Genomic DNA, 144,179 nt, shown 5'->3' with positions numbered 1-144,179 from the left:
ACTCTCATGAATGGTTTAGCACCATCCCCTTGGTGATGAGTGAGTTCTTGCCAAGTTAGTTCACTGGAGAGCTGGTTGTTTAAAAGAGCCTGGCACCTCCTTCTCGTCCTTTCTTTCTCTCTCTCTCTCTCTCTCTCTCTCCACCTCTCTCACTCTCTTTCTCTCTCCCTCTCTCTCTTTCTTGCTTTTCTTCTCTTCATGTGACAAGCTATCTCCCCTCTGCCTTCCACCATAACTGCAAACTTCCTGAAACCTCCCCAGAAGCGGAACTGATGCTGGTGCTATGCTTGTATAGTCTGCAGAACCATGAGCCAAATAAACCTCTTTTCTTTATAAATTACCCAGCCTCAAGTGTTCCTTTATAGCAATGCAAATAAACAGTAATTAATAAATTTACCAGGAGTCAAACACTTGATAAGAGGAACTATACTAGTGTCATCAAGAAGACAGGTTTTGGGCTCAGATAGCTATGATCAGTATCAGGGCCCATCACTTACTAGTTGTTTAACCTTGGAAAAAATAGTTGATCCTTAAGCTCTCATTTTTCTCACCTATAAAATGAAGCATTAACTCTTACCTATTAGGTGATGATGAAAATAAAGTGAATTAATATAGATAAAACTCTCACAGTGCATGGTCATTAGTAAGTGCTCTCAAATGACAGCCTCTATTATTTATAGACGTTTTGAATATTTAAATGGCAAATAATACGACATATTTGTTATCCTTACAAAACAGCAATCTATGTTTTATGTGTTTTCACTTACTTGCAGGAGTTGAGAACTTCCTTACTTCCAAATCACATTACAAACAATGAAGATAAGAAATGTTTATGAGTACTCATTGTGTTTAATGTTTCTTGATTGTTTTTCTTTTGTAAAGCATCTTACTGGAGACGTGACATGACTCTAATCAAGGTTTGGTCTTTTAGGCATTTATTTTTGTGCCTGTTCTAGAATAGGAATAATAAAGAGAGGCAAAATAATATTCCTAATTTGGTTAATTATGCTTAATCACACGGTGCATAAATCTGTCTCTAAACATCATGAGCCTAGAAGCTCCTTACTGAAAACAACACATTTTTCATTCAAAATTGGGGGAAATGAGTGCAAAATATACTTAAGGTTTTTTGCCTAGAAACATGTTGCTCTGATTTGATTTTACTAGGACAAATCTGGCAAGAATAAGGCCATGGTATTCTGCGAGTTAATGTAATGGTTCTTAGCAGTGAGTAGGATCAATTAGATACATTTCATTATCCTTGTAAATTAGAAGGAGCTGTTTGGGCCTGCTTGGAGATGTGAATGGTGGGGAGCTGCACCCAGTCTGCCTGACCTATTGCACTTCACAGTTCAGACTGTGAGGACCACCCTCTGTGGCAATCACAGTGTCTTTATGCAGATTTTCATTTAAATTGGCACATTTAATCAAAGACAGACAGAGTAAATCTTCTCTAAAACTTGACATTTGCCCTGTTTGTATCCTAACCTTTTTCATAGTATAAGCGTAGAGTGCCATCTACATCCCCAAATAATGTCTCAATCCTACAGATAAATGTTTGTAGCAGTTTTCAAGAAGGTAAAATAAAATAAAATTATCTGAATAAGCTCTCATAGGATATGAAACACAATAAGTGTTCCCAGAACAGCCACTATGATTTGTAGATGTTTTGAAAATTTAAGTGGTAAGCAATACTGTATATTAAATTGACTTTTGCATTTTCCTTAGGCCTGTTTGATTAAGGAAGATTGACTTTTTAAATTTGTTTTGCTTCTTTTCTTTGTCTCATTAGCTAAAACCATATTAAAGGAATCCACTTTTGATGTGCTCCTGTCTGCCCCCATTGAAGTCTAGTCCTCCTTAAAATAAGATCAATTCAGAAAGGAATGCTTATGAACAGATGCAATATTTTCTGCTGAATTTAAAAACTTTTTTTTTCTATGTAATAAACCTCTTGAATAAATTCACTATTATTAACTGCTTACAGCACGTTTATCTGTGCCCTTGGCAATATACGTAATGCCAACTCATCTATATGCTACTGAGATATATGGTAAGCAAAGGGAAATGTAAATTTGGGTCAGCAGACATTTTGGTCTTTGGGCCACAGAGTTCTGTAGACTCTGCTGATGTGAACTGGGCAATGACACATATTTTCTGGAAGGTCCAATTTTGAGGTATTACTAACTTCCTTCAGGCTATCGTGTGGGTCTTTCTGAAACAGTTTATTCTAAGTGTGACTAATTTATTCCTAATTAAGCTCATTACATTATGGACATTTAAAATAGCGTTTGATGGATTCTTGAACTGGCATTTTGTAAAGTTCATGATTAGTGAATTTTAAGTTAATGGACTCTACCAAAATATTTTATCGTTGCTGATATAATTTAGCAATTAATATTCAGACTGACTTACCTAACACACTTCTCAGTGGTGTGACCTTGAGTACGTTGTTTTACTTTTTGCCACTCACATTTCTCAAAAGTAAAGTGGAGGTGTTAACAGTATTTCTAAAGTGAATAATTCTGAGTATTATATCAAGTCAAATAACTAATGTAAAGTTTTTTACAGTGTCAAAAGTATTTACTCAATATGTTACTCGATGATGGTGAAATGTATTACTACTCAAATAATTCTTTGAGATCAGTCATACAATGTTGTGAAAATAAGAAAGCAAAGCAAAGAAGCCAACGAACTTTATAGAAGCAAAGAGAACTTCTAGTCAAGCACCTCCATGGTCTGTCTTGCTTTCTAGGTTAAGGATAAACAAGGTAGATGGAGTAGTGCTGTGGGCTGAGAGCTGTTCTATCAGGAGCCTGATCCTGTATGGAGCAAACTCCTTCTACACATTCTTCACACATTGAAAATAAAAGCTAAAACAATGATGAAAAAAAAATTACAACCTAGATTCTTGTTGTTATAGTGAAAGCAATTATTGATGTCACTGACTTGTAACATGAAAGTTTTCATCAGTAAATCATCCTACTTTTTGCTTTAGTGAGGATTAATCTTGCAATTTTAACATATCAGTGCCAATTTTTCTTTCTCTGCTACTTTTTATAGAGTTAAAGCTTCAAGCTCCAGTGAAGTTGGCTGAAATTTCATTATTTTTATGTCTCATCAAATTATTTATCTTGCCAGGCATTTACCACCCACTCTTCTTTTGTAATTTCAATTCAAATTTATTTTAAAGAACAAATGTGTTGCCCTTGCTGATGAGAAAAGAATGTTAGCAGAGAAACAGAGGAGAAAAACATAAGAAACTCATTAGAAAAAGAGGCTTCATTTATGTCATGTCATTTAGGATACGATAGATTCGATGGGAAGACACTGATGAAATATACAAGCATGTAAATCCAATTTTTAGAGGGTGTAATCGCCAGTTCACCAAGGATTCTTAAGTCTCAACTGCTGAATTATGGCACCATATTTGTCTTGCCTCTGTCAAGAAATTCATTTGCAAATATTTCTAATATATATATACATCTTAAGATAGTTCAATTTTTTGAGGCTAGAGAAAGTCTTCTATTTTATTATGCTTATTTTTGGTCTCTCATGATGAAGTGCATTGAAGCTGGTGTGCCTGGATATGCTGCACAAGCATAGATTAAATGTACAGGGCACATTCTCACACTTCCTACTCCACTTTCCTTCTTCCTTCTGCCCCTCCACACTGGGCTTCCACCACCCCATGCACAAAGAATACAGGAAAACAGTCTAAAAATGACTAATCTATGATTTCTTATATTAGAAGAACACAGAAACTTGAAATCATTAGTGCGATGTCACCTAATACTTTAATATATCAGCAACTATATTTTCATGCAAATTTATTAAATTACAACATATTCCCAATAACTTCTTTAAACTAGATAACTAAGGTCAGTTTGAGGTCCTGAAGGAGGATGTGTGATACAGTATCAGGAGGATGATTTCTGGGTTCAAAGAGACCTGGGACAAAGTTTGCTTCCACACTTAGCAAGCTCGTTAAGTTCTCTTATGCAAAGTTTAGCTGGCGCCTCTGTAACATGTCAATAGTGACATTTATCACATAGAATTAAATAGGACAGGTGTATAAATCTCTTTCCTTTGAGAAAATGGCAAACCCAAATTTGTATTCCTAGTTTTATGTGTGGTTTTTAAAGCAATGACAAAAAAATCATTGTTGGCTACACGAACATTAACTCCAGGTCACACTTGCTCCAACAGGAGGCTTAGCAGGGAGCTTTCTGTTCCACTGGCAGAAGGGAATGATGGATAACAGGGGAAATTAAATGCATGTGTAGATCTCTGCTTCATTTACATACCCTGCTGAAATAATAGCACAGGGGGAATAGAAAGAAATGAGCCACCAGGAAAAAAAGCACAGGAAAGGAGGCACAGTAAATGAGAAACTTTAGTAAATTTTTAGAGGCTGAGAAATAGATGTATTAGCAGTCAGAGGCTTAGCAGAACTGAGAAAGTTGAAATTCAGGGCAGCAGGAGAAAATGCCATTTAGAAACAAGCTAATTTACAAAGCAGAACCCATTGAAGGCTAAGGAATTAGAGACTTTCTAACCCTCAGGACGTGGAGGAAAGAGGTGGGGTGAACACTGGGAGGTTATTTGTGTGTCTCTGTAAGAAACCCTTAGATCCCTTAGAAGAAATTTTTCTTAATCTGTGCTTAAGACAACTACCCCCGTAACATTTATTCTATGTATAACTAGAATTGGAGGGAATAATGACAGAAAAAAGGGTAGGAACTAAGGAGATTAGATGAAGTTTATGTACATTATACCCCCTTCCACTGTTTCACTTTCTAAAGATATTGAAAGATTCTTCTTTGTAAAACTTTAGTGGCTCAAAGAAAATACCTACAGACATTCTTTTTGGAAAAAGCCAAGGGTAACATCTGGTTCTTGGCCCGTTTACTTTGGTTAAGCCCAGTAGTTGACAACCTCTTGCCCCATTACAGAGATTTTTTTCTTAAATATATATTTTCTTGCATTTTAGGTTTTGGGGTACATATGAAGAACATGCAAGATTGTTGCATAGGTACATACATGGCAATGTGGTTTGCTGCCTTCCTCCCCATCACCTATATCTGGCATTTCTCCCCATGTTATCCATCCCCAACTCTCCACCCTATGGTGTCCCTTCCTTAGTTCCCCTCCACAGACACCAGTGTGTGATACTCCCCTCCCTGTGTCCATATGTTCTCATTGTTCAACACCCACATATGAGTGAGAACATGCGGTGTTTGATTTTCTATTCTTGTTTCAGTTTCCTGAGAATGATGGTTTCCAGGTTCATTCATTTCCCTACAAAGGACACCAACTCATTTTTTATGGCTGCATAGTATTCCGTGGTGTATATGTGCCACATTTTCCCTGTCCAGTCTATCATCTATGGGCATTTGGGTTGGTTCCAAGGCTTTGCTATTGTAAACAGTGCTGCAATGAACATTTGTGTGCATGTGTCCTTATACTAGAACAATTTATAATCCTTTGGATATATACCCAGTAATGGGATTGCTGGGTCAAATGGAATTTCTATTTCTAGGTCCTTGAGGAAGCGCCACACTGTCTTCCACAATGGTTGAACTAATTTACACTCCCACCAGCAGTGTAAAAGTGTTCCTATTTCTCCACATCCTCTTCAGCATCTGTTGTCTCCAGAATTTTTAATGATCGCCATTCTAACTGGCATCAGATGGTATCTCAATGTAGTTTTGATTTGCATTTCTCTAATGACCAGTGATGATGAGTACTTTTTTATATGTTTGTTGGCCTCATATATGTCTTCTTTTGTAAAGTATCTGTTCATATCCTTCACCCACTTTTGAATGGGTTTGTTTTTTTCTTGTTAATCTGTTTTAGCTCTTTGTTTATTCTTGATATTAGCCCTTGGTCAAATGGGTAGATTGCAAAAATTTTTTCCCATTCTGTTGGTTGCCAATTCACTCTAATGATTGTTTCTTTTGCTGTGCAGAAGCTTTGGAGTTTATTTAGGTCCCATTTGTCTATTTTGGCTTTTGTTGCCAATGCTTTTGGTGTTTTAGTCATGAAGCCCTTGCCTATGCCTATGTCTTGAATGGTTTTACCTAGGTTTTCTTCTAGGGTTTTTATGGTGTTAGGTCTTATGTTTAAGTCTTTAATCCATCTGGAGTTAATTTTAGTGTAAGGTGTCAAGAAGGGGTCCAGTTTCTGCTTTCTGCACATGGCTAGCCAGTTTTCCCAACACCATTTATTAAACAGGGACTCCTTTCCCCATTGCTTGTTTTTGTGATATTTGTCAAAGATCAGATGGTTGTAGATGTGTGGCATTGTCCCTGAAGCCTCTGTTCTGTTCCATTGGTCTATATCTCTGTTTTGGTACCAGTACCATGCTGTTTACTGACTTTGCAGTGCCTAGTCAGTAGTTACTTTTTTTTTTTTTTTTTTTTCAAAAAGAAGGTAACTGTTAAGGAAATAAAGGTAATTCATGGAAAAGAAAGCACTGAAGAAATGATAATGTCTTCTGAGAGAAGAAAAATTCTTGCACCCACAAAACAACCACTAGATGCTTTTTCTTGGAAAACAGACTAGGAAAGATCTCTTGAGTATCATCCACACCCCTCCCCATTATTCCTATGAATGCAAAAAAAATAAAGTTGGAGAAATTTGGCAAGAACAGGCAAATATACAAAAACTGCAGGAAAAAAAGACAAGAAAATTAGAGGATCATTGCAGGAGGGCCCAACATCCAAGTAACAGAAGTTCCAGAAAAAGAAAACAGATAATTTTTCTTGGAAAAATTCAGAACCTTCTATACCTATCACCATAGTAGGCCCCTCCCATGCAACAAATGACCTCCTGAGGAGTTTAAACTCCATCATCTGCCTTCAATACAGAAACTGTGCACTGATGTTTCAGCTCACCCTTCAACCAATCCACAAGTCAGAGTGGGGATCAGATGCTCTCGTCAGCAGGAGTCACCAAGGTATCATAGAGTGGGACTAAACAAAGCTTCCATAGATCTCATTACTTCCATTAATGAGCATCAGCAAAGGAATCCTAACACCTGTTCTTTCCTTTACCCCAGCTTCCAAAGCTTCACCACTATCATCTTCCTTGAATCCACAGTGATTATAAATATTATTACACCTTCTTTTCCTCTTCATGTTAGTCACCTCTCATCTTTTACACTAATTTTCACAAAGGTCAACTATCCCTCTGTTCTACTTCTTTTCTCCATTCTTTCACAAATTCTGAAAGCTTTTTCATGATTTCCTGTAAATATTATGGCTCATCATTATCACATGTTATCTATGCTCTTCTTTGATTACAATATGCTCTTTCTCTGTGACTATTTCACCTTCTTGCCCTAACAGAATTCTAGATCTTCTGACTACTCCACTTTCTTTGCAGTCCTCTCAAGTGGTGACTTTTATATCCTCCCCATGAGCATGTGTTGAGGAAATGTCCTCATTATTTCTGGTTGTTTTCAAACCATTCTCTTTCCCTCCTCCCTAAAATACTCTGTCTTTGAATGTATCATCTCATTAGGTTGTATCCTCAACATGATTATCATCTGGGTAGGGCTTGTCTCATTCTCACTGATTCCTTGATGATCTCCATTTTTATTCACTGTCACTCTTTCGAACACTACTTCTGACTTTCTTCCTGTTGATTTTAAGATACATATGATTTTAAGATACAGTATTTCTAACACATTGGCCTCTTTCTAAGACTCCTCTCCTTCAGTAATGTTGCCCTTCACCCTACCTCAGTCATAACTCTGGTCGACATATTCTAGGATTTGTCATTGCCAATAACTACAACATTTCTATAATTTCAGTTTTATATGTTTCTTGCTGACTGCCACCACTAACATTTCACCTGAATTCATTTAACACTTTAACAGTCTTTCAACCCTACCAGGGCCTTTAATTCATAGGTCCTCCCTCATTTTTATTCCTTAACATTCTATTTTTTTCTTTATTCATCTTAAATTCCATGGTCAATCACTGCAATCACCATTGACCCTCTTGATCCCATTCATCTCTCTGGTTTTTGTGGGGTAAAATCCCAAAAATGACAATGTCAAACTTTCTGCCTATACCATGCCTGCCCCTATGAATGTAGTTGGAGTTAAATTTGCAGCTTTATTATTCTTGTTTTAAATCAGAACCAAAACCTTCAGCTTGTTTTTAAAACTGACCAGTCATCATACCATATGCTCTGGAATCGTACCGTATTATTCTAGTATATTTCAGGTAGTCTCCCACTCTCCTAAAAGACATTTTACAACTTTTTCTCTGCCTTCTGAACTTCTAGCGCCTCTATCTTCCCTCTCAGCTGATCACTGTACCTCTTACTCTCCTTTAAAATTTGAAGTACTGGAAGAAAATTGCTATACATTATCATCTCCACATCTATCTACACCCTATGTTAGTAATCCTGTATTCTGTTTTTAACCCATCCCACAGCTTTATTAAGCACCTCTGAATAAGCTAGGGCATAGAGATGCAAACATGAATCAGGCATGGTTCTTGCCTTCACAGAGTGCATGGTCTCAGTGTCTGGTCCAGCAGCCTTCAGGAAAAGTAGAATTAGATGATCTTTCTTCTTGGGAAAAGACAACTTCATTACCCCTGCCCTGTTATTTACTCAAGGTTTAGAACTGGCAAACTCCTCTTTCAACTTTTATCCACCTGACAGCGGAGTGGAGAATTAAACAGCATGTAATTATTCAAATTAGAAAGTATTAAATTCAGCTGATAATAATAAAGAAAAGAGCATGGCACTGTTGATTACTGCAAATGATGAAGACTTTTGAGTGTGCGATGAGTGCTTACATTTAAGGGCTGGCTGATCCCATGGTGATGGCATAGTGCCATCTGCTGGAGTTCCGGTCCTGGCTCAAAATGGGATCCAATCAGAGAACATGCTTCAAGAGTTGTATTGTTCCGACAATTGTTTCCTAAGTCGTGTCTAATTATAAAGCTACTCAAAGATTTAACCTTCCTTAAGTCAGAAAAGAGGTTCAATCTGAGAGAAGAGACACAGTGTCCTGATATGAATCATAATGAATGTATAATTTTGAGAGCTCAAAGGGACTTTTGAGATCATCTGGACCAAACCATTCTACCATTTTATAGAAGACAAGACTGAGGTCCAAATAGCACATATGACTCTTCAAAAGCGATATTATGAGCATGGGATGGTGCTGGATCTAGAACTCTCAAATCAATTATCTTTCTTCCATATCCATATTTTGTTCCTTATTTTCTACACTCAGCTGGCTGGTTTCTGTTAGGCACTATATTATGTATTATATAATTATATTTATATTTCACAAGTATTTATTTATAATTTTTATTTTAAGTTCCGAGATGCAGGTGCAGAGCACGCAGATTTGTTACATTGGTCTGCATGTGGTGGTTTGCTGCACCTATCAACCCATCATCTAGGTTTTAAGTCCCACATGTATTAACTATTTGTCCTGATGTGCTCCCTCCCCTCCCCACCACTGACAGGCCCTGGTGTATGTTGTTCCCCTCCCTGTGTCCATGTGTTCTCAAATAAGTATTTATATTATGAAACTTAACCTCTTTATAAATGGATATGACAGGTGTTCTAATCCAATTTCATTCTTCATTTTACTGATGACAGTTACCTAAGGAAGCGTTTACATTTCCTGACTCCCAGCCAGTGCTCTTTCTCCTGTTTCAATGTTCTTTGAAAAGACTATCTTAAACACAAACATGGCTAGTTAATTACAAAATGAAATAAAATTAAAAGAGACAGTCAACTAAATTGCACACCTTGGATTTCTGACAGCTTTTAATAGCACTTTTAGTTTTTATATAAAAATTATTATAGTTCTGAAAAGGTTTGCTCTCTCACAAAAGCCAGAATATTATAAATTTAGTTCTCCATTAGTGTCAGAAAAAATTACTTCTTGCTGGTGCCAAAACCACGCTATAGTAGCATTAAATGACAAACAGGTGCTTCTGTATTGTATGGATTAAGAATCATGTTAATGAGATGAATATACGTGGAAATTTGGAAATATGCAATAAGATATTTTTCTCTCTTACTAAATCTTATTTGTAAATGGGTTTGTGGAAAGAAATTCAGATGATATTTGAAAAATGTATCTCATGAGGCAATAAATATTTCTCTAATAGAAAAGCAATATGGAAGGAGAAAAAATACATTAAAGTAATATTTTTTCCAGCCAATAACTTGTAAAAATTATATATGTATTCTTATTATTAGTTACCTTTCAAAACAGACAAATCTAATTTTAAAACTAGTGATATAAATTTGTTTATTGGACAATTGTTATTTAACTCCTATCACATGTTGAGCACCTGGCCACAATGTTAGGTGCTGCCATTACATAAATAAAAGTGCCCAAGAACTCATGGTGTGAGGATATAGCAGTGTGTCTACCAAAAGAAATCTTTTGAGGTTTTAAGATAATGTAAAAATCCTTCCTGATCCTGGGTAAGAATCCTCTCCTGGTTTTCTTTCTGCATATCTCTGTTTTACTAAAGATATCTTTCATGAAATAGGCTGGCTCTAAACCTCTAGGACATGTTTGAGGTACAAAAGGAACATAAAGTCACTTTTCATTCCTCATTCAATATTTGCGTATCTTCACCTATCATTTATTTTTACAGTTATCAGGGATTTATGGCAGTTGTTTTTTTCTAGATCAACCTGGAGGTAAGTAATCACAGTAATGGTTAGCTTTTCATCCACTATTACAGCTATTTCTATCTCTTGTAACATTCTTTCAAGAATCAATGTGGTGCAGTATGCTACTCATTTTATTCACAAATTAGAGGCTCTATGAATACTTTATGATGCCAGTTTCACAAATGTATCCATAACTAGATGTGTCCCCAACCAACCTTTTGGTTGAAGTCTCTTGTTAATATTTGAATGATTTTTTAAATCTTGTCTTCATCTTGTCACCTGTCAGCTATTCCAATGGACACATTACAGTCATAAAACTTATTTTAAAAGGTAGGAAGAGTCGGGTGTGGCGGCTCGAGTCTGTAATGCCAGGACTTTGGGAGGCCGAGGCTGGCAGATCACCTGAGGTCAGGAGTTTTAGACCAGCCTGGCCAACATGGTGAAACCCTGTCTCTAATAAAAAATGCAAAAAAAATTAGCCTGTGGCATGTGCCTGTGATCCCAGCTACTTGGGAGGCTGAGGCAGGAGAACTGCTTGAACTCGGGAGGTGGAGGTTGCAGTGAGCTGAGATGGCACCAGTGAATTCCAGCCTGGGCAACAGAGCAAGACTCTGTCTTAAAAAAAAAAAAAAAGGTAGGCAGTATCAAAATCAAAAAGTAAGGTAAACCATAACACTTAAATACACACAAGACCATTTCTTTAAACCATAAAATTGCTGAAATAATAATTTTCTAGGTAGACTTCTATATTTTGCTTTTATTGCTAAGTCAATGTAAAATTCCAATAGAATGCCTCTTGACTGGTAATGGAGATCAATATTCAAACCTAATACTTAAATCACAAGTGACAAGACGATGACTAAAAATAACAGACGCTGCAAAAATCTGAGTCATATAATGTCACTGAAGAGAACAATCAGATATTTGGTGAAATAGTATTTTTGTGAAGCAGTCTGTTTAAAATGACCTCTGGTGGTTTTTGTAATACTGAGACAAGCATCAAAAAAATTATTATCTAGATTGAATACAGAGAATCTCTTCAATATAAGAGCCAGATGTTAACAGCAGAGATTCTGGAAGAAATTTCATAGATTTGAGTGTGGGCTTTTACAATTACTGACTGGGTGATCTGGATCAAATTATCCTGTACCTAAGTTTTTTCATCAATAAAATCTCAATTACAATAATCCATACTTCATAACTTTCTTGCGAAGGCTAAATGAGTTAGTATGTGGAAATCCCTTACACCAATGCCTGAGATGCCCAACAGGATTATTTAATTGTATTCACCCTCAAAATTTTGCAGCAATGTAGACCTTAGCAGTAGGTAATGTTTTATGAATTCATACAATTTTTAAACATAAATAACAAAAAAACGTGAAACCATGCAAGTAAACCTCAGTGATCCTAAAATCAGAAAATGTAGAATCTTATTCCTGCCCATGTGTGTGACTTTCAGTAAGCTATCTACTCCACCTTAGTAAAATAAGACAAAAATGTCCTTGTACTAGGGATGCTCTCAGGAGAAAGTTGAGTCATAAGTATAAAATGTCGGAAAATGGATTCCTCGCTATAGAACATGTAAATATTATTATCAACACCATTGTTGCCTTGGTGGGAGAATGTCAATGTCTCTCACCCAAATAATAGGAAGTTATTCATTTAAGAGATGACTTGTGAGGCTATTTAAAAACCATGTATCTTTCAGTTGAAAATACTGCATTGAGACTGTCCTTACTGTATTCCCCAGCAAATCCAATGGAAATGACAACTAAGTGTATTTGAGAAAATACGTTCATAGCAGTTCTTAAAATGAGATAAAGTCATTAGTAACTCAGGGCTTTTGAAAATTTTCAGGAAGATAGCAGATGACATCAGAGTGGCAATCAGAGTGACACCAGAGTGTCAGCAGTGACATCAGAGTGACAATCTAAACTTGGAGGAGCAACATGAAACAAACAGAGCGTGGCTAGATGGCATGTGAAAGCGCTTCTCCCTGCCCAGCTATGGAAAGGCTCCAAGCTCTGGATAAGAATGCCCTAGGCATTGGAGTGGAAAATGGAGATATAATCATGATAATTCATCAAAGGATTAACTATAGGTATACTGCCAAAATCCCTGCTCTCCTCACCCCATGCATGCACTGAGTCATTTTTGCCCAAGTTAAAAACAAAAAATCATCCCAAAATCAAGTTTCTCAAATTGTGGTTTGTTAACCACTTGTTATCAGAGTAACATGATGGTCTTATTAATAATTCAGATACAAGATTTGGTTTCAGATCTACTGGGTTGAAATTCTGGGAGCAGAACATTAGATTCTGTATTTCAAACAAATTTCTCAAGTTTTCTTGACAAATTTGGAGAACCATTGTGCCAAAGAAATGGAACCACCTGACTTGCATGGCAAGGCTTCCACTAGAATGTGGTAAAAGCCTAAATTAAAGTTTTAATTCTGACCAAGGTGGAGTAATGGGAACCATCCCACCTGAAAAAACATTTGACAGGTTTTTCAGACATTGGACGTTAGTGCAGCACAGTAATTACTGAGAGAAGGGAAACAGATGAGGGAAGCCTACAGGTGCATCAGGTTCTGCCCAGCTTATTTGCTGCAGAACAGGGAGGCAGGTGGACCAAGGTGGGGCCAGTGATCATCCTGAGAAGAGAAGAAAGTAGGGGGCTGGGGAGGTGAAAGTGACTGGAATTCCCAGGCCAGATTGCAAGAGAGGGGAGAAAAAGAGACAGAGATGGAGATGAAGATAGATAGAAACAGAGATGAGAGAAAGAGAGATTTGCCCCAAGAGCTCACATAGACCCAGGAAGAATTATTTTTTTTCCTTGCAGGAAGGAAAACGTAATTTATAGGGTGCTGGGGAAGTATTCAGAAGTTTCTTGCCTCTGTAGCAGGAAAAATTAGCCCTAGACTAAAGGTTGCTCTGGTCCCATCTGGCAAGGTTTATCAGTAGGCCTCAGAAGGACTAAATAATTTTCGATTAGCTTAAGTGTATTCTAGAACAAAGCCAACATTTTTGTAATAAGTAGAAATGTTTATCACCTAGCAAATTAAAATTCAAAATGCCTGGCATCCAATCACACCTCCCAAGCATGTGAAGGCAAAGGAAAGTTACCAAAGCAGTTCAACGAGGGAAGGGAACATTTTTCCAATAGATGGTGCTGCACAATTTTACAAGCCATTTGTTAAAATATGAACCCAAACCATTACCTCAAACCATGTATAAAAATTAACCCTAAGTGTGTTGTTGTCTTAAAAATAATGACAAAAAACTACATGATTTTCAGAAGAAAACAGGAGGAAATTTTAGTGACCTTAAGTTTGGCAAAGATTTCTTACACATGATGCAAACTGTTTAAAAGTCAACATATCAGACTTCATCAAAATAAAATAACTTTGTTCTTCATAAGACCCTGTTTTGAAAATTCAAAAAGCAAAGCCATCAGCTAAGATAATATATTTGCTAATATATAGTTGAAAAGAAACTGTATCTAGAAAATATGAAGAACTATTATTATTCAAGAAGAAGAAAAACAACCCAATGAAAACAGGCAAAAGAAATTTGAAGAGTGTTCCACTTAACAAGTTTTATATATGTATATATGCATATTAGCTAAAAAAATGTTCAGCATCATTAGCTGTCAGAGAAATGCAAATTTAAACCATAATAACATGCCACTGCACTCCCAGTAAAAGGGTAAAATCAAGAGGTTTGCCAATATTAAGTCTTGGTGAAGAGGTGGGGCAATTGGTTCTCATACACTGCCGGTGACAAGGTACAATGGTAAATTACTTTGGAATAGGATTTAGGAGTTCCTCAGAAAGTTAAATATTCACCTAGCATATGACCCAGCCATTCCTTTCATATACATTTGGTTTAGGGAAGAAAGCTTACATCCATTCAAAAACTTACATTTGAATGTCCATGCATGGTAGTTTTATTTGTAATAACCAAGAATTGAAAACAACTAAAATATTCATTGGTAAAAGAATGGATAAACAAATTATGATTTATCCACACAATGGAATATTACTCAGCAAAAAAGGATGGATTATTGATAAATGCAACAATAATCTCACCATAATTATTTTGAGTAAAAGGAGCAAGACAAAAAGTACAAACTGTATATTCCATTTATATAAAATGATAGAAAGTGTAACTAATTTGCAATGTAAGCAATCATATCAATCATTGTTTGGGACTGGGTAGGCACAGAATGCAGAATTCCATAGGGGCATGAGAAGACTCTTGAAATTAATAGATATTTTCATTACCTTGATTGTGGGTATAGTTTCTCCCATGTAGTCATATGTTAAAACTCATCAAATCTTCATTTACATAATTTTCATTCATGTTGGATGGACAACATTACATATTTATGGCTTTTTTCCTGAGTTCCCCCACCCTGTATCACAACATGGTGTAAATGGATCTTCACTGTATACATTGCTAAAGTCACTAGCTCATCAGTATAGGTGAGCAAGAATAGCATGTGTGTAGGTAAAACATGTATGCTCCTGGAAATGTAGAATAAACCCTACAAATATACAATTGTCTACTACATCAGTAAGGTTTTTAGGGATTCAGTTGTCTGGAACATGCCAAGATTATCTTCTTCAGTTATAGAAAAATGACTCTCACCCCATTCACCATTAACAAAGAAATATAGGACTAGGCCGACCTCTTAGGTAGTACAGGCAGCATATTTCACACTTTCAATGACCACTCCAATCCATTTGCCAATGATATTAACAAAGATGACTTCCATCTTGGATAGATCCTAGAGCAAGAAAGGGCTTGTCAGCAGATCCAGGCTGTTGTGAAAAGTGCCCTGATGTTTGGCTAATTCAATGCATTAAAGCTTATGGTATTACACGTAACTTACATGAAGAATATGCCATTATGTTTATGGCAAGTTCCAATAGAAGAACTACAGTGTAGCAATGTAGGTTCCTTAGTTCTGGAGGAAAAAAAAGTCTTGTTATTGGTAGAGAGAACTATATATACTATTTAAAAATCACAGTACCACCTGTGTGGTACTGGGCCCTGGGAGAGATTGGTTTCTAACTGTGATATGTCAAATACCCATGAAATCAGAGGTATTCTCCAGTCTACTAAATCACATGGGGCAACACACTCAGCAGGAATCCATTTTAAGAAAGGGCACATCCGGGACTGGGCACAAGTGGAACCAGAGTAAACAGCATAGGCAGGTGGCACAGGTGCCCCGTGACTGCAGACTGCAGTGGCCTCTACCTCAGCTCAAGCCTAACGTCACATAGAGAACCTTTGCTTGATTCCTAGGTGGGTCACCTTAGAATGCTTATATTAGGGTGTACAGGAAGAGTCCTGCCAAACTAAGCTATGACTGCTCTCTGGTCACTTCAATCTCCTCATACTAGAAGACCATCAGATGAAGAAAAAGGTTACTATACTCACAGAGATAATTGACACTGATTGTCAGGAAAAGACAGGACTTTTATTTCACTATAAGAACAGGGAAGAATATTTTTTCTTTTTCCCTTTCTTTCTTTCTCTCTCTCCTTTCTTTTCTTTCTTTCTTTCTTTCTTTCTTTCTTTCTTTCTTTCTTTCTTTCTTTCTTTCTCTCTTTCTCTCTCTCTCTCTCTCTCTCTCTCTCTCTCTCTCTCTCTCCCTCCCTCCCTCCCTTCCTTCCTTCCTTCCTTCTTTTTCTTTCTTTTTTTGAGAGGGAGTCTTGCTTCATCACCAGGCTGGAATGCAATGACGTGATCTTGGCTCACTGCAATCTCCAATTCCCTGGTTCAAGTGATTCTCCTGCCTCAGCCTCCCGAGTAGCTGGGATTACAGGTATGCGCCACCACACTCAGCTAATTTTTGTATTTTTAGTAGAGATGGGGTTTCACCATGTTGGCCAGGCTGGTCTCGAACTCCTGATCTCATGGTCCACCTGCCTTGGCCTTCCAAAGTACTGGGATTACAGGCGTGAACCACCGTGCCCTGCTGGCAAGAATATATTTAATGCTCAGGTGCTGCATTGAGTCTCCATTGATACTTCATTTTAATATTGAGTGAAAACATTAAACAACCACAGACTGAGATTGGCACAGTAAAAAGGGGGTCAGACCTTCTATAGCGACAGTGGTGCTGGGAAAGAGTGAGCGAAATGCAGATAAGTGGTGAAAGAAGAGGGTGATTCTCACTTATGACCTTAAGGAAGATCAGCTGCAGCAGTAGAGGCTGCAGTTGTCCCACCAATATTTCTCTTGTAAAATCTGGGGATATGAGACTTGTCAGTATCCTGTGGAATCCATCTTCTGCTATAAGGAACTCACTATGAAAAGCAGGGATAGTTGAGAGACACAAGAGGTTGACCTAGTGATTACTGTGGTGTCATAACTAGATCTCCTCTTCAGCACGGATGTGTCTATCCCCCAAACACAAATAATGTCTGGGGCTGATGGCTCACTACTGAGTGTTGGCTGCAAAATTTCCAAGGAAACTGTCTTCCCAAGATCATACCTACTCCTGGGGACAGCTAATGAATGACTATTTCATATAAACAAGTCCTCTCCACTTGCATCAATTTAGAACAACTCTGAAGAGCCATAGCTCTAGACATCCCATGGGATCAGGCAAGGTCTCATTTGCAACTGGGTTGTGAGTCAGCGCCTGTCTAAAAGCAGCCATGCTCAGTTCCTCCCAGCTGTATCCCCTGAAACAATCCCCCAAAGAAGAGTCTGCATGTAACATTCTATGGAGTTGGAAAAGTCTTTTTCCAAGGATCCCAATTCAAGATCTGCTTGTGCCTTTTAAAGTTAATTTGTCTCCTTTCCAGATACACACAGTCCACCAACAGTTTTCCAAATCAGGAAGGAGAGGCACTGGGAAAACAGGAAATTGGCTCATATACCAGAAACAAAACTGGTCTGAGCTACCAATATTCAGCAACCAAGGACTTCATTCGTAAACATAATTGATATTCAAGGACTATTAGACTTTTGAAGGAATGCAACAGCACAATAAAAAGACCTAAATGAATAAACAGAATAATTGGGCAAGAGAAGAAGACGCTAAACATTGTAATTGATATTCTTGATCTATCTTTCCCCCAATTACCACTGACATTGAGCAGGTTTTTATATTCTTATAGGCAATTTGTGTGTTCTCATCTGCGACTTCCTTATATGTACTGTTTAATAACATGTTGGCTATGTCATACATATCTAATTAAGCCAGAGAAGAAGGTTTTACTTGTCTGTTTTTGTTTCTGTTATTTTTTTCTTAGTTAACTTCATAACTCACTTGATTTATTTCTCTCCTTTTATGCTGTCTTGAACCAATGTTCGTTTTTCTAAAGACAGAATTCTTTGTGTCATCATAATATAGGAGTCATTTTTACTAGTTTTGTTGGGAAGAGTGGCTTCTGTGTTTTAGCATCAACTAAGAACAGTGTCCCGATGGGCAGAAACACTAATTCAGGTCTCTCTCTGTGTAGTTCTATTAAATGTCCTCTCCTGCCTGTTCTATTTGAGTGCCTTAGTGCATAACCATTATCAATATTAGTGTGTTTGCTTGACATGCCCTAATACGTTCTTCACTAGATACGCTTGAGCCCATAAGTTGTGTTGAGCGTGTGTGAGACAGAAGAGACGCATTTGTGTACAGTGTGTAGGTCCTGGATTGTTGGGCAAATTAAAAGTAGTCATTTGGGTACAAATAACACACAAAATAATGGTAACTATAAAATATTTTAGATCCAGTTCCTAACCAGGTAATAAGAAAAAAATAAGCAACTCTAGAAAAAATGGTGTCTTACAATGCACCTAAGCTATATTTTTCATTAAATATCATTGGAGAGACCATTTATAAAATGCAGTGATGAAGAGAGCAGTCTCTGCAGCCTGTTTGTCTGAGTTTGAATCCCAGCTTTGCCCTTTTAGGAAAATCACTTCACTTATCAGAACTTCAGTTCCTCTGTCTGTGAGTAGCTACCTACTTCCTGGGGTAGATGTTTGGATTATATTTATAACTGCCCAGAACATAGGAGCCACTAGGTAAGGGTACATGATTATTATTTTCTTTAAGATTGCTAGCAGACTCGGATAGACTAATATTCATAAATCAGTTTTAAAAGCCATGTAGAATAATCTTTAATTTTGTTGTAAATTAAAGGGGGTGATTTAAAATTACTAATGGTAAGCTTCACAGAAGTATCATTTGGTTTTATTTACTCTGTGGATATAAAAAAAATTTAAAAGTCTAACAATGTGGCCGGGTGTACTGGCTCATGGCTGTAATCCCAGCACTTTGGGAGGCTGAGGTGCGTGGATCACTTGAGGTCAGGAGTTTGAGACTAGCCTGGACAACATGGCAAAAACCAGCCTCTACTAAAACAATACAAAAATTAGTCAGGCATAGTGGCACGCACCTGTGCAGTAACAGCTACTCAACAGGCTGAGGCAGGAGAATTGCTTAAACCCAGGAGGCGGAGGTTGCTGTGAAACAAGATTGTGTCACTGCACTCCAGCCTGGGCCACAGAATAAGACTCTATCTCAAAAAAAAAAAAAAAAAAGGTCTAACAATGTTAAAAATTATCTTCAATCTATGTATTTCAAACTGCTTCGTTCCAGTTGTTGTAGACAGTTAAACACAATTAAGAAACGTGTTTTCTTCTTATTATTCTTTTTTAGACATGGTCCTGTTCTGTTGCCCAGGCTGGAGTGCAGCGGTGCAATCTCTCCTGACTGCAACCTCCACCTCTGGGGGTCAGGTGATTCTCCCACCTCAGCCTGCCAAGTAGCTGGACTACAGGTGTGTACCAGTATGCTCGGCTAATTTTTAAAAAAAATTTTGTAGAGACAGGGCTTCAGTGTGCTGCCCAGGCTGCTCAGGCACTCTTGGACTCCTGCAGTGCACCCACCTCGGCCTCCCAAAGTACTGGGATTACAGACGTAAGCCACGGCGCCCAGCCCCAGAAATGTGTTTTCTAATAAGACTCTTGTAGGTGGACTTTATATTAATTTGGTTAATATTGTGTTAATCCTTTAAGGTTTACTGTGGAATAGCACAACAGAGATATGTTTTTTTTCTGTGTTTAATAGACCATTTTAAAACAAATCTTAAATATGACTCAATGCTTCTGTTAGGTTAGATTTAAAACCAAGTCTAGATTTCAAGTGGTTATAAATATGCTATTTTACCTAGTGAATTATTCCATGCTCTTTTTTTTTTGCTTATGAGAATTGTTTGAAGTGTTGCTTTGAATGTGTATACCCTCTTCTATACTAACACTATATAATGTGGTTCCTTGTAAGAATGGTTTACAGTGCTGCTTTGAATGTATGTGTGTACAGTCTTCTACATTAACACACTATATAAAATAATTCCTTGTGAGAATCGTTTGCAGTGCTGCTTTGAATGTATGTGTGTACAGTCTTCTACATTAACACACTATATAAAATAATTCCTTGTGAGAATGGTTTGCAGTGCTGCTTTGAATGCAATGTGTGTACACTCTTCTATACTAACACATGATACAAAGTAGCTCCTTGGGGCATCCATCTCCATTCACTTCTCATGAAGCCTTGGTGAAGCAAAATTCAAAGGTGCTAAATGGGCTATTACAAATAACTGCATTCATAAAAATTTGAAATAATTGGAGGAAAAACAACCTTTTCAATAAACTTGACCTTTTTCTCCTTTGGTTTCTGTTTTCTCTCCACTTTTTAATAAGTTTTTTTCACCAAGAGCTGCTCTTGGAAACGAAACTTCCCAAACTTCTACACATTTAATTATTTTAATCTTTACCTCAAAGACCTCCTTGGCCACATGTCCTTTCCTTACTCATTACTACCTCTTGAGTCTTGTATCAGACTCACCATTAGCTGGTGAATGTAGGAGGAAAATTTTGGTTAATTCTCAGGGGTGAGTCAGGAACTCATTATTAGCATTTATGTTGAAAAAAATAAAGGTGACATTTATATAGGCTTATAATATTGATACAGCCTTGAATAAGAGTAAAATTGAGGTAACTTCGCTATGATAACCAACTGAGCCTAGGGGCTAATGGGAAAAAAGGGTGAAGCTAGAGGAATGAAAATAATTGTTTCCTTGGAAGTTTTGTATTAAGACATTTTCCTGTAGGGGGTAGTGTCTCTACCTGCCACTAGTACCACCTACTTGATTGCTCTCCTCTGCTCTCTGATTCAAAAAGGATTCAGATTTTTCAGGAATGGTATGGAAATACTGAAAATACAAATGGAAAGGTACTACTATTTTGTTAGTGATTAACAGAAAAGAATGTGCTAGTTACACAGAGAACCTGAGGGAATTTCTAGTGCTGTCAGATGACAAAATTGACAACTGGGTGCTTTGGTAGGACTTTTGTGTTACCCATGGCTTGCCTGCATATTTTGTAGTGACACATTTTTCACTGTTCTATGTGGCTGTATAATTAAGCTACATTAAATAAATGTGTGTTTTTTGCTTGTAACAGTTGATATTGTTTATTTTGTTATCCAATCATCCTGGTTCTTATTATAGCTACTCAGATGGAAAGAGAAAAATGATCAATGAGCATAAGTGGAAAAAGAAGGAGAGAGAAAAAGAATGTAAAAAGGAAAATGGTTGTGGAGTTTTGAGGCACAAAAAAATTGAGAATGCAGATGAACAAATAAATGGCCAAAGAGATGATTAATGTGTTTATATTGTATGGTACAGACTCCAAGATAAAATGTACTTTGAAAGAAAAGGAAATTTTTCGATGATTACAAAGTTGGTTTAACAAAACACTGCTCTTCTTGTCAAAATAAAAACTGTACCTTCTCAGCTATGCACACCATTTGGGGTATAATAAATATGTTCTTGGCAGAAAGAACGATTGATTTATCTTATTTTCCCCATGACCTTCATATTACACAGGGGGAAGCAATCAGACAGTGGATTTCTTGTGGGCAAGTTCAGTCAATCATCAAGTATTCACAAACCTCCGTCTTGCAAATAAAATGATAGCATTTGAAGAAAAATAACACATATCAGGAAGGTGGCATGTAGGGATTGAGCCAATGACATTTTGATTGGTTTCATTTCCTTTTAAATAAGCCTATTTTCTGTATGGATGCATTGTGAAATCACTCCCAGGGTTGGCATGAGGAGGGGAGGCTTTCAGAATCAGAATATGATTGCTGTTATTAAAATTCAAAAGAAAGGGAGAATTGAAAAAATCAATTCATCTTCATAATCAGGAAGATTTGTAAAATTTTTGTTAGATGTGTAAATTTTTAAACATAATATTTTGATTGAATCTGGTCTTAAATATTTTTCAGATGATTATATATTTGTTACATCATTCATAGATAATAGCATTATTAATTTTATGAATGAAATGTACGTTAGTGTGCACACATGAGAATATTAGGACAATATGTACTATAAGATAGACTTGGAATTCCTAGAATTGAGGGACGAGTTACAAAGTCCTAAAAACCTTGAGACCCTGAGATATGTCAATATTAGGACATGGGGTGGTTTAACAGAATAGTCACTGAGCATAGAAGAGTAGGAGAGGTGTTGCTCATATTAACCTGTGTTGAAAGAGATAAAGAGACCTGCAACGACTGTACGTTCAGATGGAAGATGGCGAGATTGAGGAGGGAAGTAACTGGATGTGGAAGAATAGAATACAACACGACACTGTTGACTGTGGCTAGCTACCATAACTAGAGTCCCACTATTCCTGGAAGAGCTCAAGTGTGGATAGTTGACTGAAGTGAGGAATGAATCAGACTCTAACACAACACTCTAGAAACCTCTTCCTCCTTAGTGCTTGCTGCTCACTTCACACACACGCACACGCACACGCACACGCACACATGCGCATTCTTTGGTAGAGGAATGGATTTGAACTGACAAATGCAGAGAAACATTGTTCTGCTGTTTAATTATATCCTGACTGTTCATTTATTCTGGTAGCCTTGGGAAATATTTATTATATCCATGTTCAATTAAAAAATAAAAAAGCCAAAAGAATTACCACACTGATATTTAGAAAGCATGTCCTTAATATTGCTAATTTGCCCCAAAAGTAATACAGTTATTGTGAGCTACATTATTTAGAGTTTGGCCTGAATCCTGTTTTAAAAAATTTCCAGTTGGATTTAGGTTGTGGTATATCATTTTGTCAAAAATGTAGGTCTTCTGTTTCTGCCTTCATTTAGGTTAGAGCTCTTATCTAGTTTCCAGTTTGTTCTAGCCCATTTCTCTATGCAGCTGACACACTCACTGCAGATGATTCTCTCAGGGTTTTTTGTCAGTCAAAAGATCATCTAGAGATGACTTCCTTAACTCTCGGTGGTTGGAGTTCCTTACAGAATGAAGCTACTTGATTTCCTCTCTGAAGGGAAAGAACAGATAATGGTGAACATTGTTACTCAAAAATATAGTGTTACAAAATTTCAATGCATTTTACTCTACAGCGGAGATCATTAACGTTAATAGTAAATTGGCTATTTCAACAGTATGAATTTTCTGGTGAATAAACTAAAATCAATAAGACTTAAGTCATATGCCAAAATTCACAAAATAATAGAGATTGGTGTCATATTGTTTGCTAAGTTGGATTGGATAATTGCTCACACCCTATTCATGGTTCTTGTATCACAACAGCCTTTTCTCAGCAGTTTTTTCCTGCAATGTCTATCACGTTGACTTGCCCATTTTGAGTTTTTGTTAAGTTTTGAAGTAGGACATCTTGTTTTCTTCCTAAGATTCCCAATATTATAGCCCATGTAGCCTATCATGATCTTTCAGAATTTCTGTGAATTGTTCTTTTCCTTTTTCAACTTTTATTTTAGAATCAGGGGATGTATGTACAGGTTTGCTGCAAAGGTACATTGCATGATGCTAATGTTTGGGACATGATTGAACTCAGAACCCAGATAGTGAGCATAATACTCAATAAGTAGTTTTTTTCAAACCTTATCTTCCTCCTTCCTTCCTCTTGTATTCCCCAGTGTTTACCGTTCCCATCTTTATGTCCATGTATACCCAATGTTTTGCTCCCACTTATAAGCAAGGACATGCAGTATTTGGTTTTCTGTTTCTGTGTTATTTTGCTTAGGATAATGATCCAGTGAATATCCATGTTACTGCAAAGGATATAATTTCATTGTTTTTTATGTCTGCATAGTATTCCATGGTGCATATGTACTACATTTTCTTTTTCCAGTCTAGAGTTGATGGGTGCCTAGGTTGATTCCGTGTCTTTCCTATTGTGAATAGTGCTGCAGTGAACGTATGGGTGCATACATCTTTTTAGTAGAATGATTTATTTTCCTTTGGGTATATACCTGTAGGGGACTGCTGGATAAAATGGTAATTCAACTCAGTTCTTTGAGAAATCTCCAAACTATGCTCCACAGTGGCAGAACAAGTTTACATTTCCACCAACAGTGTATGTGTTCCCTTTCTCTGCAGTCTTGCTACACCATGCAAAGCCATAGAGTGGAGCTACCCAAGGCTTTGGGAGCCCACCTCTTGCATCATTGTGACCTGGATGTGAGACATGGAGTGAAAGGAGATCATTTTGGAGCTTTAAAATTTGTCTGCCTTGCTGGATTTCAGACTTGCATGGGGCATGTAGCCCGTTTGTTTTGGTCAATTTCTCCCATTTGGAATGGCAATATTTACTTTATGTCTGTGTCCCCATTGTATCTAGGAAGTAACTAACTTGCTTTTGATTTTACAGGCTCACAGATGGAAGGGACTTGCCTTTTCTCGCATGAGACTTGTGACTGTGGACTTTTGAGTTAATGCTGAAATGAATTGAGACTTTGGGGGACTGTTGGGAAGGCATGATAGGTTTCTAAATGTGAAGATATAAGATTTAGTAGGGGCAGGAGCAGAATGATACAGTTTGGCTCTGTGTCCCCACCCATATCTTATCTTGTAACTCCCAGAATTCCTACACTTTGTGAGAGATGACTGAATTATAGGAAGAGGTTTTTCCCAGGCTGTTCTCATGATAATGAATGGGTCTCATGAGATCTGAGTGTTTTAAAAATGGGAATTGCCCTGAATAAGCTTTCTTTGCCTGCTGGTATCCATGTAAGGCATTACTTACTCCTCCTTGCCTTCCAACATGATTGTAAGGCCTTTCACTGCCACATGGAACTGTGAGTCCAATTAAATACCTTTCTTGTGTAAATTGCCCAGTCTTGGGTATGTCTTTATCAGCATCATGAAAACAGATGAATACACCTGACAACATTTGTATTTTTTTACTTTTCAACAAAAGTCATTGTGACTGGTGTGAGATGGTATCTCGTTGTGGTTCTTATTTGCATTTCTCTGATGATAAACCTTTTTTCATAATCTGTGTTGATCATTTGTATGTCAACTTTTAAGAGGTGTCCATGTTCCTTGCTCGCTTTTTCATGGAGTTATTTGTTTTTTGCTTGTTGATTTAAGTTTCTTATAGATTCGGGATATTAGACTTTTGTCAGATGCATAGTGTACAAATATGTTTCCCATTCTATAGGTTGCTTGTTTACTTCCTTGATAGTTTCTCTTAGTGTGCAGAAATTATTTAGTTTAATTAGGTCCCATTTGTCAATTTTTATTCCAATTGCTTTTGAGGACTTAGCCATAAATTATTTGCCAAGGTCAATACTGAAAAGAGTATTTCCTGTTTTTTGTTTTTTGTTTTTTTTGTTTTCTAAAATTTTTATGGTTTGAGGTCTTAAGTCTTTAATTAATATTGAGTTTATTTTTGTACATGGTGATAGGTAGGGAACCAGTTTCCTTCTTCTGCAATATGAATAGCCAGCTATCCCAACACCATTTATTAAATAGGGAATGTTTTCCTCGTTGCTTATTTTTGTGGACCCTGTTAAAGAGCAGATGATTGTAGGTGTGTAACTTTATTTCTGGGTTCTTTATTCTGTTCCATAGATCTATGTGTCTGGTTTTGGATCAGTATCATGCTGTTTTGGTTACTGTAGCCTTGTAGTATAGTTTGAAGTCAGGTTATGTGATGCGTCTGACTTTGTTCTTTTTGCTTAGGATTGTTTTGGCTATTTGGATTTTTGTTGTTGTTGTTGTTCCATATGAATTTTAGAGTAGTTATCTAGGGATGGCATTGAATCTGTATATTGCTTTGGGCAGTATGGACATTTCAATTATATTGATGTTTCCAATTCATAAGCATGGAATGTTTTTCCATTTGTGCTGTCTTTGATTTATTTCAGCACTGTTTTGTAGTTCTTGTTGTAGAGATCTTTCACCATCTTGATAGCTGTATTCCTAAGACTTTTACATGTTTTGTGGCTATGGTAAATGGGATTTCATTCTTGATTTAGCTCTCAGTTTGAATGTTATTGTTATATAGAAATGCTGTTGATTTTTGTACATTGATTTTGTACCCTGAAACTTCACTGAAGTCATTTATCAGCTTTCCAATAGAATCTTTAGGATTTTCTAGTTATAGAATTATATTGTCAACAAAGATAAATAGCCTGACTGCTTCTTTTGCTATTTGGATACATTTTATTTATTTCTCTTGTCCGATTATTCTGTCTGGGACTTGAGTATTATGTTGAATAGGAGTGATGAGAGTGAGCATTCTTGTCTTGTTCCAGTTCTCAAGAGGAATGCTTCAAGCTTTTTGCCCATTCACTATGATGTTTGCTGTGAGTTTGCCATGTTATTTTTAATAATACATAATATTTGGACATATTTAACATATTTTTAGGTTCACTGGCATCCATTCTTTACTCTCACACCATTCATTGGGAGTGAAATACACAGTTTCTAGTTTGTAACACCTTATAACACTAATTCAAGTCCCCATATTATGAGTTCTTTGTACTCTATGCTTCATGTGACTTTTGGAAACTTTTTTTATTCAACAACACTGTCTTAATAATTATGTTTCATAACAAAATTGATTTTAGTTATTTGATTAATTTCATTCTTCCCATATCTAAATTACAAATTCCATGAAGGCAGATTTATATCTGTTTGTAAAACTGCAGTACTTCCTGCGCCTAGCATAATTTAGCATACACAGAAGATGTGCAGTATACTTCTTTTGTATAAGTGAAGGATACACTTTACTTTGTTTTCTTTCATATAGGTTTTGGTAACGCCACTTATACTTTTGGAATTTAGACGCTGAAAGTTTTTATATTCTTCCTCGTTTATTATTTCTTTAGCACTTATACCTGTCACTATTTATATTTATAGCTTTATATATATATTTTTACTACATTTAACATTCTGTATCCTCAATTCTTTGAGAATATGGTTCAATGATCAGGAGAGACAATATTCCCTTAGAAACAGAATGTAGATTAAATTAATATTGTCATTTATTTTGTATCATCTGAGGTTGCAGCGGCAAGAAAAGCAGGAACAAAGTCTCTGTGGTTTTGGAAGCCTGTCATCTTTTTGTATCTATATCAAAACACTAACAAGAACAACATTTTTTAGTATGACTTCTGTACCAAGAACTGTGCTACTTTGCATATTCTGTTTTATCTAATTCAATGATAACCCATTGAATTTGATGCTTTCACTTACATTTTACAAATGACACAATTTATCTAATTTCACACATCTAAGAAGTGGGATTCAGATCATGGCCTACATATTATAGTAATTCAAAAATTCATTATGTACCATGAAACAATTTTCTAAAGTTATATTTATGTAAAAACTACAAAAATCTCTGTGATAAAAATCAGCATAATCAGTAGGATAGTGACATCTATTTTGCTGGTATACAAATCAAATATTTTCCTTCTCTAGGTTTTATTTTATTTCTTCTTGGTGCCATTTCTTTCAGCTCTCTGAGGATGATGGAATATAAGGCTCAATTTTTTTAAAAAAATGACGTTTAATGTGTGAGTTTACTTAAACATTTCTTCATGTCTTGGCCTTATAAACCACTTAGTATAAAAGCTTCTTCTCAAGGGAGCATGAGGATTTATGGATTTATTTTTCAACATTTCTACTAAAGATGTTCATTGCATAGCTAAATAAGAAAGTGAAATTTTACTTTGGCAATGGCTTTATTACCACTCAAAAGAAAGCTTTTAGAAAGGAAGTATATTGCATTTGTGTGGATCACAGATACTAATATCTTTTGCTAAAGTTTTAAGAGTCTCTTCAGGAAAGAGATGAAAAATATCAAAGAAAATAGAAATAAAATTATGAGACTATACCCTTACTTTGAAATTCTGGATTCAGTATTTATGCGTATATATGTAATTGAAATTATTAAATATTTTAGTCATTCATTCAACAAGTATTTATTGTCCGCCATGTGGTAGATACTGTACAAGGTGATGGACATATGATGGTGACCCATGTGGCTCCTGTCTTCATGAAGCTTCTGTTGAATTAGGAGAATTAAACAATGAAAATGCTTATATATAAATGCATACACACACACACACACACACACACACATATATGGTAACTAAAGCCAAAGAAATTAAGTATTTGGTGATTAAAAAAAATTATAGAGATACACCAGGTACAGCAGCTCACTTCCTAGCTACTTAGGAAGCTAGATGGGGAGATCGCTTGAGCCCAGGAGTTTGATGCCAGCTTGGGCAATATAGTGAAACTTATCTCTAAAAAACATCATAAAAAGGAATTATAGAGTCTACTTGATTTAGAGTGAAAGAGAATGCAGTTTCAGTGGAGCTAACATTTAAAATAGATGAAAGATGAAACACTAATCGGGAGAATCTAAAAAAAAAATTTCTGGGTATTACTAAAACAAAACAACAAAACAAAACAGCAGGCACAAATGATGTATTGGAATGTGTCACCTTGTAGGAAGAGAGAGTGTAACTAGTATCTGCTGAGAAAGAGAAACAGTGGCATATGTTGGGGTTGTGAAAATTAATATGGTTCAAGTTGTGAGGTCTAGAATAGCAAAATAAGCATTCCGTGTTTATTCAACTACAGTATGAAGTTACTGAAGTGTTTTGAGCAAAGTAATTACATGATCTAATTTATATTTTATAAAAATTGCTCTTATTGCTAAAGTGAAATGGATAGAAAGGAGAGGAAAGCAAATAACATAAGGGCAGAACCTTGCAGAGGAATGTTGATGGATGATGCCAGTGAAGGAGATAATTGGATGAACTGGAGTCAGGAGGAGGACAGTTTTATGAAAACAAGGGACTAGATCTAAAATTACAGAATTCTTGGCAATGTACCCCTTGAGTAAGTGGCATTAATGTGAAGAGATGTTACTAGTGCCTTTTAGAAAACAGTAAGTAGGTTATTACTTAGTTTTCAGTGTGTAAAATGTGACCTAATGGCCACTTTTGTTCTTCTAGGGCTAATTACCCCGCTAATGGTTGATATAGACACCCACCTGCACCCTTTTTTTTTCTCTCTCTCTCTTTCTCTCACTGTTTCTTATTTTAACACTTTTGGTTCTGTTCCCTGTGACAACTGACATTTTGAAATAAGAAGAAATAATAACTTCTATCATTCATTTTTGTAACTATGTTTCTATATAGATGAAGGATTTCAGACAATGACATGGAGGCAAAGATTTAATTAATATAAAGTATTCTTCCTATTTCTAATTTTCATATTGAAAGAATAAAGAAAGAAAGAAAAAGGCAAAAGCTAACAGCTTGCATTTTAGCTGTAGTAAAAGATAATGAGATACTATGGCATTTTATGTTGGGATTATGGAAATGGGATACATATGCACCTAACCCTTTCTTGTTCATTTACTATACTTTAGAATTAAAGAAAATGTGTTGTATTCAGTTGAATTTCATTTCTCTTTGACTTTTACTTTGACCTAGGTAGAGCTATTTTAAAATAAAATATAAGCAGTTAACATATTTTTTTCTAAAATCTGACTTGTTTTTCATATATCTCAGTTCTGCTACAGATGCTTACTTGGTGTTTCTGGAGACTTTTCACTTAGGATAGGTTTAGACTTCAATTTCTGCAATACTATTGGCATGACGTTGTGCGAAATGCAAGAGGAGTGTGGTTATAAACACATTTGGCTTCTGCATCAAAAGATGATATTTTCCCTTTAAGAGTTTGTTTTGCCCTCTTTATCTGGGCCTGATTTGATGGCACAGTGGTAAATATTGTGAGATTGCCTCTCCCACTTAAAAAACAACAAAAACTCAATAGGATATGATACCTTTTTCAATGATCTGCTTTGTAGTGCATTTTAAAAACCTGAAAGATGAGAAAAGTTACAAAGCATTCATAATTCATTTGTGTTACTGAGAAAATATAGCAACATATCCTAGATCTGAATTCTAATGCAACAGCGGAAGTTTATTGATCTTGACTGATACAAAGCCATGGCCATTATTTTTGACCTATCAGCCATCATTGCAAAATGATGTTTAAGAATTTGTAATTTGTTATAGGTAACTTTTGAGTCATAGCAAATTCATAAAATTGTGTTTTATAAACACTTCTAAATAACTATTTTGCTATAGATGATTACACTGGTAGAATACAAAATGTGATTTTAATATTTTTGATCCTCAGTTAAAATATCAAATCTGACTTTTTTGGCCAGGCACAGTGGCTCATATCTATTATCCCAGTACTTTGAGAGGCTGAGGCAGGCAGATCACTTGAGCCCAGGGATTCAAGACCATTTTGGGTAACATAGCTCAGACCTCATCTCTGCAAAAGTTACAAAAAATTATCTGAGCATGGTGGTGGCGCATGTCTGTAGTCACAGCTACTAGGGAGGTTGAAGTAAAGGATCACCTGAGCCTGGGAGGTCGAGGCTGCATTGAGCCGTGACCACACCTCTGCACTCCAGCCTGGTTGACAGAGTGAGACCCTGTTTCAAAACACAACACAACACAACACAACACAACAAAGCACATATAACCTTGTCTAGAAATTGAATGAATAAACACTTTGTACCTTATGGGCTTAGTTTATTATCTATGCTGAGTGGGTAAAACTAAGTACTTTAAACTTTTTGTAATCAAACATCCTAACATGAATTAGATATTATCTATTCACTATGTTCTATTTGGCTAGTTGATTTGCATCTGTTAATGTATCATTCAGATTTTCAGGAAACTGATTTTTTACAATTAATGTCATGTGTCATACATATAATAGCCTACATGTAACACATATGTTTACATTAAAAAACAAAGCTAAAAATGGACTCACCACATAGATTAACAATTCCACTGGGATTTTAAATAGAATTTAACAAGTTTAGTTAAAAACAAAGGGCCAGAAACAATGATGAATTGCCTAAGCAAAGTGGTCTGAGAGGTATTAGCTATCATAGATAACAATATGTTTTATGAAAGTATAATGATTAACACAAAAAGGTATGGAAACAATAATAGACTATGTTGTTTTCTTAGTTTAAAAGCTTAATACATTTAGAATTTTATCAAATATTTTGTATGATGAAATGATTGTATATATAGAAATATATAATTAGTAATAATATGGTGAATTATATTAATTCATTTTCAAATGCTGAATCAATTTTGCATTCCTGGAATGATTTGAATTTGATAGTGATTCATTAACTTGAAAACATTGTTGGATTTTTATTAGCTAATATTGTAGATTTCTTATGATTTTGCACCTGTGTTTTTGAATGACAATGTGTATCAATTACCATTTCTAACATCATTAGTCTGGTTATGGTATACATATTACATTAACCTTGTGATTGGAAAGTGCTTTTTCTTTTCTATTCCCTAAAAGATTTCTGTGAGATTTGATTTTTTTTTCCTTGAATGTTTTGTAGAAATTACCTATAAAACTCTCAGTACCCACATTCCTATGCTCTAGGATCTCTGGGACCTTGAACATCTTTTGGGTTCCTCTTGGTTCCTCGGTGACCCTTGCCTGCTACACATTCAGCCTCACAAGCATCCATCATAGAAGAGTTTATGAAGGCAGGTATGGATCAAAGGGCTCCTCCTTCAGAGAACACAGGAGTTAGCAAAGACCATGATATCCTGCAAGAGGAAACAGATATCAATGGAAAAGTGAGTCATCTCTCTAAGAAAGACAGGATGGCTGCTGTTATTTCCAAGAAAGAAAATGTTGTTTTTCTAATACAAAGCAATCCCTGTCACTCCTCTGGAGAATGTAGCTGTTGCTGCCAGCAAAAAGGCATCATTTTAATTTTGGTACTTTAACAAACTTATTTTTTATGAAATGGAGGCAATGAAAAATGTATAAAAGATCATGCTCAAGCCATACTTCTTCACCTACATTTTATATGTTCCCTTTAAGAAACTTTAAATACATAATGGAAAAAATGGACACATTTTGGGAGGCTGAAGTGGGCGGATCACCTGAGGTCAGGAGAGACCAGCCCGGCCACTGTGGTGAAATCCCGTTTGTACTAAAAATACAAAAATTTTGTATTGTATTGCGCTCCTGTAATCCCAGCTACTCAGGAGGCTGAGGCAGGAGAATCACTTGAACCTGGGAAGTAGAGATTGTGGTGAACCAAGGTTCACCAGCCTGGGCAATGGAGCAAAACTCTGTCTCAAAAAAAAAAGTGGGATAGGGTATTATACCCATATTGTAAGTAAGAATATGGGAGGCTATGAAAGAAAGGAACTAGATCAAAGATTCATAGCAAATTATTTGGTGGTGGTCACATTATAGATTTCTGCTCTCCCTGCAGCTAGCTGAGTGTCCTGTCATCTCACTACGGAAAATTTTAAAGCCGATTCATTCTATATGGACTTTGTATTTGACATTTTTTCTGTATCAGATATTGCAGCAAAACTTTTCTGCTATTCAAAACCAGCTACAAAACCTAGTCTGTGTGTCTAGGAGTTCTGATATTTCAGAGATCTAGCGCTGAGGTGAGTCTTATAATGTGTGGGGTGAAAGCAAGATGTTTGATAATTGCTGTCAGCTTTCTGATTTCCTGTCTTAGAAATTGAGAATACTGATTTGTCTTGGATTTTTGCCCATGTTAAGTTTGTAAAATCCTTTTCTTTCTTGCTTTCATTTTTGATATACTTTTGCTCAAGATAAATCTGTTGTAAACAGTACTGATTTTTTAACCATGAGTTCAGAGGTTTTATTTAAACTATTTTTAAAATGAATTATAAATAATTTCACATATAAAGTGAAATAAAACAAATACTAATATATTAAAATAGCCATCTAAATAAATTAAATATCATAATACAAAAAGAGAAATTGAAGAGTACTGAATTATGCTCTAATTGACACTAAAATAACGATAACTAAATAAAAAATTCACAATGACCTTTGAAAGTATGGCAGACAGACAGTGGGAAATAAGTCACTTTAGTTTCCAGCCCAGATTAAAGGGTCACAGAACACTGAAATTCACTGTGGTCATTAAATGGCTGCAAATTACGGCTCTTCAAGGAAAGCACACATCAAAGTCATCTTCTCATGCTTTTTAAAAAAAGCTGGTTTATGAACTATTGTTAACATTAAATGGCAAGTCAGTGTAGGTCACAGCAAGGTACAGAACTACAAAACCTCAAGCAGCAGTTTTCTAGTTGATGTTTTTATAATACTTGACAGTTACTTTATGGATTGGGGCTTCAAGCAGCTTTTATGCTTACATAGATTTTAAAAGGAGGTTATGGAAAGAGCATATATGACTGTGACATTTAAAGTGAATATATATCAGAGACATAGAGACGCCCGAAGCTCTTGTCATAGGGCACACAGAGAACATGCATCAAAGGGCCTTACTTACATCCGTGCAAAAAGTCCAGCTAATTTTTAAGTGTATGCTTAAAGGCAGGTTCCAAGGCTAATAGCACTTCAAAAGGCGCTAACATTTTGCCTTCCTATTGCATTTTCCTTTGCCATGGAAAATGGAACCTAACTTCAAATTAATTTATTTTTTTACTTTATTTGTTATACCTTTCCTTAAATTTTGTAGGTCTTTTGTCTATAATATCTGTCTTAGCATGATTCCCAGCACGATCTTTATGCAACTAGGTTTCTGGTTGGTTTTAGTTGCTATACTTTTAAAACCCCAGGAATTTTAAAAGAAATATTTGGTGCTTAATGAAAAAAACAAAGGGGACTCTTTTTGTCCAAAATTGTCCTCATATATCTCTCTGCCATTACTCTCAATCCTGTTGAAGCCATTCCCCATGTCACCGTAACTATGGATTTGATTATGTTATTTTTTTAAAAAAACCAAACTATTATTTACTATCATAAGATAAAGTATCCATTGATTTCTTTTTATTTAAACCACTTCCTTGAGATTGACATAACAAAGCTGTACATTTTTAATCTGTAGACCTCCATGAGTTTGGACATAAGTGTATACCCATGGAATCATTACCACAATCTATGTTATAAACCTGTCAATCACCTCCAAAAGTTGCTTCTCATCCTCTTATTTATTATTATTATTTAATGATAAGGACACTTGATATAAACAACTACCCTCTTAGCAAGTTTTTAAGTATACAAAACAGTATTATTAACAATAGCCACTTTGCTGTACTGGAGATCTCTGGGTCTTACTCATCTCATATAAGAAACTTTGTATCATTCAAGTAATATCTCCTTGTGTCCCTCTCTCCCTTGCCCCTGGCAACCACCATTTCACCCTATTTCAATGGGCTTGACTATGTTAGATTCATCATGTAAGTGGTATCATGTAATATTTATCCTTTTGTGTCTCCCTTTTTTCACTTGGCACAATGTCCTCCAGGTTCATCTATGTTGTCATAAATGGTAGAATTTACTTATTTGTCAAAGCTGAATAATTTTCATGGCAGGTATATGCCATATTTTCTTTGTATATTCATGCAACTGTGAGCAGATAGGTTGCTTATATTCATTTCTTTGGTGATCAAAGGTTCACATGATCAGATTCTAAAATTTAGTTGCCCTTCTGTTTCCATGGGTTCTGCATCTATGGATTCAACCAAAAGTGGATAAAAAGTATTTGGGAAAAGGATAGTCGCATCTAAACTGAACATGTACAGACTACTTTTCTTATCATTATTCCCTAAACAATACTGTATAACAACCATTTACATAGTTGTATAACAATTATTTATATAACATTTATGTTGTCTTAGGTATTTATTATAAGTAATCAAGAAATGATTTAAAGTATACAAGAGGATATACATAGGTTGCATGCAAAGACTACACCATTTAGTATAAGAGACTTGAGCATCTGTGGATTTTAGTATCACCATCTCAGAGGGGACATAATTTCATGGTGTGTCCTGGAACCATGGATACTGAAGAATGGGTGCTTACAGGACGGGTCTTCAAAAAGTTTATGGAAGATGCTTACTATGAAATATCCATGCATAAATTTCAACTTTATTTGCTCCAAAATTTGTACTAACTTGTTATAACAGGTCTGAAAAGGATCTAGTTTGAATGATTAAGAAGGATAAGACATCAATTTGAAAAAAGCCCCTATCAGAGCAGCATTAATTTTGCTAAAACTGAAGCAAGAACAAACATCAAGTTTGTGGTGAAGCTTGGGTAGAAGAATGGTGAAATCATTGATGTTTTATACATCAATGTTTAAAACATTGAGTTAATAGAGACAATGCCCCAAAGAAATCAGTAGGTCACAAATAGAGAACTTGTTTTAAGAAGAGATGTGATGATGTTGAAGATGCCCACAGCGGCAGACTATACACATCAATTTTCGAGGACAAAAATTAACCTCATAGTGTCCTAAATGAGGAGAATGATTGATTAATAGCAGAAACAGTAGCCAACACCACGGACATCTCAATTGTTTCAGCTTACACAACTTTTATGGAAAAATTAAAAGTGAGCAAACTTTCCACTCGATGGGTGCCAAACCCATTCTGCCCAGATCAGCTGCAGACAAGAGCAAAGCTTCAATGGAAATTTTAAACAAGTGAGATCAAGATTCTGAAGCATTTTTTCAAAGAATTGTAACATACTAGCTTTACCAGTATGATCCTGAAGACAAAGCACCCTTAAAGCAATGGTAACTAATGAGAAAACCAGGTGGGAGGAGATCCCTGACTTGTGCACTGGGAGGAACGCACACACTGGGGTGGAGCCACAGAAGTTCGCTCCCTTTGCGGCCAGGAGGAGCCTGCCCCCTCCTCTTCCGGTGTGAAACCCTACATTCAAACTGCAAGGGAGGAAGCACTCTAGCAGGGATTCTGTCGTTTTGGAGAGTCCCTGTTTCCGCCTTGTATTCCTTTTCACCCAACAAAACCCTGCTTTACTCACCCTTCAAACCGTCTGCAAGCTTAAACTTTCGTGGCTCTGGGACAACGACCACATCTTTGGCTAAACTAAGAAAAAGTCCTGCAACATTTTGGTGCCCAACATGTGGCTCAAGAAGTGGTGAGTGAAATGGGGACCCAGCACGTCTCTCTGTGGTTTCTAATCCTTTTCATCCTCAGACTTCTGATCTATGGAAAACTGCACTCAAACCCCCCATCACTCCCAGAAGTTGGGAGCCTTTTCATGGCCTTTTCTTTCCTTTTTGGGGATGGACCAGTGTGCAGCCCCTCATCACTGCTTCCCCCTCCCGGCCTGGGCTGGGATGCATAGCCATAGGGGCCTGCACAGCTAGTTGGCTGGTTCCCAGCCTTTCATTGCTGTAGCCTCCCTCTTATGCCACCAAGGGTTTCATCTCCATCGGACAGTAATTAAACTTTTCTCCCTGGTGTAGGAACCGGTTAAATAAGAATAAGAGGTTCTTCCCTCAGGCGTTATTTTCCTTACCTCATCAGCAGGTAGCTTTTAAAGTTTTATCCTTTTAGAATATGCTTTACTAGAACAGGAACCCCTAACTGTCACTGTTTATATTCTCTGCAAAGATTTGGTTGTCAAATCAAGCAATCTTGTTTGGCATGACTTGTAACTCTGGTAGCAAGGTTTTGTTTAGCAATCCTTTCTTAGGGAATAAGTTCCTTTCTGGTTTGATATCTACATGTTTTCCTAATCCTGTCTCCTAAAGAGCCCCATCAGGGAACTGGGTTTTCTCGTGCCTGTCTGTTTGGTTATATTTGTGTGTGCGAGCGTGATGTTTGTAAATAGAGCTCTAATTAATTCATCCTAAAAAAAACAAATGCTTGGATTAAATATTTTGAGGCAAGATAAAAGCTTTTGTACCTCTCAGTTCACATGATTTTAATCTTTGAGAAATTATAACAACCTTAAAGATTATTGGTAAAAGGCAGGTGTTACTCAGCTGTAAATAGGTGGGCTAAACAATGCAGGTCAGACGCAAGATTTGCTGTTTTAAGGTTATAAAATGCTTTTTGGGTTTTGAAAACTATTTGACTTGCTGGCTTCACAATTGGTAAGGCCTGGGGACATATGGAACTAATCACATCCTTAGTTAAGAAGACAAATTTTGGCTGCAGTTAGCACACAATTAAAACAACTTACCAGGTTTTACCTTAAAGTTAACAATTGGTAGGTGTTACCATTATAACGTGTAATTGAAACTACTAAAAACAGATTTATATGCAAGGTGTCTAAGAACAGTAAATTTTTTTTTTTGTAAAAGGTTATAAGAAGGCATGGAAATGTAAATTTTTGCCTAGGGTTAACAGATTATTTTAAACTAGGTAAGATAAAGCTGAAGGTTCAAACTAATAGTAGGAGGATTGTGGAAATTAGTCTTGCAGAGGAGGTTCTCTGTGTGAATATATTGACTAAATTCAAAAAGGTATTATGTGGTTTTTCTGTAAATTGAGCATTAAAATAAAAATACAAGGTTTTCTTAAGGTTGTTATGGTAAGTTGTTATGAACTATGGAGGTAACCAAACTTCTTTGTCAATCGTGTTTCTAACTGTAACTATGATGGACACTTTGCTATTTACAGATTATTGTTATTTTGTTTTGGTCCTTTTCAAAATATGGCTTATAATGAGCTATAGCACTCTGACAGGTGCTCTTAAATACAATTTCTGATTGTATTTGGGACAATCAGGTTTCTAATAACGTTAGAGATTGTAACATTGGAATAAAGGAAAATGCACAGGACTCATGAAGAGCTAAAATGCTCACAAATTTCAAGCCAAACAAGAGATTAACTAAATGGATTGAACCCAGAATGCTGAAGCAAACTTTTTGACTTTTGCTTGGAATATTGCTGATCCTTGTTTTGTTTTCCAGAGTCAAGGAAACTTATTCTGAACTATTTACCACTGTTAATAATTAAGCAAGGCATACTTCTGTAATCAAAATTTGGAGCATGTTTGTTTCTCTCTGCCTAGTTCCTCTAGAATTAGAAACTATTTGTGAGTATTCCTGATGTATGGCAATATAGTCGTTTGCATCATTGCAATAAGAATCCATTTTTCTTTTGCAACAAGATACAATTGGAAAAAAATGTTATTTTACAAAGACTTTGAGTGGAAGGCTATGCTTCCCTTTAAGAAATCAAGCTCTACTTGCAGAGCCAATAAAAGCCCAGTGGGGAGACTGGCCTCATACCTTTGTCTACAGAGTCCCTGTACAGGGTTCCTGTCCTGTTTTCAGTAAAGAATGTTACTTTCTAACAGGTCCAATATATTCAAGTTTATCTTGGGACTTTAAGAGGAAAGGAGAATTTTTGGTATCAAGGCTAATATTAAAATGAAAAGAAAAAGAAAGCCCCTCGGTCTTTGCCTTAATGCTGTTTATAGAATGCTCCAAGTTCAGGCACAATTTCGAAAATCTGGCGTTTTCTCATTACATGTAATCTCGTTGAGGACCTAGAGTGCAGGAATATTTTGCCAAATCTGCAGAATTCCTGGTGTGATATTCTGAATCCTTCTTTTTTCTGTTGCCACAGTAAATGGTGAAAGGAAGAGGTTTTCATCTCCTTGGAAATTAATACCCATTTGTAGAGAGCATTGTCAGTCTACCTAAAAATTGTCTCCTACCATTACATAGAAGCACTTTGTAAAATAAACAATTACAGATATTATTATAATAAACTGTTATGCAGACAATATGAGGATATTCTTTGCTGCTGCGTTATTAAGTTCTCAACTTGAAATTACTGACTAAAATCAACAAAGTTGTTTATTCCATCTCTTTCTGGCATTGTTAGTACTATTATTTGCATTTTTTGGTCATTTATATGAATATTATGAAAATAGAATATGTTTGTAAAACAAAGTATTCTTTATTTAGTAAATATTTATAAACATAGGATATATGAAAAGAATATTCTGAAAGAAATGCTTTTTAAAAGAGAAAACATTTTCTACTTGAGATTTGTTGGAGAAATGAAATACTGAGTTTTAAACTCATCAGTATTTTTGAACATCGAAATCACTCAATAAATATTTCTCTGAAAAGGGAAAATATAAAATCAGAAATGTTAGACAGATTTTAAGCAAAGAAACAGATTTAATTCAGAAGAAATTTTGAAACAGATCTCACAAACCTAAAATATCTTTGTTTATTCAGATGTGTTGTACACAACTTCTGTTAACAAAACAAACAGATTAAATGTCCATGTTGTTGGCAAAGTATGTCTGTTAAATAAAGGTGTTGAAGTAATCTGTTAAATGTTAAATTGAACTCTGGAAGATTAAATAGTAGGTGGCTTATGATGGAAATTCACTTAAAAACATTTCTAAGCATTCTCTTGCTGTCAAATTGCTTTATTTATGCCATGGAGGTTTAATCTTTAGAGCTATGATATTTCCAAAAAATACATACTTTGCTTTGTTTGAGAAAAAATTGTATTGTGCCATAATGTGATTTTCATAAAAGTTTAAACAGTGTCTTGAAAAAGTCAAGCTAAAAGTTTAAGCCCCAATATCACCATGAATTTTGTTTATAATTTGACAGGTGCCTACAGTATTCAAAGTCTAAACATGTAATAGGTACAGCAGGACCTTGAATAACATTGTTTCATCCAATGTCTTTTCATTATAATGTGGATTAGATAAAGAAAACTCATCACTTCCCAGTCAGGGCCACTGTCTGTGGGGGGTCTGCCTGCTCTCCCCAAGCCTGCGTAGGTTTTCTCCAGGTCCTCTGATTTCCTCCCACATCCAGAAGATGTGCCTGTTAGGTTCATCAGCACATCTACAGGGTTCCAGTGTGAGTGAGGGTGATGTGGGTATGAATGTGTCCTATGATGGGGTGGCATCCTGCCCAGGGCATTTTCCTGCCTGGCATCCTGAGCTGCAGGGATGGGCTCTGGCTACCTGCAACCCTGAACTGGAATAATTGGGTAAATCATGATCTTACTTGTTTTTATTAATCTTTCTTAAATGTATGTATAGTTCATATTTGTTTCAATGTTAGAAGTGTTTTGGCCTTTATTTAGAAGTTTGGTGATGTTTATGGGACCAGAAATATGCCATAGGAATTTCACTTTTCTTTGGATCAATTAGACTGTGGTCAAATTGGTTTCCTTATAGTTATTCTGCTTAAAGTAACAGTTTCTAAGAACCTGTAGACAACATTCAGTGAGGACTTACTGTAGCTGATACAGTGTATCTGATGCTTCAAAGGGAAGCCATGGTTGGACACACAGATTTTGGAGTTATCTGAACTGAGTACATAAGTGACTGAATTTGTCAAGTCAAAAAGTATAGCAGAGAAGAGTCCATGGCCAAGGAGAAAATTTTATTGCTATTTTTTCCTTTCCAGATGTATATGGTTGCATTATATTGTAAATTTAAACATACTCAATTAATAGTTTCTTTAAGATGAGTTCGGAGCTACTGAAAACCAAGTTAGATTATGTATTTTCTATAGTCACACAACAGTGCTACAAATACTTAAACTGAAAGACAGTTCCAAGTTTAATCATTATGTGGGTTAAAATTTGTTACTTGGGGTTATATCTTTGCTTTGTGAAACTAATTTAAAATAAAAATCACTTATATGTCCATTTTTATCTACTTAGAAAAGCATGCATAATTGGGGTATAATTTCAGATGAGTGTTAAAGAAAAAATTGTGTTTAGTATATATATTTTAAATAATAGTCATAATGATACAGTGACACACAGAAAAGTTGCAAGCCTATTAAGAGTCAGAGGAGAATCTGAGGTTGTAAAAATACATAAATGATATGTGTATTTAAGTTAACAGCAAAGCGGTGAATTTTTATTATGAAGGGGAGATCACCTGGGACCTCTCATCCTACAGGGAGTGCTCCAGGAGTGTGGAAGTGCCCAAGTCCTTTTAAGGGTTAGTCTTGAAATTGACATACTGCAACTTCCAACAGCATTTGATTGGTCAAAGCAAGTCTGAATCAAGAGGTAGAGAAACATATTCTATCTGTTGATGGGAGGAGCTGCAAAGTCACATTTCAAAGAATGTTTGTATAAACAGGGATGAAAATTTTGGCCAATTTCATGTACATCTACAACATGAAGATTCTATTAAAGAAAAAAAATTAAAAAGAGATTAAAAACACATTGATTAGTGTCTCCCAAACTTTAATATGAAAAAGAACTATTTTGGATGAGTATTAAAATTCAAATCCCTAGGCCATATCCCATAATATGATAGTAAGTCTAGATCTAGTTTTCCAGAATCTTAAATAAAGATATTCATCTCCATAGTGATTTTGATAGAGATGATCTAATGACTCTCCAGTGATGGTGAGGAAGAACTTTTATACTGGAGTAATGAAGAGTGAGTTATTTCAGGAAAAAATAGTTAAGCAGGTGAAAACTGCTCAAAGATTATCCCCTTCATTTGTTACTACAGATTGAGTATTTCTTATCCAAAATGCTTGACACCAGAAATGTTTTTGGACTTCAGATGTTGCATATTCATAATGAAATATCTTAAAAATGAGACCCAAGCCTAAATACAAAGTTCGTTTATGTTTCATGTATATCTTACACACATAGCCTAAGATAATTTAATATGATATTTAAAAATAATTTTGTGCATGAAGCAAAGTTTATGTACATTGAACCATCAGCAAAGATGTCAATATCTCAGTGCCCCATGTGGACACTCTGGTTGTTTGGTATCATCATCAGCCCTGACTCTGAATTTATATGCTACAGATAAACATTTATTTTCTTAAACTTTCACATAAGTACTTAGCAGTAAAAAAATGGCATATGATTATAAAAGTGAAAATATAATGTGTGCAGCAGTGCAGAGGCATCTCCAGAATACTTGTATCAGCTGTTAAACAGCAGCAACAGTAGGCTGAAGAAATTGTGTTGTACACCTGCATTTTGACTGTGACCCATCACATGAGGTCAGGTGTGGAATTCTCCATTTGTGGCATCATGTCGATGCTCCAAACGTTTCAAATTTTGGAGCAATTTGGATTTTGGATTTTCAAATTAGAGACACTTAACCTGTACTATAGCTTTTAGTGTTCAAAGGGCTTCCACATACATTATCCAAGACCCAACAAACTTGTAAAGCAAGATTGGGATATATATTGTCACAGCTATTGAATGGAGTATTTGGGATATACACATCAGTCTTTTATCATATAATGCAGTTTTCTGATCAGTTTTATTTATGTGATTCAGTTGAGCAAATAAAGATGGTAAATCTAAAAACAACCATTTATTTATTCAGAGTTTGGCTCAGTATGTGAGCATCTGGGATGGAAAAATTGTGCCCATTGAAAGTTAATTTGGAAAGAAAGGATTTTTCCAATTTTTTTAAAAAAGAAAAAAATTAAATTATTGTCAATGTCATTAATTCAGCCATGAAGAAAAATGGAGAGGTAGTGATATTAGCAAGTTACAATGTTCAAAAAATATATTATAGTAGCAATGTTCTCTTATCAAACTTTTGCCAAGCTTTCATGACAATAAACTGAACTTTAGTTATCATTAAGAACATAATTGAATCAAATAATTTCAGCATGCAGGACTAAAACTGAGAGGTGCATTATGAGATGATCAGGTAAATATCACGTTTATGTATGAAGGGGTCACTAAATCACCAAAGGAATTTCCTAAGAAAGTAGAATAAATTTAAATACATTGCAGAAAATACTAAATATGATTTGAAGCTGGAATGTTGGAGAGTTTCTAAAGAATTCAGAATTTTTATTTTTGGTATATAATTATATATTTTAAGTCTATGTTTCATTTTGAGTTAATACTTGTATATGGTGTGAGGTATGTGTGAAAGTTTTTGTTATTCCATTTATTTTGTTTTGTGCTGTAGTTTGACTGTGTCTTCCAAATTTGATGTTTTGGAAACATAATCCCCAAATTTGTGTGTTGATTTGGGGTGAGGCCATTGGGAGGTAACTAGGATTACATAAGGTCATGAAGGTGGGGCTCTCATGATGGGACCAGTGGCTTTACAAGAGGTAGACCTGAGCTGATACACACACCCTTGCTATCATACCTTGCGTGATGCCCTTCGCCATGTTATCATGCTCTAAGAAGGCCCTCATCAGTTGCCAGTGCCATACTCTTGAACCTTACAGATTCCATAACTGTAAAAAAATAATTTTTTGAAATAAATTACTCACTATGGTATTCTGTTGAAAAAACAGAAAACAAAGAAGAAATTTTATTTCAGTTTTATTTTCTTTCAGCATAATTTTATTCACTTGTTTAGTACTATTTGTTGAAAGATTATCCTTTATCCAGTAAATTGCCTTTGGACCTTTGTTGAAAATCACTTCGCATATGTGAAGACCTGTTTTTGAGTTCTGCACCATTAACTAATTTGTGTATCTTTATGCCAATACCTCACATTTTTCATTACTATAGTTTCTAGTTTGCTGAGAGTTTAAATTGGAAATGACTATGAGATTTCATCCAGTGCTTTTTATAAATATTTTCAGGATACATACATATATATATATCTTATTTTAATTAAAAATCTTGTTATGGTGCAATGCATTAACTTGTTTTCAAATTTTGAACCATTGTAATCTGTAGAAAATAAGGCAAATGATATTATTCTGTTAGCAAAAAATTACTTTAGTGAAATATGGTTAATTATGTTCATATAACTGAAGCTCAGTAGGGTATGTGCCTACCTCATACTATTTAAAATAAATTTTAGAGCATTTTGAATACTTTTGACTTTTCTTTATTATTTATAGCAACTAAGTACTAAAAATGCAGGTCAACATGGTTAACAAGTTTGCTATCTGAAATAATATCTTGAATAGATGTATATGTACATATTTGTGAATATATTTTCTATTCAATCTAGTTAAAATTATTGTTGTTTTATACCCTACAGGGAACTTTATTAATTTTACCTAAAATTTGTGTAACACAGATTCAATTTAGGCAATATATTTCATAGTTCTGCTAAAGACAAATACAGAAATTATAATCAGAAGGCTTAATCAACTGTGGCAAACTACAAATGAGGCAAAACCATAGTACATTTATTTAATTATCTAAATTTGCAAACTTTGCCTCAATGTTTAAAGAAAAACAACCCAATTAAATTGGACTAAGGATAAACAGACGTCTCAGCAGAGATACTTCAGCTGAGCTAGTATAATATGCTGCCCATTATGAAGTGGTCTCTTACAGATATTGATTTCATTATTCTTTTCTACTGTGTGTAACTGAGTTTGAAAAATATAATATAACTCAGCATCTTATACTCTGTAAAGAAATGAATATTTTTTTCATTCCATTTGTGTCCTCCAGATAATGCAACAATATGTCTAAGAGTAAATACTCTATTATTTTTATTTCTTTTTTAAAAAGACCTCATCAATTAATAGTTAATCATAACTGATTTATACATCTGAGAAAACAGAAGTGGTTAATTGAAATGTTGACATATGGCACAAAAACATTTTAATATCATCTAGCCATTATAAAATGATGTTTCCATTGTTAGATTTACAAACTTGAAAAATGCAATTGAAGTGTGTGAGAATGGTAAAATGAGGTTTTTATTAAAAATTCATGGGCATTATTTTTAAAAATTATCCTTTTCTTGAGAAAGATTTTCATACTCCTTATTAAGCAGTTCAATCAAGAAACATGATTACAAGAGTATAATGTGCATCTTCCAGAATACCTGCCCATTGGTTTATACATGTTCTTATGTTTATGAAGAATATCTTTCTTGTGAGTTCTTTATAAGATAAGCAATAAGTAGAATAAACTGTGATTAAGAAATTTGTTTTGACCGAGAGTGTTGGCTCAAGCCTGTAATCCCAGCACTTTAGGAGGCCAAAGTGGGTGAATTGCTTGAGTTTAGGAGTTCAAGAGCAGTCTGGGCAACATGGTAGAACCCCATCTCTACAAAAAGTATAAAAAAATAAATAGGTGGATGTGGTGGTTTGCATCTGTAGTCCTAGCTACTTTGAAGGCTGAGGTAGGAAGAAGGTTTGAGCCTGGGAGGTGGTGGTTGCAATGAGCCGAGATTGAGCCACTGCATTCCAGCCTGGGCAACAGAGCCAGGCCCTATGTCAAAATAAGTAAATAAATAATACAATGAAATTATTCTAATGACATAAACTAGGATCTAAATCTGTAAAACTGGAATCACAGAGTTATGCTGTTACAGAGTCCACACAATGCAGATCCCCCAAATAAAAATCAAAAAGCCTTACCAATATTTCTTAGCCTCATCCATACACCCTTTGTGCTAGAAATTTGCCTTGTGCTCACTTCAATTTTAGCCCAGTGTCTTTGTTCATTCACTCATTCATTTAGTGAGTTAATCAGTCAAAGAGTCACACACTAAAATAAAATAACATTCATTTTACAGATGCTGACAAATCCTCAACTGTATGTCAGAATCCATGTTAGATACTAGGGATACGAAGAGAAGTCAAACAGGGTCCTATCCCCAGAAAGGAGACAGACAAAGGAACTGATGGTTCAGACAGCAAATGTGGAGAGTTGTTCAGGGTGTCATGGGAGCACATACAGGTAAAATTAACTCAGGGACATTGGAGGCAGGATTGGAAGTGAGAAGTAACGCTTGAATGTTCTTGATAGACAAGTAAGAAATTAGTTTGGTGAGGAAAGTCAGATCTCTCATGGGAAAAACAGCTTGTTTTTCAGCAGCATGAAAACCCCCGAGAACAGGATGTACTTCAAGAACACAAAGTAATCCCATAGAGGGGTGTGCATGTTGTCAGCAAATGTAATGGATGTAATAAAACAGGGTCAAACATGAATGTTATTCACAGAAACTTGACTTTATCTTAAACAATAGAATGTCAAAATTATCTGCACGTAGATTATTTTTTATGATCAATTACCAAGTTTTAGGTAGGAAAGAGACAGCATCGACTTACAGATTTCTGATGTAAATAACAGATATGGTTTGGAAGACATGATGTTGGATTCAAGATTGTTTAAATTAACTTGAGGTAAAAAGTAGTTTGTTCTGAGCCTTTTTCTGGAAGGAACATAAGGTTTTCGGAAATGTGTTTTATTTTGTAGTAGTAGTGACCTTATGATTGTCTTGTCCTATCTTTGCCAACTCATTGGATTTTTAGGTTGTGCTGTATCATTCTTTAACAGATTAAAGGTTGTTTTAAGGATTGAGTGAAAACACAAACTACTTGAATTTTCAGTGGAGTGGAATGAAAACCAAGTGAAAGATTTTCAGGATGGGAAGCACTGTTTTGGGTGACATCTAGGACTGCTTTATTAATGAAAACATGTATCAAGTGGTTTGTGTGTGTCTATATCATTAACGTGCTGGGAACACAGTGGTGGGAAATGATTCTTGGTTTCATGGAGCTTACAGTAGGGTGGAGAAATAGACTTTAACCAGATGCTTATATAAATGCAGTTGATCTTCATTATTTGTAGATTCCCTATTTGCAAATTTGCCTGAGTGCTAAAATTTATTTATAATCCCAAGATCAATACTCACCGCACTTTTGCAATTATTTACGGACATGTACAGAGAGCAAAAAAAGTTGGTGGCTGCCATGCACACTCTAGGCTGATGTCAAACAAGGTGACATTCTGAGTAAGCATCTTGTTTCAACCCTGTGTAAACCAGTGTTCTTTTTGTGGCCATTTTGTGCTACATTTTTTGCATTTTGTGCTTTTTCTTTTCTGGTGATATTGTTTAAAACAGTGCCTAACCCTAGGGCTGAAGTGCTGTCTAATGTTTCTAAGCACAAGAGGCCATGTTGTACCTCAGGGAGAAAATGCGAGCGTTAGGTGAGCTTTGTTCAGGCATGAGTTATAAGTACCAATGTGATCTCAATTCAGTGAATCACCAGTACATATTAAATAAGGTGATGTTACCCAGTGACACACACAAAAAAGGCTATCTATTGATCATTTGACAAAAATTTGACCAGTGGCTCCCAGGAACCTAACCCTGTATTTCTCCTAGGTGCAATTATTCAGTATTCACTAACTCAGTGTTGGTGGCAATTTCACAGACCATAACCACCATGGATAATGAAAACTGACTCTACGTATAAAATTACAATTAAAGTAGGTGCTTTTCAGAATAAGTAGTTGGTATTAGGTAAGCATATGTTTTTGTTTATGAAGAAGGCAGATACAGCATTGAGTTAGGTTATCCAGGAACATACTCCTGAGAACATGGTGTGGTGTTAAAGTATAAAAGTAGAATAGATTTTGATAAGATTAAAAGAGAGTGGATGTGTCAGCCGAGAACTATAAAACAGACTCCTTGGAGAGAAAGCATGTTTTTTATCAAGGATCTGAAAGAAGCCAGTGTCACTAGAGCTTAGCAATGAGCCATGATCTTCAAGAGAGGTTTAGAGTATGCAAAAATTTATAGATCCTCATTGAGAGGGGCAAGTGGTGGCAATGATAAACATAAAAAGTATTAGTTTTTATTTTTGGAAAACATTTATCTAGCAAAGAATAACTCAGAGATGACAGCTTAGACAGCAGTGATGGCAGAAGAGAGAAAGAAAGGAGATTAAACCTATATTTAAGGCAATTGAAGGAAATGAAAAGGTGTTTCCCTGACTGGACAGACAGTAGCTAAAGATAAAATAAGGCCAGTAACTAAATTTAGCAGTTTGACTCAAGGTGACAAAGTGGCAAGCTATTCTAACATGAATGAGAAGAACAAAGATAAATCATTTTTCAAATTTTAATCTCATTTGGTGAACAAATCCACTTTATATTCAGAAAGTAGGAATCCACATTTCTTTTTTTCAGGAGTGAAATGAGGGTTAATCCACAGGAGAATAAACAGTTGTGGCTTCATGGTATACAAGATTACTTTTCTTTCTTGGATAGACTATAATTTAATAGAGCAGTTTTTAATGGAAAGAGTGGAAAACTTTTATTTGCCTAATCTATGGTGGTAGCAAGAATTGTTGGTTTAATCCTATTTTAGGATATCATATGCATTTTATTTCTTCTTTTTGATTTTTTTTCACAAAGGCAGATACCTTTTTTGATAACAATAAATACCCTTTTTAATAATAATAAATTTTTGCTTTCTGAGATTCTTGGTTATATATTATGGCTTTTAAATAAATATTTGCATGATTCAGAACAGGTCAATTTTTTGACTCAGAGTCTAATCATCTGATAATGATTTTTTAAAACCATGAATTTATATAGTCAGAAAGTTCTTGAAAGCTTACCAAAAGCAAATCTTCAATTTTAGAGAGGAGTAAAGTTCAGCCCAAAGAGATGAAGTGACTTTGAATTATTGATTTGTAGCATTCCTTTAACCAGACCATGTACCTCCCATACTGCGCAGCTCCTGCAGATCTCTCCTGCTTCTGAGACCAGACACTTCTACAATAGGTGGTTTTCAGGAGCCACCTTATTAAGTTAAAGCACCCAAGTGAGTCATCATCCTCACAAAAATTTATAATGTAATATTTGCTTTACTCCTTGTGGGATTAGCACTTAGATATATACCCACTGATGATTCTCAGTATGTATACAAAGGCAGTTTTCTGAAAACTGCTACATTTCTGAGCCATAAAATAAACAAGCAGAATAAGTGTAGGTGGCCATTAATTATCTAAAGTGCTGTGCAACGTCGACATGTTTTAAATCTCTGCTTTCAGAAATTTCTGTTTCAAATTTCATGCTTCAGCTATGCTGGTGATGAGAAAAGGAGGCTCTGCTTTTTGTCATGGTGTGATGGATGCTGATTTCCTTGAGTGCAGGTGATATTTTTCAGAGAAGACTCAATTATTTGCGTAATAGTTTTTGCCAAGCCCTCTGCCCTTTTTTGAGATGAAGAGTACTTCAAATATTGTACAATTAACTGTTATCAGCTACTGTGTTGCGATTCATTCTCCCTGAAAGAATATATAGCAAGGACATAGAAATAATTGCTGAAACAATTCACAGGTTTGAGATGCAATAAGGAATTCAAATATAAATCCCAAAGTGGGAAATAGAACTTAGACTTTGTCAACTGAAAAAGTAAATCATAGAGGTAGGAAAAGTTATTTTAGAAAAAAAAAAAATGAAAGCAAGAGAAAGGAGGCAAGTATACTACTTTCTTCACCTTTATAAGAGACACAGCTGAATATCAGTTACACCAGCTTTGTTTTTGCTTTGCTTCAGAAATCTTCAATATGGACACTTTAAAAAAGCCTAAAAGTTAACCTGAGAGGAGTTATTTAAATAGAGCTGATAAGCATTATAATGGGCTGATGAATCCGGAAGCAAGTCAGATTTCATGTGAAGTTTATAGTTTTTCTTTGCTGGCTGGATTTTCAAATCACATTCTATCTTTATAACAGCCTTTAAACTGCTATATTCCAGGTTCCTTCACCTCTTCTACTTCAGATCTTCTACACTTGTCCCTGAAACTTAATTCTCATGTGCGGTTGGAGTGTTTTGGCACCTCTGTGGTACTATTTGAAAAAATTGGATGAATAATAGATGAAATTTTAGGTCTGGAGTTCATCTCCAATTAGGTCTGGAGTTCATATGCCATAATATTCACTCTTAGAGAGCATATTTAAATTAAAAGTGTTTTCTACATATCCCATAGAAGTACTTCCAAGAAGGAAGTATCCTAACCATGGATAATCAATAATGCTTAAATATGCACTAATTTGTCAACTACCCTTTAAAGGGACATTCAATGACAAAAGAAACTAAATTAACCAGAAATCACCTCTGTACTTCTAATTTGTTTATATTAATGGCAATAATGCTGCCATGTTGTTTAGTCTCCATTCCTCCCACACTGTAATTGTAGGTTTTTTCCAAATTAACGTATCATAATGTGCTTTCAAATAACATAAATCTTGTCTTCAGCAGTGGATATAATTAAGTAGAATGACTTTTCATGAGCTGATATCACTGAATGTGAGGACGATGACAAAATACTTTCTATCTTGTACTAACCGTGTGTGGATCTTACAAGGAACTTTTCTCTGGATAGTCCATGGTATTTTTTGGCCCTAAGTAAGTGAAAAAGGGACTTTTGACCATCTTCTTTAGCCTATAAGCTTTTCATAGGTGGAGACCCTGCAGATTACTGAATTAACTCATTTACACTTTAACATTTAGAATTTTACTAAAGTATTTGGATGCACATGGCTAAAAAAATCAAATAGTAGAGAAAGGCATATCTGTTAGTAATGTTTACAAATGTGAGTAACACAAAACCAACTAACTACCAGAGGTTTAAACCATAGAGATTTTTTTTTTCTTCTCATACTGAGGACTCAAGATAAATAACCATGAGGTTGGACTGGTGACTCTACACAGCCATCAGGCCTGGATTCTCTACACAGCCATAGACCCAGATTCTCACTCTGCTCCGACATGTCCATCATGTCATCACTTGTCATCAAGGATATGATAGATATACATCATGTCTATCACTTTTTGTTAAAAGTGACCTTTAATGCCTGCAGTTAAAATTCCTGGGTCATTTAGGGTCAGCTATTTAGGGTCAGCTATTCTTTCTATGGATTCTATATTGTGGAATTCCAAAAATCTATGTCTTTATCCAACCAAGAAAGGCAATGAAATAGCATGGGGATATAAGAAAGGTTTGAGAAAGCAAGGAAGCATAATGTGCTAAATTTCTCTCAAATACCTTGTTGACAAAAAGTCATACTTTGTGAAATATTTGAAAAGATATGCTCTGTGCCAGATATAAGTGACCATGGCTCATGACACATCCTCAGCAGGTCTGAACAACTTGTTCCCAAGGTAGTTAGGCTACCGCTTGGTTTTATACATTTTAGAAAACATGCGACATCAATTAAATACACTTAAGCTATATATTGGTTTGGAATATCCCAGAACAGTGGGACAACTTGAAGTAGGCATTCCAGGTTATAGTTAAATTTAAAAGTTTTATGAGTTGCAATTGGTTTAAAAAGTGATTAGAAGTAGAAAGGAATATCTGGGTTATGATAAGATATTGGGGAGACCAAAGTTTTATCATGCAGATGAAGCCTCCAGGTAGCTGGCTTCAGAGAGAATAGAGTGTAAATGTTTCTTATCAGGCTTAAAGGCTGTGTTGATGTCAAATGCTGCTATTCCTTAATTCCAAAAGGGAAGATGGCATAAGGAGGCATGGTCAGCTCCCCGCTTCCTGCCATGGACTGAACCAATCCTTCTAATTTGTTGATATTAATGGTGTTAAATTTGGAGGGCCCTGGTCCAGGATGGGTCCATTGAGAAGGTTGTAGGGCAAGTGGAAGGGCTTCAAATTTTATTTTTGGTTTACAGCCTCCGGACCAACAATCCTCCCTTTCCATTATAAAATTAGATCCATCCACAATCGGATTCATCCATAAATTAGTTTGATTTTCCTTCTTCTCTATTAAGTAACAAAAATGTGATTTTTAAAACAAATAATGTAACCACCGAAGGCGTTCTTCTTGCCCACTGTATGTAAAATGAAGACCATGGCACTGCAGTAAGAAAGAGTTTAATAGATACAAGGCTGGCCAAGCCACATGGGAGATTATTTGAGTTAGTACTCAAATAATCTCTTCCAAAGCTCTTAGGTTAGGTGTTTTTCAAAGCCAGTTTGGGGGAAGGGGTAGGGGTGGCTAGGCTTGCTACTGATTGATTAAGGCAGAGTTGAAATCCTAGTGGGTCAAAGCTGTCCTTCTCTGGGCTGAATCACTTCTACATGGGGCGAACAGAGCAGAGTTGGTGGGTCCAGGTGGAGCCATGCGTGTCAGACATGCAAAAAGCCGGAAAAGATATCTCAAAAGGCCAATCTACAATAGTGTGTTATTTGCAGGAATAATTGGGGAAGTTGCATATCTTATAGCCTCTGGAATAATGGCTGACAGTTTTTCCTGCCTGCACCTTAGCAGGACTCATGTTCCTCTCTTACTCCTAGCCTGATGGCCTCCTATTTGCTTTAAGAAAGCTGCTGAGTTTTGGGCAAAGCCTATTTATCACTTAACTATAGCCTGAATGTCTTCCAAAGTTGTTCAGCCCAGTAGCCCAGGATTAATTAAGGGAAAGGCAAGATTAATTAAGGGAAAGGCAAGGGGTGGGTTAGCTCAAATCTCATTCACGGTCATAATTTTCTCAGTGATATAATTTTTGCAACAGCAGTTTTTAATAAGGACATGCCTGAAGCACAGTGATATCCACATTCCTTGCAAAGTCTAGCTCATCCTAGTGTGTCTTATACTAGGACTGCTATTTCTGTTACACTGACTGCTTTCTCTTGGCTCCACCTTGCTCAGCCACAGGCTTCCTCACTTGGGCACTCTGGACTTGCTCAGGGTCTTCTCTTTGCTTTTTCTTCAGACTATCTCGTTCTTCCCCATTGATATTTCAGTTGCTGTTCTCTTACTTCCTTTAGGCCATTATTCAAATGTTGCTTCTCAGGCATTGCCTGGCTACCCTTTCTACAATTGGCACATCCCCAAATCCACCACTCTTCATCACTCTTCTTCCCTCTATTTAGTAGGCAGTATACTAAATTCTCCATATTTAAATTTTTTTGTCACCTACAGTAATGTTTTTTTTTGAGGGATGGGATTTTTGCCTCTGCATTCAGTGTGGTAACTCTGGTACTGAGGGACTATGTTAGAGGGACTTCTTGGGGTCGGCTGGAGGCTTTGTGTGCAACACAGGACTTTCCCACCTCTGGCTGGCTAGGGACTTTTATTTTCACTTTCCCGTCTCTGGCAGGCTAGGTAGGGGCTTTGTCTCTGGTTGCCCTGCCTCTGGCTCTTGGAATTGGGGGCTGTATGATTCAGGGTTGTAAAACAGTAGCCAATCCGGTAAATTATTCAAAGATCAATTAATCCAGAGGAAGTTTGAAAGAAAGCCTCTGATTGGAAGAGAACATGGATGGGGAGAGAACAACTCAGAGATAAAAGCTCTAGCCACCCCAGCCTGGAGTGGCACCCCCTCCAGGTCCCCTTCCAGGTCATGAAAGCAGCCTGTTTACTCTTCCAAATAAACTGCACTATCGCACATCCTTTGGGTCCTTGAGTTTTATCTGAGCTGTAACAACTCACTATGACACCTAGGTCCCCATTTGCATTCTTCGGGGTTGGGAGGCCAAGAACCTGAAAATCTGGTTGCAGTTAGTCTGGTTACAGTACTAACAACAATTTCTGACACTTAGGCTATATTTCTTCAATTTATTCAATGAATGAATGTAGCCTGAGGGATGGAGGGGTTGGGAAAACTGATCTTTGTTTCAGGATCTCAGTTGGAGAGGCAGGTGAAGGTGGCAGAGCAACCAATATCTGTTGCTTTTTCCCTTTTTCTCGTGTTCTATCTGGGACTGACTATTGGTGTTTCATATTTTTTTCTTTCCACTGTTTAATATTATGTGTGTTTAGAAGAGGCTTAGATTTGTTTTGGATTAAAAAAAAAAAGGCCAGAATTATTTGCTATGGAGTCACTGCCTCACACGCTGAATTATGTGGGCCAGAGGGAAAAGGGAGCTGGCCTTGTTGTCCTTCATCTTTCCTGTTTTCCTACCCGGCTTCTGTCACTCTCTACTCAAATTAGGAGCTAATCTGAGCAATGTCAGAGCTTCCTCCATAAAACTAAATGAAATAATTTTAAAAATAAGATCAATGGCTGGCTCTGGAAGAGAAGGTACATATATTCTTGATATTGTTAAACCAAGTTTAGCCTAAAGCTGCCTAGTATGGTTAGGCTTTGTGTCATCACCCAAATCTCATCTTGAATTGTAATTCCCATAATCCCCATGTGGCAAGGTCAGGACCAGGTGGATGTAATTGAATCATGGGGGCAGTTTTCCCATGATGTTCCCATGATAGGTGTTTTCATGAGATCTAATTAAGCATCTGACATTTTTTTCTGCTGGCACTCATTCTCTCTCCTGCTGCCCTGTGGAGAGATGCCTTTATCCATTATTGTAAGTTTCCTGAGCCCTGCCCCTGAGCCAGGTGGAACTGTGATTCAATTAAACCTCTTTCTTACAAATTACCCAGTATCTGGTATTTCTTCATAGCAGCTTGAGAATGAACTAATACACTGCCTCCTTACATATTTCAGCCTAAAAGTTTCTCTGTATATTGTGAACTATAACCTAAATGGAGTTGTGTATTAGTCTGTTTGCATGCTAGTGATAACGATGTACCCACGATTGGGTAATTTATAAAGAAAAAGAGATTTAATGGAGTCACATGGAGTTCCACGTGGCTGGGGAGGCCTCACAATCATGGTGGAGGTCAAAAGGCACATCTTACATGGTGGCAACCAGAGAGAATGGGAGAGCCAAGCAAAAAGGAAAACCCCTTATAAAATTATCAGATCTTGTGAGACTTATTCACTATCATGAGAACAGTATGGGAAAAATCACCCCCATGATTCAATTATCTTCCACCAGGTCCCTCCCACAACATGTAGAAATTATGGGAGCTTTAATTCAGGATGAGATTTGGGTGGGACACAGCCAAACCATATCAAGTTGTAAATAGACTGTAGCCTGCTCTTGTTCCAATCACTCAATTTTGGCCAATCATAGGTCTCCAACTGTTTAGACTGTGTTCAAATAAGGCAAACACTGAGCTGTAATAGTCTGGCTGTTTCTGTACCTCACTTCCATTTTCTGTATGTCACTTTCCTTTTTCTGTCCATAAATGTTTTTCCACCATGTGGCTGTGCTGCAGTCTTTGAACCTACTTTGGCTTGGGAGGCTTCCCGTTTCACAAACTGATCTTTGCTCAATTATACTCTTTTAAATTTAATTCAGCTAAAGTTTTCTCCTAAAAATATCTTCTTTCAATCAGGTATAAACAATAATAAAAATAATAGCAACAATAAATAAGAGCATACTGTTTACCATGAATCAGGCACTTGTCTGTTTAATATACATTTAGCATACTCTTTAAGGTTCATGACAATCCTACAGGATATGTACTATTTTTATTCACATTTGGTACATTATTAAAATAAAATATTTAGCCAAATTAAATTTAAAAGGTTTAATTGAGCAAATAATGATTCATGCATGAATTGTTTTGACTTTGGGAGGATGACCAAAACTGTAGTCATTGATGTGTCACTGTTATCATTGTGAATGTACTTATTTCATCTTGAAACTTAATGGGAAATAGCAGAACAACAGTAAGATTTGTAGGTGGGAACAAGGACTTCAGTTTGTTTTTGGTAAAAGTTGTGTAGGGGGTACCTCCTTATTCTGAAATGTCCTGTGTACAGGAGAAAAATAAAAGCTGGTCTGTTCTAGGATCTTTGTGTTTTCTTAAAGTCTTAGTTTGACTATGTCATATTTAGCATAAGTGACTCCATTTTGTTTTGGCCTGGTCTGTTGAGGCCTAGTGCGTGAGCTCAGACCAAAACAATGGCCTCCCATAATTTGTTTAAAAACTGCCTCATTTTGATCAGGTTCTTACTTAGGAAAGAGTGTGACCAAAACTTAGGGCCTTAGTGCCATTCTGTTACCATCATTGTGAGTTTCTGGTCTCAGCATGTAATTCATGGGTTATCATGCTCTTATAGTCACACATTTCTTTCAGCTCTTGTTATTCCAGTTGAAGAGAGATCGTTTGACATTCTAGAGATGGCTGCATGAAAAGTTAGGCCCACAGGTAAAATAGACGTGCTTCTTGTTTAGACCTATTCATTCAAGAAGCCAGGCATAGAGGATGCTTTCTTGGCTCTATCCCTAAGGGGTTCCACCCTGAACTCAGTAATTATAACTAAGAAACAGTGGCTAGTTAAAAAGAACACCTTTTTGAAATAAAATGCACCTTTCTGGAATTTAATTGGCTACCTTAAAACTCTTGTAAAAGAAACTTACATCCATAAAAGAAATCTCAATTTTTAAGGATATCTGCCTACATACAGTAGAAACTCAAATTGTTCTTTTAAATGTAAACAATAATTAATGTCTTTCTTTAAGGTGCTTTTCTGACTATCTTAAGTGAACTTTTATTTGAGCAGTTTCTTATTCCCCCTTGGTTTGAGCAAATGATGAATCAGTACTTAGGCTGACAATCTTAGCTCTGTGCTTATGAAATATTTATGTTTTTCGTTTCATGTAAGAGTTATCCCTTTAGAAGTGCAAATCTGTTGCCTAGTTAACAATTGCTTAGGGAAATGAAGCAGGTAATTGAAAGATTGATACACCAAATGGAGAAAAGGATAACTATTTTAAACCTGGCAAAAGCTGTAAGATCTGCTTCTGTTTGTTTGTATGTCTATATGTGTTATGTGTATGTGATGTTCAGTAAATAAAGCTAGTTTTAAAATTGTTGGTTAAACAGAAATGGGTTCACAATTATCAGTTAAATATAATTAGATACTCACTTGATTTATAAATACCTTATCTAGGATAGATATCTTTCCACCTTTAGAGTGAAATAGTAACTAAGCAAAGGTTAGCAGATTTAATTTTTCTTATCAATTAGTTTCTTATGCTTTTTATTTGCCTTTTAAAGTCTTTAAATACAAATATTGAAATCATTTTAGAAGTCTCTGCATGTCAATAGGCTTCCCTAGATGAAACTAATTTGGGAGCCCTCATTTTCAAATACATTTTTTCATAGCAGTATTGTTTATTTGGAACCTTCCATGGTAACTTATCTTTGGTAAGATTTCACCATTTCTGTAAGACTTTGCTGCTTCTAAGGCCTGATACTTACACACTGTGAAAAGAAAATAAATCTTGTGGCCCCAGAATTACTAAGCTAAAGGGAAGAGTCAAACTGGGAACTGCTTACGGCAAACCTCCCTCTCATTCTATTCAAAGTCACTCCTAAGCTCACTGAGATGAATACATATCTGATTGCCTCCTTTGAAGAGGCTAATCAGAAACTCAGAAGAATGTAACCATTTGTTTCTTATCTACCTGTGACCTGGAAGCCCCCTCCCAGCTTCAAGTTGCCCCGCATTTCTAGACCGAACCAATATTCATCTTACATATGTTGATTGATGTCTCATGTCTCCTTAAAATATATAAAATCAAACTGTGCTCTCACCACCTTGGGCACATGTCATCAGGACCTCCTGAGACTGTGTCATGGACACACATCCTCAACCTTGGCAAAATAAACTTTTTCTAAATTAAATGAGACCTGTCTCAGATAGTTGGGGTTCACAGCATGTATAAGCTGGAAGGTACTCAGTGCTTCCAACACTAAGGATTTCATCTTTAGAATGTTAGCTTCTCTTAATCAGCCTGGCTAATGATTGCTTTCCCAGCTAAGCATGCAAGAAAAATGAAACAGGGGAGTACAGAGAAGTCCAAAAGCCAAATTTTCTACCTCCTGCAATATTGCCATTTACTACTGTTTTATTTCTGACCCAGTCAGACATCAAAGGCTTATAACTGGATCCAAGCCAGTTAATTATCAGATCCAATTTGATCCCATACCTTTCTGTTGTGACTTCCAAACCCAGTTTGGGTCAGAAATTCGCTGAAGGAGACATACTCCAAAACACAAATCTGTGGAGCTTCAAAATCTAAGAAAGAACTTGCCATGATCCTCAGTTGCTATGAGAGGGAAATAGACACAATGGTTTAAATGAAAGGAGTCAAACTCTATAAAATATTTTAAGAGATTTATTCTGAGCCAAATGTGAGTGACCATGGCCTGTGACACAGCCCTCAGGAAGTCCTAAGAACCTGTGCCCAAGATGGTCAGGGTGCAGCTTGGATTTATATGTTTTTGGGAGGCATGATACATCAATTTAATACATTTAGGAAATACATTGGTTTGGTTTAGAAAGGTGGGACAACTCAAAGTGGGGAACTTCCAGGTTTTAGGTAAATTTAAACATTTTCTGGTTGACAATTGGTTGAGTTTATCTGAAGACCTGGGATCCATAGTGAGGGACCGTGTTAGAGGGAATTCCCAGGGATAGGGGGGCCTTCCCAGCTAAGGGGCCTTTGTTTCTGCTTTCCTGCGCCTGGCTGGCTAGGGCCAGCTAGGGCCATTTGTTTCCACTTTCTTGCCTCTAGCAGGCTAGATAGGGCCTTTGTTTCTATCTTCCCACCTCTGGCAGGCTAGGTAGGGGTTTTGTCTCTGATTTTCCTGTCTCTGGCTCTCAGGGGTGGGGCCTCTGTGACTCAGGGTTATAAAATAGTAGCCAATCTGGAAAGGATTCAAAGATCAATGAAATCAGAGGAAGTTTGAAAGAACCCCTCTCTTTGGAGAATAGGAATGCAGAGGAAATAACTCAGGGGTCAAAGTTCTAGCCACCCCAGCCTGGGACGGCACCTTCTCTACAGGTCCCCTTCCATGATGTGGAAGCAGTCCTTTCACTCTGCCTAATAAATCACGCTGTCACACACTCTTTGGGTCCATGAGTTCTATTTGAGCTGTAACACTCACCACAACACTGAGGTCCCTTTCCCATTCTTTGGGGTTAGGAAGACCAAGAGCCTAAGTTCTGGCTGCAGCTACTCTGCTTCTATGGTGGCCTAGTGGTTAGAACTCCTGGTTTTCACCCAGGTGGCCCAGGCTTGACTACTAATGTGGGAAACAGGGAATCTGCCTGCAGCTACTCTCGTTACATCTGTTGGCGAGCCAACCAGGAGACACTGGATTTTAGAGTGGTGAGTAATACTGGACCCTTTTCACTTGCTAATATGTCCTTTTTCTTCTTCTACATTTGTTAAGAAGGTAAATCACCAAGCACCTGTCATCCAGTTAAAAGTGATTAGTGTGGCCACTGGACTAAAAGACACGGGTATCAGGCTTTCTGGGAAAGGACTCTCTTAACAATCACCAGCTCTTTGGAACTGGGAGTGTTGGTCAGCCCAGAACCAGCTTTCTTTTATTGCTGCTCTTTCTTTCTGTGGGCCAAGCCAAAGTCAGCTAGGGGCAAAGAGCAACAGTCCTGAACTCCTGGTTCAATCTGGTTGAGGTTGTGGCCTTAGACCCCCTAAGAGACAGCCGCCTATGTGAGTGCCATTTAGCCTTTCAGACTCTAACGTCCTGGGTCCAGATATCCATGATGAAAACTTCTTCCAGGCTCTTTCTTCTAAGATATTCCTACACATGAAGCCATTACCCTTTTTGCTAGGACCGTGAGGCTCTTGTGGTGGCAGTGCAGGGACCCTTGCCTATGGTGCCCTCAGGCCTATACCTATGAGGACCTCTGACAGTACAAATACACAGGACCGGTTCCCTTAGTTCACTTTGCTAGGCTATGTCCTACAGAGCCAAGGTCTATCAGTGGCTACTGAAAGCTATAGGACATTTTGTTTTCTGTCGCCTGCAATTTCCCAATCCAACTGAATGGTACCAAGATCTGATGATGTATAATTTGTCCTGCCTAGGATTGGCTCTCCAGAGGGCAGAACTTCTCCACCTAGAGCACCATAGTCAGACGTGGTCCGAGACTCAAATAGTTAATTACAGGACCCACAACCCTAGGGCATGCTCCCATGATGGAAAGTGGGGAGAAAAGGCTCTGGTCTGGAGGGCATTGTCCCAGCTTTGGCCCTGTAGCCAGCCATTACCTTCTTTAAGATTGTTGTGCTTAGAGATCCTTTTTAAGGAATTTATCTTTCTGGGGCAGTTTTATGGTCAGGCTTAGGTTAATTGGACCCTTGCTAGGGAATATAAGTACCCATCACCTAAGCCTCACTGGCCTAGTTCTTCAAGGACTTGCCAGTACAAAGCTACTAAACCCAGCAGTCCCCATGTCCTTTAAGGTGGCCAAAAAGGACATTAGACACTAAGGGCATGCCCATGATGCTGGTAAGCATGATTATACTCAGCAAATGGGGAAGGCCCATGAGATGATATGCATATAGGGTTCAAGGAAAACTATAAAGTGCTATACAACTAGGGGACACCCCAGGGCTGGCAGCTGCAAGAAATAACCAGGGATGCAGGCATCCCCATGCTCAATTTCAGGTGGGCGCTACTCTTCCCAAGGCAAAATCACCCTTAAAGTGTATGCTGGATAATTGGGACCAATTTGACCCACAATCTTGGAAGAAGAAGTGGCTTATTTTCTTCTGCAGTATGGCATGGCTGCAGTACCCTCCATAGAGGGGAGAATCCTGGCCATCTGAATGAAGTATAAGTTATAACACCCTTCTACAATTAGACATTTTCGGTAGGAGGGAAGGTAAATGGATTAAGGTCCCCTATGTACAAGTTTTCTTTTCTCTATGGGATAACCCTCAGCTATGTAAGGCTTGTAACTTATGCCCACAAGCTGCACCCCAGGAGTACCCCCATACTCAGGACTCCCTGTGACTCCTTCCTCCATTGATACTGACCAGCTTTCTTCAGCTCCTATGACCCAAGAGGAGTCAGGAGAAGCTGAAATGGCCAAGGTACCACAGGCTACTAGGATGCCCCAACTCTGCCCTCTATAGGCTGTAGGAGGAGAACTTGGCCCAACCAAAATACATGCTCCCTTTTCACTTTCTGACTTACAGCAAATCAAGGTGGACTTAGGAAAATTGTCAGATAACCTGGACAAGTACATAGGTGTTCTGCAGGGCCTGGAGTAGTCCTGTGAACTAGATTGGAAAAATACCATGTTACTGCTTAGTCAGACCTTAACCAGTAGTGAGAGAGAGCCTGCTCTAACAGTGGCTCAAGAGTTTGGGGACACTTTGTACCTTAGTCAAATACATGACCAAATGACACCAGAGGAAAAGGATAGATTCCTTACGGGTGGACAGGCAGTCCCTAGCATGGACCCCGATTCAGAACATGGGGACTGGAATCGTAGGCACTTGCTGACCTGCATACTTGAGGGATTAAGACAGTCCAGGAAAAAGCCCATGAACTATGCAATGTTATCCACTATAACTCAGGGAAAGGAAGAAAACCCAAAAAGCTTCCTTGAGTGGTTATGGGAGGCCTTAAGAAAATATATTCCCCACGAGGTGGGTGGATCACGAGGTTAAGGGATCAAGACCATCCTGGTCAACATGGTGAAACCCCATGTCTACTAAAAAACACAAAAATTAGCTGGGCATGGTGGCAGGGGCCTGTAGTCCCAGCTACTTGGGAGGCTGAGGCAGGAGAATTGCTTGAACCCAGGAGGCAGAGGTTGCAGTGAGGCCGAGATCGTGCCATTGCACTCCAGCCTGGGTAACAAGAGCAAAACTCCGTCTCAAAAAAAAAAAAAAAAAAAGAAGATATCAAGGGTCAGCTAATATTAAAAGACAAATTTATTATGCAATCAGCAGCAGACATAGAAGGAAGCTCCCAAAACTGGCCTTGGGGCGAGAACAGAGTCTAGAATCATTACTAAATCTAGCATCCTTGGTGTTCTATAATAGAGACAAGGAGGAACAGGCTGAAAGGACAGAAGGGGCAAGAAAAAGGCCATGGCCCTAGTGATGGCCCTCAGGCAGGCAGACCTAAGGGGCTTAGAAAAGGGAAAGGCTTGGGTTAGCTGCCAGTCTGGCAGAGCTTGCTACCACTGTGGGATACTGGGACACTTTAAGAAAGATGTCCCATGAGGAACGGACCACCTCTTCATCCTTGCCCACTGTACCAAGGGGATCACTGGAAGGCACGCTGTCCCAGGGGATGAAGGTTCCCAGGGCCTGAGGTGGCTAACCAGATGACTTAACAGCAGGACTGAGGGTGCCTAAGGCAAGCACCGGCAAAAACCATCACCCTCACTGAGCACTGGGTAAAGCTAAACATAGAGGGCCAGGAGGTTGATCTCCTGGACACTGGTGTGGCCTTCTCAGTTTTGCTCTACTGTCTTGAATGGTTGTCCACCAAGTCTGTAACTATCTGAGGAGTCCTAGGACAAGCACACTCCCGATATTTCTCCCAGCCCCTAAGCTGTAACTGGGGAGCTGTGCTCTTCTCCCATGCCTTCCCCATTATGCCAGAAAGTCCCACTCCTTTACTAGGGTGGGACCTGTTAGCCAGAGTAAGAATCATTATCTACATGAACATCAGGGAGGAGATCCCTCTCTCCTACCCATTATTTGAAGAAGGGATTAATCCCGAGGTTTGGGCAATGGAGGGACAATTTGGATGGGCAAAGAATGCCTGCCCAATTTGAACAAAGCTAAAGGATTCCACCTCCTTTTCTTACCAAAGACAGCACCCCCTAAGACTGGTGGCCAAAAAGGGGCTACAGGATATTGTTAAAAATTTAAAAGCTCAGAGTCTAGTGAGGTCCTGTAATAGCCCTTGTAATACTTCAATTTTAGGAGTACAAAAACCTAATGGACAATGGAGGCTGGTGCAAGATCTCAGGCTTATCAATGAAGCTGTGATCCCTTTATGCCCAGCTGTACCTAACCCATATACCTTGCTCTCTCAAATACCAGGAGAGGCACAGTGGTTTACAATCCTGGACCTTAAGGATGCTTTTATCTGTGTTTCATTACATCCTGACTCCCAGTTTCTGTTCACCTTTGAAAACCCTTTAGACCACACTTCTCAGCTCACCTGGACAATGTTACCCCAGGGCTTTTGAGATCACCCTCACCTGTTTGGCCAGGCTCTAGCCCAGGACCTTAGTCATTTTTCACATCCAGGTACGCCGATCCTTCAACATGTAAATGACTTTCTTTTACTGCTGATTCAGAAACCCAGTGTCAGCAGGCCACCCAGGACCTCTAACTTTCTGGCCACTTGTGGATATAAGGTTTCCAAATCAGAAGCCCAACTTTGTAGGCAACAGGTAAAATACCTAGGACTTGTCTTGTCCAAAGGCACTCAGGCCCTTGATGAAGAATGTCTCCCACCCATACTAGCCTTCCCCCATTCAAAAACTTTAAAACGGCTGCAAAGATTTTTAAGAATAATTGGTTTCTGCTGATTATAGATTCCCAGCTATGGTGAAATAGCCAAACCCCTATATACTCTGATTAAGGAAACCCGAAAAACAAACACCCATCTAATATAATGGGACCTTATGGCCTAGGCAGCCTTTCAGACCCTGAAGTAGGCAATACTGCAGGCTGCAGCTCTAAGCTTTCCTACGGGGAACAACTTTTCCTTATATGTTATGGAAAAGTCAGGAGTGGCACTGGGGGTTCTCACCCAGACTTGGGGGACCATGCCACAACCAGCGGCATACCTAAGTAAGGAAATTGATGCAGTGGCAAAAGGCTGTCCACACTGCTTGCGGGTAATAGCGCAGTGACTTTACTGGTCTCAGAAGCCTTTAAAATAGTGCAGGAAAAAGATCTCACCGTATAGACTTCACAGGATGTGGTTGGAATTCTGGTCTCTAAAGGAGGCATATGGCTGTAAGACAACCACTTACTCAAATATCAGGCCTTAATGCTTGAAGGGCCCATACTTCAGCTGTGCACATGTGCAGCCCTCAACCCAGCTACTTTTCTTCCTGAGCAAGGGTAGAGAGGGAACATGACTGTCAGCAGGTCATAGCCTAAAACTATGTGGCCCGAGATGATCTCTTAGAAATTCCTCTAGCAGATTCTGACCTTAACCTATACACGGATAGAAGTACATTTATGGAAAATGGAGTTTGGAAGGCAGGATATGCAGTAGTCAGTGATCAAATGGTGCTCGAAAGTAATCCCCTTCCTCCAGGAACTAGTGCCCAACTGGCAGAACTAGTAGCTGTCACTCGAGCTCTAAAATTAGGAAAAGGAAAGAGAATAAGCACATACATAGATTCCAAATATGCTTACCTGGTTCTTCACGCTCATGCTGCCATATGGAAGGAAAGAGAGTTCTTAACCTTGGCGGGAACTCCCATTAAACGTCATAAAGAAATTGTAGATCTGTTACAAGCTGTCCAACAACCCAAAGAGGTAGCAGTTTTACGCTGCCGAGGTCACCAGAAAGGAGATGAAAAGGAAGCAGAGGGCAATCACTGAGCTGATCTAGAGGCAGAAAGGGCAGCTAAACAAGAATTTATAGAAGATCCTTTAATATGGGAAAACTCTTTCCAGGGAACTAGACCTCAATACTCATCAGAAGAGGTAGAGTGGGCAATTTCCCAGGGACATAACCTTCTTCCTTTGGGATGGCTAGTTACTGAGGAAGGAAAAGTATTCATACCTGCTGCCAGCCAGTGGAAAGTACTTAAAACCCTACATCAAATCTTTCATATGTGTATAGAAAGATATGTTGAATGGCCAAATCTATATGTACAGAAAAAGGTCTCTTCAAGACTATCCAACAAATAGTCAAAGGATGTGAAATATACCAGAAAAACAGTTCTTTGGCACATAACCTGGTGATTACCCAGGTGAGAACTGGCAAATTGACTTTACCCATATGCCACAGTCTCAGGGATATCAACATTTGTTATTATGTGTAGATACCTACACAAACTGGGTCGAGGCTTTCCTCTGTAGAACATAAAAAGCCTAAGAGGTAATAAGAGTCCTGATTAATGAAATAATTCCTAGATTCACACTCCCTTGCTGTCTTCATAGTGATAGTGGCCCTGCCTTCAGAGCTGCAGTAACCCAAGGAATTTCCACGGCATTAGGAATACAATATCATCTCCACTGTGCTTGAAGGCCACAGTCCTCAGGAAAAGTGGAAAAAATGAATGAAATTCTTAAGATACACTTAAAAAAACTGGCACAGGAAACTCACCTCCTTGGGCCTCTCTGTTACCAATAGCTCTCTTAAAGCCTCGAAAAAAGGAGTCAGTCCCTATGAGATGCTTTATGGATGACACTTTCTTACCAATGATCTCGTATTACACAAAGAAACAGCAGATCTAATAAAAGATATAACCTCCTTGGCTAAGTACCAACAGGCACTTAAGACCTTACCTTAAGGACACCCTAGGGACAAAGGGAAAGAGTTGTTCTGCCCTGGAGACATAGTACTTGTCATCTCTCCCCTCAGACCCTCCCTCTCTAAGTCCCTCTTGGGAAGGACCATTTTCAATCATTCTGTCTACCCCAATGGCAGTTAAAGTGGTGGGAATTGACTTGTGGATGCATCACACAAGGCTGATACTTTGGATGCCTCCTGAAGAAGATTATAGGCCCTCTGCTCCACAGCCTGAGGTTCCAGGAGGCTGCCCTTCGTACACCCGCGAGACTTTAGAGGATCTACATTTGCTCTTCCAATGAGATCCCTGGGAAAGTAACTACTCATGAGTCTAACTTATATCCTGGCATTGACAGGAATATCACTTTTAATTTTACTATTTGCTACCGGACCCTATGTGGTCGCCCATAAGGATTGGCCCACATCTCATAGACTCTCCTTATCTGGGGCTTTCTGCCTAATTATACTTCTAATAGCTCTTCTCTTCTCCCTTTGATATTATCACTCCCTTACTATGACCACTCTTGTGGTTCTCATTATCCCCTTTGTTGCCTGTCCCCTGCTTAACTCCCATCCCACCTGCAAATGCACCCAAAGGGGTCACAACTAGAACAATATTGGACAGGGAACCAGCCCATTCTCTGGTTGGTCTTGGGGATTAGGTTGACAGGCCTCCTTTATATTCTGTACTTATATGCACAAAAATTGCTATAAATCTGCTTCTCTGTGCACATACAACTCACACATATATTGGATGGGAACAATAACTGGGTCTAATTGTCCAGCTTCTAAGGGAACCATCGCCTGTTGGACATATTTTACCCATGTCGGGATTTCAGATGGGGGCAAAGTTCAAGATCAGGCACAGGAATGGCGCCTACAGGAAGTAATCTCTAGCTTAAGCAAAGCAGGAAGTACCTCCAGTCCCTACAAGAGCATGGACCTTTCTAAGCTACGTGAAACTCTTCACACACTCTCTCGTATGCTTGGCTTATTTAACATCGCCCTCACAGGAATGCATGAGGCCCCGTGAGATGAGCCAACTGACTGTTGGATGTGCCTTCTACTCTTCAAACCATATATCCCGGTTCCAGTTCTGTACTTATGTAACATAACTAACCCACTCTCAGATCATATGGGGCTTATAGGTCCCTTGGTCACCAATCTACAAATTCCATCTACCTCAAACTCCACTTATGTGAACTTTGCTAACAACTCGAATGCTTCTCTATGACAAAACTGGGTTACCTTACCCCAGGCCTCAACCGCCTAGCACCAGGCTTCTTTGTTTGTGGCTTCTCAGCCTGCCACTGTCTAAACAGTACCCTGATGGAAATATACCTACTCTCACTCCTAGGGCTCCCCATGACCATTTATACAGATTCTCAATTGCAGAGTCTTCTCTTGCCCAGGCAAGAATAATAGGTGGGCTTAGCCCTGGCATTGGAGGAATTATTCCCTCTACTCAGTTTTACTATAAGCTGTCCCAGGAGTTAAATAATGACATGGAAAAACTTGCTGATTCTCTTGAAACTCTACAAAAGCAGCTTAACTCTTTAGCCACTGTGGCTCTTCAAAATTGAAGGGCCCTGGATTTGTTAATGGCAGAGCAAGGAGGAACTTGTCTCTTTTTAGGAGAAGAATGCTGTTACTTTGTAAACCAATCAGGGATCATCCTAAGGTTAAAGAACTCAGGGACTGAATAGAACACAGGACAAAGAACCTCCAAGAAGTAGGATCACGGAGCTTGCTTAACAACTGGCTACCCTGGCTCTCTTCTCTTCCAGGCCCCTTAATAACCATCCTATTGTTGCTTGCCTTTGGGCCTCTCATCTTTAACTTTCTTGTCAAATTTGTTTCTTCCAGAATTGGGGCCATGAGTCTGCAAATGGTCCTACAAATAGAACCCCAAATGTCCTTTGCTCATGATTTCTATTGTGGACCACTGGATCAACCTGCAACCCTAGAAGACTCCCCTCTGGAGGAAACCTCAACTGCAGGGCTCCTTCTGTGCCTCAATTCGGCAGGAAGTAGTTAGAGTGATCACTGCCTGTGTTTCAACAGAAGTTGAACTTTCCTGTTCAGATGGGGCACTGAGGGACTGTGGGACTGTGTTAGAAGCACTTCCTGAGGCCAGCTAGGGGCTTTGTTTCTGCTTTCCCACCTCTGGCCAGCTAGCATCCTTTGTTTTCATTTTCCCACCTCTGGAAGGCTAAGGCTAAGTAGGGGCTCTGTCTCTGATTTTCCTGCGTCTGGCTTTCAGAGGTAGGGGCTTTGGGAGTCAGGGTTGTGAAACAGTAGCCAATCCAGTAAAGGATTCAAAGATCAGTGCGTCCAGAGGAAGTTTGAAATAATCCCTCTCATTGGACAATAACAGGAATGGGGAGGCAATAACTCGGGTAAAAGCTCTGACCACCCCAGCCTGGGACGGCACCCTCACTTCAGGTCCCCTTCCAGGGCATGGAAGCTGTCCTTTCACTCTGCCTAATAAATCACACTATCTCACACTCTTTGGGGCCACGAGTTCTATTTAAGCTCTAATACTCACCACAACACCGAGGCCCCTTTCTCCATTCTTCAGGGTTGGGAAGGCCAAGAGCCTAAATTCTGGCTCCAGCTACTATGCTTCTGTGGTGGCCTAGCAGCTAGGACTCTGGTTTTTACCCAGATGGCCTGGGTTTGTGGTGTAGGAACCAGGGAATCTGGCTGAAGCTACTCTGGTTACATTAGAAAGGAAATGTTTAGGTTAAGATAAAGGACTGTGTAGCTCAGTGCGGTGGCTCATGCCTGTAATCCCAGACTTTGGGAGGCTGAGGCAGGTGGATCACCTGAGTTCAGGAATTCGAGACCAGCCTGACCTATATGGTGAAACCCCATCTCTACTAAAAATACCAAATTAGCCAGGCCTGGTGGTGCATGCCTGTAATCCCATCTACTTGGGAGGGTGAGGCAGAATTGCTTGAACCTGGGAGGCTGAGGTTGCAGTGAGCTGAGATTGCACCCTTGCACTTCAGCCTGGACAACAAGAGTGAAACTCTATCCCAATTCAAAAAAAAAGATAAAGGATTGTGGAGACCAAGTTTTACTGTGCAGAAGGAGCTCTCAGATAGCTGACTTCAGAGAAAGCAGGTTGTAAAATACTTCTTATCATGCCTAAAAGGGTGTCTGGCTCTTAGTTGATTATCTTCTGGATCTGGAAAGGAAAAAAGGAAAAAAATTGGGCAGAAAGGGATGCTTTTCAGAATGCGGATTTTTCCCAAGGGACAGCTTCACAGGGTCATTTCGAGGTATAGCAGAGAAACATGTTTTGGAGTAAAATATTTTAATTTTATTCCTGGTTATGCCAGAGTCAGATTGGAAAGTAAGTCACGATATACAGAGTTAAATAAATCCCATCTTTTGAGAATTTATGGTTTGTAGGGCATGACTCCCCAGACCGCTTATATAGGAATTTGTGCAAGATAAAAAATATTAGAGCTTAGTCCTTGATGGATCCAGTATGTACCTCGCTTTGTCATTCAGCACTCACGGGGGTCATTAGATGCTCTACTTGAATCCCACTTCTGATGCCATCTATGAAATGAAAAAAACTTCAGCTGAATTAAATTTAAGTGTTAAATTCAGCAAAGAACGATTTGCGAATCAGGCAGCCTCCTGAGCCAGAGTAGGCTCAGAGATTCCAGTGCAGTCACATGGTAGAAGATTTACAAACAGAAAAAGGAAAGTGATGCGCAGAAAACAGATGTGAGGCACAGAAACCACCAAATTAGTAGCAGCTCAGCATTTGCCTTGTTTGAACATGGTTTGAACAGTTAGTCCTTTGACTAGCCAAAACTTGATGACTAGCACAAAAGTAGGTTTCAGTCTGTTTACATCTTCATTTAGGTTATAGATCACTATGTACAGAGAAACCTTCAGGCTGAACTTAAAATATGTAAAAAGGCAGCTTTAGGCTAAACTTGATTTAACAATGTAAAGACTTGAAGCAAAGGAGAGCCCCATAACTTGCTCAATATCACAGAGAAATGAGAAACTAAGAATAACCCTCAAGTACTCGGGCTCTAGCAACAGTACTTGGCGGCTGTTAACCTCCCTTAGACTCTCATGTCTATATCGCTTTTGGCCTGTAAGTTTTTTATGTTTGTGCACAAAATTGTGAACTTATTTTCAGTGATAGTCTTGTATTCTTATTTTATTACACTTTTTAGTTAATTAGGAATAGCTCTTGAGTATGGCCATACCACCTTGAACACGCCTGATCTTGTCTGATCTCGGAAGCTAAGCAGGGTCCTCTCTGACTAGTACTTGGATGGGAGGAATAGATCTTGAATTTTATAAAGAGCACTCAGACATCTGTTTTTATGCTTATTTTTTAATGTCTTAATAAAATGTTTGACTACTATTACATTCTTAGGAAAAATATCACTTGTTTTATTTTGTATTATACTTTTAAATAATCACTAGATTTTGTTTGCTAAAATGTTATTTAGAATTTTGCATGTATTTTTCATTGGGATGAGATTTTTCTTTTTGTATAACATCTTTTTTTAAGGGTCTTTATTAATATTACATTCACGTTTTCTTCTGTTTTCTATGCTTTGAATCCAAGCAGTTAAATTCCATGGGAAATATTTTTCCTTGGCATTTTCAAAGAACTATGCATGATGACTACTCACTCAGCTCCTTGCCCTAAAGCCTAGTAACACGATTAACTCATGATTCCTGGATAAATGCTATTTTCTCATTCCTCCCATTTTTTTCTATATGTAAGGCTCTTGACTTCGAATTTGGTTTTTGTCTCCTGGTTTTGTTAAGTTCATCTTGGTAAAATATCAGCTCTCTCAGCATTTGTTCTCAGTTCTGTGAAGTGGAGTTGATAAACTGTCTCAGTAGGACAGACAAATATTTTGCCCAGTGTGTGTTCTCCATAAATTCAGGAGAGGAGACGGGGTAATTAGAAGAAGCAGAATGATAATCTCAACCATTTGAGCGCTTACATAATTCTGTGATAAAGTACAATTTGTACAACATTTTCTGAGTCATGGAGAATTACCAAAAAATCTATTATTATTATGATTATTCCCTCTTCCTCTTCCTCCTCCTCTTCTTCTTCTTCTCCTCTTCTTCTTCCTTATCTTCCTTCTTCTTTCTTCTTCTTTCTTCTTTCTTTCTTCTTCTTTCTTCTTTCTTCTTCTTTCTTCTTCTTATTCTTCTTCTTTTTTTATATATAGAGTCTTGCCTTGTTGCCCAGGATGGAGTGCAGTGGCACAGTCTTGGCTCACTGCAACCTCTGTCTTCAGGGTTCAAGAAATTCTCCTGGGGTTACAGGCACATGCCATCATACCTTGCTACTTTTTGTATTTTTAGTAGAAATGGGATTTCATCATGTTGGCCAGGCTGGTCTCAAACTCCTGACCTCGTGATCTACCTGCCTTAGTCTCCCAAAGTGCTAGGATTACAAGCATGACCCATCACACTAGCCTATTACCTCTTAATTCACAAAAGTTACTTGTTTTGCTTAATAATAAAGGAGTAAGTTTAAAATACCTATTTTTATAGACTTGTGTGTTTGATGTATATGTCTCTATAAGAAGCATGAGCAAAATCTAATACAACAGTCTTGATATATGGGGACTTGTAATATAAGCGACTTTTTAAATTGTATGAATGTAACAAATTTATAAACAAACAAAAGTTACCTCAAAACAAGCTTAAAAATCCAATGATCCTATTAATTTACTAACAGAAACTAGTACCATTCATCTGCAAGACCTATATATGTGTTCATTTTGTTAAATGCTTAAATATGGAATTGTTAGTTTTCATTAGAAACTATCAAATTATATTCAAAAGTGGTTGTAGCATTTTTCACTCCCTTTAGCAACATTTCTCCCCACTTGGTATTATTATGGTACTGGCAGGCTGGGTGAGGTTCCTGAGTGCCAGTGGGACCTTGACCCCAGGGCCATTGAAGATCTTGACACTGTAATGAGAAGGAATTCAAGGACGAGTCAGGAAATAGTGAAAGCACAGATATTTATTGTAAAGGGAAAAGTAGACATTTCAGAAAAGAGAGTGCAGTCATACTCAAGAGAGAGACATGTACAAGCGGGTTTTAGGTTTATGTACACATACTCAAACAGCACAAGAAAGCATGCAGGCTGAGATGTGCAAGTCCTTTATAGTAAGAATCATGAGAATGCAAAGAATGGGTGAGATGCTGCCAGGGCCGACTAGAGCCTCCTTGCGTTGCTAAGAGCCATTAGTGTCCCGTGTTAAGTTCAGGATATCCTGATAATTGGTTTATCAGGTGGTGTCTTCTTGCAGTTACCAAAACTTACAACAAGAGGTTGGTAGACCAAGCAGCGTTCTACACTTCTGCATTTGGTCCTGAGCTATGGTTGATATTTATAGTCTCCCTCATCTGCCTGTGTTCTAGATTCCCCTCCACCACATCCAACATTCTGTTCTGCTAGTGGAACTTGCTTGCTTGCAAGCTGTGACCTGTACCCATGATGGGTATGACTTCCTGCTGACCATGACTTTGTCATATCATGACTTCTTCCATTGCTCATTCTGGCTACCACCAAGCAGAAAATTGACAAGAGATATTCAGTAAATAACCAAAATTCCAGACAAACTGCACATTCCTTCTCTACATGATTGTGCCTCTGAACCCATGATAATAAGAATGTATTACCTCTGCTTTTATATTAACTCCTTTATTTGTCTGCTGATTTATCTGGATGAGTGGTCCAAAGTAACTAAGTAACAACATAGTCACTACCTGGTGTAAGTGCCCACCCATCTTGCAAGACCGACGCAACCACTAATTCTGCAGGCCCACAGGTTTTGGCATAGGAAACAATATCCTGAATGAATGACTAGAAGTTATAATGAAAGGGGCCATCTCTTTTTCTATCCTTTGATTCCTGATCCATGTTGAAATAAAGACCACACAAGTGAGATCAAGCAGAGGTTCTTTATTCACAGATTTTTAATAGCAGGGGAGGCAGCCAACATCACTAGAATCCCTAAAGTTGTCAAAGACTCAATGGCAGGAAGATGAATGAGAAAGTTTTATAGTAGATGAAAAGGTAAGATTTCAGGTATCATCTAATAAGAGGTTGTTGGCCCAGGGTCACTGGAGGTGGGCTAACTAGAATCCTCTGTGATTGGTTTGGGGAGCACATTTGGCTTTCTCTAGTTGTCCTAAGTCATAAGGGTGGCAATAATTAAGGAAGCTGGAAGTTCTTAATTAAGTCCTGACTGTTTTGGGCTGATAGTTACAGAGCATATTTGGTTTCCTGGACTGGTTGGTGTAGATTATGGGATCAATGTCCTGCTTTTATATATGGTCTAGCCATTGTCCGTTCATATATCCAGTTTATCATCCATGTATTCTAGTTAATGGGGACAAAGCATCATGTGATGGCCATCCACTCAAAATATGAAAATGCACCTTTGAGGACAGAACCAAAACTTTGGAAGTTGTCATCCCCAGGACAACACCAAAGCTCTTTAAAAACAACTACAACAACAGCAACAACAAACAAACAAACAAAAAATTCAATACGACTCTTACAGGCAGACGGGTTTTGGTTGATACGGTAGATGGATGGATTCCACTGCCATATGTTCACTGTTGCACATCTTTTTACTATGAAGTGGGTCCTTTACATTTAGAGACTATTCTATAGGATTTCATATTTATAAATCAGATTGCCTATGAGCCCATGAATAGTGGACTGCCCCAAAAGCTGCAGGCTTGGAAACTATTCCGTATGTGAAATAGGTATCAATTTCTGTAAAAACAAATCATTGCTGTATGTGTCAAAAATATTTCTACCATGAAGAAGATGAATGTTAAAAAATAACAGTGAGATATATTATGTATTATAAACATTTCTTTCTTTTGCTCATAAACACGTTTTTAATTAAAATTTACTGACACAGCATTAAATGAACACTAAAATTCGTGTTTGGATTAATGAAAACAATAAAACATCTCACTGGTACATTAACTGATACCTAAAATCATTCTAACTGTATCAATATGGAACTTTAAACTTCTTAACACATAAAAAAGATGTTACTTTTATACTTTATTATGAATATTTAAAAGCCATATACCGAAAGAAACACGTGCATATATAATAATATGTAGAAAGACTTGACAATGCACATGTCCACCAGCGGGTTTCTTATGAAAGATTCCACCTTGGCTAAATGTCAATGCATTTGTATAGCAACTGTTGTTGAAAGCATCTCCCTGACTTTCCGAGAAATAGTGCACAACTTCTTAAAATACCTCATGCATGCCTTTGTATTTGTTTATTCCAAAATTGTCAAAGATAGATTGCAAAAATTTGTGTGTTTTGAAATAGATTTTAAGGTGAATTACTACTTTATGAAACAAGTTTGGGAAATATTTATCCAACGTAAAGCCTATTGGCTGGTAATAAAAAATGTAGACTGTATTTGCTCTTTGTATTTTTTTCATACATAAGAGAGTCATTTAACTCTGTTTCCTTAACAGGAGTTGGGAATAATAGCATCAAATCTTACTTTATTCAATTTTTTGAATGCTAAAATAATAGCAAAGAAAGAAAATTGAATAAAATCTAAATACTCCCAACAGACAATTGCATTTAACAAAAGGAATTTATATTGATTTTGTTTTATTTTTATTCCCCAAAATCTATCACTGGCTTAAAACAATTATTTAGTTATGTTGAAAAATATATTTAAATTGATTATAAATACAGATTTGCTTATAGTTTCTGCTGTTATTTTTTGTGAACTTAGAAATGTTAAAAATAAAAACCATGGGGTTTCTGACCCTCTTCATTAAGTTATAATTTATGTAAAATTTATGTAAAATAAAACACACTGAGTTAAAATAGAGTTTGATGACTCTAACACCTGTGTAAACTCCTCCCCCAATCAAGAATACATTTTTCCAGTGACTTTCATTACCCACTCACCTCACAGCATACCCTTCTACTCAGGAAGCCACTGTTATCATTTTTATGATGTTGAAACACACGTGTATGTATTTGTATCTGGTTTCTTTCACTCCATGCAATCCTTTATGCTGTTTTGTGTGTATATATATATATATCCACAACACATTAATTTTTCTTGTTAATATTCCATTGTAATATAACCACATTTTGTGCCTATTCACTGTTAATGGACATATGGATTTAATATTTTTGGCCATGATTACCACTTTTTAATAGTTATCAAAAGTGGTAATGCCATCATAAACATTCATTACTAAAGTCCCCTGTGGACATTTATTTCATGTTCTAAGAAACTGAAAAAAACAGTTGTTCATAGTGGGAGTACTATTCTACACTCTTACTCTCAATATATGAGGGTCTCAATTGTTCCACATTCTTGTAAATACTGTTTTGTCAGCATTTCTAAGTTTAGCTACTCTGAAGAGCGTAGTTGGCACCTGACAGGGTTTAGATGTTGGTCCCCTCCAAATCTCATGTTGAAATGTGATCCCTAGCATCAGAGGTGGGGCCTAGTAGGAAGTGTTTGGATAATGGGAATGAATCCCTAATGAATGCTTTAATGCCCTCTTCGCAGTAGTGAATGAGCTCTTGCTCTGAGTTTAAGAGTAGTTAACTCTGGTTGTTTAAGAGTGTGATTTTCCACCCACCCCTCACTCTCTTGCTTTCTTTCCCTTGCTCTCTCCCTTGCCATGTGATGTCCTGCTCACACTTGGCCTTCTGCCATGAGCAAAACTCCTTGAGGCCTCACCAGAAGTGGAGTAGATGCTGGTGCCATACTTCCTATATATCTTGCAGGACTGTGAACCAATTAAGCCCATTTTCTTTATAAATTACGAGCCTCAGGTATTCCTTTAGAGCAATGAAATACAGACTAACAACAGCATCTCGCTATGGTTTTAGTTTGCCTAATGGTATTATAATCTTTAGAGGATTGTGGTCCCAGGGGTGTTATTCTGAATGTGTATGTGTGTTTTCATGAACAAAATTTTAAGATTAAAAAAATATAAATTAGGTTTTAATCAGGAACTGTGAAGGAGATACATTTAAAAAAAAATCTCAGCAGCAAGGAACATTCAAATAATGATGAGACATTTATTCATCCAAAGTAATGTATTTATAATAAAACAAGAAACTAAACAAAATTATGGAAAGAAAAAAAGGAAAATGAGTGAAAAGAAAAGTTAGAAAACCAGACTATGAAGAGTTTGTTATTGTCCAATTAGGGTACTCTAAAAGAGTGAAAGGGGGCTTTAACAAATAATTAAAATGATATAATTTAACAACATATTTATTCATTAATTTAAAAATTTACAACCTCCACCCCCTAGGTTTAAATGATTCCCCTGCCTCAGCCTCTCAAGTAGCTGAGACCACAGGCTTGTGCCACCATGCCCAGCTAAGTTTGCATTTTAGTAGAGACAGGGTTTCACCATGTTGAGCAGGATGGTCTTGATCTCCTGACCTCATGATCCATCTGCCTCAGCCTCCCAAAGTGTTGAGATTACAGGCATGAGTCACTGTGCCAGGCCATTATTCTGAAATTTTGAACATAAAAATGTTAAGTAAATATTTTGAACTAAACTACTTGTTATTATTAAGTTTTAGAAAGGATTTTTCAAAATTATTTTGGAATAGTATTTTAAAACATCTGTATTTAAATTCTCAGGCAATAATAATTTTTTTTTTTTGAGATGAGTTCTTGCTATATTACCCAGGCTTGACTTGAACTCTTAGGTTCAAGCAATCCTACCACCTCAGCCTCCTGAGTTGCTGGGAATATAGTATCAAGCCACTGTGTCTGGCTAAATGACACAATTTTGACTCTCCCATGTGTCCTTTGATACGGTTTGGATCTTTATCACCACCAAAATCTCATGTTGAATGATTATCCCCAATGTTGAAGGTGGTACCTGGTGGGATGTGACTGGATCCTGGGGTCAGATTTCCCTTTTGGTGCTGGTCTCATGACAGTGAGTGAGTTCTCAGGAGATCTGGTTGTTTAAAGTCTGCAGCATTTTCCTCCTCTCTCTTGTCCATCTACTCCCAGCCATATGAAGATGTGCCTGCTTCCCCTTTGCCTTCCACCATGATTTTAAGTTTCCTGAGGCCTTTCCAGCCATGATTCCTGTACAGCATGTGGAACCATGAGCCAATTACACATCTTTTCTTTATAAATTACCCAGTCTCAGGAATTTCTTTATAATGGTGTGAAAATGGACTAATACATTCTTGTTTGGGCAATAGACTTATGGATGTTAAATGATTTCAGTTCTTCTGAAATATAATTCAATACAATTCTGATCAGAATTCCTATAGAAACTTTTGTGAATTGTAAACTACTTTTAAAATATATATATAATGCTAAAAAATACATTACTATATATGATTGTAGATCTCACATGATTAAGGCTAGGTGATGCTGGTTCATAAATAGAACATGTGAATAGAACTGAATCAAGAGCTTAGCAATTGAAATGTGAATCCATGGAAATATGATGTATGATGGCCCTGGCATTGCATCCCAATGGGAAAAATGGATCAAGCAATAAATATTTCTGAAACATAGGAAACAAATATTATCCGTATTTTACACCATACAGAAATAATTCACGTTAATCAGAGACTTGAATGTGTTAAGCATATCTTAAACATTTTGAAGAGGATTTGGTGGTGGTAACTCTATGATTTCAGAATAGGAAGTTAATTCCTTAGCTATATATTTGTATCCACAGGCCATAAAGGAAAATATTAATGTGTTTTCCCTGAAGGAAAATACTAATAAAATTTTCTATTTATCAAAGAACAGCATAAAAGAATAAAAAGAGAAAAAAGTTGGAGAAAGTACTTACAGTGCAGCTTCTGAATATTAAGAGAAGAGAATCATTCTACTCTTCAGTTAGAAAACTTCATTGTTATGAATAGGTCAGTTCCAGATAGGGGAAATGCAGGGCATACTAAAAGCACAAGACAAAAATCTGACAAATCTGAAAATGCCCAAGAAGCTGGGGAATGAAAAATTGTCCTGCACTGCTGAGGCATTATAAACTGAGAGTGATTCTGAAGAGAAATCTGTCATTATTTAGTGAGATTGATCATATGTACACCAGATGATGCAGCTGTCCTATCTTATGACATATAACTCAAAACCTATCACAAATTCCCAAAGGGACAGATATGAGTATATATTTATCAGATCATTAGTTAATGGGCTCAGCAGACAATCTAAATAGCTACCTGTATCCATTTGCTAGGGCTGCAATAACAGAGGGTCATAAACTATGTGGCTTCAACGACAGAAGTTTATTTTCTCCCGGTTCTGGAGGCTAGATGTCGGGAATCAAATCTCTGCCTTCATCTTACCGTGGTGTTCTCCTCTGTCTTTGTGCCCAAATTTCCCCCTTTTATAAAAGATATCAAACATATTGGATTAGGGCCCACCTTGATTATCTTGCCTTAATTTAATTTAGTCTGTAGTAACCCTACTTCCAAACACAGTCACATTCAAAGGTTCTGGAGGGTAAAATTTCAACACATATTTTTGAGAGGACACAAGTTGGCCATGAAAGTACCAGTAGAAATGTAAGTGGTTAAAACATGGGATTCTTCAAAGGAGTACTAATGTAGTTTAAAAATATAATGTTGACTTTACTAAAGATTATCAATAGCTCATTAACATTTAAAGTAAATTTGAAAAAATGCACAAAAGTACATTGCTTATTTTGTAAATATTCATGTTAGAAGAAAACATAAATAACTTTTTATAGATATACTTCTGGATATTGTGAACTCTGAAAGAAGCGGGTCTCAGTTAATTAAAAAGTTTATTTTGCCAATGTTGAGGATGTGGGCCCATGACACAGCCTCAGGATATCCTGATGACATGTGCCCAAGGCAGTCAGGGTACAGCTTAGTTTTACACATTTTAGAGAGACATGAGGCATCAATCAATATATGTAAGAAGTACACTGGTTCAGTCTGGAAAGGCAAGACAACTTGTAGCAAAGTCAGGAAGACTGGAAGCAGGTAGGGAGCTTCCAGGTAACAGATAGGTGAGAGACAACTGAGAGTTGCATTATTTTGAGTTTCTGATTAGCTTTTCCAAAGAGGCAATCAGATATGCTTCTGTCTCAGTGAGCAGAGAGAGGACTTTGAACAGAATGGGAGGTAGATTTGCCCTGAGCACTTCCCAGTTTGAAAGGGCCCAAGATATATTTCTTCCACATTTTCTTCATTCTCTTATTAAAAATCTTTTGGAGAAAGCATTATAGAAGAAAATGAATTTCTGGTCTCAGGTTTCATCTAATCTCTTATGGCTAGGATGGTTTATTCCTAGATGAGTATGTCCCAAAGGCTGGTTGCGAAGTCTCATCCTATGAGACTTAGGGAAAGGAGGGAAGAAAAACAACAACAACCAAGAAAAGAACAATCCTGGAAAATTAATATAGGCCACATTACTCTGAAGTCTATACGTCATTAGGCAGGTATGAGAGTGGCTTATACTTGTAAATAGGTTGCTGTTATTTTTATCTAAAGTTTAAGTTGTCTAGTTTCAGTTTGCAGGGCTTTAAGAAAGCACAACTGAGTTTTCAATGACTCCCATTAGGAAAAATGGGAAAAAAGAAAGAAAGAAAAGAAAACATTATTTTGAAGACTTGTAGCCAAGAAAAAATTAGAATTCAGCCCAAACTGTAGAAATAATAAAAATGGAGACACATTAGGCAAGATTAGATCCTAACAAGAGGTATACTATGGTTTTTGAAACATAATTTTTCTCTCTCCATTTTCCCATTTTGCTAAAGACAAATCATGGTAGGACTGGTTTTCTTTATTATATTTGGCCTAATTATTTGTATACATTACAGCAAGAATAATTATTTTTACATAGGCTTTTAAAGCTGAGCCCAACCATGGATTTGTCCATCAAGTATCTAAGAGTTGGGTGAATTTCCTCTCCTCTTGGGCCTGTCAGAAAGTGACGTTCTTTACTTAGCACAAGTCAGAAACCCTGTACAGGGACAGTATACACAGAATAAGAGGCCAGTTTTTCCAAGGGCTTTATTGGCTTCATAACTCAAGTTTGATTCCTTAAAGGAGAGCGCACCATTCCAGTTAAAGTCTTGGTAAAATGACGGTTTCTCCAATTGTGTCCTGTTACAAATGAAAACAGATTTTCTTTTTCTTTTTTACAAATGGAATTTCACTCTTGTCAACCAGGTTGGAGTGCAAAGGCATGATCTCAGCTCACTGCAACCTCTGCCTGTTGGGCTCAAGCGATTCTCCTGTCTTAGCCTCCTGAGTGGCTGGGACTACAGGTGCATGCCACCACACCCAGCTAATTTTTATATTTAAGTAGAGATGGGGTTTTACCATGTTGGCCAGGCTGGTCTCAAACAACTGATCTCAGATGACCCACCTGCCTTGGCCTCCCAAACTACTGTGATTACATGTATTAGCCACCACTCCTGGCCTAAAAACAGATTATTATTGCACTTATGCAAATAACTATATTGCCATAAGTTAAGAATACTCACAAATAGTTTCCAAATTCTGTTGAAATCGGGTAGAGAAAGACAAATATGCTCCAAATTTTGTTTATAGGAGTATACTAAATTTTTTAAAGCTCTCAGTAGCTCAAAAGAAACGTTTTAAGACTCTGGAAAACAAAACAAAGGTTCAGCAAACATTTTAAGCTAAAAGTTAGAAAGATTAGTTCTGTCCATGCAGTTAATTTCTGTTCTGCTTGATACTTGTCAACATTTTAACTCTCCACGAGTCCTGAATAATTTTTCTCTATTCTGATGTTACAGTCTTCTAAGTTATCAGAAACCTGCATTTAAGAGCACCTGTTGAAGTTTTATAGCTGATTATGAAACCACCTTCTAAAGAGGACTAAAACAAGACAACAATTGTCCATGGATGAAAAAAGATTTTAGGGAACCCGTAGTCAAAGACACAATTGACAGAGAAATCTTTTACCTCTGTGGCACACAATAAATATAACATAACAATTATGATTATTACTGATAATGTATACTACATCATATCAAAATAACAGGAGTTTTCCATAACTTTGTAACACATACCAATATCTTATTTATACTAATACAGCCCAAAGAAAATCAAGCAACATTTCATATTTGACAATTCTTCTGGTATAATTTTTATGCCAAATTATGACATTTTTGGACTTTAGAAAAATGAATATATTGAAGGGTTAATTAGGTCAGAAAGACATAATTTGTAGTTAGATTTTGGAAATTTTGTCAAATATAAAATGTTTAAAACACTTGACATCACAAAATAGGATTACAGGTCATTATGAAGTCATTTATGTAACCAAAGTGATAACTCAAACATTGAAAAAAGTGAAAATCTTCATTCTTTGAGAGAGGAGACTCAGTTTTCCAAATGAGATGTCCTAATAAAAACAGCATAAAGCCAATTAAATTTGTTTTTCAAAATTTTGTAACCATTCTATAAAATTTAATCTTGATCATAAAATATAACTTCCATAAGCCTTTTATAACATAATAACCTTTATTAAGGAGTTGGATAATGCTTCAATAAAACCTTGCTAATCTGACACAGGGTTCCATATGCTGGTCTTGCATCAGTGTGTCTTTGACATTAATGATTAATTTATAGAGAAACTGAACTTATTTTATCTTTCAAAATTGGCACTTAGAATCTTATGTGCCTACCACTTCTGTGATAGTCCCTGAGCCTTGAGAGTTGAGTGGCTTTAATTTCTGGCCCTCTGTCTCCAGAATACAGTATATTTTGATTGAAATCTTCTACAGGGCCTGAAGATGACACTTTAATTGCTCTCAGTGTTTAAGATTTAGCAGGACTTGGTGTCCTTTTTTGACCCAGGAGCCAAAGCCCTATAACTCAATGTCACAAAAACTTTAAAAGCACATGCAGGAAGATATATGGATGTAATAACCTTACTTCAAAAATTACCTGTTTTTTAGCTAAGCAAACCAAAATATAATAATTCATTACAACTTGATCATATTAAAGTTTTTGATTTTTTTTCAAAATAAATTCTCTTATTGTGACTAACATGCTTGGGACTCTCTGGTTTGTCCTGAATATCCCTCCTTCTTAAACAACCAGTCATTTTATCTAAGACTAAATTTGCCACATGAAATTCTTTCTCAGATAAAATTGTTCCTTCCTAAGCTTTCTTACCACACACACACACACATAAACTCTTTATTTTCATAATTTTATTTACATCTCTTTTTATTTCCTGGTTCCTATTAACATGTTTTATACGTAACTTTTAAATAAGCTTTGGAGTAGACAAAACTTGTTCACCTGTTTTTTTTTGTTTGTTTTTGTTTTTTTTCCCTAAAGGACACACTTTTGTGTGTGTGTGTGTGTGTGTTTGAAGAATATATTTCTACAATATAGATTGGAAAATACCCAAATAGTAAAATATCTATTATTTAACTTTAGATTCTAAATAATGACATTTGTGTACAAGTATTTATCCCATTACATTCACCTAATTATTTTAAGTTTTTACTCAGATTATTTATGAAAATTGTGAGTTATTATTTAAGGTTATAGATCACCATTGCAAAAATATGAGGCAGTGAAAATAATATTACCTAACTGATTCCATCTTGCTTCTAACCTCCATACTGTCCTTATTCATTCCTGGATTTTGGGATGATCTTAGTTTATAATTTAGCTTTGAAACAAAGACAATAGGAGTCCTTTCCCAAAACAAATCTCCTTACTGCCTGTAGACTAGACTCCCTAGAGCCACAAAATTAGAAGTTATGGTAATCTTAATAAATTTAAGATGCAGCTATTTGCATTAAACCAATATCAGTGTCTTATTTATTTAAAATTACATAAGCAAATATCACTCTTTTTTTGGGCTTGGTTTATAGTTTTGTAACCCCTTTGCCAAATTTTGACATCTTATATTATTTGGCAGAGGTAAGTGTGAAGTTGCCTGATTAATAAATGCAAGCAAAAAATGTATGCTCCCAATTTCTCAGACATTTCTATTACTTTACTAATAATTTTAAAGCTAGTTTATTTATTAAAGATTTTACTTAAGTTACATAAACTTGTAAAAGCCTTTGACTAGTCTTTTCTTTTATCCTGATAATGTATTTGATTTCATTTTTCTTTAAGCCAATTAATTAGAGCATTTATATATTATTAGTAGTGAAACATTGTTTACACAATGCATAAATGTAGATGATCAGTTAGGGTGGTGGGAAAAATTATAGAGAAAGATGCAAACCTTCCTGGAAGGCCAGGTTTTCCGAAAGCCTCGGGAGAGAGTTATGGCGGAAGGCAGCCTAATCCTCTTATCTTAAGCTAATAGCAAAGAGCAGATAATAAGGGAATGTAGAGGAGTTTATTTAAATAGCTTGTTTATTTCCTTGGAAACCAACCTTTGATCACCCACACACATGACTGTTCTTTATATGAGGGGTTGGCATTGTTAATTACTCACTAATGTGATGTTTACTTGAGACCTTTTTCATTAACTCTGTTTTAAAATGAATATAAGCCTCTTTGGCATATGGGAGCTTCACAGTCAGACTCCCTCTTTGGGATCTGAGCCATGGGATCCCCTGGCCATGCTCACATAGGCAAAATTCTGTGTCTGCATACTTCTGTCACCTGTTGCTCAGAGTCTGCCAGTCAGACTCAGCTCATAAATACATGTATTGGGCATGTTGATGAAAGTACATTTTATAGATTCACAAAGACCATTTTTTTCCTTCTTAGACTTTTAGATCCTTGACAACCTGTTTTACAATCCTAGGAAATTGATAGCTACTCACGTGAAAATTAAATAGCAAAATTTTTATCATAAGGTACAGAGAGAAAAAGTCTGGTGGTGCTAGAAGGAGACAGTGTTACAGTGCACTTAAATTTTTTTTTTAAATAAAGACATTTCTGAGTGTCTAAACTGCATTCTTTCTTAATAACCCAAGTATAGCCTTTCTTGTAACAACTATTTTAGTCAATAAATCAGGTGAAAACAGAATTCAGTCAACTGATAAGAAAGAAAACAATAACTTTTGCTAAAAAAAAGACAAGGTCTTAGGAGAGAAAAACAAACCAACAACCAAAACCATGAAGGTCTTTTAAATACAAATATACAGGCACACACACATACACACACATATCTTGGATGTTATCACTTTAAGATGAAATTTAATAATTAAACTTCTTTAAAAAATCTTCAAAAATCTCATTGTCATATGTCATCTAGGACTAAATGCTTCTATTTCAGAAGTACATCCATTGCTCTTTCAGTTTGATTTGACTGGCAAAAAGGTGGCCTTGTTATGTAAATAAATCCCCTGTAGTAGTCAAAATAAAAAATCTTATTTTCTTTTTCTTTTTCCCTTTTGCTGGCCATTTTCCTCCTACTTCAAAGGCCTTGTTCCCCAAAATTTAGAATTACTCTTCGGATTTGATCAAATTGAGAGATGTGTCAAACCCAAACTGTGCTGCTCACAGACCTAGCCCTTCAGGGTCATGACCCCCTGAACCTGTTTGGTTCACCCATGTCTCAGCTACCTGGCATAATGTATCAGAGCCTCAAGATATAGGAGGGGTCAGCTCCTTATATGTACTTGCCAGCTGAGATTAAACCCCAAGTATGTTATTCTGAGTGGGAAACCTATTTAGAGCCATTGTATGTCTTACAGAGTGTTTCTTCCAACCACCCTGACATGATTCTCAGTTGCCTTAGAATGCCCCAAAAGGCTGAGGGGAGTAAGTTGCTCTTATTTCTTAGCCATGGAAAATTTCACAGTAATGAACTAGAAGGTTTGGAGTTGGTCAAATCTGATAAGGGAAATCACTGAAACACACACATAAAAGAAAAAATGACAAGACCAGAAACAAACAACAAAATAGTTAAGGAAAACTAACAATGATCACACAAATTATATGATTTTTAAGTGCTCTAAGTGTAAGCAGAAATTAACACCAGCTGCTTAACTTTAGTTGTTTAGTAACAACTCTTCAGATGTTTAGCTGTTTAATTACTAACTTCTGGCGTGTGCTTCGTCCCCTGCCACACAAGGGTTCAAAGACCTAAGAGGGAGCAGTGGGGGATAAAGAAAGACGCAGACAGACATAGAGAAAGCTGGGCCAGGTGGTCTGAGAGGTGAGGCTGTCAGTCTCTTCAGCCCTGACCTGTATCAGTGTACTTTATTTTATATGTTCACAAAGCACATGGCAGAGGGAGGGTGCAGTTACTTAGAACAGCCTGTGCTTATTATTCTCATACTTCAGTTAAGATACTTCAGCTAAAAACTATCTTGCAGCAAGGTCAGTGAAAGCTGGTTATCTTTTTCTAGGCCTGTCTGTTCTTCTCCAAGACACACACATCCTCCTACTGTGGTTTCACTTTTCTGAAGTTCAACCAAAGTTCACATCAGCCTTGCTGCTGATCACCCCAGAAGGGGTGGGTCACTCTGGCTCCCTACAATAACTTTAGTTGTTTAAAAAGAATTTGCAAGACAGAATCCCATACCAGTTTCTTATGTTGTGATGCGTCTCAGGCTGTAGACTGCTCTCTACCATCCTAAAAGCAGGGATAAATAAAACTCCTTTTCCCTGTTGGAAGTGAGCTCAAACTCCATGAAAGAGTTACCTGCCTTCAATCATCATGGAAGTAGGAAAACATGCCTTCCTTCTTGGAAGAAAGTAAAACTCCCCTTCACCAAAAAAAAAGAGAGGAGTTGTACAGCAAAATAAACTTTAGATCTCAACCAAATTTTGAAAGATCAGGGATTTGCTGGAGGAGGTGCTCACAGACCTCAGCAAATTGTCCTGTTGGTTTCAGCCCTAAAGTTAGCTGATGTGGGTACCAAGCACCAATAGGAGAGTTGTCAAAGGTCAGGGGCATCTTTACTCAGAATCCCCTTGTAGCTATCAAAATATGAATGTCCAAACATCTGAGACAGGTCTCAGTTAATTTAGAAAGTTTATTTTGCCAAGGTTGAGGATGCACACCTGTGACACAGCCTCAGGAAGTCCTGATGAGGTGCCAAGGTGATTGGGGAACTGCTTAATTTTATACATTTTAGGGAGACACAAGACATCAATCAATATATATAAGAAGTACATTGGTTCAGTCTGGAAAGGCAGGACAACTTGAGCCAAAGACAGGAAGACTGGAAGGGGAGAGGGCTTCCAAGTCACAGGTAGGTGAGAGACAATGAACTGTTGCATTCTTTTGAGTTTCTGATTAGACTTTCCAAGGAGGCAATCAGATATGCATCTATTTCAGTGAGCATAGGAATAAATTTGAATAGAATGGGAAGCAGATTTGCCCTGAGCAGTTCCCAGCTTGAAAGGGCCCAAGATATTTTCCTTTTACAATCTGTATATGACTTATTACAAGCTATAATTTGCAGTCAAGGTTATATGACCATGAAATTCAGAGCTGCTATCTGCACCCTCCTTGCATGGATTTTTTTTTTCCCCATGTCGTGAGAAAAAACTATTGCCACTTCTGGGATAACAATCCTATAGCACTGTGATCCAAGGAGAAAAAATAAATCACTTTATATTTCACTTTGGAAAAAAAACCCAGGAAAAATATTTGATGGTCATGTTTGAGGGCATATGCAAATAAGATTAAGATTTTTAAAAATTTGTTATGTCTTTTTCTCTATTTTTAAGTTTTTAGTCAAAATTTTAAAAAATGAAAATATTTTAATAGAACTATTTATCTAGAAAAATGTAGATGCAAAATGAGCAGGTTTGTGATTTCTGGAACTACTTACATTTAACAGTAATGATAAAAAGAATCACAAAGGAAAACACAGATAATGTTTCTAAACCTTTAAAATTAACAATAAAAGGCCAGAAACAAAATTAAATGCCATTGCAAACATAAGCATATAGAGAAAAGGATAAAGAATGTTTTTATACATTAAGAAGAAAAACATGAATTATCCAAGATAATATAGATAAAATCTTGTTTTTGTTTTTGTTTTTTTTAAAAAAGGAAATACAAAGAGCCAAGAACCATATGGAAAAATGTGGAGAAAAAAATCAGCATCATAAACATAAAAATAGTTTTCTTTTGTAATCAAGGCAATTCAGTATTGGCATAGGAACAGAACAACAAAGAGAATAAAGTACATAAATAGAACCATATATATAGTCTAAATGTTAAATTTTCACTTCTTTGGATTAGGCTAAGAATTTTTAGATAGCCCACAGAAGATACGGGTATGAAAAAAAAATGTTTAAGTGTGCACTTTATCAAAATATTGTATTATTAATTCCATTATTTGATGTCTGTTTCTCCTGCAAGAATCCTCATCAAATATATGTTAACAGCTTCTATACATCTTAATTTTGTCTCTTAATTTCTCAGCCCCCCTTTCCTTTCTTGTGTAATTTATTTGCCCATGATATATTCTTATATACCTAAGTATATTTCTGAGAATATTAAATACATGTATCTTAATGTCAGTTTCTGTTTTTAGTATTTTTGTGTGTGTAAATTTTTCCATGTGATGGTTTTTGTTTTTCTTTTATTCTGCTGTGTGAGAAATTTTTGTGCCACAAAAGAAATAGTACTCAACATAAATATTCTCAGCAAGGAAAATTTACTTCTATAGAAGGATATGTCTCGTGGATGGAGCAATGGAGAGAGCACATAGGACAAAGGAGAGCAGTGGTTTTTAATTGCTAAAGCATTTGGCCTTACTGCTGTGTCATTTCCCTATTGGTTGGGGTTGGACTGCACAGTCTAAGCTAAATACAATTAGCTAAATTTTTACCATTTCTATTGACTTGGTGCATTTGAATGTGCGTAAACACATATCTCAAAGCTCATAGACTATGTCCATGTGCACTGCTTACTGTAGTTATAGCTACTGAATGGGAAGAATCAGATGAGCTTTCCTAGTTGCTAGTTCAGACTCTTTAACATATTTGAATAATTTTCAATTTTGATGTTAATATTGTAACTTTTTAAAAAAGTATAAGACCCATCAGCAAGGTAAAATTCTGTAGGAAGTAAAATAAGATTGTAATTTTTCTTATTTACTTTTTATTTAGCAAAAGAAAATAGGGCATTGGTACCCTTGAAAATGGTGGTTTTATTGATCAAGTTTAGTAACATCAGAGAAAACTTTTAAAAAATTTGTTAGGTAGTTAAATGTGATTTATTAGTTCAAACTATTTTAACATTGATAAAAACAATTTTCAAGAAAAGATTGATTCATAAACAAAAATTTTAGGTCATTTAATAAAAAGACATGATTGCCTCACATATGCTTCACTTTAGAGAATACATACTAATATATAAAAATTTTCTGACAAATTATATGTGAAACAACTATATTTAATATTCAATTATTAGATTTCACATTAAAATTATCAGATATAGAAGTATTTTATGAAGCTTTAAGTGTATACATACATTCTTTTTGATAAATATTTTTTAATTTTAGCTTTTATTTTAGATACAGTGGTACATGTCTAGGTTTGTTACATGGAAATACTGTGTAATGCTGAAGTTTGGGGTGCAGATCCTGATATGGCTTGGCTCTGTGTTCCCAACCAAATCTCATCTCGAATTGTAATTCCCACATGTGGAGGGAGGGACTTGTTGGGAGGTGATTGGATCATGGGTATCAGTTCCCCCATTCTGTTCTCGTGATAGTGAGTTCTCATGAGTTATGATGGCTTAAAAGTGTGTGATTTCCTTCATGTTCAATCTCTCTGTCTCTCCTGCCACCTTGTGAAGAAGGTGCTTGCTTCCCCTTCACCTTCCATCATGATTCTAAGTTTCCTGAGGCCTCCCCAGCAATGGAGAACTGTATCAATTATACATATTTTTTTTTCTGTATCAATTATACATATCAAGTAGTCCTTTGTAACAGTGTGAAAATGGACTAATACAGATCCCATCACTCAGATAGTGAGCATAGTATCAGGTAGATGATTTTTCAACACATGATCCTCTCCCTCTCTGTCTAGTATTCTACAGTGTCTGTTATTCTTGTATTAATGTCCATGTATGCTCAATATTTATTTCCCACTTATAGGTGAGATCATATAGTATTTGGTTTTTCTATTCCTAATTCACTTAGGATTATGGTGTGCATCTATATCCATGTTGCTGCAAAGAGCATGATTTCATTTTTGCTATGGCTGTATAGTATTCCATAGTGTCTATGTATTCCATTTCCTTTATCCAATCTATGTTAATGGGCACATAGGTTGATTTCATGTCTTAGTTATTGTGAATAGTGCAGCAATGAACATATGAGTATATGTGTCTTTTGGTAGAATGATTTATTTTCCTTTGGGTTCATATCCAGTAGTGAGATTGCTGGGCCAAATGTAGGTACCTTTAAATTCTTTGGGAAATCTCCAGACTGCTTTCCACAGTGGCTGAATTAATTTACATTCTCATCAACAGTATATATATATTTTTTCTCTGAAGCCTCACTAGCATCTGTTATTTGTTGACTTTTTAATAATAGCCATTCTGACTGTTGAGAGATGGTATATAATTGTTGTATTAATTTGTATTTTTCTGATTAGTAATGATGAGCATTTTCTTCATATGTTCAATGGCCACTTGTGTATCTTCTTTTGAGTAGCGTCTGTTCATATGATTTGCACATTTTTAACAGGGTAAATGTTTTTTGCTTGTTGGTTTGTTTAAGTTCTCTATAGATGTTTGTATTAGCCCATTCTCACACTGCTATAAAAGAACTACCTGAAACTGGGTAATTTATTTTAAAAAAAGGTTTAATTGAGTCACAGTTCTCCATTGCCGAGGAGGCTTCAGGAAACTTACAATCATGTCAGAAGTTGGAGGGGAGGTAAGCACCTTCTTCACAAAGTGGCAGGAGAAAGAGAGAGAGAACAAAGAAAGCCATATACATTTTTTTTTTTTTGAGGTGAAGTCTTGCTCTGTCACCGAGGCTGAAGAGCAATGGTGTGATCTTGGCTCGCTGCAACCTCTGCCTCCTGCGTTCAATTGATTCTCCCACTGCAGCCTACTGAGTAGCTGGCATTAAGGCACCTGCCATCACACCTGCTTAATTTTTGTAGTTTTGTTGAGACAGACTTTCACCATGTTGGTCAGTGGGAGAGAGGTGACTCCCTCACCAGGTTCATTCCTGGGGATTGGGGGAGCCACCTCTGATCACTGGCACTTTGCCAGCAATTCCATTTCTAAATTCCTTTTTTAAATTTATTTTTATTTTTTTTTATTTTAGATTTTGGGGTACATGTGGAGAACATGCAAGATTGTTGCATAGGTACACACATGGCAGTGTGATTTGCTTCCTCCCCATCACCTGTATCTGGCATTTCTCCCCATGCTATCTCTCCCCAACTCCCAACCCCCCGCTGTCCCTCCCCTATTTCCCCCAACAGACCCCAGTGTGTGATGCTTCCCTCCCTGTGTCCATGTGTTCTCATTGTTCAACACCCACCTATGAGTGAGAACATGCGGTGTTTGATTTTCTGTTCTTGTGTCAGTTTGCTGAGAATGATGGTTTCCAGGTTCATCCATATCCCCACAAAGGACTCAAACTCATCATTTTTATGGCTGCAAAGTATTCCATGGTGTATATGTGCCATATTTTCCCTGTCCAGTCTATCATCGATGGGCATTTGGGTTGGTTCCAGATCTTTGCTATTGTAAACAGTGCTGCAATGAACATTCATGTGCATGTGTCCTTATAGCAGAACGATTTATAATCCTTTAGATATATACCCAGTAATGGGATTGCTGGGTCAAATGAAATTTCTATTTCTAGGTTCTTCAGGAATCACCACACTGTCTTCCACAATGGTTGAACTAATTTACACTCCCACCAGCATTGCAAAAGTGTTCCTATTTCTCCACATCCTCTCCAGCATCTGTTGTCTACATATTTTTTTAATGATTACCATTCTAATTGGCATGAGATGGTATCTCAATGTAGTTTGGATTTGCATTTCTCTAATGACCAGTGATAATGAGCGTTTTTTCATGTTTGTTGGCCTCATGTATGTCTTCTTTTGTAAAGTGTCTGTTCATATCCTTCGCCCACTTTTGAATGGGCTTGTTTGCTTTTTTCTTGTAACTATGTTTTAGTTCTTTGTAGATTCTGGATATTAGCCCTTTGTCAGATGGGAAGATTGCAAAAATTTTTTCCCATTCTGTTGGTTGCCAATTCACTCTAATGACTGTTTCTTTTGCTGTGCAGAAGCTGTGGAGTTTGATTAGGTACCATTTGTCTATTTTGGCTTTTGTTGCCAATGCTTTTGGTGTTTTGGTCATGAAGTCCTTGCCTATGCCTATATCCTGAATGGTTTTGCCTAGATTTTCTTCTAGGGTTTTTATGGTGTTAGGTCTTATGTTTAAGTCTTGAATCCAGCTGGAGTAATTTTAGTGTAAGGTGTCAGGAAGGGGTCCAGTTTCTGCTTTCTGCATATGGCTAGCCAGTTTTCCCAACACCATTTATTAAACAGGGACTCCTTTCCCCATTGCTTGTTTTTGTGATGTTTGTCAAAGATCAGATGGTTGTAGATGTGTGGCATTGCCTCTGAGGCCTCTGTTCTGTTCCATTGGTCTATATCTCTGTTTTGGTACCAGTACCATGCTGTTTTGATTACTGTAGCCTTGTAGTATAGTTTGAAGTCTGGTAGTGTGATGCCCCCCGCTTTGTTCTTTTTGCTTAGAATTGACTTGGCTATGCGGGCTCTATTTTGGTTCCATATGAAGTTTAAGGTGTTTTTTTTTCATTTCTGTGAAGAAGGTCATTGGTAGCTTGATGGGGATAGCATTGAATCTGTAAATTACTCTGGGCAGTATGGCCATTTTCATGATATTGATTCTTTCTAACCATGAGCATGCAATGTCTCTCCATCTGTTTGTATCCTCCTTTAATTCGTTGAGCAGTGGTTTGTAGTTCTCCTTGAAGAGGTCCTTTACATGCTTTGTTGTATACCTAGGTATTTTATTCACTTTTTAGCAATTGTGAATGGTAGTTAGTTATTGATTTGGCCCTCTTTCATTCTGTTATTGGTTTATAGGAATGCTTGTGATTTTTGCACGTTGATTTTGTATCCTGAGACTTTGCTAAAGTTGCTTATCAGTTTCAGGAGATTTTGGGCTGAGACAATGGGCTCTTGTAAATATACAATTATGTCCTCTGCAAATAGTGACAATTTGAATTCCTCCTTTCCTAATTGAATATCATTTATTTCTGTTTCTTGCCTGATTGCTCTGGCTAGAACTTTCAATACTATATCGAATAGGAATGGTGAGAGAGGGCATCCTTGTCTAGTGCCAGATTTCAATGGGAATGCTTGCAATTTTTGCCGATTCAGCATGATATTGGCTGTTGGTTTGTTGCAAATAGCTTTTATTATTTTGAGAGACATTCCATCAACACCTAGTATTGAGGGTTTTTAGCATAAAGCACTGTTGAATTTTGTCAAGGGCCTTCTCTGCATCAATTGAGATAGTCATGTGTTTTTTGACTATGGTTCCATTTATGTGGTGAATTGTGTTTATAGACTTGTGTACATTGAACCAGCCTTGCATCCCTGGGATGAAGCCTACATGATCATGGTGGATAAGCTTTTTGATGTGCTGTTGCAATCAGCTTTCCAGTATTTTACTGAAGATTTTTGCATCTATGTTCATCATGGATATTGGCCTGAAGTTTTCTTTTCTTGCTGAGTCTCTGCTGGGTTTTGGTAGCAGGATGATGTTGGTCTCATAAAATAATTTGGGAAGGATTCCCTCTTTTTGGATTATTTGGAATAGTTTCAGAAGGAATGGTACCAGCTCCTCGTTGTATGTCTGGCAGAATTTGGCTGTGAACCCATCTGGACCTGGGCTTTTTTGGGGTGGTAGGCTCTTAATTCCTGCCTCAACTTCTGCCCTTGTTATTGATCTATTTAGGGTTTTGGCTTCTTCCTGGATTAGGCTTGAGAGGAGGCAGGTGTCCAGGAATTTATCCATTTCTTCCAGGTTTACTAGTTTATGTGCATAGAGTTGTTTGTAATAATCTCTGATGATGGTTTGTGTTTCTGTGGAATCTGTGGTGATATCCCCTTTATAGTTTTTTATTGCATCTATTTGATTATTCTCTCTTTTCTTTTTTATTAATCTGGCTAGTGGTCTATTTTGTTGATCTTTTCAAAAAACCAGCTCCTGGATTTATTGATTTTTTTGAAGGTTTTTTTGTGTCTCTATCTCCTTCAGTTCTGCTCTGATCGTAGTTATTTCTTGTCTTCTTCTAGGTTTTGCGTTTTGATCTTGCTCCTCTAGCTCTTTCAATTTTGATGATAGGTTGTTGATTTTCGAACTTTCCTTGCTTCTCATGTGGGCATTTATTGCTCTGTATTTTCCTCTAGACACTGCTTTAAATGTGTCCCAGAGATTCTAGTATGTTGTGTCTTTTTTCTCGTTGGTGTCCAAGAACATCTTTATTTCTGCCTTCATTTCATTATTTATCTAGTTAATGTTCAAGAGCCAGTTGTTCAGTTTCCATGAAGCTATGCGGTTCTGAGTTAGTTTCTGAATTCTGAATTCTAACTTCATTGCACTGTGGTCTGAGAGACTGTTATGATTTTCATTCTTTTGCATTTGCTGAGGGGTGATTTACTTCAAATTATGTGGTCAATTTTAGAGTAGGTGTGATTGGTGCTCAGAAGAATGTATATTCAATGGATTTGGAGTGGAGAGTTCTGTAAATGTCTATTAGGTTTGCTTGGTCCAGGTCTGAGTTCAAGTCCTGGCTATCCTTGTTAATTTTCTGTCTCGTTGATCTAATATTAACAATGGGGTGTAAAAGTCTCCCACTGTTATTGTGTGGGAGTATATGTATCTTTATAAGTCATTAAGAACTTGCTTTATGTATCTGGGTGCTCCTGTATTGGGTGCGTATATATTTAGGATCATTATCTCTTCTTGTTGTATTGATCCTTTTACCATTATGTAATGCCCTTCTTTGTCTCTTTTGATCTTTGTTGGTTTAAAGTCTTTTTTATCAGAGATGAGAATTGCAACTCCTGCTTTTTTTATTTTTGCTCTTCATTTGCTTGGGAAGTCTTCCTCCATCCCTTTATTTTGAGCCTTTGTGTATCCTTGCATGTGAGATGGGTTTCCTGGATACAGCATACTGATGGTTTTTGGCTTTTTATCCAATTTGTCAGTCTGTGTCTTTTGATTGGGGTGTTTAGCCTATTTATATTTAGGGTTAATACTGTTATGTGTGAATTTGATCCTGCCATTTTGATGCTAGCTGGCTGTTTTGCCTGTTAGCTGATGCAGTTTCTTCATCGTGTCAATGCTTTTTACCATTTGGTATGTTTTTGGAGTGGCTGGTACTGGCTGTTCCTTTCTATGTTTAGTGCTTCTTTCAGGAGCTCTTGTAAAGCAGGCCTGGTGGTGATGAAATCTCTGAGTACTTGCTTGTTTGTAAAGGATTTTATTTCTCCTTCACTTATGAAGCTTAGTTTGGCTGGTGTGAAATTCTGGGTCAAAAGTTCTTTTCTTGAAGGATGTTGAATATGGGCCCCCACTCTCTTCTGGCTTGTAGGGTTTCTGCTGAGAGTTCTGCTGTGAGTCTGATGGGCTTCCCTTTGTGGGTAACCCAACCTTTCTCTCTGGCTGCCCTTAGCATTTTCTCCTTCATTTCCACCCTGGTGAATCTGATGATTATGTGCCTTGGGGTTGCTCTTCTTGAGAAATATCTTTGTGGTGTTCTGTGTATTTCCTGGACTTGAATATTGGCCTGCCTTGCAAGGTTGGGGAACTTTTCCTGTATAATATCCTGAATAGTGTTTTCCAGCTTGGATTCATTCTCTCTGTCACATTCAGGTACACCTATCAAATGCAGATTAGGTCTTTTCACATAGTCCTATCTTTCTTGGAGACTTTGTTCATTCCTTTTTACCCTTTTTTCTCTAATATTGCCTTCTTGTTTTATTTCATTGAGTTGATCTTCGACCTCTAATATCCTTTTTTCTGCTTGGTCAATTCCACTGTTGAAACTTGTGCATGCTTCTTGAAGTTCTTGTGTTGTGTTTTTCAGCTCCATCAATTCACTTATATTCCTCTGTATGTTGTTTATTCTTGGTAGCATTTCATCAAAGCATTTCTCTATTTCTATTGATGTTTCAGCCTCAGGTCCCTTGGACAGAGGCCCAGTGGGGAAATAGGCCCCATCTTTACTGGACCTGTGCTGTTGAGGGAGGCACATCTAGGTCTTAGGCCAATATGTGGACCTGTGCAATTCACCTTTCTCAGTTTTTGAAGAGTGTGGCCTTCTCCCTGACTTGAGTACAGGGCACAGATCCTCCATATGCAATCCTGAGCCATGGTTCACAGCCCTGGGGTGCCAGGACATGCTTGCAGATTTCTCCTTTAGACTCTTGGGACTGGGTCCCAGGTGCACTATAGGATCTGAAGGGCTCCCAGGTTTCCGGAATGCACTTAGGTGATATGAAGTACTAAGGATGGGCAATGGAGCTATGTGTGTACAGCCTTCTACAGGGTGGTCAGGCAGGAGTCCTGAGAGTGACTGTCAGGCAGGTGGCCTGTTGGACAAATGTAGTCCCACAGGAAAGGTGGCCCTGCTTTCTCTCCAATAGTTAGCTAGGACCAGAGCCTGTCAAAGGGAGATAGGCAGCCCTTGGTGGGTTAGGCTCTACCAAAGCTGTCCTTAGCACAAAATTTCCTGGGGCCATGCTTGTGGCAGCTCTGCCTCTATCTAATCTCTGGGGACTGTCACCTATCAGCTCAAATGTCCGTGGCAGGTGTGAGGTCCCCAGTCTCCAAGTCCCTTCACTTACCCCTTCCTCAGACACACTTTGAGGCCAAGAACCAGCCCTAGCATTCAGTTACCCCACACGGAGTTTCCAGCTTCCTCTCTCTTCAGCTTCAGTGTTTGCATCTTTTCTATATCAACATTCGGCATCTTTTTTTACAAAGATCTGCTCAAATTATGTTAATTTAGTCAAAATTGCAGCCTCTCTCCATGGGAGCAGCACTTCCCAGCTGCATTGAGCTGGCCATCTTAAGACAGTTGATGTATAATTAATAGAAACTTTAATTTTTAATTTTTTTTTTTTTGAGACGGAGTTTGCCTCTTGTTACCCAGGCTGGAGTGCAATGGCACGATCTCGGCTCACTGCAACCTCCGCCTCCTGGGTTCAGGCAATTCTCCTGCCTCAGCCTCCTGAGTAGCTGGGATTCCAGGCATGCGCCACCATGCCCAGCTGATTTTTTTGTATTTTTAGTAGAGACCGGGTTTCACCATGTTGACCAGGATGGTCTCGATCTCTTGACCTCGTGATTCACCCGCCTCGGCCTCCCAAAGTGCTGGGATAACAGGCGTGAGCCACCGCGCCTGGCCTAAAATATTTGAAAAATTAATCTTACATTATCACACTGCTCATTATTAATTGTCAACTTCCATGAGTTTAATCATTAACTTAACTATGTATTATTCAAATGAAAACAAATGACATAATTATTTGGAATAATTGTTTATAAAGGTGGACAACACAATATTTCTGTATTATTAAATCACTAATATTTGGGCAGCACTTAGCAAGTTAGGTAACTGACTTCATAGTTTGTAAGATTAATCTCACTGGCACTTCTTCTAGTCCAGATATTATTTTCTCCAATAAACAATCATTGTTTATAAAATCGCTGTCAAGAAAAGATTAAAATAGTTAGATTTAATAAACTAAAAGAAGTGGAAGGTTTGTTTATTAACTGAAAGAGTTCAGAGATATGAGCTCAATACAAGATGAGTATACATCTTAAAGTAAAAGAATGATGGAAAAGAAAGAAGTCGAATACCTCAATACTTTTCATCAAGAAAAATATAGGAAAAAACATTTGTCTATATTTTTATAAAGGCAAACTGTATATATGTAATAATTAAAGTGAAGATGTAGAAGACAGGCAACACAGCTTTATTAACCTACAGCTGCTTTTTATTGACTGTCCAACATCCTTGATGAAGATTAGATTTCATCACCCACTGTCTCCTCAGGGTCCACCTGGGAGGTGGTGGGTTTTGACAGTAGAAAAACACAGATGAACTTTATTATTCACAGTTGGTTTGCTATACGAATTTCTGTGAATAAAGTTTTCTAATACTAAAGTTTTAATAATAAAATTGAGATTTTTTTTCCTATTGCCATTATTTTTTTCTCTTGTTTTTATACAAGTACATTATTTTACAGCTTCTTTTAATACTGTCAACCTATAGAAAATTGTCAGAATTTTGTTATATTTCCTTACAAGTTCCACTGAGTTAGAACTCCACTTTTTATGACACATATATATAATTTACCATCGTCCATTGATCCATTTATTGATCTGTATACTGGTATCACAACAGTTTGATAATTTTAACTTCAAAATATGCCTTCATATCTGATAAGGCAATTAACAACTAACCCTTTGTTAGTTAAGGTACAACCAGCGATGAAGAACCAAGAGATATATATGTTAAGGGATTTATTTCAAGGAATTGATTCATGTTATTATTCAGGCTGGGTAGGCAGGTCTGAAACATATAAAGCAAGCCATTAGGAAGAACAGGATGGCAATCTTAAGCTGTTATCATTCATGGTGAGAATAATTCATCAGGAAGCCTAGGCTGTGTTCTGAAAGCCTTTCAACTAATCAAATTATCTAGAACCACTCAGATTATCTAGAATTGCTTATCTGGGATAATCTCCCTTAGGTAAAGTGAATTATGTACTTTCATCTCCTCAAAAAAATACCTTTACCTCATTGAATAGATTAATGTTTGAATAAATGACTGGGGACTGTAGTTTAAACAAGTTGGCATAAGGAAAGGTAATCACAACTCTCGTTACTTTTCTTTTCAATACTCTGTACTAGCCTCTGCCTTATGCCAAATAAATACCAAAGTTGCTGAAATATAATAATATAAAATGTTATAAAATTAGTGTTTATTATTGTTAAAATTGCTATATCTTTTGCATACAGAACAGAAAAGAGTCATTATAAAATGCAAGACACTTTAAGCAAATAGAAATTGAATGACAGTTACAATGAAACAAGTTAAAATTATTTTGTTACTAAATTAATTCTGAAAGTGTTTGTAAGTTTGTCTGCCAAATTGAAGGTCAAAGAATTTTAATAGAATTGCCTATTCATTACCACTGTTTTGGAAAGCTTCTAATGCATCAGCTATCTCTTGAGTACAAAACAGTGTGACAAGATAAAAATTTTATACCTAAACTGTATCAGTTAATTAGATATTAAGAATTCTTATCAAGTACTAATCTTTTTTTAAATTAGGAAACAGTAGGTTATTATCAATTTTTCTAAGAAAAGGAGCACTGTTGATCGTTTTATAAATTAATGCAACTGCAAAGATTGTTTTATATATGTGTGGGTATATATATGATGTTTTATATGCATGTATTAAAAACATATCTCATATATACATACATATATATAAAACAATACCAAATCATCTCTTGGTATTCACAGGACATTGGTTTCAGGAGCTCCCTGGATACCAAAATCTGTGGATGCTCAAGTCCCTTATAGAAAATGGCATAGTATTTGCACACATCCTACGCACATCCTTCTGTATACTTTAAATTATCTCTAGGTTACTTATAATACCTAATATAATTTAAATGTGATGTAAATAGTTGTTACACTGTATTATTTAGGAAATAATGACAAGAAAAAAATCTGTACGTGGTATTATAGATGCAACCATCAACTATTCATTTAAAAAAAATTTTTTTTTTGATCGGCCGGGTGCAGTGTCTCAGGCCTGTAATCCCAGCACTTTGGGAGGCTGAGGTGGGCAGATCACGAAGTCAAGAGATCGAGACCATCCTGACCAACATGATGAAACCCCGTCTCTACTAAAAATACAAAAATTAGCTGGGTGTGGTGGTGTACACCTGTAGTCCCAGCTACTCGGGAGGCTGAGACAGGAGAATTGCTTGAACCCGGGAGGTAGAGGTTGTAGTGAGCCAAGATCACGACAGTGCTCCAGCCTGGCACTTGGTGACAAAGCAAGACTGTGTCTCAAAAAAAAATTTTTTTTGATCTGTGATTTGTTGAATCCATGCATGTGGAACCCAAAGATATGGAAGGATGATTACAGATGTTCAACTACGTGTGTGTGTGTGTGTGTGTGTGCGCGCATGCACGCACGCGCACACACACTGTGGATATGTATGTGTGTGGAGGTTTTTATTACATATATAGTTATACACATGCCATTGCTGATTTGTTTTACATTTTAATAATGAGATTTCAAACAATAATATTAATTTTAATGTGGACATGTCATAAGTGTTTAATTAATGGGATTTAAAATTCTGATATCCAAGGCTCAGCACTACGTTTGTTAGCTTGGTTTATTTGCTGTCCTAAAGTAATGATTATGGTTCACACCAAGAATAATCAATTGGTATCTGCTGGTAATAATGACTCCTAGACATATTTTGTTTTGCCGTGTTGTTTGGCTTAGCCCAGTATTTTAGAATGCAGTGTAATTAAGGTCACAATACCAGGATCTTATTATCATGTACACATTACACTTCTCATGTTTTATGATCATTGTATTTCCTCTACCAGCATTTAAGTTTCTGAACTCTTTTCTAAAAGTAAAGCATAATGTTCCTTATTAATAAAAATAATGGGAAAATAACCACTACATGTGCTTTTACGATGTAACAAATACTCTTCTAAATGATTTCATGTGTGAATTAAAACTCTCTGAGTAAGTACTGTTATTATGTCTGCTTTCAGATAAGGAACGAGATGCAGAGCAAGTTTAAATAACTTGCAGAAGGACACACAGTTTGGAAGTGAAGAAGCTCAAATTCAAGGACTGGCAGTCTGCATCCAGGGTTGATCATCTTAAATACCACGCTGAACTGGTTGCTCCCAAAGACTAAACAGTATTTTTTATAACAGGATATCCATTTGTAGGTCAATAAATAGTTTCTAATTCTTCTTAAAATAAAATACAATGAACCGAATAAAATGTAATATATCAGAGTAAATTTTACATGGAAGAGTACGTATTATTTTCTTTCAGCTATGCAAGTCCACTTATATGAGATACTAACAGAAATGGAAGGTATAATAGTGAGCTGGGAGAAGAGGGGCAGGGGAGGGGAATAGAAAGGTTTGATTTTGCAGGATGAAAATGTTCTAGAGATTGGTTAAACAATGATGTGCGTATACTTAATATTCCTGAATTATACACTTAACATTCCTTTACTTGGAGATCTCCAGTAGTAGCTTTTTGTCTCAGGATGAAATACATTAGTTCTCAACAACGGTCTTAAAGGCCTGTTGAGTTTTTGAGTCTCAGTTTCATGTCACTCTCCCCTACCTTATTCTGCTCCAATCACACTGACTTCCATGTTGTTTTCTGATCATTTCAGATACTTTTCTGGTTCAATGCATTGACACTTGTTCCCCTTTCACCTACCCATACATGAGCCCCAAGTTTATTTAGAAACCCAGAAGACTGGGGGAAAAAAGAACAGCAACAATATCAAATTAGGAATTGTAAATTATAGATTCTACCAGAAAGCCAACATATTAGTCCTCTGTGAAATGCAAGGCTTTGTATATTGTGTATTTATATTATTCTGGTCATACCTAGCTGCAAAGGAGATTGGGATAGGCACTTCTTATTCTAAGCAACCATGTGCTACACAAAGGGCTAGAAAAAAAATAAAAGAACAGGTACTGAGTGATAGCTAGCTTTCAATATCACTGCCATACAATATTGAAGGTGATGTCCCAGTATGTCATCACCTACTACATCCAGAGAGTGATATATCCTACATAAAAACAAAAAAAAACAAAAAAAAAAAAAAAAAAAAAAACCTCGCATTGGTGACTGTTTGCCTATTTATTAGATTTTTCACACTATATTATCTACTATTTGGGGGGAAATTATCCATATTTATTAAGTAAGTTTGTATATTATCTATAAACATGGATCCATATATATAACCTTTGGAAAAAATGTCTCTACTATTTGAATAGAATATACACTTAGTTGTAAAAATTGTACTTCCTTGTGCAATCTTTGCAAAATATCCTTTAATATTTGCCTTCATGTTTCTAAGCTAAGTGATTGTACTACTTTCACCTCTGGTATTCATTTTTCACTACTATGAAACAAAATGAAGAGCATTTGAATCATTTCTAGACCCCAAATTTCTTTTAATGGTACTATTACTGCATGTCTATTACTGCTATCTATTAGCAGGCCAGCAACAAAGAGATATTTCTCTTGAGCATGATGCACAAGAATCATAATTTTGGTTATGTATGGCTCAGCGATGACAGTTATGTTACATTCATTCAATTGATAGACCCTATTTACAATTCTAAAGCAGAAAAGAATGGATTAGCTTCAAATACATTCTGAGAGAAATAAGGCTTTTCAAGCTGTATTTAATAAAAGCCACTGTTTCACACAACGGAAAAAAGAGGATGGCGATATATGTGTGTGTGTGTGTGTATATAGATATAATTTAGTGGTCTTACATCTTGTTTTCTGTTCCACTGCTTACAGAACATGAATTTGAAGGCTTACCTATTATAAGGAGATTATTATATTTCCAGCCAACATATGCTAATTAACTCTTTAATGCCTCTTGGTACAGTTTTATTGTGTGGGATGAGCATTGCTTTAAATCTATGAGTCAGCTATATTAAATAAGATTCAGAATTTTACCCTGATAATAAAAGACATGAAAACCTTATGTTATTGTGAAAAATAAAGGAACATTTAAAAAATTAGGCTGTGTTCAATAAATTTTTAAAATTGTCTTCTACAAAATTAGAATATTATCATATCTTAAGCTATGAATGTTAACTATTTCAGTCCAAAATCTTGAAAATTTGTTGCTTATGAAAATGTATCAAGAATTTAATCCAGGAAAAAAGCCCCCGTTTATATACACAAAAAGGCATAAAGATTTCTCTATTTATTCTATAAAAATCATGAAATATACTAGACCAGCCACTTTAGCACACAAAAGCAATATTTTATAAAATTAAGAAAACATTATTTAGAAAAATTTCCTAATATAATCTAAAATCTTATGTATCTGAACATGTATGTAGTTTCATATGAAACTACTCTCAGGACATTTAATTCAGAAAAAAAAAAAAAAACTACCTATTCAGACACTTCTAGTGTCTGTACTGCATGCCTAAAGTGAACATTGAGGACTCTCTTCTCTTGAAGATAGGAATTAGAAACAATGTTCAACCCTGTTTAAGCTTTGAGAACTGCTCAGCTCACGTCTCCTCAGTCATTCTTTGACTATCCTCCTAGAGTTTCACCCAATCCACTCACTTCTTGGTAGTCATTAAAAATGTAAGAGGACCACTGTTGAGATTTTACTCTGCATAACTCATTCCACTCTGAAACTCTGCCCTGTAATTTCCAGCAACCTCAGACAACATGTATTTCCTTAACTCAGTCTGCCATATTCACGTTTTTATTACTTTCTCTACTCTGTAGTTCTAAATGAAACTTCGGGCAAAAAGTAGGGCAACATCAAGGTCATCTTGTTTGTTCCTCCTGTTTCAGATATCACAGCTGTGTGCTGACTATTGTCCAGTGTCTGAAATGTTTGTTTTATATAGTAGGTATAATTTTTTTAAATTATCTAAAGCATTAGAGTAAATTTATCTCTGTTACTCTAATAAGGTCAAATACTATTCTGAAATTGTGTTCTTTTGAGACAAAATATGTTTCCAAAAAATAATATATTTTGGGGTCCATTGTTGGTTATGTTTCTAAACTAGGGGTATAAATTTATTCATGTCTGCCTATTGAGTATCTCAATAGCAATAGGTGAAAAGTAAGAATTTAAAGGATTTTAAGACTCCGGATTCCTTTGCTATTCAATTTGGTTTTATAATGTGTATATGTTTTTTAAATTGAATTAGTAGTTTAATAAGAGAAATTAGTGCTTTGGGCTTATGAAAGCAGTATAATATAACAGCTGAGTTTGAATTATTACTGATATGACTAGAGCTTGGCTCTTCTACTACAGTGTTAATCTGTATGGGCTGCTATAACAGAATACCTGAGACTGAGTAATTTATAAGGAATTAAAGTTAATTTTCTCGTAGTTCTGGAGGCTGAGAAGTCAAAGACTAAGGGACTGGCAAGTTTAGTTTTCTGATGAAGGTCCTATCTCTATATCCAAGATGGCACCTTAAATGCTGCATCCTCTGGAGGTGAGGAAGCCCATGTCTTCACATGGCAGTAGTTGGAAGAGCACAAAGGGACAAACTCCCTTGGCTGAGCCATTTTATAAGGACACTGAATCTCATGTATGTATGAGGGCTTCATCTTCTTGACTCCTCCACTTCCCAGAAGACACGTCTTTCCATACTGTTACTTTGTGGATTAAATTTTAAAATGAATTTTGGAGAGGACAAAAACATTAAGCCATGGCACTTTTGAGTTGTAGAAAATTATACAAATTACTTATGCTTTCTATCCCTCATATTGCTCAGCTATAAAATGAGGATAATAAAATTACCTGCTTTCCAGTGTTTGAATTACTTAATCAAATTAAATATATGTGCTGCACTTAGTGTTTTACAGTCATCTGGGATGCCTTGTTGCACAGTCTTAGGGACATCAACCACATTGTATTCTACTTTTTAGCACAACTTAATGTTATAATTTGTAATTTTTCTTATTGTTTGTGGGAGACCTCTGTACAAAATAAAAACCCATATATAAATTTAAGACAATATCAAAATTTACCCTTCTCTGCCAATTATATATACATTTTATTTTTTCATTTAATATTAAAATACTTTTTTCTCCTAAATCCTATTTTATCATGTAAATTTTATCATTTTCAAGAAATGGTAATATTAGCACACAGTTTTCCCTCATTTTTTATATTATAAATAAGTTCCCATAACATTATATGTAAATCAAATATTTGGAACAAACCCTTGAAAAGCATACTAGTTAAAACAAAAGTACATTATTTAGAATGCTATGGGGGACTTCTGCCAAGACAGCTGAATAGGAACAGCTCCAAAGCACAGGTCCCAGGGAGAGCAATGCAGAAGGCGAGTGATCTTTGCATTTCCAACTGAGGTAACAGGTTCATCTCAATGGGATTGGTTGGACAGTGAGTGTAACCCAAGGAGGGCAAACCGGGGCAGGGTGTGGTGGTGCCTCATCCAGGAAATGCAGTGGGCTGGAGGATGTCCCTCCTTCCCAATGGAGGCCATCTAGGCCTTTTCCAGCCACTCCAGCACTCTGGTTCAGATACTACACTTCTCCCACAGTCTCTCACAGTCCACAGACCAGGAGATTCCTGCTGGGCTGGCAAGCCTGTGGGTTTCCAGCACAAGCCTGGGCGGCTGTTTTGGCAGGCACCTTGGGTTTCCAGCACAAATTTTGGCAGCCATTTTAACCGGTGTCTGGAATGCCTGCGAGACAGAGCCACCCATTCCCCTGAAAAAAGGGGGCTGAAGGCAAGTGATCTGGCTCAGTGGGTCCCACCCCCACAAAGACCAGTAAACTGAAACCCACTGGCTTGACAGTTTCACAGCTGGCACAACAGTATGAGCTCAACCTGGGACAGTTGAACTCAGTGGGGGTAAGGGCGTCTGCAATTATTGAGGCAATCCGCCATTACCGAGGCAGTTCTAACCTAACCTGTGTAAACGAAACCTCAAGAAAGCTTAAGCATAGCAACTGGGTGGAGTCCACAGCAGCTCAGCAATGCCTCTGTAGGCAGACTGTGATTAGACTGCCTCCTTGCTGGGCAGGGAATCTCTGAAAAAAGGCAGTAGCACTTCAAGGACTTATAAATAAAGCCTCACCTTCCCCGGACAGAACACCTGGGAAAAGGGGTGGTTGTGAGTTCTACCACAGCAGACTTAAATGTCCCTGCCCAGCAGCTCTGAAGGGAGCAATGGAGCTCCCAGCACAGCATTTGAGCTCTGATAAGGGACAGACTGCCTCCTCAAGTAGCTCCCTGATCCCCATATATCCGAAGAGACACCTCATACAGGAGAGCTCTGGCTGACATCTGATGAGTACCCTTCTGGGATGAAGCTACCAGAGGAAGGAACAGACAGCAATCCTTGCTGTTCTGCAGCCCCTGGAGGTGATTCCCAGGCAAGCAGGGTGGGCCTCCAGGAGTCCTGCAGCAGAGGGACCTGACTGCTAGAAAGAAAACTATAAAACAGAAAGAAATAGCTTCAACATCAACAGAAAGGACGTCCACTCAGAGACCACTTCTGAAAATCACCAACTTCAAAGACCATAGGTAGATAAATTCACAAAGATGGGAAGAAACTAGCACAAAAAGGATGAAATCGCCAAACACCAGAATATCTCTCCTCCTCCAAGGGATTACAACTCCTCACCAGCAAGGGAACAAAACTTGATGGAGAACGAGCTTGATGAATTGACAGAATCAGGCTTCAGAAGGTGGGTAATAAAAAACTTCTCTGAGCTAAAGGAACACATTCTAACCCAATGCAGAGAAACTAAGAACCTTGAAGAAAGGTTAGATGAAATGCTAACTAGAATAACCAGCTTAGCAAAGAACATAAACGACTTGATGGAGCTGAAAAACACAGCATGAGAACTTTGTGAAGCATACACAAGTTTCAATAGCCAAATCAATCAAGCAGAAGAAAGGATATTAGAGATTGAAGATCAACTCAATGAAATGAGAAGGCAAGATTAGAGAAAAAAGAGTGAAAAGAAATGAATAAAGCCTCTGGAAATATGGGATTATGTGAAAAGACCTAATCTACATTTGATAAGTGTACCTGAATGTGACTACGAGAATTAATTCAAGCTGGAAAACACTCTTCAGGACATTATCCAGGAGAATTTCCCCAAGCTGGCAAGGCAGGCCAACATTCAAATCCAGAAAATACAGAGAACACAGAGATATTCCTTGAGAAGACAACCCCAAGGCACATAATCATAAGATCCACAAGGGTCAAATGAAGGAAAAAACACTAAGGTCGGTTACCCACAAAGGTAAGCCCATCAGACTCATAGTGGATCTCTCAGCAGAAACCCTACAAATCAGAAGAGAGTGGGGGCCAATATTCAACATCTTTAAAGAAAAGAACTTTTAACCCAGAATTTCATATCCAGCCAAATTAAGCTTCATAAGTGAAGGAGAAATAAAATCCTTTATAGACAAGCAAGTGCTGAGAGATTTTTGTCACCACCAGGCCTGCCTTACAAGAGCTCCTGAAGGAAGCACTAAACATAGAAAGGAATAACCAGTACCAGCCACTGCAAAATGTACCAAATGGTAAAGATCATCAACACAATGAAGAAACTGTGTCAACTAATGAGTCAACCAGCTAGTATCAAAATGGCAGGATCAAATTCACACATAACAATATTAATCCTAAATGTAAATGGACTAAATGCCCCAATCAAAAGACACAGACTGGCAAATGAAATAAAAAGTCAAGACCCGTTGGTGTGCTGTATTCAGGAGACCCATCTCATGTACAAAGACATATATAGACTCAAAATAAAGGGATAGAGGAAGATTTATCAAGCAAATGGAGACAGAGAAAAAAAAAAAAGTTGCAATCCTAGTAGCTGATGAAATAGACTTCAAACCAACAAAGATCAAACAGGCAAAGAAGGGCCTTACATAATGGTAAAAGGATCAATGCAACCAAAAGAGCTAACTAGAGCATCCAGATACATAAAGCAAGTTCTTAATGACCTACAAATAGACTTAGACTCCCACACAATAATAGTCGTAGACTTTACACTGTCTATATTACACAGATCAATGAGAGAAAATTAACAAGGATATCCAGGATTTGAACTCATATCTGGACCAAGCAAACCTAATAGACTTATACAGAACTCTCCACCCCATATCCACAGAATATACATTCCTCTCAGCACCACATCACAGTTACTGTAAAATTAACCACATAATTGGAAGTAAATCACTCATCAGCAAATGCAAAAGAACAGAAATAACAACCAGTCTCTCACCACAGTACAATCAAATTAAAACTCAGGATGAAGTAACTCACTCGAAATCACACAACTACATGGAAACTGAACAACTTACTCTTGAATGACTACTGGATAAATAGTAAAATGAAGGCATAAACAAAAATGTTCTTTGAAACCAATGAGAATGAAGACACAACATACCAGAATCTATGGGACACATTTAAAGCAGTGTCTACAGGGAAATTTATAGCAATAAATGCCCACATGAGAAGCAAGGGAAGATCTAAAATTGACACCCTATTGTTACAATTAAAAGAACTAGAGGAGCAAGGTCAAACAAATCCAAAGCCAGCAGAAGACAAGAAATAACTAAGACCAGAGCAGAAATGAAGAAGATATAGACACAAAAAAATCCTTCAAAAAATCAGTAAATCCAGGAGCTGTTTTTTTGCAAAGATCAACAAATTAGATAGCCCACTAGCCAGACTAATAAAAAGAAAAGAGAGTAGAATCGAATAGATGCAATAAAAAATGATAAAGGGGATATTACCATTGATTCCACAGAAAATACAGACTACCATCAGAGATTACTACAAACAACTCTATGCACATAAACCAGTAAATCTAGAAGAAATGGATAAATTCCTGGACACTTACACCCTCCCAAGACTAAACCAGGAAGAAGTTGAATCCCTGAATAGACCAATAACAAGGTCTGAAGTAGATGCAGCATTTAATAGCCTACCAACCAAAAAAGTCCAGATCCAGACGGGTTCACAGCTGAATTCTACAAGACGTACAAAGAGGAGTTGGTACCATTCCTTCTGAAACTATTCCAAAAAAATACAAAAAGAGAGAATCCTCCCTAATCATTTTATGAGACCAACATCATCCTGATACCAAAACCTGGCAGAGAAACAACTGATAAAGAAAATTTCAGGCCAATATCCATGATGAACATACATGCAAGAATCTTCAATAAAATACTGGCAAACCGAATGTAACAGAACATCAAAAAGCGTATCCATCACGATTCAGTTGGCTTCATCCTGGGGAAGCAAGTCTGGTTCAACATACACAAATCTATAAACATAATCTATCACATAAACAAAACCAAAGACAAAACCACATGGCTATCTCAATAGATGCAGAGAGGTCTTTCAGCAAAATCCAATAGCCATTTATGCTAAATACTCTCAATAAACTAGGTATCAATGGAACATATCTCAAAATAATAAAAGCTATTTATGATAAACCCATAGCCAACATACTGAATGGGCAAAAACTGGAAGCATTCCCTTGGAAAACTGTCACTAGACAAGGGTATCCTCTCTTGCCATTCCTATTCAATATAGTAATGGAAGTTCTAGCCAGAACAATCAGGCAGGAAAAAGAAATAAAGTGTATTCAGTTAGGAAAAGAGGAAGTCAAATTGTCTCTATTTGTGGAAGACATGATTGTATATTTAAAAGACCCTTTCATTTCAGCCCAAAATCTCCTTAAGATGATAAGCAACTTCAGCAAAGTCTCAGGTTACAAAATCAATGTGCAAAAATCACAAGCATTCCTGTACACCAATAAAAGACAAACAGAGAGCCAAATCATGAGCGAATTCCCATTCACAATTGCTACAAAGAGAATAAAATACCTAGGAATACAACTAACAAAGGACATGAAGGACCTCTACAAGGAGAACTACAAACCACTGCTCAAGAAAATAAGAGAGGACACAAGAAGATGGAAAAACATTCCATGCTCATGATTAGGAAGAATCAATATCATGAAAATGGCCATACTACCCAATTAATTTATAGATTCAATGCTATCCCCATCAAGCTACCATTGACCTTAGAATTGGGGAAAAAAAACACCTTAAAATTGATATGGAACCAAATTTCATAGTCAAGTCAATCCTAAGCAAAAAGAACAAAGCTGGAGGCATCACACTACCTGACTTCAAACTATGCTATAAGGCTACAGTAATGAAAACAGCATGGTACTTGTACCAAAACAAAGATATAGACCAATGGAATAGAACAGTGGCCTCACAGGTAATGCCACACACCTACAACCATCTGATCTTTGACAAACCTGACAAGCAATGGGGAAAGGATTCCTGTTTAATAAATGGTGTTGGGAAAACTGGCTAGCCATGTGCAGAAAGCTGAAACTGGATCCCTTCCTTACACCTTATACAAAAATTAACTCCAGATGGATTAAGGATTCAAATATAAGACCTAACACCATGAAAACCCTAGAAGAAAACTGAGGCAATACCATTCAGGGCATAGGCTTAGGAAAGGACTTTATGACTAAAACACCAAAAACAATGGCAACAAAAGCCAAAATAGACAAAGGGGGTCTAATTAAACTTAAAAGCTTCTGTACAGCAAAAGAAACAATTATTAGAGTGAACTGGGAACCAACAGAATGGGAAAAATTTTTACAAGCTACCCATCTGACAAATGGCTAATATCCAGAATCTACAAAGAGCTACAACAAATCTGCAAGAAAAAAACAAACAACCCCATCAAAACTAGTGAAGAATATGAACAGACACTTTTCAAAAAAAGACATTTATGCAGCCAACAAACATGAAAAAAGGCTCATCACTGGTCATTAGAGAAATGCAGTCAAAACCACATTGAGATACCATGTCACACCAGTTAGAATGGCAATCACTAAAAAATCTGGAGACAACAGATGCTGGAGAGGATGTGGAGAAATAGGGATGCTTTTACGCTGTTGGTGGGAGTATAAATTAGTTCAAACATTGTAGAAGACATGGTAGTGATTCCTCAAGAATCTAGAAATAGAAATCCCATTTGACCCAGTAATCCCATTACTAGGTATATATCCAAAGGATTATAAATCATCTATTTTAAAGACAGTGCACATGTATGTTCATTGTAGCACTGTTTACAATAGCAAAGACTTGGAACCAACCCAAATGTCCATCAATGACTGATTGGATAAAGAAAATGTGGCAATATACACCATAGAATACTATGCAGTCATAAGAAAGGATGAGTTCATATTCTTTGCAGGGATGTGGATGAATCTGGAAACCTTCATTCTCAGCAAACTGACACTAGAACATGAAATGAAACACCACATGTTCTCACTCAGAAGTAGATGTTGAACAATGAGAACACATGGACACAGGGAAGGGAACATCACACACTGGATTCTGTTGGGGGGGTGGAGGCCTAGGGGAGCGATAGCAGGTGGTGGGGAGATTGGGGAGGGATAACATTAGGAGAAATCCCTAATGTAGTTGACGGGGGGATGGAGGCAGCAAACCACCATGGCATTTGTATACCTATGTAACTATCCTGCAAGGTATGCTCATGTACCCCAGAACTTAAAGTAAAATAAAAAAATTAAAAGTACATTATTTAGTTATTCAAGTAAAATTTTTCTATAACTTATATTGATGCCCAATTAACATTTTTGTTTTTCTCCCTGTTTGATACTTAACAGTAGTCACAGAGAATAAAAACAATTACTCATAGGAAAAAGTCTATTAGACATATAACAAATTTTTCAACAGCTACACTGAAATTAGAGCACAGAATAATGCATGTTTGGGGAAAGAAAAGTCAAAATAAAACTGTAAAACCCAGAAGAAGGAATGTTTCAAAAAAGATGTGACCACTTGTGTCAAATATTAGGTTTTGGTTAGAATTGATCATTGCATTTAGTAATGTAGAGTCACAGATTACCTTGACAAACAATTTTGATAAAGTGATTAGAAAAATATTTCAAATAGAATTAGAAAAGGGAAATTGGAAGTGAATATCACATATGAAACTTTTTTCATAGTGTTTTACTTTAAGAAATTAAGAAATACGAGTTTTTAGCTAGAATATGAAGTGAACAGAGGATTTGTATGCATGTATGTCTTCTCTATGAGAGGAATAATAGCATTTATCTAGACTAATATTATTAATCCAGTAAAGAGAAAAATTGTTTTAGCAGAATAATCAGAAAAGAATATCCTGGAAATATGCTCTTGATGCGTTTATTGTAAAGCTGTTGGTATTAGACTGTGGAAATGTTCTTCTGCAGAATAAGAATGGGGAAGAGATGTTGGGGGTTAATGAGAAAAAAGAAAGTATGAGAAAAATTATCTGTTAGAGTGAAAGAATAAATAGCCCAAGAAAATACAATAGGCTCATAGGGCAGCCTTAAAGAGTCAATTGAAGCTAGTGTTCATAAACTTAGGCAGCATTGTTGAAGGTTTTATTCCAGTCATGTGATTCTAGGTAGAGTAGGCTACAGATATCTGGCTATGTGGAGTATATAAAGAGATGGCTTAATGAGAAGCACATTTTTACCAATTAAGTGCAAAAATGGGTAAAATATGTTGACACGTTAAAGAGAGCAAGTACAATGACTAAGCTAAGGAAAAGACAAGAACAGCCATTAGTATGAAAGGGAGGGAAAATATGGTAAGTTCAATTGATTCAAGATAATTGTGAGGCTACTGCTATGTCTTCAGATGGGTTGATCTCTATGAGTGGGTTGCATATGTTTGTAATGATAAAGTCAAGGGCGTGACCACAACAGAGAATGGTTGACATAAGATGGAAGACATGACCATTGGAGGAGACATGGGATGAAGATACCAGAATACTGGAAGGAATCAGCAAAACAGAGCCAAGTGCAATGGTTCATGCCTATAACCCATCTACTCAGGAGGTTGAGGTGGAAGGATCCCTGGAGCCCACGAGTTCAAGGCTGCAGTAAGCTATGATCACATCACTGTATTCCATCATGGGTAAAAACAACACTCTATCTCTTAATTATAAAAAGATTCAGCAAAATAGAAATTGTTGAAATAATTTTTAAGAACGATGACAATATTTTTTTTAAAAGACTGATAGTGATCTAAGAGTTAAAGATTTTCAGGGAGTAAAGTAGAATGGTAGGTGATTAGGTGTTGTAGTCTGGTAACAGGAGATATAAATATTAGTGCTTTTATAGGGTTGAAAGAGAGAGTAGACAGTAATAACTAATTATTAGCAAGGAGGACACCAACCTCACCTGCAGACCTCACCTCTGACATAGGGTGTAAGGGGTTTGAGAACAACATTTGCCACTTGACATTAATACAAAAAATGATTATTCATGACAGTGTGCACACACACACACATATATATATACACACAAAATGATGTTTTTGGATATAAAAATTTCCAACAAATTCCAAAAAAAGTCAAGTTAAACACACAACTAGCTGTGCTCTTTGACTATAATGCAAACAATTTAAAAAAAAAACTTGTATAATCAAAGTTAGACTCAATTTTCTCATGTACTTCAAAACTAGAAATCACATTTTAAGTTTGAGGGTTAAAACAGAAATTATTATTACAACTATGTAATATTTGGAGCTCATCTAAATGAAATCATCATATATAAAGGCAAATGTTATGGAATAAAAATTTTACTTAGAAGAAAAATGTGGACCCATAAATGTATGTATTGAAATAAAAAACAAAAATGTATTCTATTATTTTCTAAAAACATAACTGCCCTATTAGGGACTTTATAATTCTTAAGGAAATGTCACATTATAAATATTCAGCTCATTTTATTAAAGAGCCAAGGGCTCAGAGAGACTTACTAGCTCAGTCACAAAGCTACCTAGAAGCAAAGACTGGATTTGATTTTATATCTTTTTTATAATCTGCCAATCATACTGTGGGAAATGAATGCATTGCCTTAGCATGCTGAACTAACTTACTGATACAGTCATGCACCACCTAACAAAGAGATACCTTCCGAGAAATGGGAAATTTTATCATGGTGTGACCATCATAGAATGTGCCCATGCCAACCTAGGCAGTATAGCCTACCACACGTGGACTATATGGCATAACCAGTTGTTTCCAGGCTACAAACCTGTACAGCACATTACTGTAATCAATGCTATAGGTAGTTGTAGCACAATGTTAAGTATTTGTGTATCTCAACATAGAAAAGCTACAGATAAAATAATATATTATGATCCTATGGTACTACAGTTATATGTGGTTCATCATTGACAGAAACATGCAGCACATAATAGTACTTCTTTTTTTTTTTTTTGGGACAGAGTCTTGCTGTCACCCAGGCTGGAATGCAGTGACATGATCTCAGCTCACTGCAACCTCTGCCTTGCAAGTTCAAGCGATTCTTGTGCCCCAGCCTCCCTAGTAGCTAGGATTACAGGCACGCACCAATGTACCCGGCTTATTTTTGTATTTTTAGTAGAGACAGGGTTTCACCATGTTGGCCAGGCTGGTCTCGAACGTCAGACCTCAAGTGGTCCTCCTCTTTCAGCCTCCCAAAGTGCTGGGATTATAAGCGTGAGCCACCTGCCCAGCCACATGGCTATCCTTCTTTCCATAGAACTATAGTCTCTTTTCCTCTGAGAATGACTTGTTCTCCATCCTAATATCCAACCAGAGGAAAGATCACTGTCCCAGCATTTAGACATGGATTCTAATGACTTACATATGTGTATATATATTGGGATATGATGTCAGCCTCCCATTTCTTCCCTGATAAAGCTCTGTTGTGTGATGGAAAGTGAATGACTCCAATCGAATTGGATAACTTTGGCTTGCTTAAAGCGCAAGGACTACACAATGCCTGCAAGTGCCTCAAGAAAGTTCATAGAACTCTTTGTTTCTGACCATTTGGAGATGTCATTTTCTTAAAGTTTACATTTCTGTGTCTCCTGTTGACTAGAAGAATACAAAATCTTGAATAATTTGCTACTTTCTTAACAAAAGTGTTTTGTTCCTCTTTCCCTAGTGGCCTTGTTCCCTGCAGAGCACTCTGAATTTCATGATGCATTTTGCTTTTAGAGAAAAAATATTTTCATGGTTTAAATTCATTACTTGGTAAGGAAGAACTTAATGTTTGTTCCATAATGCATTTGGCTCAGAATTTTATATTGCTTTTTCCATAGTTTTATTTCTTTATAAAACTCCAATTATAATTAGGAAAGGATACAACCACCTTATTCTTTCTCTTGCTGTTGTTGAATCTAATAATAATAAGTAAAAGCAAAACTAAAACAACAATGACACAATAATTTAAATAAAAAAGAAAAAGCAAGTTTAAAATTTGCTTTTCAAAAATTTAGAGCCTTTAAAATGGGACTTTTCTCTTCCATACCTTATCTGGTATTAGCATCTAAATAATATCCAGTAAAACAATGTATTTACATTATTACATTTATATTTAGGAAGCAAATAAACATGAATTTCTTTGTGCAAAATTATGCATATTTTAAGACTGCAGATATTGAAGATTTCAAATTAAACCTAAGTTAATGAAGATTGAGAATTACTTTATGTAATTACTAAATATAAAAATTAGAAACCTAAATCATGGTATTTCTAATATTTTCAACTTCCCTAATATTTGGAATATTTCAGACCAAGTGAATTTCCCTGTTGTATCTGTGTTGAGAAATGTTTTACTTCATTCCTTTTTGCTTTATGTTCAAGTACTTTTTCTTCCATTGATAATTTATAAAAGCTTTCACAAGAGATAAGAAACCCTGCGTGATCATAAAAAGAATCAATAGATGTTGGATGACTTTTTAGTTTTATATATTTTTGTAGTTGTTTTGAAATGCATTATTATATTTCTTAATGACTTTCAGCAGAAATCTCAGACCTGAAAATAACTTTGCTTACTTATGTATTCTGATTAGTTAAAAAAGATACAGCTGCTTGAAAGCTAGATTCCCTCATCTAAGTAAAATATGTGTTTTTTGTGGAGAATACTCATTGAGAAAAGCAAATGATGGATTAGAAGGTAGCTAATGAACAAAGAATTAAGCAAAGCGAACTGCATGTTTTTAAGACCTCTTCCATCTAGATAATCTCACTGAATTTAACAGATAACTCTGGAAAACATTTTTACAAGTGTGTCAAATTTAGACTATCTTAGGCCAGGTCCAGTGTCTCACGCCTGTAATCCCAGCACTTTGGGAGGCTGAGGCAGGCGGATCACCTGGGGTCCGGAGTTCAAGAACAGCTTGGCCAACAAAGTGAAACCCCGTCTACTAAAAATGCAGAAATTAGTTGGGGTGTGGTGGCACACACCTCTAATCCCAGCTACTTAAGAGGCTGATGCACCAGAATCACTTGAACCCGGGAGGTGGAGACTCCGGTGAGCCGAGATCATGCCATTGCACACCATCCTGCATAAACAGAGTGAGATCTGCCTAAAAAAAGAAAAAAAGTTATACTATCTTTTTCTTCTAAGTGGGCTAAATAGGTAAAATATGATAACTTGCTGTTGTCTTTCTATTTTCAGATTGTTTATTGGATTGTATCCTTTATATTATGACAACACCACTATCAAAGTCCCATTGTAATTGGGAGTGTTTTCCTGGCTTGTGTGGGAAATAGTCCTGTCATTTCTTCTTTCTTAATGGTATCATTTATTTATGTATTTATTTGTTTTTAATGTATTTTTATTTGTATTAATTTATTTATTTTTACTGTGCTTTAAGTTCTGGAGTATGTTATAAATCACATCAATGAAGATGGCTTCAGTGTATCACCAATTACACAATACATCAAATGAGTTATTATTGCTTCCTTGTTTTTTTAATTAAATTAAAATTTTTGTATATTTGTCTATTTTTCTTTTTCCAAGCTGCCTTTTTTTTTGTACATAGCTTTTCCCAGCTGTGAGTAGACATGCCTGTCACTGCCCCTCCCTCCCCCTTTCTTTTTTACTTCTAACCTACTGCTGATTAGAAATCCAAATGTCAAGGTTGCTGTGTCTGTGTACAAAATAAAAATAAATTACTCTGAATGATGGCTTAATGGTCTCTCTTCTATATACATTGCCTTGAATTTAGCATAAAGCAGTACTGTATTTTCTTAGAGTGTCATGTTAAAATTGGTTTCATTAGATGTTAAAAGCTGCTTAATATAAAAGATTTAAAAGTCAAATACCACTTATAAATTATAGAATGAAAAAAAGAGCTAAAGGTGTTCCTTTATGAAACAATTAATCAGGGCCTGGAATATACAGAGTTCATAGTGAATGTGGAAGAGGTGAAGATTTCATTGGCATTTCCGCATATACTAGGTCATGCAATTTTGTCTTGTTCTTCTTCAGGACATCTTTCAGGACAGTATTCTAAGGATGCTAGTTTAAAAAACTTTGGCTTATGAACATTATGATATCCATTTTAGTTGTTAAGAAGCATTTTTGTGCTTATTACCTGGGCTGTTATCTTAAAAACTCTATTTTTACACAAGTAATGCATTCATATGTAACAAAGTTTGAAGGTTTTGAAAAACTAGTAGGTTAACAATGTGTCTTTCTCCTTATAAACCCCAGGTCCCTAGTTTCCCTCCCTAAAGTCAACCTTAAATGTAGATTCTTTGATGATTCTAGAGATACATAGAATATGTTTTTTAGACAGCATACTTGTCTACTTGTTACTCTTTCACTTCACAAGATAACAAATACCATTCGGAGTTCACAGAGTGACTGTTTACATTCTTTATTTTTTTGAGACACAGTCTTGCTCTATTGCCCAGGCTGGAGTGCAATGATGCGATCTCAGCTTAAAGCAACCTCTGCTTCCCGGGTTCAAGTGATTCTCCTGCCTCAGCCTCCTGAGCAGCTGAGATTACAGGTGCCTGCTACAATGCCTGGATAATTTTTGTATTTTTAGTAGAGATGGGATTTCACCACATGCGCCAGGCTGGTCTTGAAATCCTGACCTCAAGCGATCTGCCCGCCTTGGCCTCCCAAAGTGCTGGGATTACAGGCATGAGCCACTGTGCCTGGCCTGTTTACATCCTTAAATTAGTAAGTGACCCAAAATAAATATGTTCCTTATTTTGTGCAATGAGTCCCCATTGATAACTTGTCTTAAATCTTTTTCTATTACAAAATACGCTGCCAATGATATACATATCTGTAAATATAAATGTTTGCACATACATGTGAACTGCATACATGTGGAACTTGCCTGAGACTGGTTTGGCAGGCTTGCACTGCACAATAATTAGGCAACATATTAGCACTGGCTTCTAATTCTTATCTTAGGTTGTACGGATTATGGTAAATTTCCTGAAAGTTTAATCATACGTAATACAAGAAATTATTTGACCATTCCCAGTAATTATTTAAAAGAATAAATGAAATTACATTGATAAAAACATTTCTAGAACTTTATATTCAAATATGTTGTCTCAGAAGACGTGTCAGAAAAATCTTAAATTAGTTATAAAAAATCTTCAATAAGGATAAAAAAGAGGTGTGTTTCCTTAGATAAGTTTTTCCTTGTTTTTTTGAAAACACTGCATTGTCATAGACTTATTTTTTTTAATATGTGAGGTAAGAAATCCAGGTAGTTTATTTTATTGTAGGTATATTTGTCCTGGGTGTATTTGAAAGACATTCAATATTGAGTTGGGATTGAGGGAGTTTCTGACAGCAGTGCATTATTTTGTTCAGCCTATTGTTCTTACATGAGTACCATGTCCCATCCATCACCTAAAGTTCTCTCCAGGCCTTACTGTTGTGTTGTGAAGTAGGCATTTACTATTACAGTTCTAGGATCACTGCTTATAGCCTTCTTTGGTGTATCATGCAGCGTTCCACAAGAAAAAGACACACTGTATAACTCATGCACATTGTGATTATTTATACAGAGGAGAGATGTAAGGCTATGCTTATTGTCATAGGGAAAATATCACTATTGCCAAATTGGTCTTTTTCTTTTGGAAAAGGTATATTTAACATTTCACACTGAAGATATAACTGTCATGGGGTCTTGGGCACCATGTGGTCTGAGTTAGGTACAGGACAATAAAAAAGGCAGTTAATCTATACAAAGATCAGTGATTGGGAGGGCCAGGGCCTGGCCTCTGATCTCTCCTAGTCATTTACAGAATAAAAACAATGAGGAAGAGAGTTAAGCTACTACCTAAGAAGCAGAATTGCAAACATGCTAGGTGACTCAGTCTACAAGGCTTAGCTTCCCCCTTGACACAATGAATTTAGAGTGTCCTGAAATATAAAATTTCAAAAAATAAATTTGACAACTGAAATACCATAGTGTCCTCATCCCTCCATAACCAACCATAAGAGATTGATTCCAAGACTGTCCACAGATACCAAAATCTGAGAATGCTCAATTCCTTGATATAAAATGTCATGGTGTTTGCATATAACCTAAGCACATCCTTCAATATACTGATATCATCTCTAGACTACTTATAATGGCTAATACAATGTAAATGTTATGTAAATAGTTGTTATAATATATTGATTAGGGAATAAGAAAAAAGTTTGTACATATTCAGTACACATGCAATTTCTATATATGGAGATATGTAAAAATTTTATATAGATATTTTTTCTTCTTTTTTTTTTTTCTCTCTGCTGTTGGTTGAATCCAAAGATGTGAAACCCATGGTGACAGAGGGCTGACTATACTCTGAAGAAAAGAAGGAAGGGTGTGGGGAAGACCCAGTTTAGATGAGATGGCCAGGAAAAGTAAGTTTTGCTATAGTTATTTAAGTTGGTTTCTTCTCCATCGATAAGAGTCTCTAATGATTTATTTGTACTTCTCTCCCTGGTGCAGAAAGACAGACAATTTTACTAATGGAAATTTCTTTCATAGATAAAACTCTCCCCTACAAAAGGGCAATTTTTTAGAGCTTCAATGTTGCAGTTTCTCCAAATGAGCAGATCAAAATAATTCTGATATCAAACGGGTATATTTTAGAGTGGCATATTCTATTCTCTTATAGTCATATTTCAGGGTTATGGGTCCTAAGTCCTATCAGTTTCTTTGAATTTTAGTTTTCTCATTTTAAATGAGTGTGAGAATTATACATATGTCAACAATTGTGAAAATTAAGTGAACTAGTATAGAAAGTGCCCAAAAGGTTACACAGCGTATAGTTATGAGAAATAAAAATACTATTATAAGTCCCTCAACTGACTGAATGAATCCCCTCTTGGCCATGAGGAATCCCAGAGAAATCTTGGAAGCCGATTGGCTGGTCATGATGGGATAGGAAGTCTGACACACCCTATTACACGCCTCCCTCACTAAGAGCCCTTAGGCTTTCTTCCGTAATGGCTAAATGGAAACCAGCCTTTCAAAAGCCTCCAACACTGATTTCAGCCAAACACCTGATGCTGTCTCTCCCTTTTGTGACTCTCTCACAAAAGCCAATTCCTTCCTGATTAGAAATCACCAACCACAGAATGGTTCTGGCCAGTCTACAGAGGCTGCACAGAGAGCATTTTTCTATTCTCTGCTTCATATTTTTAGGTCAGAGAGCTGAAAAACTTTACCATGAATAATATTAAGGCTGCCGTTTCTGAACACAGGATCCATGGAGAGACATAAAGCTTAATTGTGCATGCACATGTTTCTCCTTTTATAAATAGTCATGACTCGTCCTATAGCTTATTGAATATATGTATTTGGCCAACCCACTGAACATAAATTCTTGTCTTATTCTTCCTACTCTTAAAGTGCTTGCTTTTGGCATCTGGCAGGAGGCTACCCTTCCCAGCCTGTCAGAATGGCTGCCCATAGGCTGCAACCCTTTATGAGAAATAAAGCTCTCCCTTCCAAATTTATGAACCTCATCATTCTAGAGTTGACGTTGGTACACACAGACACAGATAAAATTGGTTGTTACGAAAATTAAATTGACAAATAAACTGTATTAGCATCAAATAGAAATGAAAAGTGAGGTCTTAGTTAGCTAACAGAGACACAACAACTACTTGCATATTGAAACAAAGATGACAAATACATTTTGAGGGAATATGAAGATATCTAGACATATTTTAGCACAAAGTGATGAAAATGATGTTGAATAATGTAAGCAAGTCAAAGTGCAATAAAGCATAATTAGAAAAAAGAAAATATTAATTTCAAAAATGACAAGCCATGTGGTAAATCCCCAAAATATATATATAGCTTTATCTAGCAAATACTATGAAATACAATATAGTAATCAGATATATACCTACATATATCTATATTATATATGTATAAATGAACTTCTTTATTCAAATAAGGATATTGATGGATTTTATGACACACCACAATAAAAGAAAAGCAGAACATGCCACCTGAGATATGCCTCTTTTGTATCAGGATTTTTTTTGATCTGATAATTTTGAGAGACTGCAGACACAGGATAAGCTCTAAAAAGCTACCCTCTTATAAGAGAAGGGTACATGTATGAAAGAAATCTTCATTTATAAGAGTGTCTTCCTCTCTGCACCAGGAAGAGAGGGATGACTGAATCACTAGAAACTCATCAATAAAGAAGGAATTAAGGGTAAAATCTACATGATAAATCTTGCCTTTTTTGACCACCCGATCCTAACTGTGCTTTCTCCAGATTCTTTTTTCTTTGTTTTAGAAAATCATTATGCTAGAACTCAGAGACAAAGCTACTATTGTTGACTCATGGGTAACAGGGGTTTAAACTGCATGGGCCCGTGACTGGTGGATTTTCTTTTAGCTCTTCTAACCCTGAGAGAGCAAGACCAATTTTTTCTCTTTCTCTTCCTCCTCAGCTTAATGTGAAGACAATGATGATGAAGACATTTATTATGATTCACTTCCATTTAATAAATAATAAATACATTCTCTTTTTCTTATGATTTTCTTAATAACATTTTTTTTCTCTAGCTTATTTTATTGTAAGGATACAGCATATAATACCTATCACATGCAAAGTATGTGTTAATTGATTGCTTATGTTATGCTTAAGGCTTCAGGTCAATAGCAGGCTATTATATTGGGGGAGTTGAAAGTTGTGAGCAAATTTTCAGCTGATTAGAAATTCAGTGCCCCTCATCCCTGTGTTGTTCAAGGGTCAACTGTATTTTGAAATCTACTTGAGAGATTTACTCATATCTCTGGGTTAACTCCCATGTGTATACAAGTTATGTTATTAAACATTTGTTTATTTCTTGTTATTCTGTATCTTTTTACAGGGAGTCCTAGCAAAGAACTCAAGAGGGGTAGAAAGAAAAATTATTTCTTCTCCCCTACAATATGCTTTAATATTTTCATATAAAGTATAATAAATCATTATCTTATAACATTGGATACAATAACTATTTTTAGTATAAACTACAATATGCGTCTCCCACTTACTCCTGAGCTTTATACTTTTTAAACTCAAAGAAGTCATTATTTATATATTAAAAGAGATATTTAACATAGCTATTTTCTGAGTCTGACAATTTCTCACTTTGAAATGTAAAAACAAAATTTGGCATTCTATGATTTGACATCTTATTATTTATGATCCTCTTCCAGACCATTATGTATTAGTTTGCTCTGCCCTTCAGGGAGATAAAAATATCAATCTTTTCTCTGGGGTAATCTGGATTTCATCTGCATGCATCTGTGTCTTGAATGGTTCATTACACAGACCTGAATTGACTTACTAAATGTATCAGTATAAAAAGATTCTATTGTACTCTTGATATTTTGGAAGCTTTCCTTTACTTTCTTCCTTTTTCTTTTTTGGCAAAGAATAAAATGTTGTAGGGAAACCACACAAAAACAATTTTACTTTGTTTTCAGTATTAAAAACCAAATCTGAAAACTCAAATTCTAGAATGAACTTGCTTTGAATTTGCCTTTGGTTAGCTTTAGAAACTGCTTTAGATTTCCTTTGGAAATAAGAAAAATATGCAAAACAAAAAATGTCGCTAAATAGGAAATCTTCCTTTTGCTGGCAACTAATTCACATTCATATCTAATAGGAAATCTTTATTTTGCTATCAACTAATTCATATTGATATCTAAAGAATCTAAGTGAATTACATTTACCTTCTTCTCAAATATTTAAAATGAATTTGTAATCTATTATTGAAACTTGAAATATATTATTAATTTCATGTGATTTGGAAGCCAATTGCTTTTTCATTCCTATTCTGTCCTTTGAAAATAAAATTTTTAGCTCTTTTGACATTATAAAACCTCTAGAGGTTTCTTTAATAAAGCATCAAGGAAAGTATTTATCAAAAGACTAATAGGTAAGTATGCTTTCAAACCTTCAATAATAAATGTTATTGCATATTAATCAATTCATATTTGATATTGAAAATAAATCTCGCACTTATATATGTATATGCTACTATACAATAATTAGTACTTTGTAAATAATTAATGGTGTCATTCATATACTAGATCTATACCAAATGCAGTAAATCTCCATAATTGTTTCATAATTTAAAAGTAGCTTCTCTGCATATTAGTATTACAATTGCATATTCACAGTCTCCTAAAGTTTGAATTAAAGTGCTATTTAAAAAGCAATTTAAATCAAAATATATTTTCTAAATGCAAATGTAAAAAATGTTTCAAATGTAAATAGTTTGAAAAAACTTTAACTCCATTTTTTATTAGCAAATTCATTAGACTTATGATGCGTATATATTAAAGGCTTCCCATAATGATAATGTTTTTAGAGTTCAGAGAAAACCTCCAGCCCCTTCAATCAGAACTGTCTCTTGAATGTACAGGTCCCTCCACAAATATTTTGTGAAACAAGGATTTCTATATATAAACAATTTGAATAAAAGTTGTATTATAAAATTCCTGGTTCCATGTAAGATTCAATGACTTATCACTGAATATTTAGAAAAATGGGCAGAGAAGAGGCATCTAATTGTTCATTTTCCAATAAGTACACGGATAGACTTTTTTTATAGGGTCTGGATACCACCTCTTCCTGGTCACTGTCAGCAGACAACTTTTCCTTCTTTGTTTCAAATGCATTATTTTTGGCTAAGTTTATATATTTTGCCATGAATGAAAGGTAATAACATTGTTATAACTGACAATGCCATGGTTCTTTGGAACCTGTTTGTGCTAAACAACGTCAAATGTGTTGCCTCTTCAGTTTTTTAATACTATTTATTAAATGCTTGGTGCATCATTACTCAAGACAGCACATTCCACATGAAGCTCTTGAATACAGGGTTCCAGTGATTCTTTCAAAGGCTAGTACTGTACTTCAAGTATGATGAACAAACATGCAAGTCTTAACCAGAGTAGGAAGAAAAATGTAAATAAAAATTAATTTCCTGGGCATGGAAGGAAGGAAGGAAGGAAGGAAGGAAGGAAGGAAGGAAGGAAGGAAGCAAGCAAGGAAGCAAGGAAGAAAAAAAGGAAAACTGTTTTAGTTGTTAGGGCATAAATTCCAACAAAAAATCCTTGAGAACAACGTTAATATTGCCACTTAGCCACTTGTCAGTCTTAGAAACTGAGTAATTTTTCAAATTTCCCACCCTCTTATCTGCATATTTATTTTAGAAAATTGGGTGATAGCACAGTAGGACCCCTGGTACTATTTCTTTAGCCCAAATTCATTAGCATCTAATTCAAACAAGACCAATAAGTACATTCATTAGCACATTCAAAACTGGATCACAAATATTTTAATATTTTTTTCTCTCATATCTAGGTTGTAATATGTACTGCTTAGAATGTATTAATGGTTATGTTTTTTCCCACAATAAGAAAAAGCCATTTTGGACTCAGAGGAGTGGAAGCCAGCCTAAAAAGACATGCAGAGAAAGAGTAAAACAGAAGGACCTGGCACCATGTGATAATGTAAATCCAGTGATTTCTACGATTCAGAATCATTCTGGACATTCTTTATTTGGTCACTCACACTGTCCTTGAATTTCCTGAGCCTATACCACATTTGCTTAAGTAAAGTTAGAATTTTATCACTTAAAAATATCAAATACCAGTGTTAAACACAAACTTAAAGAAACATAAAATATATAGGCTTGCTCTAATGACAGTGCTAAAATGAATTACAAATAAATCCAATGAAATGCTTTCAAATTTGGAATATATAAAAGATCTTTTCTAATTAAGCAAAGGATTAATAAATACCTAAAATAAATGATTAAAAATTAATAAAAACAATCCTATCAATACCTTTTCAATTTGATGGTACACTGCCAGTGAAACAGAAAGGGGTTTTAAACCCAAATGCATTTATCAGGAATTGCTCAAATATTTAAGGAATAGATTATTACTGTACTGTGAAATCTATTCCAAAAGCAGTTTTGAAATCTAACTGAGTAATCTCCTTTAGGCTCTAGAGCCTAGTAATAAATCCTCCATGGTGCTTTTCTTGGCCCTCTGGGACTACATTGTATGCCCTCTGGATTATTCTTCTCCTATTTATAAACAATAGAATCTTTGCTAGAGAATTAGTTCTATCAATCTTTTTTTCACCATTCAAATGTTACAGTCCAAGAATCTTTTCAAATTTCCTTCTCATTGATGCTTTTAGTCTAAGGTGGTAGTGTTTCTGCTGGTAAAAATTCTGAAGTACTTATTGGGTCACCCATGTATGTCATAGGTATTCACTCTGTTAGACATGTGGCTTGTCTATAGATTTTCCTAGATAGTTTCTTCTTCCTAGTTATCTCCTGAGAGTCCCAGAAGCTTGCTAGTTTGGTTGAGAGAAATGGTGATTCACTCTCCTAATCATTTTAAAGATTCTACATGACTAAATACTTTGATCTTTTGATCTTTCTGATGTTTTAGCAATAATTTGTAAAGCCACACACTCAGGTATTTCTCTATGCAATATTTTGAAAGCAATCTCATAATTTTACAAGTTGTTACCATCTGGTGGACTAAGAATGCCCAAATCACCTACTCCTGGTTTTTATTTGTTTAACAGCATTTCCCTCAATTTACCTCTTTCCTTCCATGTTTTCCTATAAGCAGTGAGAAGAAGCCAAATAGTACTTTCATCACTTTGCTTAGAAATTTCAGATAAGGCCGGGCGCGGTAGCTCACGCTTGTAATCCCAGCACTTTGGGAGGCCGAGGCGGGTGGATCACGAGGTCAAGAGATCGAGACCATCCTGGTCAACATGGTGAAATCCCGTCTCTACTAAAAATACAAAAACATTAGCTGGGCATGGTGGTGCGTGCCTGTAATCCCAGCTACTCAGGAGGCTGAGGCAGGAGAATTGCCTGAACCCAGGAGGCGGAGGTTGTGGTGAGCCGAGATTGTGCCATTGCACTCCAGCCTGGGTAACAAGAGCGAAACTCCGTCTCCAAAAAAAAAAAAAAATAGAAATTTCAGATAAACATCAGGGTTTATCCTGCCATTTATAAGTACAACTCTCTAAAAAACTGCAGGATAATACTCTGTTGAGCTTTGTGGCACAGTGATACAAAGGTCCCTTTATGACACATGTGTTCCTTCCTCCTGGACTCTCAGCAGCAACACCTTCAAAGTTCATGTTTCTGTTCATCATTGGTAGAGCTATGATTCCCAATTACTTAGGTATTCTTTAAAGTGATTTAAGAGTCTATGCCACACTCCACTTCCTGCTGAGCCTTCACTGGTAGAGTCACTAACATCCATGTGTCTCTGGTCCATCCAAGATAATCGGGACTTTTTCTATCATGCTCCTCAAATTCTTTCAGTCTCTGTCCACTGTCCAATGCTAAAGCCATTTCTCCATTTTTCAGAGTTACAATAGTACTCCACATCTAATATCTGTATTATCTTTCTAATGCTGTGTAAAAATTATTATAAACATAATTGCTTAAAACAACATACATCTATCATCTCTCAATTCCCTAACTCAGTTATCTTGATGAGCTCTTATCAGGAGGTGGAGGAGAAAAACCACTTTCAAGCTCATTCAGGTCACTGGCCAAATTTGGCTATTTGCAGCTAAAAGACTGAGGCTTCTATTTTCCTGTTCATGGTCAGCGGAGGGCAGCCTAAACTCCAACAGACATCCCTCTGAGCATTGCCCTGTAGTCCCTTAAGCATTACAGCTAGCAACATACCAGATTCTTGGTATATCTTTGACTTCTGCTTTTGTGCTATCTCTTTTACCTCCTCTGATTGCATATCTCTGTCTCCAGCCAGCTAAAGCTACCTGCTTTTAAGAGGTCATATGATTACAGTGAGTCTACTCAGTCAAACAGGTCTGTAGCCTTAATTCCATGTACAAAATCTCTTTGTCTTGCAGTGTAACATATTGACAGGTTCAAAGGATTACAGGATGGGCATCTTTGTGGGGTCAATCTGTTTATCACGCAGATCATTTTATAAAGCTAGTAAAATCTGTATTCCAAATCAGGAAGACAATACAGGAAAAAGAGATTATGTACTCATTTCACTTATCAAGGACAAGGCAAAAATATAAAGTAATAGCTAATCAAATCCAACAATTATAAAAATAATAAGGATAAATTTATTCCAGGGATTTATTAATGATCCAATATCATTAATTTGTTTTGTACTCTGCCAAATAACTAAACTAAAGGTGGGACATGAGATGACTGTGCCAATATATGCAGAAAAAAGTATTTCATAAAACTCAGTAGCTACTTTTTAAAAAGAAAATCTCTAAGATATGACAAATACAATGAAACAACTAAAACTTGGTAACTTTTATATGATAATTTTCTCAAGGAAACATTATGCTTAATCGGGAATCTTTAGTTTCATTTTCTTTAAGATAAAGAGACAGGGATGTTCCCTGTCACTATGACTATTTAGCCAAATTTCAAAATTTCTGGCTATTGCTGTGAGGAAAGAGAAAAAAAAGTATAAGGATTTGAAACAAAAGATGAAATGTAATGACTTGTATATGCTGTCATCAGTCATATACCTGGAAAACAAGCAGAGCAATTGGCATTCTACTAACATGTATAAGAGAGTTCCATGGTTTCTTCTGATGTAAAATGAAGCCACAAAAAGTCAAAAGAATTTTTAGGCAATGACAACCAGCTATGGAAAAGCTATTCACGAGATTATTAAAAACTGTAAGTTATGGGATAATTAACTTCACTAGGACAATATCAATATTATTTGAATAAAACTTTACAATTCCTAATAAGAAACTTAGAAGATAATATGATGCACTAAAAATTTCATTGGCTAGAAGAGTTAATATCATAAAGATAGCAGTGATACTCAAATTCATTTTTAATTTGCAATTCCAAATGTATAAATCAAAATTTCAGTTTTGTATTTTTTGAATGACTCAGTCAACCTATAATAAGTGAAATAATATAGGTTCACAAATAGCAAAGTAAGTTTTAATAACAGAAACAGAAATATATTAGTAAACATTACAACATTTTAGAAAGTCATAGCTATGTAAACAGAAAGATATTATCACAGTACACAAAAAGACCAATATGCACATGTGAATATGCACAAAACCCCAAGTCCACAATATATAAAAAGATGGTATCATAAGTTGATCGAAAATGTTCATAATGTATAATTGGGAAACTGATTCACTTTACCTAGAAAAGTAAAAGGGATCTCAACCAAAAAAATGGGCTAAAGAGAGATAAAAGATTTTAAAGAGAGGTTAGAAGTTTGACTTTTTAATGGGAAATTTCAATTTTCAAGAGACTCTTCTTGCTAAACAAAACATTTGACTCCCAGAGTCTAGAGCTGGCTTTAAGCAACACTGAAGTTGAACTGCTTAATAAAAAGAGGAACTAAAGAGTAGCTGCCCCTTGACACTGGGCACCTGCTTTCAGGCTCACTACTGTCCCCATGACTCCCTATTGTCTTACATCTTGTTTCTGCTGCCCGCCTGGCCAGGGAAGGTTTGAAAGCCCTGCTCTATATAGTCCAGTACCTTTCCTAATTGTTTGTAAGCATAAACCCTGAACTTCCTGCATTCTGTGTTTGATTCATTAAATCCTTAGCCCCTTCTGCGCTGGATTTAAATCCTACTGCAGAGTAACAATGAAATCAAGGTCAGAACTGAATTGTCTAGGGGAAACTGAGTGAGGAGTATATAGGAACTCTCTACTATTGATGCAACTTTTCTGTTAACATAAACTACTGTATTTTTCATAAAATGTTTATTAAAAATATCAGAGGGGAAGCATGGACTATTCAATAAATGGCAACAAGACAAAAAGAGAGAGAGATAAAAGAATTAAATACGAAAAAATTAAATAATGAGTATAAGAGAAATGTAAGATAATATATTTATACCTTGGGTATGGGGAAAGACTTGTAAAATAAAAATAGAAATCAAAAACAGAGTAAAAGGTTGATGAATTCAAGTACACAATATGAAGTCCTGTTCTGTGATGAATTTGAGTACACAGTATGAAGTCTTGTTCTGTGATGGATTTGAGGACACAATATGAAGTCCTGTTCTGTTCCACAAATAATGGCATGTACAAATTTAATTGAGAGCTGACAAACTGGGAAAAATGATCCACACAAACTTATTGTCAAGACTAGGAGAAAATGATGGCAATGTCTGGAACCAACAAGAAATTATGGTCAAGATACACAAGGAGCTCAAGCAACTTATCAAGTAAAAGTTAGCAATACAAATAGAAAATAGGGCAATTTAAGGAAAGGAAAACATCAAAGACTAACAGGTCTATAAGGAGATGCTCACACTCTCTAAATTGCAGGTGCAGATAAAAGCAAAATAAAACTATCATTTTATATCTTTTTGTAGGTGATGAAACTGTAACTTTTATAGTTAAATAATATTCAGAATTCAGCTTCCATGTTGTTCTTTTTATTGCCATTATTATTGTCTTTGTATTGTCATGTTATTCTTTTTGTCATGGTAAGCATAATTACAATTATTATGACTAGTACACTAACACCTATTGTAAATTAATACTTATCCCTCGCCCATCCCTCCTTTATAATTTAGAGACATAGCCTTCTCCCTCCCCTGTAACTTAAGAGATATAACTTTTCCTGTGAAATGGGTAAAAGTAACTAATAGCCAACTATGCTATTTATGAGTCCTCTAACTGATAACTTAGCTGGATACCCCCTTTGGGAAGTTCTGTAATTTTCTCTTGTCTCACTCTTTTTCCCTGGTGCTTCATGCACATTGACATTTTGGATTTTCCTGTAATAATTGATTCAACACACCCTTCCTTGTTTGATTACAATAAACTATAAAAATTCTCCTCAACTCTTGGGAAGTCAGTGAATTAATTTGTTATCCATAATTATTATTAAAATATCCTATGTTTCATTAGATTATTTTTAATGAACTACAAGTAATATTACTGATTCGGAGAATCCCCTATTTGACACAAATAAATTGCAATAAAGACATTTTCAGAAGAAAGGAACAATGAGGGGTTTACTAATCATTTTTTTTTCTCAAAACAAATCAGTAATCATGTCGTAAACCTTTTAATATAATGCTGTTCTAATAACAGGAAACCATTAATGTCAATGGTAATAAATGCTGAGGCCATTGTTTAAACCTGATTTTAAAATGTTAGTGAGACATTTTTCTTGCCATGGCTAAGGAAATAGCAATTATTGAAAGGAATGAATTTGATTTAAATCCCCTGAAGAAAACAATAAACAGGTAAACAGCTAAAAATTATGAGGCTCATTTATTTCCCAGGTGAACCAAAGCAATTAGATAGCTTCTTCCTTCAGCTTCCTATAGGGTATAACAAATCTTCCTAATGATTACTTGCTTGGAAAAGCAAGCACATTTTTTCTTTCACATTCTATTTGAGACACTCACTTTGTTTTCTGACTTTTTGGTAAATATTTCAGGCACATTAAACAAAGATATTCCTAACTGAATACAGAAGGCTACCAGCTACATTTAATGCTACTTCTTACAGGCAGACATTGCTCAGTTAGGAACTGTAAAGAAAACAAGTAATGAATAAGGCTGCAGCCAAAAAGGACACTAAATACCAGGATTGCTGACAGCAAATACCCAGGAAGGCCAACAGTCATGAGCAATGTCCCTTCCAGTCCTTGCATAAATTGATTAGGAAGTAAAGTCTTTGTTTCTGTTTTATTTTTCCTATGTGTTAATTCCTTTGTGGATTTTTTTAAAAGAAGAGCAGACAAACATGCATAGCAGAGAAATGAATATTAATTCCTTCAACAGTCACCAAATATTGTTGTTTTTCTTTTTTCATCTTTTACTCTTTTTCTGCCTTCTCTGGTTTTAATTGTGCACCTTGCATCTTTCCATTTTCTCTCCTAGTTTGACATAAAAAGGATACTTCTTTTTAAAATTTTCACATGGTTGCTCAAAGTTTACAGCATACACTTACAACTCACACAAGACCATTCCAAATAACAGTGTGCTCATTTGTACTGGTATTAGGATCTAATCACACTTAGTTTACATAGTTGAAAATAACTCTATATATCTCTTTCTCTATCTTTCTATCTATGGATTACAAACCATGAGTTCATATTAGTACTTCCAATTCCAGTCTGACACCATAGCTCATTATAATCTCCCCCAACTTTTTAAGTTTTACATTTTTAACCATTTCACAATAGTGAAAAGCATAGCTCCCTTTATCTATTATATATTTATTTGTTTATCTGAATGAATATACTTCAGCTGATTTCAGAATTGCTAACCTCTACCATTGCAGGGGAAAAAAAAAAAACCTACTAAGAAAGTCTAATAATAAGGCATATTGGAGGGGGATCCTAGATGGCAGAGTAGGAGCAGCTTTGGATTGCAGCTCCCAGCGAGAGTGTGGAAGGCGAGTGGTCGCTGCATTACCAGATGGATTTTTATTGCCCACAGACCAGGAGATTCCTGAGTGGAGGAGTGCCACGGGTCTCCAGTGTGGCTGTTTTGGCCAGTGCAACAGGTCTCAATGGGTCTCTGCACAAAAAACTCACATGGGCCTGGGCACCGTTTCAGCTAGCAACTGGAGCACCTGGGAGACAGAGTTGCCCATTCAACTGATAAAAAGGGGACTGAAATAGGGAGCCAGGCCAGGAGATTCCCAGGTGAAAAAGTGCCATGAGTCTCCAGCGTAGCTGATTCAGCTGGCACAGCGGATTTCCACACAAAATCTCACAAATCCAGGTGCCTTTTCAACAGGTGACTGGAACACCTGGGAAACAGAGTCACACATTCAACTAATAAAAAGGGGACTGAAAAAGGGAGCCAGGCCAGGAGATTCCCGGGCAGAAATGCGCCTCCAGCATGGCTGTTTCACCTGGTGCAGGAGGTAGCTGCACAAAATCTCACACAAATCTGGGTGTCTTTTCAACTGGTGACTGGAATACCTGGAAGACAGAGATGCCCATTCAACTGAAAAAAGGGGACTGAAACAGGGAGCCAGACCAAGAGATTCCTGGGCAAAAAAGTGCCATGAGCCCCCAGTATGGCTTTTTCAGCCAGCACAGTGAGTCTCCTCATAAGAACTCACACAAATCCGGGTGTCATTTAAACAGGTGACTGGAACGCCTGGGAGATAGAGTCACCTGTTCAACTGAAAAAAAAAGGGGTCTGAGGCAGGGTGTCAGGTGATCACGCATGGGCAGCCCCACCCCCACAAAGACCAGCAATCTGAAATACTCTGGATTGAGAGTTTCACAGCAAACACAGCTGAACCAAGGAAGGTCCAGCTCTGTGGGGGATGGACGTCTGCCATTACCAAGGCAATCCACCACTAACGAGGTAGTCTGCCATTGCTGAGGCAGTCCACAATTGCTGAGGCAGTCCACCATTACTGAGGCAGCCCGCCATTGCTGGGGCAGTCCGCCATTATAGAGAGAGTCTGCCATTGCAGAGGCAGGCCATCATTGCTGAGGCAGTTCTAACTACACCCCTATAAACAGGACTGCATGGAGGTTCACAAAGCAGCTGAGCAGAACCCACAGCAGCTGCCTGTGAACTCCTCTGCTGGCAGACTGTGACTAGGCTGCCTCCTCGCTGGGCAGGGCATCCCTGAAAAAAAGGCAGCAGCATGACAGAAACTTAGAAATAAAGCCCTACCTTCCCAGGACAGAGCACCTGGGGAAAAAAAAATAGGCTGTTATGAGTTCTGCTGCAGCAGACTTAAATGTACATGCCCAGCAGCTCTGAATGGAACAACAGAGCTCACAGCTCAGCACTTGAGCTCCTGTAAAGGACAGACTGTCTCCTCAAGCAGCTCTCCAACCCCTGTATATCTAAAGAGTCACCTCATAAAGGAGAGCTCAGACTGACATCTGGCAGGTATCCTTCAGGGACAAAGACAGCAGAAGAAGAAACTGCCAGCAACCCTTACTGTTCTGCAGCCACTGCAGGTGATCCCCAGGCAAGCAGGGTCTGGAGTGGACCTCAGCAGTTCTACAGAAGAGGGACTTGACTGTTAGAAGGAAAACTAAGAAACAGAAAGAAATAACTTAATCATCAACAAACAGGACATTCACTCAGAGACCTAATCTGAAAGTCAACAACTACAAAGACCACAGGTAGATAAATCCACAAATATGGGAAGAAACCAGTGCAAAAAGGATAAAAATACCCCAATCCAGAACACCTGTCATCCTGCAAGGGATTGCAACTCCTCACCAGTAAGGGAACTAAGCTGGATGGAGAATGAGTCTGATGAATTGACAGAAACAGGCTTCAGAATGTGGGTAATACGAAACTTCTCTGAGCTAAAAGAACATGTTCTAACCCAATGCAAAGAAACTAAGAACCATGAAAAAAGATTTGGTGAAATGCTAATGAGAATAAACAGCTTAGAGAGTAATATGAATGAATTGATGGAGCTGAAAAACAAAACATGAGAACTTCTCAAAGCATACACAAGATTCAATAGCCGAACTGACCAAGCAGAAGAAAGGATATCAGAGGTTGAAGATCAATTCAATAAAATGAGAAGGCAAGATTAGAGAAAAAAGAATAAAAAGAAATGAACAAAGCCTCCACGACATATAGGATTATGTGAAAAGACCTAATCTGCGTATGATAGGTGTACCTGAATGTGACAGAGAGAATGAATCCAAGCTGGAAAACACTCTTCAGGATGTCATCCAGGAAAACTTCCCCAACCTAGCAAGGCATGACAATATTCAGGTCCAGAAAATACAGAGAAAATCCACAAAGATATTCCTCAAAAGGCCAATCCCAAGTCACATAATCATTATATTCACCAGGGTCAAAATGAAGGAGAAAATGCTAAGGGCAGCCAGAGAGACAGGTAAGGTCACCCACAAAGGGAAGCCCATCAGACTCACAGCAGATCTCTCAGCAGAAACCCTACAAGCCAGAAGAGAGTGGGGGCCCATATTCAACATCCTTAAAGAAAATAACTTTCAACCTAGGATTTCATATCCAGCCAAACTAAGTTTCATAAGGGAAGGAAAAATAAAATCCTTTAGGAACAAGCAATTGCTAAGAGATTTCATCACTGCCAGGCCTGCTTTACAAGAGCTCCTGAAAGAAGCACTAAACATAGAAAGGAACAACCAATACCAGCCACTCCAAAAATATACCAAATGGAAAAAGCATCAACACAATGAAGAAACTGCATCAACTAATGGGCAAAACAACAAGCTAGCATCAAAATGGTAGGGTCAAATTCACACATAACAATATTAACCTTAAATATAAATGGGCTAAAAGCCCCAATCAAAAGACACAGACTGGCAAGACAAAAAGCCAACACCCATTGGTGTGCTGTGTCCAGGAAACCCATCTCATATGCAAGGATACAAAAAGGATCAAAATAAAGGGTTGGAGGAAGATTTGCCAAGCAAATGGAGAGAGAGAGAGAGAGAGAGAGAGAGAGAGAGAAAAAAGCAGGAATTGCAATCCTAGTCTCTGATAAAATAGAGTTTAACCCAACAAAAATCAAAAGAGACAAATAAGGGCATTACATAATGGTAAAAGGATCAATGCAACAAAAAGAGCTGAAGATCCTAAATACATACACACTCAATAAGAGAGTACTCAGATACATAAAGCAAGTTCTTAATGACTTAAAAAGAGACTTAGACTCCCAAACAATAATAGTGGGAGACTTTTACACTCCACTGTAAATATTAGACAGATCAATGAGACAGAAAATTAACAAGGATATCTGGGACTTGAATTCAGACCTGGACCAAGAAAACCTAATAGACATTTATAGAACTCTCCACCCCAAACCCACACAATATACATTCTTCTCAGCATCACATTACACCTACTCTAAAATTGACCACATAATTGGAAGTAAATCACTCCTCAGCAAATGCAAAAGAAATCATAACAAACAGTCTCTCAGACTGCAGTGCAATCAAGTTAGATCTCAGAACTCAGAAAATAACTAGAATTGCACAACTTCATGGAAACTGAACAACAGGCTCTTGAATGTTGACTGGATAAACAATGAAATGAAGGCAGAAATAAAGATGTTCTTTAAACCAATGAGAATGAAAACACAACATACCAGAAGCTCTGGGACACATTTAAAGCAGTGTCTAGAGGAAAATATATAGCAATAAATGGCCACATGAGAAGCAAGAAAAGATCTAAAATCAACACCCTATCATCAAAATTGAAAGAGCTAGAGGAGCAAGATCAAAAAACTAAAAAGCTAGCAGAAGACAAGGAATAACTAAGATCAGAGCAGAACTGAAGGAGATAGAGACACAAAAATCCCTTCAAAAAATTAATGAATCTAGGAGCTGGTTTTTCAAAAAGATCAACAAAATATACAGACCACTAGCCATATTAATAAAAAGGAAAAGAGAGAATAATCAAACAGAAGCAATAAAAAACAATAAAGGGGATATCACCACAGATTCCCCAGAAACAAACCACCATCAGAGATTACAGCAAACAACTCTATGCACATAAACTAGTAAACCTGCAATAAATGGATAAATTCCTGGACACTTGCATCCTTCCAAGCCTAAACCAGGAAGAAGTTGAAACCCAGAATAGACCAATAAAAAGGACTGAAGTCGAGGCAGCAATTAATAGCCTACCCACCAAAAAACGTCCCGGTCCAGATGGGTTCACAGCCAAATTCTACAAGACATACAAAGAGGAGCTGAAAGCAATCCTTCTGAGTCTATTCCAAACAATCAAAAAAGAGGAAATCCTTCCCATGTCATTTTATGAGACCAACATCGTTCTGATACCAAAACCCGGCAGAGACTCAACAAGAAAAGAAAACTTCAGGCCAATATCCATGATGAACATAGATGCAAAAATCTTCAATAAAATACTGGCAAACCAATTGCAACAGCACATAAAAAATCTTATCCATCACGATCAAGTAGGCTTCATCCTGGGGATGTAAGTCTTGTTCAACATATGCAAGTCTATAAACGTAATTCACCACATAAATATAACCAAAGACAAATACCACATGATTATCTCAATAGATGCAGAGAAGACATTTGACAAATTTCAACAGCTTTTATGCTAAAACTCTCAATAAACTAGGTATTGATGGAATGTATCTCAAAATAATAAAAGCTATTTACAACAAACCCACAGCCAATATCATACTGAATGGGCAAAAACTGGAAGAATTCCCTTCGAAATCTGGCACTAGACAAGGATGCCCTCTCTCACCACTCCTATTCAATATAGTATTGAAAGTTCTAGCCAGAGCAATCAGGCAAGAAAAAGAAATAAAGTGTATTCAATTAGGAAAGGAGGAAGTCAAATTGTCTCTATTTGCCAACAACATGATTGTATATCCAGAAGGCCCCATCATCTCAGCTCAAAATCTCCTGAAACTGATCAGCAACTTCAGCAAAGTCTCAGATACAAAATCAATGTGCAAAAATTATAAGCGTTCCTATACACCAATAACAGACTTAAAGAGAGCCAAATCAAGAACAAGCTGCCATTCACAGTTGCTACAAAGAAAATAAAATATCTATTAATACAGCTAACGAAGAATCTAAAGGACCTCTTCAAGGAGAACTACAAACCACTGCTCAAAGAAATAAGAGAGGACACAATCAGATGGAGAAACATTCCATGCTCATGGTTAGGAAGAATCAATATTGTGAAAATGGTCATTTGAATGCTATCCCCATCAAGCTACCAATGACCTTCTTCACAGAACTGAAAAAAACCACGTTAAACATCATATGAAGCCAAAAGAGAGCTGGCATAGCCAAGTCAATTCTAAGCAAAAAGAACAAAGCTGGAGGCATCACATTACCTGACTTCAAACTATACTATAAGGCTACAGCAATCAAAGCAGCATGGTACTAGTACCAAAACAGAGATATAGACAAACAGAACACAACGGAGGCCTCGGAGGCAATGCCACACATCTACAACCATCTGATCTTTGGCAAACCTGACAAAAACAAACAATGGGGAAAAGAGTCCCTTTTTAATGAATGGTGTTGGGAAAACTGGCTAGTCATGTGCAGAAAGCAGAAACTGGACCCTTTCCTGACACCTTACACTAAAATTAACTCCAGATGGATTAAAGACTTAAATGTAAGACCTAACACCATAAAAACCCTAGAAGAAATCCTATGCAAATCCATTATTGACATAGGCATAGGCAAGGACTTCATGACTAAAACACCAAAAGCATTGGCAACAAAAGCCAAAATAGACAAATGGGACCTAATTAAACTCCAGAGCTTCTGCACAGCAAAAGGAACAATCATTAGAGTGAACCGGCAACCAATAGAAGGGGAAAAAATTTTTGCAATCTACCCATCTGACAAAGGGCTAATATCCAGAATCTACAAAGAACTAAAACAGATTTACAAGAAAAAAGCCAACAAGCCCATTCAAAAGTGGTCAAAGGATATGAACAGACACTTTTCAAAAGAAGACATACATGAGGCCAACAGACATGAAAAAATGCTCATTATCACTGGTCATTAGAGAAATGCCAAACAAAACTACATCGAGATACCACCTCACGCCAGTTAGAATGGTGATCATTAAAAAATCTGTAGACAGCAAATGTTGGAGAGGATGTGGAGAAATAGGAACACTCTTACACTGTTGGTGTGAGTGTAAATTAGTTCAACCACTGTGGAAGACAGTGTGGCGATTCCTCAAGGATGTAGAACTAGAAATTCCATTTGATCCGGCAATCCCATTACTGGGTATATACACAAAGGACTATCTATGATAGACTGGACAGGGAAAATGTGGCATATATACACCATAGAATACTATGGAGCCATAAAAAACGATGAGTTTGTGTCCTTTGTAGGGACGTGGATGAACCTGGAAACCATCATTCTCAGCAAACTGACACAGGAACAGAAAATCAAACACATGTTCTCACTCAGAGGCAGGTGTTGAACAATGAGAACACATGGACACAGGGAGGGGAGCATCACATACTGGGGTTTGTGGGGAGGAACTAGGGGAGGGACAGTGGGGGGTGGGGAATTGGGGAGGGATAACATGGGGAGAACTGCCAGATATCGGTGCTGGGGAGGAAGGCAGCAAACCACATTGCCATGTATATACCTATGCAACAATCTTGCATGTTCTTCACATGTACCCCAAAACCTAAAATGCCATAAAATATATATTTAAAAAAATAAGGCATATTACCTCTTTGTTTTTAACCTGACAGTGTGTAGTCAAAATGCTAGGTTCAAGAGATGTTTTAGTCTTGTTCCCATTTATTGTGGTTATGCCATTTATTTGAATCACAGTTATTTGTTTTGTTGCTTGTCTTAGATTGCATTGAACTTTGGGTTATTTCCCTGTCCTTTTTTTACCTTATAGATTTTGGGTATATTAAATGGTATCATGGTTCTAAAAGTCATATTTATAAAATATACTCTCAGAAGTGTGGTTCTCACTCCATCTTTTCTGTGTATTGCCATTCCCCATTCTTTCACATTATAAATATTTATTTTTGTACAAATAAGCCTTTTTTGTACAAATAAAATATTTTATTTTCCTTTTTCTTACACAAAAAGTGACATCTTTTTCACCTAACGATCTATCATGGAAATTAATGTATGTCAGTTCATAAGGTTTTCCTAGGGTTTGTTTTTTCTTTGAGATAGAGTCTTGCTCTTTGCCCAAGCTGGAGTGCAGTGGCATGATCTCAGCTCACTGCAACCTCTGCTCTCCATTGTTTAAGTGATTCTCCTGCCTCAGCCTCCCAAGTAGCTGGGATTACAGGTGTGTACCACCATGCATGGCTAATATTTTGTATTTTTAGTAGAGACGGGGTTTCACAGCATTAGCTGGGGTGGTCTTGATCTCCTGACCTTGTAATCTGCCCTCCTGGGCCTCACAAAGTGCTGGGATTATAGGCGTGAGCCACCGTGCCCAGCCCTCCCACGTTTTTCATAATGTATCTATGTTTATTCAACCATTCTTCTACATATGGATTATGGATGTTAATTTTGTTTTCAGTATTATGCAATGCATATTGCGGCATTGTTTGTATTGTATAATATTGGAAGCAAAACAAATCCACATGTAGGAGAATTGCTGAATATCTATCTCTAGGATAAATTCTTAGACAGGAGCTTGGTCAAAGAGTAGACACATATGTAGTTATATTAGATATTACAAAATTCCATTCCAAAGTGGTTATTCCACCATCGATCTTTGAGATTGTATTTCCCCACAACTTCTCCAACTGTGTGGTCATACTTATAGATGTTCACTAATTTGGTAAGTGAGAATTGGTATCTTAACATTTTTTAGTAAGCATTTTTCTGGTTATGAATGAAGCTTAATATCTTATTGTGGGCTTAAGAGCCATTTCAATATTTTTTTGTGAATTTTCTACTCCCTTGCTTAGCCCATTTTTATAAGGTTTTTTGTTCATACTCCCTCATTTAAGAAAACAATTCTGTACATATATGGGATATTAGTTATACTAGAAGAGTAGGATGTAGGCATTTGCCCCTAGATTTTTACTTGTCTTTGATTTTGTTTATTTTCTTTGTTGCCACACAAAAGTTTTTCTTCTGTGTAACCATATTCATCAGTCTTCAATGTATCTGAATTTTGAGACATAATGAGAAAATTCCATAATTCTGTAATTCCAGGTTATAAAGGAATTCATCTACTTTTCTCCTAAGATTTGTGTGGCTTATTTATTTATTTATTTATGATATTTTGATCCCTGGTCAGTTTGAAAATTATTATTTTTATAAGTTTTGAAATGTATATCTAATTTTTAATTTTTATAAATAGCCAATCAGCTGTCAAGCAATATTTATTAAATAATCCATCTTCATGAAATTGGTTTTAGATGCTTACTTTATTATATAGTAAATAGTTTTTTATACTTGGATCTATTTCCAGAGATTCAGTTCTTTAAAAGTCTCTTATCAATTGATGGGCCAATACTAAACTGTTTTAATTATGAGACTTTCTACTGTTTTGATGTGTGGTAGTCCTAATCTGACATAGCTTTCAAAAACTTAAATATTCTAGCATGTTTTGATTTTATAGATGAATTTTTGCATTGACTTATCTCACTCAATATAGTAAGTCTGTTGTTTTTAAGTTACAATTGAGTTACATTTTTAAATTAATTACAGAGAATAGCATTTTATGATGTGAAGTTATTGTATTAAAAAGGCAGGGATGGGTATCCTTCTATATGCCTAATTCTAATTTTGTCTGATTTAGGATTGTTTAAAAGTTTTCCTCATATAAGGTTTGCATGTTTCTATTAAAAGTTAATGTTAAGTATTTTAAGAATTCTTTTTATTGCAAATGGGGTTAACTCTTCATTTATATCTTGTGATTATGATGATATATGTTAAATAATAACAGTAGGAACTTTTAAATATCAGCAAGTAATAAGCAGCTATAAAGAAACAGGGATACCTTGTTTTATTGCACTCTGCTTTAGTGCACTTTGCAGGTATTGTGCATTTTACAAATTGAAGGTTTACAGCAACCCTGCATCTATCAAGTCCATTGGCATCGTTTTCCCAACAGCATTTCCTCACTTCATGTTATATTTTGCTAATTCTTGCTGCATTTCAAACTTCTTCATTATTGTTTTAACTGTTATGGTGATCTGTGATTAGTGATATTTGACTTTTTTACTTCAATTGTTTTGGGGTACCACAAGTCATGTCCAAATGAGATAGTTATGAGTGTTCCAGCTGCTCCACCACCCAGCAGTTTTCCCATCTTGCTCCCTTTATTCAGGCCTTTCTATTCTCTGAAACATAAGATTATTGAGACTAGGCCAATTAACAACCCTCCAGTGGCCTCTAAACATGCAAATGAAAGGAAGAGTCACATGTTTCTCACTTTAAATCAACAAATAGAAATAATCAAGCTTAGTGAGGAAGGCATGTTGAAAAGCTAAGATTTTTGTACTAAATAGTTAGGCTAGTTGTGAATGCAGAGAAAAAGTTTTTGAAGGTAATTAAATATAGTACTTCATCAAGCACACAAATGATAAGAAAGCAAAACAATTTTATTGCTGATATGGAGAAAGTTTGAGTGATCTGGATAGAAGATCAAACCAGCCATAACATTTCCTTAGGCCAAAATGTAATCTAGAGTAAGACCCTAACATATTTCAACTCCACAAAGACTCAAAGAGATGAGGAAGCTGCAGAATAAAAGTTTGAAGCTAGTAGAGGTTGGTTCATAAAAGAAGTTCTCTTCATAACAGACATGTGCAATGCCTGATTTCAAAGCTTTATAGGATAGGCTGGATTTTAATTACATACTAATGCAGTTGGTGACTTTTAAGTTGAAGTGAATTCTCATTTGCTATTTGGAAAATCCTAGAGCCTTGAAGACTTGTCCTAGACCTACTATGCCTGTGCTTTATAAATTGAACAACAAAGTCTAGATGACAACACATCTGTTTACAGCATGACCTACTTAATATTTTAAGTCTACTGTTGAGACCCACTACTGAGAAAAAAAGAATTCTTTTCAAAATATTAGTGCTCACTGACAATGTGTCTAGTCGTCCAAGAGCTCTGATGGAGATGAACAAGGAGATCAAAGTTGCTTTCATGCATAGTAACACAACATCCATTCTGTGGCTCATAAATCAAGGAGGAATTTTAACATTCAAGTCTTATATTGATGAAATATATTTTGTCAAGCTATACTGCCATAGATGTGATTCTCCTCATGGATTTGGGCCAAGTAAATTGAAAACCTTATGAAAGAATTCACCATTCTAGATGCTGTTAAAAACATTCATGGGCCATGGAAGTCAGTCAAAATATCACCATCAACAGAAGTTTTAATGAATTAATTCCAAACCTTATGGTTGACTTCAAAGGGTTCAAAACTTCAGTGGAGGAAGTAATTAAAGATGTGGTGGAAAAAGCAAGAAAACTAGAATCAGAAGTGGAGCCTGAAGTGGTGACTGATTGGCTGCTATCATGATCACATTGAATTGATGAAGAGTTGCTTCTTATGGATGAACAAAAAAAGGGTGTCTTAGATAAAACTTACCCCTGGTGAAGAAACCATGAACACTGCTGAAATGACAACAAATAATTTAGAATATTACATTAACTTAGTTGATCAAGTGACAACAGGGTTTGGGAGAATTGACTCTAGTTTCGAAAGAAACTCACTTTGAATAAAATATTGTTGAACAACATCATATACTACAGAGAAATTTTTATGAAATAATGAATTCATCTATGGGGTGAACTTTGTTGTTGACTTATTTTAGATAAATTGCTACAGCTTACCCCAACCTTCAGCAACCACCACTGTGATCAGTAAGCAACAATCAACATCTAAGAAAGACCCTCCACCAACAGGAATACTATGACTCATTGAAGTCTCTGTTGATTATTTGTATTGTGTAGCAATAAGATATTTTAAAATTAAGGTATGTACATTTTTTTAATTATAATGCCACTGCATACTCAATAGACTGCAGTAGAATGTAAATATAACTTTCATATATACTGGGAAAGAAGAAGTCAAGCCATTTCTCTTCACTGATGCTATAATTTTGTACCTGGAAAACTTTAAAGGGTGTGCCAAAAGGCTCCCAGAACTAACAGCTTTAGTAAATTTTCAAGGTACAAATACAACAGTATCTTTTATACCATTAATGCTTAGGCTGAGAGTCAAATTAAGAACACAATCCCATTTACAAGGGTCACAGAAAATGTAAATTCCTAGAAATATATTGAACTAAAAAGGTAAAAGATCTCTACCAGGGGAAGTATGAAATACTGTGGAAAGAACTCAGATTTAACAAAAATAAATGAAACAACATTCCATATTCATAAATTGGAAGATTCAATATCATTAAAATGGCCATACTGCCCGAAGTAATTTAAAGATTCAACATTATTCCTATCATGACCATAGTTATTCTTCACAGAATCAGAAAAACTATTCTAAAATTCACATGGAACTAAAAAAGAGCCCAAATAGCCAGAACAATCTTAAAGAAAAAGAAAAAAGTCAGAGGTATCACTCTACTTGACTTCAAACTATACCATAAGACTACAATAACCCAACAGCATGGTACTGGTACAAAAGCAGACACATATATCAATGGAACAAAACAGATAACCCAGAAATAATGCACACACCTGTATCCATCTGATCTTTGACAAAGCTGACAAAAACAAGCAATGAGAAAAGGACTTCCTATTCAAAAAATGATGCTGGGAGAGCTGGTTAGCCATATGCAGAAGTATCTAAAATAGGAACCCTACCTTTCACCATATACAAAAATTAACTCAGGATGGATTAAAGATTTAAATGTAAAACCTCCATCTATGAAAACCATAGGAAAAAACCTGGGAAATATCCTTGACATCAGCCTTGGCAAGGAATTTTTGACTAAGTCATGAAAAGCAATGGCAACAACAACAAAAAATAGACAAATGGGACTTACGTAAACTAAAGAGCTTCTGCATAGCAAAATAGACTATCAACAGGATAAAAAGGAAACCTACGGAATGGGAGAAAAATATTCAGGAAGTATACATCTGACAAAAATCTAACATACAGAATCTATAGGAAACTTAAATAAGCAAAAGAAAAAATTAACCCCATTAAAAATGTGCAAAAGACATCAACAAACACTTCTCAAAAAAAGACATACAAGCAGCCAACAAATATATGGAAAAAAAAAAAAGCTCAGCATCACAATTTATCAGAGAAATGCAAATCAAAACCACAATGAGATACTATCTTGCATCAGTTAGAATGGGTAATATTAAAAAGTCAAATAATAAGAGATGCTACATAGACAACCTAAAATGTATTAAAATTAATAAATCAATTTAAAAAGAATACTAAATGCAAAACTGTTTTAAGAAGTCAACTAATTTATAATCACCAGCAACAATGAATTCAAGTTATAATAAAAATACTAATGCAAAGCAATAAAACATGAAGTGCCTATAAATAAATCTTTAAAACTGAACGTTCTTTATGAAGAAAGTTTAAAACCTTAGAAAAAGTTATCAAATAAGATAGAAAATAGATCTGTAACCAATATTCTTAGATAAGAATACAAAATAATGTAAAAATATAAATTCCCAAATCGATCTAGAATATAACTTAGATTATAGTCTAGATCCACCTTCCTGGGAAAGAGCACCTGGAAAAAGGGGTGGTTGTGAGTTCTGCTGCAGCACACTTAAACCTCCCTGCCCAGCAGCTCTGAAGGGAGCAATGGAGCTCCCAGCACAGCACTTGGGCTCTGATAAGTGACAGAGTGAACCTCAAGTGCCACCCTTACCCCCATATATCCAAAGAGACACCTCATACAGGAAAGCTCTGGCTGACATCTGGCAGGTACCCTTCTAGGATGAAGCTACCAGAGGAAGGAACAGGCAGCATTCCTTGCTGTTCTGCAGCCCCTGTGGGTGATTCCCAGGCAGGCAGGGTCTGGAGTGGGCCTCCAGCAGTCCCACAGCAGGGGGACCTGATTGTTAGAAAGAAAACTAAAAATCAGAAAGGAATAGCTTCAACATCAACAGAAAGGACGTACACTCAGAGATCCCTTCCAAAAGTCACCAACTTCAAAGGCCAAAAGTAGATAAATCCATGAAGATGAGAAGAAACCAGTGCAAAAAGGATGAAATCACCAAAAACCAGAATGCCTTTCCTCCTCCAAGGGATCATAATTCCTCACTAGTAAGGGAACAAAACTGGATGGAGAATGACTTTGACAAATTTACAGAAGCAGGCTTCAGAAGGTAGGTAATAACAAACTTCTCTGAGCTAAAGGAATGTGTTCTAACCCAATGCAAGGAAACTAAGAACCTTGAAAAAAGGTTAGATGAAATGCTAACCAGAATAACCATCTTAGAGAAGAACATGAACGACTTGATGGAGCTGAAAAACACAGCATTAGAACTTTGTGAAGCATGCACAAATTTCAATAGCCAAATCAATCAAGCAGAAGAGAGGATATCAGAGATTGAAGATTAACTTAATGAAGTAAAATGAGAAGGCAAGATTAGAGAAAAAAGACTGAAAAGAAATGAACAAGGCATCCAAGAAATATGGGATTATGTGAAAGGACCTAATCTACATTTGATTGGTGTATTTGAATGTGATGGGGAGAATGAATCCAAGCTGGAAAACACTCTTTAGGATATTATCCAGTAGAACTTTCCCAAGCTAGCAAGACAGGCCAAATTCAAATCCAGGAAATACAGAGAACACCACAAAGATATTCCTCGAGAAGAGCAACCCCAAGGCACATAATCGTTAGATTCACCAGGATCTAAATGAAGAAAAATATGCTAAGGGCAGCCAGAAAGGAAGGTTGCATTATCCACAAAGGGAAGCCCATTAGACTCATAGCAGATCTCTAAGCAGAAACCCTACAAGCCAGAAGAGAGTAGGGGCCAATATTCAACATCCTTAAAGAAATGAAGTTTCAACACAGAATTTCATATCCAGCCAAACTAAGCTTCACAAGCGAAGGAGAAATAAACTCCTTTATGAACAAGCAATTGCTGAGAGATTTCATCACCACCAGGCCTGCCTTACAAGAGCTCCTGAAGGAAGCACTAAACATGGAAAGGAACAACCAGTAACAGCTGCTGCAAAAACATACTAAAAGGTAAATACCATTGACACAATGAAGAAACTGCATCAACTAATGGGCAAAACAACCCAGCTAGTATCAAAATGGCAGGATCAAATCCACACGTAACAATATTAACCTTAAATGTAAATGGCCTAAATGCCCCAATTAAAAGACACAGCCTGGCAAATTGGATAAAAATTTGAGACCCATTGGTGTGCTGTATTCAGGAGCCCCAGCTCACATAAAAAGACACACATAGACTGAAAATGAAGGGATGGAGGAAGATTTACCAAGCAAATGGAGAGCAATAAAAAGCAGGGGTTGCAATCCTAGTCTCTGATAAAACGAACTTTAAACCAACAAAGATCGAAAGAGACAAAGAAAGGCATTACATGATGGCAAAGAGATCAATGCAACAAGAAGAGCTAACTGTACTAAATATATATGCATCCAATACAGGAGCATCCAGATACATAAAGCAAGTTCATAATGACCTACAAAGAGACTTAGACTCCCACACAATAATAGTGGGAGTCTTTAACACCCCACTGTCAATATTAGACAGATCAACGAGACAGAAAATTAAAAAGAATATCTAGGACTTGAACTCAGAT

The 144,179-nt window shown here is 36.7% G+C and overlaps 1 long non-coding RNA gene across 1 annotated transcript; it reads left to right on the top strand.

Moving 5' to 3' along the window:
- Nucleotides 1–35,800: 35,800 nt before the first annotated feature.
- LOC116536921 lies at nucleotides 35,801–98,814 on the top strand. The gene is made up of 3 exons (XR_004262874.1): nucleotides 35,801–36,034; nucleotides 45,347–45,510; nucleotides 98,553–98,814. It is a non-coding gene; the product is annotated as an uncharacterized LOC116536921 (long non-coding RNA).
- The last annotated feature ends 45,365 nt before the right edge of the window (nucleotides 98,815–144,179 follow it).

This window comes from Sapajus apella, unplaced genomic scaffold, assembly GCF_009761245.1.
Source record: "Sapajus apella isolate SASKATOON/1434 unplaced genomic scaffold, GSC_monkey_1.0 scaffold105, whole genome shotgun sequence".
Lineage (NCBI taxonomy): Eukaryota > Metazoa > Chordata > Mammalia > Primates > Cebidae > Sapajus > Sapajus apella.
Note: the sequence above shows the minus strand (reverse complement) of the source record. Positions and strands in the feature narration are given on the sequence as shown.